Source organism: Mesocricetus auratus, unplaced genomic scaffold, assembly GCF_017639785.1.
Source record: "Mesocricetus auratus isolate SY011 unplaced genomic scaffold, BCM_Maur_2.0 Super-Scaffold_100676, whole genome shotgun sequence".
Lineage (NCBI taxonomy): Eukaryota > Metazoa > Chordata > Mammalia > Rodentia > Cricetidae > Mesocricetus > Mesocricetus auratus.
In genome coordinates, this window is record NW_024429266.1 from 127,698,063 (window position 1) to 127,824,590 (window position 126,528).

Consider the following 126,528-nt stretch of genomic DNA (forward strand, 5'->3'; position numbering starts at 1 on the left):
CTGAATATGGAGCTAGGATGGCAGCCAGCAAGCCCCAGCAATTCTATCTCTGCTCCCCACAACACGGGGTTACAGATGTGCATGGCTGTTTCTGGTTTTTGGTGTGCTTGCTAGGAATCAGAATTCAACTCTTCGCTCTTACATGGTAGTTTAGTTCTTCTTCCCAAAATAATTGAGAATAATTATTTTTTAATTAACATATTTTAAGTGTAATGTACTATGTTGTGTGCACTATGTTTAAAAATCTTAAAAGTAGGATTATTATGTATATGTAGCCTAACTTGCATACCTGGGAAACTTCAAAAAGGCAGTCATTAGACTGAATTTGAATGTGACTGGAAAAATATCATAAAAATCCACAAGCACTATGTGCTCAAAAGGTATTATTGCTTTCTTATGAAGAAGCCAAAATTGCAATCCACAGGACTGATCAGAAGTCCTGGTTGGCAATGCTCGTAGATCCCTGTGCTAGGTAAAAGAGGCATATATTTAACTACTTAATACACTAAATTAATACTGACATCTTATTCTCCTATTTTAATAATGTTTTATTAACTTTCTACTGGTGGGTCCCCTTTGGGGTCTGTTAAAAAGCTTTGATGAATATTCTGTATTTTTATTTTCTGTGTATGAGTGTTTTGCCTGTGTGTGTATGCACCATGAGTTTGCTTGATGTCTTCCAGAGGCTAGAACTGAGCAATATATCCTATGGGACTCGAGTTACATATGAATGTGAGCCACCATGTGAATGCTGGAAATCTAACCCGGGTCCTCTGTCAGAACAGCGAGTGCTCTTAGCCAGTCCCTGTTACATATTCCTAAATGCTAAAATGCCACAAAAATTCAGTCACTTCCCTTATATATAAAAGTATGTTAATGAACATATATACATTTTCAACACAGACCTTTTAGACTGTTTTAGTAGTTTTGTATACAAATGAGTATAACAATTTGGATGATGGTTTAGTGCTTGCTAAGGATACATCATAATAAATGTCCTGAACCTGGTTAATGTTTAACTTTAAATTTAGTAAAGGCAGATCCTGAAATGAAGCAGACTTGCTAAGCAAGTATAATGATCTACAAAGGGAACACCCCAGAGAGAAGCACATGTTGTGGAGATAAAATCACTTGTCAGCTTCAAGTACCTCCTGTCTTAAGTGAAGGTGTCATGCCTCTTATGATATTTATATTCTGACACATTCCGACTTGATCTGCACACATGTTTCCGACAGTGCATCTATCCTCTACAGTTGAATTATATTGTGAACTTCTGCTTAAACAATCAAATAACTTACGATCTTCACGGGTGTACTGAACTCCATCCAAGAACTGGTTGAGTTAAACACAAAGCGCCATCTGCTTCTTTAGCAATGTAGAGAGACTCCTTTGTGAAGAGGAGGAAGTGAGTGGGGTGAGGAAGAGACAGAAGAAATTAATCCAGTGACCGGAAGGAAGAAAGGTGTCTGCTTTTAGCTTGAGAGGATGTCGTCAACCACTTGGGCATCTTTCCTCCTGTGGTCTTTAGTGCTAAATCTTTTCATTCTAAGTATTATATCTGATTTGCGATTTGTTTCACTATGGAAACTAAATTTTGAAGCAACTTTAAGTAAAATCTTAATCTTTCTATTTTCCTATTTCATCAATTTGTGAGTAAAAATGCAAAAATAAAACTATGTAAATAATCTACTAAAAACCTGAGCAAACCACTGTTGGTGACAATGAAGGGTAACCCCCTACTTTTAATTGACAGGAGCATTTGTCTTTCATTTCATCATAGGCAGCTAGTATATGGTTGCTTTTCTATTGTTAGGGTGGAAAGTTCTCACTGTGACCCATACTGGGATATGAAAACAAGAAATCCCTGATTTGGAACCTCTAAGGCTTGTCATCCTATTTTTCTCAACAGGATGATGTATTCTCTGAGACAATCTCAATATAGCCTTACCTGAAATCACTATTCAAATAGAGTCTTAAAAATAATCATTCATATCTACTTTGACACACTAAGCTGAGTCAATATGATCATGAATTAGGATGGTGAACTGACCTACCTCCTCAGAAGGGACCAAAATAGCATGATAACTACATTGACTTTATCCTTGCGTATTACATATACTCAGGGAAATATGACACTGTGTTTCAGTTTTTTAATTATACAGGAGTAGTTACCATCCAGGAAGGCACTCCAGCTAATAGCAGTCCTGTGAGGGAGTATACTTATCACCCACACTTATAACCCCCACAGAAGAGGAAATGGAGGGGCTTGAGAAAATTAGATTCTTCCCAAGGACCTTCTCATCAACACTGCTGTTCTTGCTCTGTGACTTAAAATGTACTGGGCTTGGGGTGGGTGGGTGGAAGTAGCTCCTGGATTTCCATCCTATGGTCTTTTTTAAAGAAACTTGTATTGTTCATCTTGACTTTCTTCATCCCATTCATCAAACTTTAATGTAGAACTTTCCCAACTATTTTCAAAAGAATATACCATAAATTATAGAGGTGATTTTAGAAAAGGCTAATAAATTGACAGTAACCTTGATGGAGAGGAATTAGATGTATCACAGTGAGATCTTTGTTACATCAGGTTATTGGTAAAAAGATATCAGTTCTTCTAGGCAAAATAGTGGCCTCTTCTGCAGGGCAGGGGGTGGATGTCACAGACACCAGAAAACATAAAGATGAAAAAGTCAGTAGTTAGGCTTGGGAAGATGGCTCAGTTGGGAGATTGTCTGCCAGATGAGCTTAAAGACCTGAATTCAGGTTCCCAGAACCCACTTAAAAGATGGCTGTGGTGGTGCACATTTGTAATCCAAAGATGACTGTGGTGGTGCCCATCTATAATCTAAAGATAACTGTGGTGGTGCACATCTGTAATACCAAGCTGGATGTGGTGGTGTACATCTGTAACTCGAAGACGGCTGTGGTGGTACACACCTGTAATCACAGTTTGAGGAAGGCAAAGACAGGCAGATCCTTGGAGGCCCCTGCCTAGCCAGTCTAGCCAATAAGTGATCACAGATTCAGAGAAGGACCCTGTCTGTACAGATAAAACGTGGAGCAATGAAGGAACATAACCAACAACAACTTCTGACCCTTGCATGCAGACAGGCACATATTCCGACATGAACACATGCATATACATTATACAAACACACTCACAAATAGATTTTAAAAATAAAAACAATTCTACACTCATTGGGTATATAATGAGCATTATAGTCTAAAAACAGTGTGGTTACTAATGTGTTAGTTTTGTATCTAGGTAGTTAACAAAGCAGAAACTTGACTAGTTGTATTTTTTGGTACTTCAGGGAAGTCCAGTTTGTATGCACAAAGGTTAAGAGATTTGGTACAAAATCCTCCTACCTTTATTTTTTCATTGTTTATTTAGTATTCACAAGCAATTTTTAATTTTACTTACTTTTAAATTGGCATACAAAACAACAGGTTTCTTTATGGCATTTTCATGCATAATATTTTGACTGACACTTCTATACCTTCAACAAAATTTCTCTTACAAAAAACATCATCATTTTTGAGGTGGTGGGCTGACCAACTCAGCTACCACTCATACCCAAAGCCGGGGATATGAGTTAGCATCCCAACATGAACCCCATCTATGAATTGTTGGGCATATGAAGGGGATGAGACTACAGATCCAAAACAGCAGGCTCTCCACAACATAGGACAACAAAGGATATCCAAGGGGAGCCCATTATCAGTTGGGTGGGATAGCAGAAGCCAGGGGCCTCAATGACTTGTGGCAATGAAGTCTTGCAAGTAAACATGAATGGACTAGAGGGTAAACTTTATGACTCAACAGTCCATACTACAGCTCTCATGACAAGATCATTTTCTCCCATTTGTTTGTTTTGGTTTTTTGTTTTGTTTCTTTGTTTTGTTTGGTTTTGACTTTTCATTTAAATTTGATTTTGTTTTGGGAAGATTTCAAGAGCAGAGGGCAGATGCGAGGGGTCAGAGAGATAAGTGGGATCAGAATACATGATGTGAAATCCATAAAGAATCAAGAAAAGTTTAGGAAAAATCATCATCTTCTGTGTCTAGCTTGGTTATTTCATTTAGGATCTGTTTCAAGTATTTAAAATGTTTAAGGAGGTAAAAAATAACTTGAACTACATTGTAATAAATGAAGCAGCTATAATCACAGGTAGGAGCTGTGTGCTCCTAGTGCTATACAGGCTTCTGACTCAGGAACTCTTGGCTGGTATTTTCTCTGTTGTCTGTTAGTCTTCATACCACCCAAGAGAAATTCAGTAATTTCATGATCACCCAGTGAAGGGATCAAGTGAAGTCCTCAGTGAATGTGTATTTTTTGACATGGTCATGACCATGTCAAAAATCCCAATGCCTCAAACCCATGAGAGTTTCAACGCCTTCAAGTGGTAAAGCTCAGAGAGATGACAAACCCTTCCTCTGTGCCAAGTGGGAATGTCAAGTGTGTGCAGAAAATGTCAGTGGTAGATTTCTCCCAGCTTTCTGCCTAGATGTCTACATCCTGAAGACTACTCTCCTACAGAGATTTCTCCTACCAAGATTATCTAAATCTGCCTTCTTGTTTAGCTGTATATACCAGCACTGCTGCCTTGTTTATCTGTACACAATAACCCTGCCTCCCCATTCACTGTATAAAACAAACACACTGAGCTTCGCAGGGACTGCAGCCTCTCCATCAGAGAACACAGTCCACCTGATCCCAGCTCTTCTGTGTTTGGGTGCTCATAATTTCCCATTCTCTCATAACCTCTAGTCAGGACCCCCAGCCATGCAAGGATGTGACAACCCAGCAAGACAGACTCTGTGCTCTGTTTGCTCTGTGAACATTTTTTGAAGAGAGTATTTCAGTACAATTGTTTGTCTTGGGCCTCAAGGTTACCCTACTCTAGGATTTAGTGGAGATGAAGTCTGACAGTTTCTTTTCCACGTGTTATTTTCAAGACCTCCCAGAATCCAAATAATGTGATGATATTGCCTATGACGTCTTTTTATGAGGTTTCATTTATGATGTAAGAATTAGAGTTAAAATCAGTATACTTTTATTTTAAACTTAAAATATTGGCTGTATAATATGCAACTATGGAAGGATAAAAATGAAAAAACTAGGTATCTAGTCCTCAAACAGCAGTTGACTGGCTAGGTTGTTTGTCTCTCTGGGCTTCTGCTGCTCCTTTGGCCCTGGGTATGGTAGAGTTCTTGATGCCTTAGTTAAACTAACTGCATATTCAAAGGGTTTTTTTTTACAAACTTATTTATTAATTCTTTTTTTTCCAAAATCTCAGACATCTAGAACTGCCAGAGTAGGCCTTGTCGCCCCTCCTTGCCAGTGACTATGGGGAATTGTGAAACATCTCTGGAGCATCATACAAAAAAGAGAGGCAGTTGTGCAATTTTGCATAATTAGGAGGGGAAAAAAGCTACACTAGTTGGTGGTCCAGTTCCTGCAACAGTTCCCAGATGCATCTGCTTTCATCTGCTAACTGGCTGCTATGGTGGTAACAGATGACTTTTAAACAGCTGTCACAAGCTGAAAACAAAATGAAACAAAAAGCCACCCTCCCACACTGTGTCTAGGTAGCTGGCCAATAGCTGAGATCTGGGACAAGCAGAAACTTTGGGGGCTTGTTTTTATAATTCAACAGAAACAAACAAACAAAAAAAAACTTCAGACAAGTTGCCCATAGCAACTCCCTACATGTTCTAAAGGGATAATAACAATTACTAGTTGCCAGAGGCATTTTAAATGTGTTAATTGCCTGCAGGAATTGACTTTCAAAATATACATGAGTTTTCCAGTTCTTTAAAGTCAAGTGTCTGCTGTGTTCCATCTGAGGCATCATGCTGCCGGTATAACTTTTGACACAGTTTGGGTGACTAAATAGTAATTAATATTTAATAGAAAAAAAGGAAAGTAAAAATGTGTTTTTTAGTTGTGACATCATTATTTCTGTTATTCTAAAAATCATGGAAATAATTACGAATGCCCGTTGAGCAAAATCTGGAGTAAATGGTATCCTGGGAAGAAAGGCCTTGGTAGTATTGGGCAGTTAGGCGCTCCTGGATAGCTTGTCCCTACAGTGTGGCTAACTGAACTGCAAACATGTCAGTCTGAGAGCTTTAACAGTTTATGCCCTGCATGTTGGAATGCCCAGCCTTCTTCTCTGTGTTACTGGATGGCTTCTCTCTGTCATCAGAATCTTCCTTAGCTGAAAGGCTGGGCCTTTGCTTATACTCAGTGCATTACCCTTTCTCTGAAGCAGGCAGAAGCACACTTGTGGTCTGTCTTCTCATGACTAACAGCGCTGAAAACAACACACGAGAATAGCATGGCTTCTGATGGAAACTGCATGTAACACTTACCAGGTGGCTTTCTCTCTGAGACTGATAGACTCTTCTTCCCAGGAGACACATCTGAGCCTTGGCTCCTTTCCATTTATATATCTTGTCTTTTAGATTCCACGTCGACACCTCACAAATGAGAAACATAATGAGATGCTGGTAGCAACCACCCGCCAGTGCGAAGATTATGAAAGGTAACAGCAGCATTTTATTTAGAGGTTACATTCTGCTAATGGGAACACTCTGCTTTCAGCTGTTAAGCACTCTGAGGAGAATCTACTGGATGGAAGTGAGTGGGGTAGATAAGAGGGAAGGTGGTGAGCGCAAGCCTGAACCATTTGAGTTTTTATTGTATTGTCTTCTTGTTCACTGTCATGATTATTATGAAACAGAGAGATGAATACACACAGAGGAAAGAGAGAGAGAGAGAGAGAGAGATGGACACACACAGAGAGAGGGAGAGAGGGAGAGACAGAGAGAGAGAGAGAGAGAGAGAGAGAGAGAGAGAGAGAGAGAGAGCTGCATGCCAAGGCATGAGTAGGAAGGTCAGAGGACAACTTTGAAGAGTCAGTTCCCCCCTTCCACTGGGGTCAGGGGTCAAACTCTAGCCATGCAATTTGCACAGCAAGAGTATTTACTGCTGAGACATCTTACTGGCTCTTGGTCTTCATGATCTGAACACATTTTCTTTCATCGCTATCCAAGAGGCAAGAATCATGGTAGGTCATGGAAACTGCTTGATTTTTAAAGTAATTGGTGAAGTTCCATAAAGGAGCTTTTGGCTGGAAATGATTTCTTGTTAGTCCTACAGATTTCGCCTAGAGAAGCAACTCTTCCACTAATAAGGTGAAGGAGTATCTATTTCCATCACCTGATTTGCTTACTCCTTAGCTCAGGTTCAGGGTGAGAGGTCTGCTGCGTCCCTTCCTCACACCCTTCATCCTATCAATCATTGAAGGGGTTTCTCCCATCTCCGTCTAGTCACCAACCCAGTGACTAAATCTCTCTTCTCCCTTGGCACCTTTTATGTGTAAGATGCTGTGCTAACTGCTTGCAGGAGGCAGAGACACACCTTTACCACCAGCTGCCCCTTGTTCAAGTCAGCTGTTTCTGTGGGTTAAAGAAGCCCAGTTTTGACACCTATGCTCCCTCTCTGTCACTGGGTTCCTTGAGTTCAGCTCAGTGTAATAACTTTCTTTTAAACAAAAATTTAGACTTGACTTTATCTATTATTGCATGTGTGCGGAGATCAGAGGACAGTTTTATGGAGTCTGTTCTCTCATTTCCACTTTCTGTGGGTTCTGGTTGTCTGGGTTACACAGTTGAGCCAGCTTGTTGGGCCTTTAATACCTTAAAGGTGAGAGATAGCTAAAAACGTATTAAAACTCAGATGCTTAATGTTGGTTTTCAACTGGAAACATCCGCGGGACAGGAGACATAATTCAGATTATGAGTTTGTGAGCAAACTACTTCTAATGTGACAGGGACAGGGAACCCATGGCAGGAGAGTCAGCCAACAGTGTCTACAACTGTCCAGTGAGAAGACCGGTAGCATTAATATGCAGTGGCGTTCACAGTACCCCATGTGTGTGCCGACTCTGGCCCATTTGTGCTCTCCTGTCTTCAAGACACACCTGCTAATATTTGACCATTAGATATTTATTTTGTATGTTCTAATTACAGCAATTACTGTTCTATGACTCAAGCAGTTGAGATAATCCTAAAAGCAAAAACTTCATTACAATAAAATAAAGTTTTCAGCAACCTTAGACAGTCTCTCCCTTCTTTTAGAGAGGTACCCAATAGTCTACATAGACATTTGTTTGTCGTCTATTTTTGATGATCCTGGAGTCTTGTGTACGAGATTATAAATAGTGTATGTCAATTACTTAATATAGAAGTAAAGTATATAAGACATTTGTATACTGAGGTTTTTTTGTCAAAAAGCTTGTTTTCATTTTTAAAATGTATCACAATACTGATTTCTCCCATTCTCCTAAACTATTTGAATTCAGTGACTTTCATAAACACACTGACCTCAGCTACAGAAAATTTAGTATTTTGTTATGGACTATTTATCATTCTGCAACAGGGATGTGTGTGTCTTGCCTCCTTAGTCAGATTTTATCTACCAAGGGAAAGAGTCATCATACAACAACAGAGCTACAGTGAGTTTTTATGAAATAAAGATGTGCAGTCTGAGGATTAGTCATAATACAACCTCTGACATTAACAAAGACAGAATGAGTGGAATAGGAGTGGGGGGGGCACACCTGTCCCAGCACTTGGGAGGTAGAGGCAGAAGTCTGAGATCAGCAGAGGCAAGATAAGACCTTGTTTCAGAAAACACAAACAGAATGAAAGAAAGAACTGGGATAAGGGAGACGTGGGAGGGAAAATGGAGACACCTGGTGTTTAAACAAAGAGGAAGAAGACTCCTGCCCTCTCTCTTTTTTGCATACTCTCCAGAGTCTCATCCTATGGCTTTAAGAATAAAATGATTCCCAGCTTTCAGACTGTGCCCCCCTTTTGTGGGGTGTTAAACTGGTTTGCTACAGCTATCCTCCAAACTACTGTTAACTTGCTATTCACCATTTAAACACTAAGTCTCTCTGTTTACCCTGCCTGAAAACCACACAGACTCAAACACTTTGAATCATGTTCATACAGTGTAGAAAATTTTGTCCTTCTGAGAAAAAGAGAGAAGGATGGGACCATTTTAGACTATTTCTAAGATGTGTGGATAACTAACAGGTTAACCTCTGTGGCATATGTGATTAGATGTGTAGAAAGAGGGAAGAAGGGATGAGGCATACGCTACAATTGCATCTCTGTCCTGGGGGAAGCTGGATTGGAAGGAAGAAGTGAAATGACAGCAAACAAGGTAGAAAGTAACACAGTTACTGGATTAGCCATCCCTCGCTGCTTCTGAGCTGTCCTTTTTAGTGGAAACATTTCCAGTTTGCATTCCTTTACCAAGCTACCGTTTTTGTTTTGTTTTTTGAGGCAGGGTTTCTCTGTGTAGCTTTGGAGCCTATCCTGGCACTCTCTGTAGACCAGGCTGGCCTCGAACTCACAGAGGTCCGTCTGCCTCTGCCTCCCTAGTGCTGGCATTAAAGGCGTGCACCACCAATGCCAGGCCAAGCTACTTTTAAAGGAAAAGCAAAGATGAGGTGGAAAGAGCCTCGATTCTCTCTCTCGTTCTCTCTCTCTCTCTCTCTCTCTCTCTCTCTCTCTCTCTCTCTCTCTCTCTCTCTCTCTCTCTCTCTCCATCTTGTAGACAAGACCAGCTTTGTCCTCACGGAGATTCACTGTGCCCACTGTGCCCACTGTGCCGGGGTTAAAGGCATGCACCGCCACACTGGGCTCACAATCTTGATTCTCAATGTGAGAATACAACACAGTTTCTATGGTCCACAGTGTTTTATAAGCAGCCTCACTCAGCGTGCTAGGGATCCTGAAGTCAGGGCTTCGTTTTACTTTTTTTGTAAAGCAGATGTTTTCCTGATTTTTGTTATAACATTTATTTTTTAGTATTTTTAAATGGATTATGCGTTCTGAAAATTACAGTTCCTTGCTAGGCTGTAACTAGCAAGGAAACCGTAATGATTCATCTTAGTCTAAAGCAGAGGTCATCTCAGAAGAAGGAGGTGAGTGTCAGTTCTTGTGAATTGCCTGGCACTGAACTCCTACTATAGCACTCTTTGGCCCTGTAGTATACACAGTCTGATACCAGCTATTCATGGAGCAAACCCTGTCTTCTGGTAACAATACACTGCTTTTTAGAAACCCTTATGGAGCTCTTCTTTCTGCACATCCAAAGCATTCAAGTCCTTTTGTAAAACATTGGTGTGCTTTAAGAAAATCAAACAATAGGGTGTTTTTTCCTCCATGTGAATAGCATACTCACTTCCAGATGCAGTGTTTAGCGGCCAAACAGCTGCTATCTATTTAAAAAATCTCTTAAAGGCCCATTTATTTGCTCATAAAGGGAAGAGAAGTGTAAGTACGTTTATGGGGTGACAGGCAGATGTTTTGGTTGGAACAGGACAATGGTGGTGGTAATCAAAAACTAAAACGATCTCTTTTATGGCATTGTAAGCAAGTATTTTGGCCTTTTTGTTTTTAACCCCCTCCTTTCTTGGTTAAAAATTTAACTATTATAGACAGGCAGAGTAAAGGGGCTTCTAAATAGATATGTCCTCTACTGCAGAACATTGAATTCTGTTTTCTGCAGAGGAAAAAAATCTCTTTTGAAGAGCTGAATAAATACTGTCATGATACAAAGAACATAATAGGTCATAACTGTTTTACAAATTGTACTAATTTATTTGTAATAGAAATATGTCAATTTTTCAAAAATTATATAATATTCCAAACCAATGAACACACATCAATCCCACTGAATTGCTGACATCACTTTAATTGAGTTCTTTTTTTTTCCTTGCAAACTAAGAAAGACATGTGTCAACCATGTGCTTATGTGCAATATAACAAATGAAATTCATCTTTGCTAGTGGATAGATTCACAGAGAACTGAGACAAGCGGTTGGGGAATTGTGTGTTTTTAGTAGGACTCTGCAAACCTCCTTGTAGAAATGTTTTGTGTGTAGATCATCCATTTCCGAGGCCCCACTTGTATGGAAAGCCCAAGCAGCTATCAGTGATGTGTCTTTGTACAGATTTTAATATTTTTTGCTTGCTCAAATTTTGGACCCAGTATAGCAATCCCTTGTAAACTTGTAAAACGTTTACCATCATCCAGGAAGTGTTTAGGGATGTTATTGGAAAGAGTAGACCTTTCCCAATAATTAACTATGAGCTTACAAAGGACCCTCCCTGTCTCTTGCAAGTATGGAATTCTGTGTCTGGGGACTGGAGACTGCACGGTTTCTCAGTGGAATAGTTTTGATGAAACATGAAAGCTTAGCGCTGGTGTGGAGGTCTGCACTAGGCAGTGGCAGCACACACAACACATAGCTAGGGAATAAGTTATAGCTCTCTCTCTCCTCTTTCAGCAACTCTGAGTCATTCTTTTGTTGTCTGAGGTTTCAGAATTTATGATGACTTGTCTCCTCCAACCTGATACATACACAGACCCTCTAGGGCAATAACACTTCCTCTTTGGCTGGAATCTGAGGCAGATCAAAACCAATCACCAAGATGACCGACGCCGTACTAGCAAAATTCCAGTTTTCAGGGCAAGTTAGACACATGAAATCAAGAACACGTTGCAGTCTTCTGACAGGAGGCTGTGTGAACACACTGAAGAAAGAGTAGGTAGAAAGAAGGAACAGACTTCAGGAAACTAAGTTTGCTTTTGGTTTCGACAGGTTCCTTTTTTAAAAACATTAGCAACCTGAGGGAACCAGGTTCTCTTCTCTGGGGGCTTCATTCAGTAAACTCACAAGAACCTCTGCCCAAACGTGGCTTCACTATGGAGAACAGGGTATATACTTAGAAGTTGTCTGAAATACATTTTTACTCTTCCCTTTCAGAAATTTTTATCATTTGCTAGATTTCTATTGACATAGACTTTATGTGACACTTTATATTCCAATGCCCTCTCCTATTAGACAGGTGTGTAATTACTTAAGTCATACATCAATTCATTTCCAAGCCTACCAAATTAGGAACAATTTTCTTATTTACATCTAGGAAGCATTTCTAAATAAATGATCTTTTTGTTTTTCAAACCCAATTATTCTCATTGTTCTTATCATTGAGATTTCTTTAAACTATTTATATTCAGAGATCTGTTTTTAATTGTCACAGAAAATACTAGCATGTTAAAAACAAAGTTTAGTTTGAGATGCAAACTGATTGTGGATTCGCCCTTTTGCTTCATTTTTCTATTCACTATTCTAAAACACAGCAGTAGTCTAAACCCTCACACATAAACCAGAAATTAAATACAAACACCAATAATAAAACTCAGAGATACTTTACATCCCATAGCATCATCATGATTAATTAGAATCTGACACCATTGAGTAATCACTCTGTAGGTTTGTATAAGGTTGTGTACCATTTGGAAAATTTCAAAATTAAAGTTCTTACACATAAATGAGCTCTTTGGGATAGTTCTTCATCATTTACAAACACATCCTGCTGCTTGGTTAGCTGCTAACTGAAAATCTAGCAATCATAGTGAGTGAGTGACAAATGACAAGTGTCCTGTATTCATGACAGCTGTTCACTTCTCTGAATGTACAAGTTAACTTGACATTGCCATCTTCTTATTCTTCATGTCTTCTACTTTTAGAAGTAATTTTGTTTTTCTAATAATAAAATTGGAATATTGTTTATGCCAGTTATTTCTGCGTGTGCCAATTCTAAGAAGTGCTGTATATATGCAGAAGGGTTAAATAATTGTGAAATAGACAACAACAACAAAATAAACCAAAAAAGCAAAACACCATTTGTGTTTAATCCCTCATCCAGCTTGACTAGTAACAGATGATTTTGGGTGTCTTGTTTGTTTGTTTACAATATGATCATTGGAAATGGCATTTGCTCTGCTTATCTTGTTTTTGGCAGAGCTTGCCAGGCCACACTCCTAAAACCACCCCCCTGTTGGACCTCAGCGCTGTGGAATCGCTGCAGTTTCTCTCTACATGATGTCACGCTGATTTTCTGCTCAGTCATATTTTTTTTTAAAACAAGCATTGTGCTAGCTTCTTTTCCATTATTTCTAATGTTCAACATTCAAATCAGGGCTCACTTAAGAAAGAAACTTACAAGTTAGCTACCATAGTTAAGGCATCAGAATTTCAGAATAAGCAATTTGAGTAGAGATTTTAAAAATAATAATAATAGGTATGGGCCAGAGAAAAAACTCAATGGCTAAAGGCAATTGCCATCAAACTTGATAATATTAGTTTGATCCTCAAGACCTCATTGTGCGGGGAGAGAACTATGTACTCCAAGTCCTCCTCTGACCTGCACATTTGCACTGTGGCACATGTACAAGCACTATTCATACACACACAAACACACTATAAATACATGTAATAAAATTATTTTTTAAATAGGTACTTGATAAAGTGATTACATCTGAATTCTTCTTTAAAATATTTTTATTTTATATGTCTGAGTATTAGCTCTACATTTATGTGTGCACAGCATGCACACTTCATGCTTAGCAATGTCATCTGAAGAAGGCAGATCCTTTGGAATGGAGTTGCAGATGGTTGTAAGCAGCCATGTGAGTGTTGGGAATTGAACTGAGGTCTTCTGTCAGAGCAGAAAATGTTTTTAACCATTGAGCCAAATCTCCAGCCCCAACTGCCTTTTTAAAAAAGGCATTATATTATGAAAATTTACCAAGTAAGTATTTATTTGGAGAGTATCCAGTCAGATAGCTCTGTGGATATTTATTTAACCCTTGGCTTGTTTTGAAACATTTAGCCTGAATTCAGTCATTTAATATTAGACACAGAGATTTAACAAGCATATTTAAATCTTTGGGTAATTCCATCATTGTTTTTTCAGGGTAAATTCCAAACAGCTGAATTGTTGAGTGTATGCATTAATAAACTTAAGGAGTTTGATAGGCAGTTCCCAGTATTTTTGAGCAAACTATAACACACCAAACCATCTCTCCATAAAGATTATTTTCCTACATTGTTTTTGCTAGAAACATTGTTCACTATTGAAACAAATAATCCATCGTCAATTTTTCTAACAATGTTACTATTTAATACTAAAGTTAAAAAAACCACCTTTAACTGAAGTTGGTTGATGTGATAGTCTGTTTTGGTTCTGAACCCCACTGAATCAAGAAGGCTCAGGTTTAAACACAGCACAAGTCTGGGAGGCATGAAGAGAGGAACTGCCGTGAATGTGGTTGACACCACCCAATGGATCGCTGGCAGCTGACAAGGGCTCTCTCCTTTTCTTCCTCTCCTGTCATCCCCTTTTCTGTGTCTTGTCTCCTTCCTGGCAGCCGTAACAGTACTCTGCATTACAGACGCTCTCCACCATGATACACCAAAGCTTCTGAAACTAGGAAGAAAACTAAATCCTCCCTCCCTTCTGTTGTTTCTGCCAGATTTGCTACAGTAACAGGAAGGGGTGACTAACACAGCTTTCTACATGTCCCCCTCACCAAGTAAAAATAATGTCTGTCAGATTTCCTCTTGGCCCATCTTGTTGATCACCATCCACCCACCCCTGCTCAACTCCCCCACTCTTGAGCTCTGTTCTCTCCAGTCTGGGCTAGTACCCAATGGCTTGAAAGGTAGCCCTTTTGCCAAGAATTTTCTTCACCACCTCAGGATTCTGGCTGTTCAATTTTGTGGTTTCTTCTTGCTGAAGATTCAAAACTATCTAAAATGAGGGAAGAAAACTCAGACCACTGTAAGGTGGCTGTGTAGAGGTGATGGCCCCTCACTCTCACCCGTTGTCTTCTGAGCCTCTTTTCTCTTACCCAAAGGCTCTGACATCAGCTTCTCGGGCCTATCCAATCTCAGGTTCTTGACTGTCCAAACAATATTTGTTATGGGTTCTATCTTATGTAATGGGCCTTACCTAAAATCAGATATTGGTTGGTTACTCCCACAACCTTTGTCCTGCAAGGCATTTTGCAGGCAGATCACTCTTGTAGATTGGTTTGAAGCTGGGTTAGTGTACCTTTCTTCTTTAGCAGCATGCAGAGCACCTTCCATTACAGAAACTAGTCTATGTGGATGAAGATTCTAAGCAGGCACCAGTTTGACTTCTGTGTGTTTAATTAGTTGTGTAAATGTTGTCTTCAGCAATAGGTATTGGGGTTAAGAGGATGGTTTGTTGACTCAGACTGTCTGAGTTCAAATAATATTTTTTTAGGTGGGTCACTTAATCTCTCAAAAATACCTTCATTGTTTTCATTTCCCTGATAGATCAAATAATAGTTGTTAGGATTAAGTAAGGCAATGCATGTTCACAGGTCCTGCTCTGTAGTAAGTATTCAATCACCATGTGGGTATCCTTAAAACAACTAGCCGAGGTCACCATGTAGAGCATGATGCACTGGAAAATATTTCAAACCCACCATTTTCTTTTAGAAAGAATCATGCAGAAGTAGATGCCTCTTGATGCATTACCAGAAAGTATGACACTAACTTGCTTTTTATGTTAAGAATACACTGTTGAAACAGTATCTGATGAATTCTTGACCCATGAGAAACTTCATAAACATTTTATGGGTAGGTGAGTATAGTAATCATTCCACAGGGCCTCAGAGGGATGCTCTGTGATAGTGTCCGGACTTCATTGGCTGGGTGTACAGAACTCTCCTACAGCACCCCACCATTACCTCCTCTGGACTCATCATTCCTTTTCTAGATAATGCCGCTTGCAGGATTCACGCAAGCCACTTACATATCAGTGTGCTCTCGCTTTCTCTCTCTGTCTCTCTATCTCTGTCTCTGTCTCTCTGTGTCTCTCTGTGTCTCTGTCTCTCTCTGTCTCTGTCTCTCTCTATGTCTCTGTCTATCTCTGTCTCTCTGTGTCTCTGTCTATCTCTGTCTCTCTGTCTCTCTGTCTCTGTCTCTCTGTCTCCATTAAATGTGAGCTTGTGTTTCATACCAATTCTCCAATGCTAAGCAGGCATCCAACAATTTAATTCATTATCAGCTGCCAAGTGTAGGTTTAAGTGGGGCCTCCTTCAAATTTGATCATTTCCTAGACCAGGTTGCATAACTCAGGAAAGCACTTATGTTTTCAATTTTATTATAGAAGATAGAGTCCAGAAGTACACGGATGTCTCTGGCAATGGCCCAGGTAGAGCTTTCCAGCCCTTCCTGAACCACCCTAGTCTATCCGTGTGTTGTCATTATGGAGGATGGCTGGGCCCTTCTCCCTGGAGATTGTGGGTTAGGGACACATACCCATTCTCTAGGTGTAGGAATGATTTTACTGGTGACAAAACCATATCCTGAAGCTTTGGGTCACTTCATTATTGTAAACTGGGGTGTGTTCCAGAGAGACTATTTGCAAACAATAAAGGACATTTCCATAGCTTGGGAAATGTCACTTCTCTAGAGATCTTTGTGCTGGGCCAGAGACAAAGACCTATCAAATCTTTGATTATATTAAAATTTGGTCCCCTTGTCTAAAACTGTCTTCTCTTCTGTGCTCTAAGCCTTAAGGTTTGTTCTTGCTTTTAGTTCCAATACCTTCACTTAGTGTGAGAACAGTTAAACAAAACACTTCAAGATTACCAAATGGTGAAGCAATACAGCATGCAGTTTTACACAGTTTTTCAGTTTTAAATTATATGTAGGCTGATATGCCACAGACTTGTGTGGAGGTTAAAGGACAATGTTGTGGAGTCAGTTCTCTTATTAACCTTTATGTAGGTTCCATGAATCAAACTCAGGTCACCAGTCTTACATGGCATGATTTAAAATTTTTATACATACATAATACATGGCATGTGTGTATCCAATCATTCCCTCCATTAACATCCAACTGTTAAACTTCATTCTATAATGCAGACTGATAGCTAACAAACTTTAATAAAAAGCCACTTAAAAGGAGTCCTCGCCTCCTCCTGGACTTGTTAATTTTCCCTCTGATTCAAGAATTTCTTTAAGCAACGCTTAATGAGATCTTTAGGAATTAAAACGCATTGCTGATCTGTCTTCTATACTTTTGAGGCTTTGCCAGGTTCTGGAGAGTTCTTTATACTTTTGAATGATTCTCTGAATACCCCAGATTATGTTACCTCCTCCAATCCCCTGTGTTAACGTCATCAATAAATACAAACAAAATAAAAAGCCGCCCAAATATGCCTCCATTTTCACAGACACTGCTGTAGGAGCACCTCTTTTTCTTGGCTTTAGCTCTTTGCTCTTTTCAGTTGATGCTTAGATATATAGTTTGCTTTTTAATATACAGGTCAAGAAGGAATATTCATGGACACAAAGTTGTACAGCTCTGCACCCTAAGAAGTTTTCCACAAGAAGTCTTGGGTTGTGACCATATTTGACATTTCAACAACTTTAAATAAATTTGTGAATTAAAAAGTGAGAACTTGGGGCTAGAGAGATGGTTCAGAAGTTAAGAGCACTGACTGCTCTTCCAGAGGTCCTCAGTTCAATTCCTAGCAGCCCTAATAAGATCTGGTGCCCCCTTCTAGCCTGAAAGCATACATGCAGAGAGAATACTGTATACATAACAAATACGTCTTTTAAAACAGTGAGAACTAGGCATTGGTGGCGCACGCCTTTAATCCCAGCACTCAGGAGGCAGAGACAGGTGGATCTCTTTGAGTTTGAAGCCAGCCTGGTCTACAAAGCGAGTTCCAGGGCAGGCTCCAAAGGAATACAGAGAAACCCTGTCTTGAAAAGCCTAAAAGAAAAAAGATATATCTATGATAAAATACTGAGATAGTATAGGCATAGTGTAAGCCTAGTGCACTGAAAACTAGGACAGAATGGTCAAGATTTTGAAGAAAAGGGAAAAAATGTCTCATTTATTGTGCACAAAAAACAGTCTGGTAATCTGCTCGTAATACTGAGCATCATAATCCAGTGGACCGAGGAAGAACAAACATAGTTTGTATGTTTTCTGATGTTTACTCATTAAAGTAAATGTATTCATGTGATGTAAAAATGCCTAGTAATATTAAAAAAAAAAAGGATCTAGGAATGGATGTAGCTCAATGATATAGTAAACCGTGTATGAGGGCCTGAATTGGAAACCTTGGTACAAGTAAAGTAAAAATAAAACAGGCTACCCTATAAAAAAGTATGGGATCCAGTAAGTAAATAATAAGCGAATATAGCATAGGAGAATACCTAGGTTATTTTTATGCCAGTGTCAACAAAATGTAGCATGTTAGACCAACAGCATGATTTCAACACTAGAGTTGATGTGAAGTAGTCCCTTTAATTTATATCTGAGCAAAAGGAGATCTGCACGTGCACAATGGGTTCTTGCAATAAATTAATAAATAGGTGTACATGTTACTATGACATGGATCGATGAGCTGTGGTGGCAGAGCTATGCCTAGAGTCCTGCTCTTCCAGTAGCATTCTAGGGCTCGCTCCATGTTGGCACGTGCTCTCTGTTGCAGCGTAGATGGGCATGCACACACTCTGCTCTCATCTGCCTGAGCTAATGGCAAATAAGTGTCATCTCATCTCCACTTTAGGAATGCTATTTTTATTTCAATTTTAGGATGCTTGGATTGTTAGAACCGATAGAATAATACTTAGAAACCGAATGCAAACACTTCAGACACAAAATGCTGAGTACTGATGGGACATCCCAGTGTGGAACCCGTGGCTGCCAGAAGCCACCTGATGGAACAGCTTCGGGGTCTGTGTGACATCACTCCAGCACTAACTTCAGTATGGTCACCAAAGTTGCTCCCTGGTGGAACATCTGCTTAGCAGGGGGTTCTGGACTTTCCTCACACTTCAAAACTTTCTTTCCTGCCCCCTACTCACCCACCCTCATCGCTAGAGTCCATTCACAAGTCAGCCTTAGTTACTAAAGCCACCAAATTTCCCCTTGACCTACAACTCCTACTCTCTTCCCCAGCACTAAGTTCCACTTTTACTTGCAGCCAGTCTCTTATCACAAAGTGACCTTTGCTTGTACTCGCAGATCAAAGATTCAGTTTCCCTTTGTGACACTGTCCTCCCGGCTCAGTTACTTTCCAGTTTGCTCTCAGAATAGGGCCTGAGCAGAGGAGTTGAAGTAGCCAGCGAGGCCAGGGGGCCAGAAATGTGCTGGGGAGAAAAGAACAGTGTGTTCACAGAGGATGTTAAAAGAAATGGACAACAATTTTGTGGGAAATGGGTGGAAAGGTAATGGCTGGCACATGATTCCCTGATCTTTAATCCACACCCAGCGGTCAGTCACAGCTCTTTGAACTGAATTGTTTGCCAAGGCAATAAGAGGTATTGCAGTCATCAGGCTATGGGAGCTTACCTAATGCTCCAAGGGGACCTGCTGACCCAGGCCTGTGCTGGGCCCCTTCATACATGCACAGATTCTGGAGAGTCAACAGCTGCCAACTGCCACAGCTCTGTGTAAAGATGAAAAACGCTGCTCAGAAGTGTGGAAAACCCCCGCAGCCTGGCGAGTTCTAACTAGGTACAGTTTTGAGAAACTGGCTCTAAATAAAGGGTACTGACGGCCCTCCTATAAAGTTTTTGAAAAAATCTTAGATTGTTAATATTCTACTTGATTTAACATTATGCAAAAGAGACTCTATGATTCTCATAGTGCCTTCTTTGCAAAAAGTCTCCCTAGTTGGTAAAGCCATTGTTCTGCATCCTCTGGTGTGGTTGCTGTCACTGGCTTGGGTGGAAACAAAGGCAGGGGAAGTTTAAGAGGATATCTCTGTCCTTTGATGGGCAGGAAAGGAACAAAGTAATAGTGGTCATATCATCCTATCTCACAAATAGAATAAGTGCCAAATGTCACCCAACTTTGACAGTACCAACTATAACAGTTGGGTACACAGAGTCCCCCTGGCACCACTTGCCTGCAGGCACCCCACCCCCTTTTATTTCCCTGGGCAGGAATACCACTCAAAGGTTCTGGGCTTGACAAGAAAAGCAAGTCTCTGGCATCACCCTTCAAGCCAGGTGTGGGTCAGCAATCTACAAGGCAGGTGAACCACCTGATACATCATTTCCTCTGATGTCACCTCACAGCTTCCCAGATCTCAATTTTTCCCTTGGGGTACCACACACAAGGATGCTCTGCTTGGAACACTGTGATTCGAGGTGTATGTCTGCCCAACTTCTCTGTTCTTTGGAGTCCTCCCTTCTGGCTGCTGCAGCTTGGCATCCAAAATCAGTTCCAGTTGAGTTCAGGGGAATTTAGGGAGATAAGAATCAGTTCAGTAATAAACTTAACCTCCTCATCTGGGCAGGAGTTAAAATTCACAGCTGCCGGTTACCAGCAGCCACTTCCTCTTCCATCTCCTGAGCCATGCTTGTGCCCAAAACCTTTGGGGTGTTGCTTTACCTGTGTATCCACTGTGCCACCCAGAGATCCTTCTAGGCTACTTGGGGTATTTCCAGGCCACCAAGAGTAGCAGGAGATTTTTCTGACAGGCCCCATGCTGACTCCTTACTTGCATTCCCAAGCTGCCCTTAAATTCCTGTCCCTTGCCCCTGCCACCCCAGCATGTGCCTCTATGCCCAGCTCTCCCCCGCCCTTTTTCTTTGAACCATGTGCATTCTCTTTGAGACCATCTGTAGACCTCTAGGTTTTCTCAGTCTGTCTGACTTGGTCCAGAAGTTCCCTTGCTCTTAAGTTGCTTTGCAACTTTGCATCTCTGGCCTTCAACAAGAATCCAGAAGATCTCCTTACAAGATTTACACTCAGCTGTAAATCTCTTTTGTTATTCTCTTCAATACTTAGTCTTTTTACTTTTATGTTTTTTAACAAATCTGAGCACCTGAGCACCATGTGAATACTTGGAAATACGGTGCTTAGAGGTTCCTGTCGCCTGTAGTCCCATGAAACATTCTCTTTTCATAGTTTTGTCAATATTACCCATCTCGGAAAGTACTTGAATATCCAAGGGTATGCTGTGTTTTTGCTTGTTTGTTTGCAATCTTCAGGACAATTTTATCAGAGATTAGATTCTAAAAGAAGAACCTTGAGGCAGGCACGTTGCCAATCTCAGCTTCCACCAAGCAGTAGACGACAAAGGAAGAGAAGAAGGGGATGCCTTCTCAGTTAGGCTAGCCATGGAGGTCAGCTAGCAGCTGCACCCCTTCTGCCAGAGGGGAATGGACGGAGCTTTCAAGAAAGAGTCGGGAAGCCTAATGTGTTTAGGAAAACATGCTTAGAAAAGAGACCTAAATAAGAGAAAGAAAAGTTATGCAGAAAAGTAGGTAGACTCCCGAAGCTTCCTCTGCCTGTGGCCTCATAAGCAACTGCATGGATGGTGGGGTTTCTATGAAGAAAAGTACACCATCTCACTAAGCACCTAGAGATTCTTTCTATTGTTTTTTGAAATGCTATTCTTTAAAGGACTATTTAGTCTGTGTGTGTGTGTGTGTGTGTGTGTATGTGTGTGTGTGTGTGTACATTTAAGTGCATGCATTGTCATGGCACACCTGTCAAAGAACAACTTTGGGAAGTCAGTTCTCTCCTCCCATTTGGATGGAGCTGAGGTGATTTTTCAGGCTGAGTTATCCTCCTGGCCCTATCTGTCTCCATTTTTAACTTAAGACAAGCAGCCTTCTTTATCTTTGTCCTTCACCTTAACTAGAACTTCCAAGCCGTGCTTGTTACAGAACTCAGTTGTAGTTTCACTCACTATAGCATTGTCTAGAGGCAGGATAGAGGCTTTGTTGGTCTTAACAGAAACCTCAGAATATGAGCTTTACAATCCTGTTTTGTTGTTGTTGTTGTTTGTTTGATTTGATTTGGTTCACTTTGTTGTTTTGTACTGGTTGATTGGTGTGTTATCGTAACCACCAAGAAGTCTCTGGCTTATCAGTGTTGAGTAACTATTTGCAGAATGGATAATAAAATCCAATTGTTCAATAATCTACAAGGATGACACCAACTAAGAATCTAAGCAACCTTAAATGCCCTTCCCCAATAATGAGATAGATGACTACCTTATATACCTTCCTAGAGCCTTCATCCAGTAGCTGATGGAAGCAAAACCAGACACCCACAACTAAATGCTGAAGTGAACTCCTAGAATCTAAGAGGGGGAGGAGTGATGAGCAAAGGGGTAAAGACCAGACTGAATAAACTCACAGAAACAGGTGACCTGAACAAGGGGTTGCTCATGGACCCCAGACTGATAGCTTGGAAACCAGCATAGGACTATTCCAGATCCCCTGAACATGGATGTCAGTTTGGAGGTCTGGTTAATCGTATGGGGCCTCTGGTAGTGGAGCAATATTTATCCCTAGTATATGATTGGACTTTTGGGGCCCACTCCATATACAGGGATACTCCCTTAGGCTAAACACATGGGGAAGGGTCTAGGCCCTACTCCAAATGATATGACAGACTTTGAAGATTCCCCATGAAAGGCCTCATCCTCCCTGGGGAGCTGAAAGGGTATAGGATAGGGAGACAATGGAGGGAGGGCAGAGGAGGAGGAAGGGAGAGGGAACTGTGATTGACATGTAAAACAAGTTTCTAATTTAAATTTTAAAAATCTGAAAAAAGGGAAAAAAAAGAAAAGAAAAAATCCTAAGTTTTTTTAAAGTATTTTTTCTTCCTGTAGTATTATGGTTGTTCACTCTGGAAGTCTTATAACCCCTTTTGCAACTAAAAGACTAGGCCCATGAGTTTCAGGTTAATTTTCCTAAAGGTAATTCTTTACAATGAGGGTCATGTGATACTATTTAGCCAATTCATATGTTTATTCACTTTCTCTTTTTTTCACATTTTTTATTTAACTTTTTACACATGTCACTCTCAGTTCCCTCTCCCTCCCCTCCTCCCCCACACCGCAATTTTCCCAAACCCTCACCACCACTCCATTTCACCTCCACTCCCCAGGGAGGGCAAGGGATTCCATGAGGGAGTTTCAGAGTCTGTCACATCATCCCAGGAAGGGCACAGGTTCTTCCTCATGTGTCCAGACTGATAGAGCATCCCTCCACGTGGTATGGGTTCCCAGAGTCCATATGTATGCCAGGAATAAATACTGTTCTACTCTCCAAGGTCTCACAGATTACCAAGGCCTCCTCTCTGTCACCCAGGTTCGGTGGGAGGGATGTCTGGATCAGTCCCATGCTGGCCCCTCAGTCATCAGTCTGGGGTCCATATGTTCCCCCTTTTTTTAGGTCAGCTGCTTTTGTGGGTTTTGCTAGCCTGATCTTGATTCCTTTGGTCATCACTCCTCTTTGCAACTGGGTACCAGGCATTCAGTTTGGTTCACAGCTGTGGGTGTCTGCCTCTGCCTCCATCAGACACTGGGTGAGAATTCTAGGATGGCATATAAGGTAGACATCATTCTAATTATCATGGGAGGGCATTTAAGGTAGCCTTAATGCCAGTTGGTGTCATTCTTGTAGATCTGTGAAGATCTCACTAGTGCCAGATCTCTCCTCTAACGTATAGTGGCTCCCTCTTTTATGGTATCTCCCGTCCTTTTCTCCTCTATTCTTAGCCTGGCTCAACCTTCCTGCTCTCCCATGTCCTCCTCTCCCCTCCTCTCTTCTCCCTCTCTTTCTCCCATCTCCTTCTGTCCTCCCCTTATCCCCCCCCCCAATCCAATTAGGAGTTCTCATCCCATAACCTTTCTCCGGGTTACCATGCATATCTCACTTGGGGTCCTCCCCGCACCCCAGACTCTCTGGCGGTGGGATTGTGGGCTGACAGTGCCCTGCTATGTGTCTGAAAATCCATGTATGAATGAGTACATACCATACTTGTCTTTTTGTGACTGGGTTACCTCACTCAGGATGGTTTCTTCTAGTGCCATCCATTTGCCTGCAAATTTCAAGATTCCATTTTTTTTTCTGCTGAGTAGTACTCCATTGTGTAAATGTACTACATTTTTTCTATCCACTCTTCAGCTGAGGGGCATCTAGGTTCTTTCCAGGTTTTGGCTATTACAAATAATGCTTCTATGAACATAGCTGAGCAGGTGTCCTTATTGCATGAGGGTACGTCTTTTGGGTATATGCCTAAGAGTGGAATTGCTGGATCTTGTGGTAGACTGATTTTCATTTTCCTGAGGAATCTCCATACTGATCTCCAAATTGGCTGCACAAGTTGGCATTCCCACCAGCAGTGGAGGAGTGTACCTCTTTCTCCACATCCTCTCCAGCATAAACTGTCATTAGTATTTTTGATTTTGTTAATTAGCATATCCTCTCTCTGTCTTTTGGTTAGGTTTGATAAAGGTTTGTCTATCTTGTTGATTTTTCTCAAAGAACCAACTCTTTGTTTCATTGATTCTCTGCTTTGTTTTCTTTGTTTCTACTTTATTGATTTCAGCTCTCAATATGGTTATTTCCAGTCGTCTACTCCTCCTGGGTGAGTTTGCTTCTTTTTGTTCTAGAGCTTTCAGGGGTTCTGTTAATTCTCTAGTGTGGCAATTCTCCAGTTTCTTCATGTGGGCAATTAGTGCTATGAATTTTCCTCTTAGAACTGCTTTCAAAGTATCCCAAAGGTTTAGGTATGTTGTGCCTTTGTTTTCATTGACTTCTAGGAAGTCTTTTATTTCTTTCTTTATTTCTTTCTTTACCCAGGGGTGACGAAATTGAGCATTGTTCAATTTCCATGAGTTTGTGAATTTTCTGCAATTTGTGTTGACGTTGAATTCTAATTTTAAGCTGTGGTGGCCAGAAAGGATACAGGGGGTTATCCCAATTTTTTTGTATCTGTTGAGGTTTGTTTTACTGCTAAGTATGTGGTCAGTTTTAGAGAAGGTTCCATGTGGTGCTGAGAAGAAGGTATATTCTTTTTTGTTTGGGTGGAATGTTCTATAGATGCCTGTTAAACCTAATTGGGTGATAACCTCTGTTAGTTCCATTGTTTCTTTGTTAAGTTTCTGCTGGTGGACCTGTCCAGTGGTGAGAGTGTGGTGTTGAAGTCTCCCACTATAAGTGTGTGGGGTTTAATGTGTGATTTGAGTTGTAGTAATGTTTCTTTTATGAATGTGGGTGCCTTTATATTTGGGGCATATATGTTCAGAATTGAGACTTCTTCTTAGTGGATTTTTCCTATGATGAATATGAAATGACATTCTTCATCTCTTTTAATTTTAGTTTGAAGTCTATTTTGTTAGATATTAAGATAGCTATACCTGCTTGTTTCTTATGTCCATTTGATTGGAAAGTCTTTTCCCAACCCTTATCCTTGAGATAGCATCTGTCTTTGAAATTGAGGTGTGTTTCTTGTATGCAGCAGAAGGATGGATTCTGTCTTCGTATCCATTCTGTTAGCCTGTGTCTTTTTATAGGCGAGTTAACACCATTGATATTCAGGGATATTAATGATCATTGATTGTTGATTCTTGTTTGCTTTGGATCTTTCTGTGGTGGTGGTTTTGTGTGTGAGTTTTTCTCCTATTTCTGATTTCTGGTTAGATTATCTGTTGCCCATGTTATTTTGAGTGTGGTTAACTTCCTTGGGTCAGAGTTTTCCTTCTAGAACTTTCTGTAGGGCTGGATTTGTGGATACGTATTGCATAAATCTGGTTTTGTCATGGAATGTCTTGTTTTCTCCATCTATAGTGATTGAGAGTTTTGCTGGGAATAGTAGTCTGGGTTGGAATCTGTGGTCTCTTAGTGTTTGTAGAACATCTACCCAGGACCTTCTGGCTTTCATAGTTTCCATGGAGAAGTTGGGTGTAATTCTGATAGGTTTGCCTTTATATGTTACTTGGCCTCTTTCCTTTACTGCTTTTAGTATTCGTTCTTTATTCTGTATGATTGGTGTTTTCATTATTATGTGGCGAGGGGACTTTTTTTTTTTTTTTTTGGTCCAGTCTATTTGGTGTTCGGTAAGCTTCTTGTAGTTTCATAGGCATCTCCTTCTTCAGATTGGGAAAGTTTTCTTCTATGATTTTTTTTATTCTTTTTTTTAAATTTAGATAAGAAACAAGGTTGCTTCACAAGTCAGTTCCAGGCCCCTCTCCCTTTCCCTCCCCTCCTCCCGTGCCCTCCCCCCATCGCCCCCCCCCCGTTATCCCCTCATTCCCCCAGGGAGGGTGAGGCCCTCCATGGGGGTGTCCATAGTCTGTCATTTCATATAGGGCAGGGCCTAGACCCTTCCCCAAGAGTTCAGGGTGAGAGTGCACCTCACATTGTTCTATGGGAGTCCAAAGTCCGTGTGTATACTTGGGATGGGTACTGATCTGCTGCCCAAGGCTCAATAGATTACCAAAGCTCTATGATTTTTGTTGAATGTTTTCTGCACCATTGAGCTGGGCTTCTTTGCCTTCTTCTATACCTATTATTCTTAGATTTGGTCTTTTCATCGTGTCCCATATTTCCTTGATATTTTGTGTTAAGAATTTGTTGGACTTAAGACTTTCTTTTGTCGATGAATGTATTTCCTCTAGTTTATCTTCAGTGCATGAGATTCTGTTTTCCATCTCTTGTATTCTCTTAGTTATGCTTGCATCTGTAGTTCCTGATTGTTTATTCAGCCTTTGGATTTCCAGCATTACCTCAGTTTGTGTTTTTCTTATTGTCTGCATTTTGGCTTTCAGGTCTTGAATTGTTTTCTTCATCTCCTTGATTGTTTTTTCTTGGCATTCCTTGCTTTCTTTAAGAGATTTGTTGATTTCTTGCATTTTTGTTTGTGTTTTCTTCCATTTCTTTAAGGGATTTTTCTCATATCCTCTTTGAGGGCCTCTATCACTTTCAGAGGTTGTTTTGAAGGTCATTCTTTTCTGTTTCTGTTTCATCTGTGTTGGTATGTTCCCGTCTTGCTGGTGTAGAGTTTCTACACTCTGGTGGTGTCATATTGGTTCTTCTGTTATTGGATGTGTTTTTATATTGCCTTCTTCCCATCCTTTCTTTCAGTGGGAGCTTATGGGGTCTCTTCCTCTCCTTAAGCACCAGGCAAGGATCGGAAGGGACTGAAAACTTAAGCACAGGGCAAGGACCAGAAGGCACTGAAGTCTGAGGTGTGGGCAAACTCAAGGTTGCCCTTCTGGGCAGAGCAGGTCCTCTCTATGCAGAAACTACCCAGGAAGGGGGAACCGGGGGATGTAGGGAGTTGGGGCTCAGAGCAGGGCCCCCACTCACCTTAAGCACAGGGCAAGTGTCCCGCGCTACCGTCTCGCCAGCAAGAACGACGCAGGACACTCGGATCCTTCTGCAGTAAAGCTTTAATACATCTTGAGAGATAGATGATCAGCTTCTGAGAGGGAGACCCCAAGCTAAGAAACCCAGCCCCTTATATAAGCCTAGGAGCTCCGAGTGAGACGTGTAGAGCCGGGATTGGTGGTTTGCTCATCACCCCAGATGACGGGTGAGGCACAGCTTAAACGGTAAACTCCAACTGACAGCAGATGTCAGCGCCATCTTCTAATGGCGATAGCAATAGTGAGGGTGGCTCCTCACATCTCCCCCTATTCATTTATTTTTGAAGCCATAGGACACCCACAACTTTGGAGTGGAGATAGAGGTCAAATCCCCATGTGTAAATTTGGAACATGTACAAAGCTCCTCTCCAGGGTCTTATCCCCAGAGGGAGCCCTGACCAGTCCCGATGTCGTTTTTCTGGGGGAAGGAGATCATGACATAGAACCTTTATGTAAGATGACTTATTTCCCAGGAGAAAGTCGTTATACCGCAGACCTCTCCTGTGTAGTGCTTAGCCTTGTAACTCCTTGGGCTGCTGAAGCCTACCCACTCTATCCCATGTAATGAGACTAGCCTCGTGGGGTGTAAGAGCCGGGAGGCCAGCGACCTATTGCTTTAACATGGTTAACCAAATGTCAGGGGAGGCTCCGTGTTCTAAGGCAGCAAGTGTTTGTGTCACCATTACTTTGTCTCTTTTGTTTGGGCTCTGAGCTTACACACCATCTAAAGCATCAACACTATTCCACAGTAGAGAACTAGGCTAAATGATCCCACCCCCACCCATTCCTTAAAATAAGAAAATGTAGATGAAATCCAGGAGGAGAGGCCTTCCATCAGAGAAAGATCCAGACGCGTGGAATTCACTTGTAGGATCGCCATTCTCAACTCACGGAGTGTTTGTTTAAACTCAAAAGTCCAATTTTGTAATAAATGTTGAGACAGAGCTTTTGACAGGTTAGTTGTTCTTGTAAAATTTTTATATTGTACTGAAGTGACACAAAGGCCAGGCAACTTTTGTTTACATCCCAATTGGGCCATCTGTCACAATATATCCAATTGTTTTTGAACCAAATTAATCTGTTGGTTTACCAACATCAGGCCTCCTTGTATCTGAGAATTGGCAGTGGCCTGTTTATCTAGGGCCATGGTCACAGTGGCTGATAGTTTATTAATGGTTTGAGTTGTCTGTACAGTGGCGGAAAGTGTAAGGGCCGAGGCGGTAACCGAAGCAGTAACCGCGGCGGCAGCTATCAGGCCCACAATAATAGTAGAGATCTCAAAAATCTCGCTTTTCCCTAAACAAACTTAAACTACTTGGCACCTCAACAGGAACTGGAACAAATCGAGGCATGTGTATTACCAAAGCAAAAGGGTGCTTAATAGCATCCCAGCATAATGTATAAAAACAATTTTAAGCAGAGCAATTTATTTATTTTTGATTCTTACCTAAGGTATTATTACTCACAACCCAAATAAAGGGCAGCCAAACACAAATTGGAGCAGCTGAATAATTAGTTCTCTTAAAAGGGGTATACTTAACATTGGAGGAGGACCAATTAGATGATCCAGAGCTCTGTCCCTCACTCAGACTGTTGCCTAATGCCCCTTTTTAATTAAAAGTAATTTGTCCCTTTTCACTATATCCTCCAGCAATCATTGTCATAGGAGAAAGATCAGTACAGCTTTCATTAATTTAAAAGGATTAGTATTAGATCTTTCTGGATCCATATGAATAAAATTATCTTTTAATGAAGAAATCACAGTAAAGCACAAGCTTCCTACCAATGACAAGGTTTTCTCATCCTGAAAACTCTGTATCTGAGGATCTAAAGGCAAAAAGGCAAGCCCCAACTCTCTATTAGTTGTGAAAAATCTAGGGAACTCCTGGGCATTATGCATCACTGGCATCGGTAGGGGGAAGGTAGACATGATGGCCCACCGTAACTCTCCCATCATACTAGGAACCATCATCCCGAGTAGGAGAGTCTTTATCACCCACTTGGCCTCCATCCTTCTTATTCTGGAGTTGTGAAGGAGCTCTTTGAGTGAGTCTTTCAGGGATCCACAGGGGGTTTTCTTCCTCCTGTGGAAAAACACACACAGCTCCCCTGGATCTTATTAGAATAGGATCCGGGCCTTTCCATTCATTAGTTAGCACATCTTTCCATTTTACAAATTCTTTTGGCCTATCAGGCTCTAAACTGTGGCGATTGGCCGCAGTGTGGCCTTGGGCATCAGAGTTCAAGAAATTAAGGGTAAAAAGTGCCATGGACACAGCAACTCTTGGTACCGAGGGTAGAACATCCTCAATACTCCCCTTTTGTTTAATCAGATATGATTTGAGTGTACGATGGGCACGTTTCACAATGTCCTGTCCTTGAGGGTTATAAGGTAGGCCAGTTAGATGGGTAACATCCATTTGTCGACAAAACTGTCGGAATTTTTGAGAGGTATATGCTGGTCCATTGTCTGTTTTTAAAATTTTGGGTTTTCCCCAAGCACTCCAGGCCTCAAGGCAATGTTGAATCACATATGAGGCCTTTTCCCCTGTTAGGGACATGGCGAACATTACGCCAGAATAGGTGTCAACAGAAACATGAACATATTGAAGCCTTTTAAAAGAGGGAATATGAGTAACATCCATCTGTCACATCTGTAATGGTCTAATGCCACGTGGGTTTATTCCCACGTGGGGAGTAGGTAAGAATTTGTAGTAATTTTGGTATTGAGTAACAATTTTTTTAGCCTCTTTCCTGGATAGAGGAAAACGACGGCGCAAGGTCTCAGCCGTCACATGAAAGTGTTGATGGAATTTTTTTGTTGCTTGTGTGTGGGTAGACAAGGCAGTGGCCACCAGCTTTGTAGCCTTGTCCGCTAAGTCATTTTCTAAGGACATGGGACCTGGGAGTCTAGAATGTGTTTGGACATGGGTAATGAAAATAGGAAATCTCCTATTTAACAAGGTAGCTTGTATCTTTTGAAAGATGTTAGCAACTCTGTTGGAGGATCTTATTATTTTAGTTATCTTAAGGAGATTAACTGTATTAACCACATAAAAGGAATCTGATACAATATTGAGGGGTCCTGGAAAGGCCTCAAGAACCTTTAGTACTATTAGACATTTTATAACTTGAGGTGAAGTTTTATTATATTGTTTAGATATAACCCTATCCTTGACCACATAAGTTTCCATACCAGTTTTTGATCCATCAGTGTACACCACAGTCCCATCTGGGAGTGGGTCTTTAGCTGTCACTTGTGGAAACACTATAGCCTGGTTTAGGGCAAACTGTAAAATTGGATGTTTTGGAAAATGATTATCAATTTGTCTTGAAAAGGAAGTAACTAAAACTGCCCAATTACTAGATGTGGCTGCCAAGGTCTGAACTTGTGCAGCAGTATAAGGCACAATCAAGGAATCAGGATCCCTGTCAAAATGTGTAACAGCTGTTTTTATTCCGCGAAGCGCGAGCTGTGTAACAGCATCAGGGTACCAGTCAATAATCTTAGCAGGGGAAGCATTTGGATGAATCCAAAGTAATGGTCCATGTTGCCACAGGACTGCAGTTGGCAATTGAGCTGTCTTAAAAACACACAGATTAAAAGGTAGTGACTCCTCAATACGTTGTAATTGTGCTTCCTGTAAGGCCTCTTCCACCATCTGTAAGGCTCGGTGGGCGGCAGGGGTAAATTTTCTGGGTGAGGAGATATGAGGCTCACCCTCCAGGAGATCGAAGAGGGGTTTTAGATTAGTAGATGGAATTTTTAAAAAGGGCCTTAACTAATTTATATCTCTTAGAAGTTTTTGAAAATCATTTAATGTTTGTAAGTAGTCTTTGTGAATTTTTATTTTTTGAGGAACTATATTTTTGGGAGTAATCATTGAGCCCAAAAAGAGGCCTGTATTTGTAATTTGAACCTTTTTTGAGGCAATCTCTAATCCCCACTGTTTTAATTCAGCCACCAGCATGGGAAAAGCCTTTTGTAAAACATCTTACTCTTTGTGACAAATAAGAATATTGTCCATATAATGGATCATGATTAAAGATGTAAATTGTTTTCTAATTGGCTCTAAAGCCTCCTGTACATATAGTTGACATATTGTTGGGCTATTGGCCATGCCTTGTGGCAGTACCTTCCACTGAAATCTCTTGTCTGGTCCCATATGATTAAGAGAAGGGATAGTGAAGGCAAACCTTGGTCTATCCCGTGGGTAAAGTGGAATAGAGAAGAAACAATTTTTAATATCTATAATAATAAGCTTCCAATCTTGAGGAAGTGTAGAAAGCAAAGGAAGTCCTCTTTGAACAGGGCCAAAAAGATGTATCTGATTGTTAATGGCCCGCAGATTGTGGAGTAATCTCCACTTTCCAGATTTTTTCTTAATAACAAAAATTGGTGTATTCCATGGGGAGGTAGAAGGCTCTAGATGCCCCAGCCATTCCTGTTCTTGCACTAATCTTGTGACAGCCTCTAATTTTTTAGAGGATAGAGGCCATTGAGAGACCCATAACGGCTCCTCTGTTTTTTACAGTATGGGTCGTGAAGCCTCAACGGCCCCTAAATAAAACCCAGTCCTTTTTTATCCCGATTTTTATGTTGTGTAATGGGTTTTATTTTGTCTTGTTCTTGCCTACCCAAGTCTCTACCCTTTGTATACCCCATCTTTGTCATAATGTCTGATGTCTGGGGGGAGTATTTATTAGTTAGGGTCATGCCCATGGTTTGTAACACATCCTGTCCCCATAAATTTACAGGGAGTGGCAACACATAGGGGGTAAAACATCCCTGTTTGCCCTTAGCGTTCTGCCAGGTTAAGGCTGAGGCACTGATGGCAGGAGAGGACTGGTATCCAGGACCTTGTAGAGAATGAGATGAAACAACAGTGGGCCAAGACTTCGGCCACCAATGGAGTGAAATAATGCTTTTGTTTGTTCCCGTATCCATTATCCCTTTAAATTCTTTTTCATTAATTAACAATTTTATTGTAGGTCTCTCATTTAGGGGTATAGCCAGATAGGCTGAATCACTTCCAGAAGATCCCATAGCCCTTTTTTGTAAAGTGTAGGTTTTTCCATCCCCGAGGGAGGGTAGTAACATTAGTTGTGTAATTTTATCTCCCTGTTTTATAGAAAATACACCCCGAGGGCTAGAATAGAGAACTTGAATCTCCTCTTTATGATATGGGTTAACAATCTCAGGATATATAATGAGTTTTTGTAAAGTTAAGGAGCCACGGCCCAGAATAAGCCCAATGGTGGCAGGGGGCAAAGGTCCAGGGGAATGGACTGGGACCGGTTGAACATTTATTTGGGGCATGAGTAAGAAGTCGGAAGCGGCACGCAAGTCCATTTTGGGGGTTCCTTGGAAGCCTCTACTTTTTTTTGATTGTTTTTTTGAAATCGGTTTTTATATTTTTGAGGGCCCTGGGACCATGGGCCCCGTGACCCGTTTTTTGATTGGGGTACCTTGGGTTTTTTAATAGGGGGCAGAAGCCTCCCTTTTTATATCCCGGACTGACCTGTATTTATTAGTCCTATGATAACCTTTACCACAACGATGGCAAAGTTTTAGTTTTTTTGTTTTTTTTAGGGGATTGACAATCTTTCTTAAGGTGCCCCATTTTCCCACAATTAAAACAAGTTTTTTGACTAGATAAATCTCTATGTCTGTGTGTTTGTAAAATGGCGGCAGCTAGTCCTGTATTGGTTAGGGGTCCCCCCCAGCTCCCTGTACACTCTGAGCCAATCTTGTAAACCTTTGTTTTTGTGAGGGGCGATAGCCGCTCGACATTTTTGGGTTGCTTGTTTATAGACAAGTTGCTCAATCAGGGGCATAGCTTGTTTTGAATCACCAAAGATGTGACCGGCGGCCTCGGTCATTCTGGCCACAAAGTCTGAAAATGGCTCTTGGGGTCCTTGGACAATCTTTGTAAGGTGTCCACTGGATTCTCCCCTTTTTGTGAGGGCCTTCCATGCTTTAATAGCGGCGGCCGACACCTGACCATAGACGCCCCAGATGTAGTTGGTTTGATTAAGGGCATGTTGACCCTGACCTGTTAGCATTTTAAATGTCCACTGTCTCTGATTCTCATCTTTAGCTGTGGCATTAACTCTAGCTTGTGCCTGGGCTGCATCATACTAGAGAGCCTTCCATTTCATGTATTGTCCCATGTTGGGAAGCACTGCTTTCACTGTCGTCTGCCAGTCAGTGGGAGTCATGGCAAAATTAGTAAGTCTTTCCACCTGTATTGTGGTAAAGTTAGCATTGACCCCATAATTACGAACGGATTCGGCCAATTTTTTGATTTGATTGTAATCTACGGGGGGTATGTACTCTTTTGCCTTTTACATTCTCGAATACTGGAAAAGCCATTTGTATTTTTTTCCGTTCCTCTAAAGGTAAAAAGGAGTCAGTACCAGTATTTAGCCGAAGCTCATACTGCGGAGGCGCCGAGGGGCGTGAGCCCGCCGGATTTATAGGTGGTGGCCTCACATTCATTTTTGTTTTCAGCGGCCGGTGTCTATCAGGGTGATATCTTTCTTCCTCATACCGTGTCACCTCCTCCTCTAGACCACCTTCTTCGCTAGAATCCAGAGTGTCAGAATCGGAATTATCTAGCTCTAAGGCTTCTAGCTCTACCGTAGGGTATAGGCTAGATTTTGGCTTTTTCTTTTTCTTAGATTTGTTAGGGGGTGAATGATCACTCCCTTTTTTCTCTCCCCCCTTTCTTAACTTCTTGGGGAGGGCCTTTTTTATTAGACATGTCTTTCCTTTTGCGAGCTCCCATTCTCTCACTCCATTTAGTTTTTGACATGCTATCCTGAACTTCCTCTAAGGTTCCCTGACTTTCTATTATAGCAGGATGACAGGCCTCATCCTCTAAGCAGTTTTTAACTAGCTTCCAAATGGCTTTGGTACCTAAGTGGAGATCTCCTTCTGTATGCTTCCTGTCTAGTTCTTTACCTAGCTTGTTCCATGAGGCCACAGTGAGGGACCTGGAACAAGCATACCATGGTGCCACTCTATCTACCTCCTTTACAAAATTTTGAAGTGTTCGTGGTGTAATTTTGAGATCTCTTTGTTTTAGCACAGTCTGTAGGGCAGTAACCACTGACTGTGACAACCCCATCGCGCTAGCGGCTTATCTAAAAAAACGGCGCTCGACTTACCAGACTGACAGCACCGTTCTGTCAGTACCAGCCACGATGAAGAAGGACAAACAGGACTAGCACCAAAGCCTCCACTGACCCGTCCCACGGTGATGACAAACTAAGGCCAAAGTCGAGAAAAGGGGTGTTTAGGATAAAGTATACCTCTTTGAACTTACGTCCCTGTAGTTCTGAATCCGCCCCGTCTTCCGAGGGGTCTCCCGCGGCGTCGGCGATGTTGAAGAGTTCCCGGGTTTCGGCACCAGATGTCCCGCGCTACCGTCTCGCCAGCAAGAACGACGCAGGACACTCGGATCCTTCTGCAGTAAAGCTTTAATACATCTTGAGAGATAGATGATCAGCTTCTGAGAGGGAGACCCCAAGCTAAGAAACCCAGCCCCTTATATAAGCCTAGGAGCTCCGAGTGAGACATGTAGAGCCGGGATTGGTGGTTTGCTCATCACCCCAGATGACGGGTGAGGCACAGCTTAAACGGTAAACTCCAACTGACAGCAGATGTCAGCGCCATCTTCTAATGGCGATAGCGATAGTGAGGACGGCTCCTCACAGGCAAGGACCAGAAGGCACTCTATTCACTTTATTATACTTTTTGCTTTAGCATTTTATTCAAAATGGCTAACAATATCACTGTGTATCTCATCCCTCTTATAACTGAAAAAAAAAAAAACCCTGAATGAAACTATCCTACCCCAGATCCTTGCTACATATTTACACTTAGAAATGTGGTCATTACCTAATACTCTTACTTCTCTTCTAGAATTGAATTTTAAAAATAGAAAAAAACATTTTCATATATACTCAATACTTAAATATTTTTTTGGTTTTTATGAGACAGGGTTTCTCTGTATTGTTTTGGAGGCTGTCGGTCCAACCTGGCCTCGAACTCACAGAGATCTGCCTGCCTCTGCCTCCCAAGTGCTGGGATTAAAGGCGTGCGCCACCACCACCCGGCAATACTTAAATTTTTAGTCTTTCCTTTTTATTAGTTTTCTTTCTTTCTTGTGGTGTGTGTGTGTGTGTGTGTGTGTGTGTGTGTGTGTGTGTGTGTAGAGATATCTAGATAGGAGCCCCATTTACCATTTGTAAATGGTAATGAAGCTCCTACCCCTGGAATTCCAGCTCAGAAATATATTTAAATTGTCTTTGCTTGCGCTGGACCCTCTGTGAGGCTATGCCATCTGTGTCATTAATCAAGGGTTTCTTTACAGAAGCTATAGTAGGGGTCTCTGCTGCCCTGGGATAAGGTATTTGATTTCTTACCTAGGTCTCCTTATTTACCAGAACCACACTGTGAAGCCCTCTTTTCCCCTCGTGGTAGCCCACATATTTTGGATAAAGGTTTCTAAACATCTAAACATGACCTCAAATTCCTGTGGACTCTTGGATGAGTCTCAGTGTTTTGTCTGTGTTTGGCTTTCTGATGATATTTAGGTTATATCTGGTTTGTACTTAGCGTGGACCTGTGCTCTTCATAGCTCCTCAGTCCCAACACTGTAGCAGGGAAGCAGGTTTAGTCCTCCTGATGATGACAAGCATGATTACTGGATCACACTGGCAAAAGCTTGATGCTTTCCAATTGATTTTCACTTGGAAAATTGGTATCTTTAGGTTATTTATTAAATAACTTAAGTTATTTAAGTATTTGCAAGTTAACTCTCATACTAATAAAATCTATGTTTGTTCCCAAATGCCTTAAACTAAACTTTTATTCTAATCATAAGTTCACTTCATATAGTAGCTTTTCGTAAGGCATCCGAATAAAATAGAACATTTTTTCTTTCTTCCTTTTTTTATTTGAACTAGAAACAAGCTTGTTTCACATGTCAATCCCTCTCCTCCTCCCCCTTCCCCCACCAATAGTCTCCTACCTAATCTCTACTTTGATCCCCAGGGAGAGTGAGGGGCTACATGGTGGATCTCCAGTGTCTGTCATTTCATACAGGGCAGGGCCTAGGCCCTCCCCCAAGAATCCAGGCTAAGAGAGCCTCCCATATTGTTACATGGGCACTCAAAGTCTATTTGTACGCCAGGGCTAAATAATACCCAAGGCCCCATAGGTTGCCTAGGCCTCCTCACTGATACCCACACCAATTCCCAATTTTTTGAAGAAAAATATAAACAGAAAATGGGGCTGGTGAGATGATATTTAGTATAAAAACCTCTTGCCACCGAGCCTGACTACCCAAGTTCCTTTGATCCATAAGTCCCACTTGCTGGAAGAAGAGAACAGATCACACTTATACACAGGTTTTTTTTTTATTTTTTTAGCCATAGTTCTAGGTAATTTGTTAGCTATTGTCAGCCATCTACAAGAACAAATTTAAAATTGATTTTTATCATTATTTATGGTGCAAAATCTATAAATGTAAATAGAGGAATTTGTGTCTTCCTTTTAGGTGTAGAAATTCATCTTCTGTTGCTAAGTTAATGCTATGGCTAAGACATTGCCTTGGGCAGGTGACTTCAGCCTCCTCACTTGTGAGATGGAAGACAGGTCTGACTTGGAGAGGTCTCCCAGGTCCCCTTTGTCTTTTGTGTGGGGTGAAGGTCAAGGCCTTGAACATTCTAGGCAAGCTGCCCCACATAGCTGTTTCCCTTGCCCATCCCCGTTTTTAAACAACAGGTTATCTGAATTTAGTAGATTATCCTGGAAGTGCCAGTTACACGAAGCTCCTCCATCCTATCAAATATTCAAAATTCTTCAATTTTAGAACTATTTCTTTCATAATTTGTGTAGTTACATTTCTACAAACATGAAATTGTCCTTTGTGTCAAGTTTATGAAAATTAATGAAGAAAAGCAATTGATTTGTGGCAAATATTTTCTGTACTTATTGATCTTCATGTGAAACACATGTGATAGTTTCCGTGTAAACAATATCAACATTTCATGAAAGATAAAGAGGAATTTCTGGGCATTTTATTTAGGAGTAGAAAACAATTGGTTTGGCAGCTTTTGCATAAAAATGACACTGTACTAAATATCCACATATGCGATGTTTTCTGGTGTGTAAAGTCAAAGTTTATATCTTAATAAAAACATAATTAAAAATAATTTTATGCACATTTCTTGTATCTAGAATTAATTAAAATAATAAAGTTATGTGCAATAGATTCTGTAGGTTAATGGGCCCTACACAAAGATGATTTATAGAAAGTTTGTTGAGTTGAAAGAAATTGTTATTCATTTCCCTTTTTTCTCATTAATATGGAGCCTGGCCTGTACTTCAAGGGCAGACTTCTGTGAGAGAAGTTCTATGGAGAGGTTCCTAGGGAAGTGAAACCTTCCAGTTTTGAGTTTTGTTTATGTTGAATATTTCACAATTTGGAGTTTAAATATCACAGTGGGAATATTTCCTTTATTTTCTGGAATATTTGGTGCTGATCAGTACAAAGTGACTTAGTGATGATCTTTTACATATTTATTTAGTTTAGTTGAGTTTGTTTGCATTAACTACACAAACCTAGGGAAAATGTTATAGCCTCTATAAGTGATAATGAAGGGAAACTACTGAACTATACCAACCTGTGAGTGGAAAGTTTTATTGGGGTTCAAACTGCCAAGGCTATTTCTGAAGGGGTGGGCAGAGAGAAGAGCAAGAGGTACAGGAGCAAACACATTCTGTATGATAGCCAGCATGGTGGGGATCTGAGCACATACAGGCTCTTGACCAGGAACTAGCTGACCTTTGGGAACAGGTTAAGGAGGGCTCCTGGAGAATTAAGGGTAGTTTCTGGCAAACAGGAACCCACCTTAGGTGACCTGCTTTTCTAGTAAACTCACTTTTAGGCTTTTTTTTACCCATTAACAATTGTACAATTGTTCTGTTTACCTGGCCAAAACTCTTCTGTTTAGGACAATGTTGTCAGCATTGCCCTCCCACCCTTTTTGAGGGGGTTGGGGGCAGCCTTGGATGTAACATTTCAGCCTTTCATTGATGATAAGGGTTGATGGGTTCTCTGACTACTTCCTGTTGATGGGGGCTATGAGAAGAGGAGAGTCTGGAATGCTGGTCCAAAACAAGGAGTCAAGCTGGCAGGGGATGGTAAGAGACTTTAGGAATTTCCATCAGAAGCCTCTGGTTTACCAACCTTTGGGTAATTTCGCTAATTCTCTCCTTACGGAACCCAAAGAGACAAGGAACAACCATCATGAGAAGGATAGAAACCAGTGGGCCATGGAGGCATAGAAGCCAGGGCCCCAGAGAAGACCATAGCAAGAATCCTAAGCTGGACCTTGGAGGGTGTAGTTCCCAAGCCAGTTCTGTTTTTACTTCTTCAGATGGCTCACATTGGCTTGCAGCAGATACAGGCCTTACCAGTTCTTCAGGATCACCTAGGGCTAGGGAGATGAGTCTGTCTTGAAGCAGATTCAAGGCCACAGTTGATTCCTGGGTGGTGTCTGTCAGCTGAGTGGCAATCTGCTGGGACAGATATAGACTAGGAGTTTAGGGGAATCCTTTCCTGCTACTTCCAAGTCTGTCTCTTTGCCTGGGAAGTCTGGAAGACAAAGAGAACACACACCCAACAGGAGAGGGAGAAAGAGGTCCATTTGACCTATCGCAGATAAATCCAAGTCACAGCTCCCTAGAGCTTGCATGAATCCTTTAAAGGTGACAAAAGAGAGGAGTTTAAAAAATATTAATGTGAAACTATCTGTAATCTGCACTGAAATCCTCATTGTAGAAAAAGCAATTAATAAGTGCCTGCAAACAGTGCAAGGAGGTTTATACCTTAGAGCCAGAACAAAGTAAATCCTGAGGTTATTGTCTTTGTCGGCATTTTATTAACAACCATGGAACTGTTGAATGAAAAACATTCAATTGGGGCTTGCTTACAGTTTCAGATGTTTGGTCCATTGTTTTCAGAGAAGGAAGCATGGTGGTACACAGGCAGACACGGTGCCAGAGAAGTATCTGAGAGTTCTACATCTAGGTCTATAGGCAGCAGGAAGAGAGCCACTGGGTCTGGCTTGGGCTCCTGAAACCTCAAAGCCTACCTCCAGTGACATACTTCCTCCAACAAGGCCACACTTCCAAGCCTTTCAAATAGAGCCACTCCATAAGCATTCAAATTGATGAGCCAGTAAGGGCTATTCCTATTCAGACTACCACAGTTATCAAGATGGTAGCAGCATAAACATTCAGTTATAATGATTACAGAAAAAGGAAAAAAATGAAGGGCAAGAACTTGATGATCCAAAGGGAAAGAGACCTGGGAGAAAGATGTCTAGGATCCGTGGAGGAGTAGCCCTTCTCCTTGTAGTAGTGTTCCCAGGAAGCATGGAGAAACTATCTGGCACACAACTTTTGTAGCAATAGTAGTAGGTTCCAGGAACTAAGAGAAACAGAAAGATGAGCTCCAGTGAGCCAATGAGAGAGTGGGGCGAGGCTACAAGGACAAGGTGGCACTTAACAGAGTGGATGAGGAAATACAAGTGGTTAGGGAAGGTGGAGGAGAAGCAGCTGAGCAGGTGCAGTCTAAATAAACTCTGGAGTCAAATATGGACAGAGATAGGAGGTAGCAGAAAAAAAGTGACCCAGGAAGGTTGAAAATCAGCAGTTGGGTTAAATCATGAGGGACAGGGCCTTTTGGGAGGAACCCAGTGTCCCTCCCAGGTTTTGGCCACCAAACATCAGCAATGATGCAGAGAAACTACTGAACTAGTTCACTTTGTGGGTAGAAAGATTTATTGGTGATCAAATCGCCAGAACCATTGTGGGGGGGGGGCAGGGTGTGGCAGAGAGAAGAGCAATGTGACAGAAAGGAAGCAGGTTTTCTAGGACATTAAGCAGGGATAGGGATCTGATCTGATACAGGCCACACATATTGACCTTTAGGGGAATGTTAAGGGAGGGTTCTGGAGGATTAACTTGGTTCTTGGCAAACAGGAGCCAACCTTATAAGATCTGCTTTTCTAGTAAACAGAAATACAATTTTAGGCTTGTTTACTGGATAGCAATCCATCTATTTAGGACAGTGTCACTAACTCTGCCATCTTTGGAGGATGGGGCTTTGAACCTAGTGGCTTCCATCATAATTCCCACTACCCAATGATCTGTTTCATATTTATAAAATGACTCTTACACTGAGCATAAGATAATTTAAATATTAATTAGACCTTTTTAAAAAATTTCTTATGCTTAAGGATAATAGTTTTATTTTTAAAATAACTCCAAACTTCTGATAGAATTTTAGAGAATTATACAAACAATATTTTTACTCACTCATTTGGATGTAAGTTATTCCTGGATGATTTTCTGTGTGGTTCCTATAAGCAGCAACCTCCTCTAATAGGATCACAAAAGAACCGTTAAATCGGAAAATGAGCATTGGCACACAACTACCTCATTCCAGTTTTACCAGTTACCCTGTCTATTCTTCATTCCAACAGGGCTAGAAAGGATTCGATCTGGGATCAAGCCTGACATTTACTGTCCCCAGTCTTTTCTGTCTTGCAGTCTGTGACAGTTCTTTGCTCTTTCCTTGGAATTCATTACTGAACTTCCAGAATATTACACACTAATGTCTTGTAGACATGTTCTCAGCTTCACTGCAATTATGTATTCCCATAATTGTATCCTGGTTTTAAATTATTAGCAGAAAAACTATAGCTGTTAAGCATTTTTTAATGTGTTCTGTTATCTGATTATAATTTGGACTTTTCTGATGATTTTGACTATCAGTTGTATAAGCTACAGCTATCTACCAAGATTCTTCTTTGTATATTCCTGTGTGCATGGGTCTGTATGTATGTATATGTGTGTGCATGTTCATGCATGTGTGCGCATCTGTGTGTGTGTAAGCATATATGGGTATGCATGTATGTGTGAGTGTGTACATGTGTGCATATACATGTGTGTGTATGATCATGAGTGTGTATAAGAGGCTAGAATCAAATATCTTCCTCAGATACTTTCTACCCTATTTTTACAGAAACTCTCTTAAAGTGGTCAACAGTGAGCTTCAGGAATCCTCCTGCCACCATCTCATCGTCCCCACCCTCCTCACGGCCAGGAACAGACTTGCAGACTCTTTCCATATCTGTTTATTTTTTTCTTTACACGAGTTTGGGGGATTGAACTTGGGTCTTCATGCTTACATGGAAAGTGCTGTACTACTGAACCATCTCTCCAGCCCCAAGATTCTCTATGTTATTCTCTAGTATTTACTTTAATGTCAAATATTTTTGATTCAGATACAATGAAATTATATAAACATCCTGTTCTTCATCAAAAATTGCTATTGGCCTGCCTAGAGGTCAATAGTTTATTTGTGGATTACAATGCCTTTTGCTCATGCTGTGGCCTAAACCCTGGCACTGTGCACACATTAAGCAGGCACACCACCCCAGAGCTACTCCTAAGCCCTGAAATGGAGCTTTGTTTTTGTTTACTTTGATGTTGAAAGTATCTAATCCTAAATTCACAAATTTTATGTCCATATGAACATGGCAAAAAGAAGACTACTACAGTCCTGTGTACATATGTGACAATTCTTTTAATCTCAGAGAGCATATCCCCTATCCTTTTGTCAAGCTATTAAGAGCAAAGCCCCTGTGTTAGGGGTGGGAAAAGTTACAGAACATTCTCAATCAAGTCATCACTGGTTGCTGCTATATGTAAGGTAATTCTATGCATTTATCAAGACCTGTCTAACCTTCCATAGTGAATGTAGGAAGACAACTGCTTTGTAATTCTGCTGTACAGAATATCCAATAAGGATTGTGATGACAAAGATACATAATTAAAAAAAAATAATAGAGGTGCTTCCTTTGGTTGTCCAGCTACTAAAATCGTGGCAATTTAAAGATTAGCATAGTCTCTGCACAAAGAAGAAATGCTAATTGATGATGTATTCTATAATTTTGAATCAAAATATATTGTACTAAAACTTTAAGAGTGTATTAAACAAAATAAATGAGCCATAATTTTTATTTACATGTAAACCACACCTTCTGCTCCTCCATCTATCTTCCATACATCCTTCAACATTTCAATTTCCGAAGTTAAAATTCAAGATGAAAGTCACAAGGAACCAAAGGCAAAAAAAGGATTTCCTAAAGAACTAGATCCAGAGCACCCTCTAGAGACAGAATTAAATTAGTGCAGCATTTCCAACTCTAATGAACCAGCTGGAGATGAAAGGCCAGACAACAAATGTAGCCACAATGCATCTGCTCCAGTCTGGCTTCTCTCTGATGGTGGTTCTTCTAGACACAGCCATAAGAAGTTTGACCAGTGCACGTAACATCAGAAGAGAGACCTGGATGATCTCAAAACGTAGAAAATAAACCAGGGTCCAACCAAGAATGCAGGAGGGCAATAACAGTATACACACCCTGATCATGTGGACATTAATGTCAGAAATGAAAATGCATTCATGTTTCTAATTTAAATAAAAACATATATTGAGGAAAAACACTATACCCATTCAAAAATAAAAAAAGAAATGAAATACAGTTTTAGAGAGTTATTTACATCATTAAAAACACATTGACTTAGATAAAGCTTTGGAAATGGTTCTTTTTGTCCAAGAATAATACTACTTTACAAATTATCTGAAGGTCATCCAAGGACTCAGCCAGTAAAGGTACCTTCCAACAGGCCTTCCTGGTGGCATCCTGTGGCCCACATGGTGAAAAGAAAGAACTGACCCCCATAAATAAATAAATGCAAAATAAAAAACTTTAAAGACTCTGAGAAAATGTATTTTTCTTCTCCTACTTCTCAAGCTACAACTCAATGTTTTCATTAGTGCGGTAACTAAAACATTAAGACTTAATAACTTAAAACACCACATGCAATTCCTTTGTTGACTAATTAATTTTCCCCCAAAAGCCAAGGGCATATGTATCAATCATAATGTTTTGTGACAACAATCTTGGGAAGATGTGAATGAAAATTTACTCATCCCAAATAAATAAAAGTAAGGGTACCATCAAAGTTCAGCTTGGTGAGCCAGTTAATTTATTAGGGTTTCATACAGGAGGACAAGCAAGACTTTACATGCAAAAGCAAGAATTACTCATACAACTACTTGACCCAGCATGGGTGGCAGCATGGTTATGGGTACTGGAAGACTGCAGTGCATAGCACAATTTGCAGGCGATTCTATAGGTGAGAGAATGTCTCTTCCAGACAATGTAGTGGGTCAGAGCCTCTTTCTAGGTAGTCCCACTGTCTTAGAGAGCCTTCATAATCCTTGTTACAAGTATAACCTCAGAGAGGGAGGAGCCCCAGTGAATCTGGTGAGCTTCAGGGACTTCCTGAAACTTTTAACTTTCATCCTTTCTGAGTTTTGATGAGCTTCCGTCCAAGACAATGTTATGTCTCAGATAAAACTCTTACACAGCATGAACTAGTAAAAACAAACATGTAGAACTTTAATTCTTGATCAGTATCTTTTGGGTCACTTCTCTGTCTAGGTTACCTACCTCTGATATTTGAGCATCTGGAAGCATTACCATTAAAAAAGAAACTACTGCCAATTTTTCCTTGTCCCATACTTGAAATTTGTTCTCCAGAATCTTTCCTTTGAAATCAAGGCTTGCAACACAAGATAAAAGCTCAAATTGTGACTCTAGCAGTGTGTGGGCAGAACATGTGGACCCTGAAGGAGGAAAAGCACTAACTCTGAATTCTTGTCCTGGCTTTGCTGTCTGTTCTTTGCTCAGCTGAGAATGTTTCTCCATCACATAGGAAATGAATAGGTCTGCTGGTGACTCCCACAAGTGTGGTTTTCTGTCTTGTCTATTGAGTGTAATTATTTTCTCTGGGAATTTACCTACATGCCAGTGCTAATTCATGTGACCATGAAGCCAAGTCTTCTTGTTTGGGTTGTGTGTTCACTGTGCACCACCAATAGCAGCTAGAAAGATGTAAGTACCCAGTGGTGTTAACATACAATGTGTGCTGAAAGCATGACTCAGGCACAGGCCAAAATGAACACCTGCCTAGGGTTTATTCAACTCATGAATAAAAAGATAAGGTGGTTCAGTCACAAAGCACTTGGAGAATTAGGTGTCTATATTATCAATTAAAAAGGAGCTGCTAGAACAAAAGGGTTAGATTAGACACAAAATTTCTCTTTAAGACAATAAGTCATGATTATGTAGGTTAACAATAGCTTATATCTGATCAACTAATAAAATTTAAATAATTAAACAGCCCACGGTGAGCTTTGTAAATAATGGCAATGAAGACAGTCATTTTGTGGCTTAATGTTTGAATGTTTTAAAGATGTTTCTACTGGAAACCTTTGAACTAATTCTGAAAGCGCAAGAACTCCAAACATTCCTGGCAATTACTCATCCCTCTCCTTGTCCTCTCTGGTGGTCCACGGGCCTCCCTCGAGGGTAGTCCTCTGTGGAGACACAGCTCACAAGCATACAGAAGGCCAGGGGAGCTGGTTCTCTAAAGTTCATTGTCAAATGGATTTGACATATGTCCTCACTTGTTTCCACTAATTCCTATTATACTTATGTGATGAAATTTTGCTTTAAAGTGGCTGTGAGTGTGGGTGTGTAGAGAGGGGAGGGTAAATTTGTCCACACACGTATATGAAAGTAAAAGGACAACCCAAGGTTCATTTTTCAGGCATTGTCCACCTTTTTTTCCCTGACATGCTCCCTCTTCAATCTGGGGTTCAGCAAGTAGACACAGATAGCTGGGCAGAATTCCCTGGGACTCCACATGGCTTTGCCCTCCTAATGCTGAGACTGTGTTTGGTGGGATGAGTTCTGCAGTTCTGGGAGTCAAACTCAGATCCCAGGAAAATGCTTAAAGACAGAGTGTCTCCCCAGCTTCTCTGGGTTTTGTTTTGTTTTATACTCCACTGGAAACCATAGTAATTGTGTTATAATAAGGCTATAACTGTGGATACAATCAATTGGTGACCTAAAAAGAAAACAGGTATCTACCAAGGTTAACAATTTCTGCCCCAGTTGTCAGGGTTGTGATGTTAAGGAAAAGAAACAAGCCTGTATTTACTGCCTGTCATCTCAAATGCGAAGATTCGTGTTTTTCTGCCAAAGGCTGTAATACCAGGAAGCAGTGGCAGGCAAGTCCCAATCACAATACAGGTGGGAAAGCAACCTGTAGGGATTGGGCTTCTGTGTCCTCCAGTTCTACTGCTTCTTAGAAGCCTGATGAATCTGAAGGTTGAAGGACAGTTTCTGTGATCATTAATTGATGTATTGATTGGTTGATTTGAGAGACACCTGGGTGGCTATCAAAGCACAGTTCTGAGCATGTCTGCAAGGGAAGATCTGCCCTTAGTCCCCATCCAAATGACTAGGGACCCGATGGCATGGCAGGGAAAGTGGGAGGACAATTGATGGCACAGCCATCATTTTTCTTCTGCATAGCCCTCACAAGGCTCATATTTACTGACATGTTAGCCCATCCCTGCAACCCCACCCAAAAGCAATTAATCCAGCTGGCCTTGGACAGAAACTTCTGAGACACTGAACCAAAACACATCTCTTCTCTTATCATTGTTCCTTTCAGGTATTTGTTAGTGACAAAAAATGTAACATGGTTACTTAGGGGTTTTAGGAATCCTCTTAAGGGAGCCTTGAAGGTAGATTCAAATTTAGCAGTGTACACAGTCATTATTTTTGGACATGAAATGTTCTGTATGACCCAATAGACTCTGTGTTACATCAGGGCAGTGCAGAGTGTATGTGACGGTGTAAAGAACAGACATTTAACAGCCTGCTAGGAACATTTTTTAAAAAACTATCAAATCAAGTTACATTACTTATGGATTTCTTGCTACAAATAATGGAAAACAAGCAAGACTAGCTTTGTGGTTTACAAAAGAGAGATAGTTCATTCTAGACATGAGTCAGTAAGGTCAGTTGCTTACTTTGGGTCTAATAAATATGAGCCAAATCAAGTATTAACATAAGCCTAGATATTACTGCTTCCTCCTGAGAGCTACTCACAAAGAAAGCACCAGGTAAGGTAGACAGTCCAAGCAGCCACTGCCATGCAAACATACTGTTTGGCCTTCCATCTCTATGCTTATTTTATTTGGAGACAATTTAGAGCTCCTTCTTAATCCATGGGGCTCAATTTCTCTCTCTCTCTCTCTCTCTCTCTCTCTCTCTCTCTCTCTCTCTCTCTCTCTCTCTCTCTCTCTCTCTTCCTGTCTCTCTCTCACGCACACACACACACACTTGCATACATACACAGAGTTAATAGGTCATTCTATAGATTTTGGTCCTGTCCTACACGGCTTACTGGGTGTGATTTCACGGAGCAAGTCAGTATCCTGAACTCAAGTAAACATAGCTAAAATGCAGCCAATAGTGACTGTAAATACAGCATTATGTTGCACCTGTTGGTAAAGAAAGTTTGCAAAGAGTCACTCTGTCCAAATGCTACCTTCCTGTCTCTGTGAACTCATCGTTTCCTCAGATAATTTTAATCCACTTTTCCACATGTGACTTTCCTGTGTCCTGCTTGCCAGGTGTGAGAGCATGGAGCTCGATGACAAAATCCGGGATCTGATAGCAGGTACTCCAGAGGCCACATCCAGCCACATAAATGTCCGTTCCCCAAAGGTAAGGGATTATCTTCTTTCTACTTTATCTCAATACACACTCAACAATTAGTTCGCCCACATCACTTATAGTCAGCCATGAACTTCTCCGATGGCTGAGAATGTAGTGTGAACCAGAACAAACCATATCTTCCAGTCAGTGTAAAGACCCTACCAGGGGGAAGCCTGAAGCAGAGCACCAAGGCTTCCAGGAGAGCAAGAAGGATTTCTGCTACTAGAAAGAACACTGAATACAGCAAAGGTATCTTTTGAGAAGGCTAAAACCAACACAATTCATGCCCATGTTTATTTGCAGTTGATTTTATTTCCTTCTGCATTGCTTTAAGGCAGGGGAGGGGGCATGCTTTACTGATGAAAGGAACTATTTGGACTTTTAATTTCCTTGTCTTTGAAGATGTTTGTCAGTGGTACCATATAGTTTTACTTTCCTTTGGGTCGCCAACTCACAAATAATGATATGGAGACTTATTATTGATTATGAAAACTTGGCTTTAACTTAGGTTTTTTTCCAACTCGCTCTTATAACTTAAATTAACTCATTTATTTCAATCTACATTTGGCCACATGACTCAGTTACCTCACGTCTGTACCATACGTCCTACTTCTTCAGGGTCTCCAGGAATCTCCTCTTGCCTAGATTCATCTCTTCCTCTCAAGAAATCCCACTTATCCTCACCCTGCCTAGCTGTTGGTCATTCAACTCTTTATTAAGCCAATCAGAAGGCTCCGTAGCAACAATACATCTTCACAGTGTACAAAGAGATTGTCCCACAGCAGTGCTGTTATGTAAATAGAGAAAAGTTAAGGTTAAGCTCGAGCTGCCAATATGGTGGGCAGCTTTCCAAGAATGTATCATAAAACACCAGGCTCTGGATAATCCACAATTATAGCCCATCTCTAATAATCATTCGTAATATTTGTGAGTACTTTTGCATACATAGCTGATGTTGAAAGCTAAATGCCTTAGATTTTATAAAAAATTAATTTCACTTCTTATCCATAATTAATACTCTTTATACAAAGTATTTATGGATTAGCAAAGAGAAGACTATAAAACTCAGAGACAAATATTTACTGTAGAGTAAATCGGGACTGGATGTTACTAAACAAACATTTACTATGACAGACTATAGACACCCCCATGGAGGGCCTCACCCTCCCTGGGGAAATGAGGGAATAATGGGGGGGTTGGGGGGAGGGCATGGGAGGAGGGGAGGGAAAGGGAGAGGGACCTGGAACTGACTTGTGAAGCAACCTTGTTTCTTATCTAAATTTAAATTGAAAAGGAAAAAAAAGAAAAAAAACAAACATTTACTATCATAGATAATTTATAGCCATAAATTCACATACTTGGATGATGCCTGTGAAAGGGTTGTTTGACCCCGCCATAAAGAATTGTGACCCACAGGTTGAGAACCACTGAATGTGATCCTACCCGTGTGATCATATATAGCTTGAATTCAAGTGAATTTTGCTCATATGACTTTCCCTAGCCCTTGGAGCACTCTCAGAACACAAATTGTCTAATGCTCTCAATAAAGATAACTGTTTTATGAGACTTTAGTCTACCTCATTTTAGGTAACACTCTCCTAGATTTATACCGCCAACTACAGTGGCAACAACAGGCATCTTCATGCTAGTGGCACACACAAAAAATTTCCAAGTGTATATTTGTGGAGGAAAGTACATCTTACAGTTTCCTGAGCTAAGGATTATAGACACTTCTATGATCAATACTAATAGGACAAGGATGTGACTGAGGGAACAGTGTGAAGGAATATAATAGGGAAAGGACCATAGAAACAAAGTGTGTGTGTGTGTGTGTGTGTGTGTGTGTGTGTGTGTAATGTCCCTTTCACTGGGTTCATCTAAGACCATTGGAAAACACAAATATTTACATTATAATTCATATCTATAACAAAAGTACAGTTATGAAGTAGCAATGGAAATAATTTTATGATTGGGTCGCTACAACATAAAGTGCTGTAGCATTAGTAAGATTAAGAGCTACTGGATACAGTCACAAGGATAACCGGTGCTTGGAAACCTCATTCTGAAATGTGATGGTTAAAATGATGGGTAATCTTAAGTAAACCAACTCCTATTACATCTGGGAGGGGCATGAACACACATTCCAGGAAAAACTCATTGTATGGGAGAAACATATTACAAGACTTCTGTCATGTTTCTTTGGAATTATCTCAGAAGTTCTCAAAACTTCTCATGCAGCTTCATTCATGGACTATGATTTTATGGTTTGTGAAGTCAATAGCAGGGATTAGATTACCTGGAGCTGGTGTTACAGGTAGTAGTGAGCCACCCAGTATGAGTGCTGAGACTTTAACTCAGGTCCTCTGGAAGAACAGCAAGTATTCTTAACTGCTGAGCTCTCTCTCTTGCCTTTGATGCTTTGTCATTCCCATTATTTAGTTATTCCATTAAGATTTCTTTCATATATGTATATATTTTGAGAAGTTTCTACTGCAGTAAGTTTCCATTTGGCCCTCAAATAGTCCTTAGTATTTCCTCCCTTTTACCCCTTTCCCTCCCTCTCTCTATTTAATCTTTTCATTTTGGTCTCCCCCACTTGTTTCTCCATAGTATATTCTATTTCTTCTTCCTTAGGAGACCCTGCCCTCACCCCTAATCCCTTACTCTATACCTAACTTCTGTGGTTACATTGAGTGCAGCATGTCTACTGAAGTCTTAAAAGCTAACATATAAGAGAACACACACACACACACACACACACATACACACACACAATTTGTCACTTTGTTTATGGGTTATGTCACTAAATATGATTTTTTAGGTCAATGCACATTCCTATGAATGCCATGATTTTTTAAACAGCTGAGTAATATTCCATTATGGAAATACACATCATTTTCATTATGCATTCATTTATAGAAAGGTATCTAGGTTGTTTCCATATTCTAGCTATTCTGAATAGAGCAGCAATGAACATGGCTGAGTAAGTATCTCTGTAGATGGACTTAGAGTCCTTACATGAAATGCCAAAGAGTGGTATAGCTGAATCTTGAATCAGATGGGTTCTCAGCTTCCTCAGTAACTGTCACAATGATTTGCCCTCCCATCACCAATGGATGAATGCTACACTTACCCCACATATCCAGCATGAGCTGTCATTTGTTTTATTGATCTTGACCATCCTTACTGGTGTAAGATGAAATCTCAAAGTATTTTTGATTTGCCTTTCCCTGATGACTAATATTATTAGTCATTTTAGGTGTTTCTCAGACATCTGTTTTACCTTTTAAGAACTCTCTCTTTAGCTCTGTAACCCATTTTTAAATTGGGTTGTTTCATTGAAGTCCAATTATTTTTTTAGCTCTTTGTGTATTTTAGAGATTAGCCTTCTATTGGATGTATAATTGGTAAATACCTTTCTGCATTCTGCAACCTGCCATTGTGTACAAATGATGGTGTCCTTTGATATACAGAAGCATTTCCATTGTGGGTTGTCCCATTTATAAATTGCTGGTCTTGTTGCCCATGCTTTTAGTGTCCTGTTCAGAATGTCTTTCCCTTTGCCAATGAGTTCAAGACTACTCTATCAGATACGGTGTATCTGGCCTTATGCTGAGGTCTTTGATCTAGGTAGAGTTGAGTTTTGTGCAGGGTGATAAATATGGATCTGTTTGGATTCTTCTACATATAACCATCCAGTTTGACCAGAACCATTTGTTGAAGATTCTGCTATTTTCCTCAGTATGTATTTCTGTCTTCTTTGTCAAAAATTGCATGTCATTAAACTTGTGACTTGAGTTTGGGTCTTCAATTCAATTCCTTTGGCCAATGGTTTTATTCTAATACCAATATCATGCTGTTTTTATTACTATAACTCTTTAATACAATTTGAGATCAGAGATGGTGATAACTCCAGCAGGTCAGGATTGTTTTAGCTATCCTGGGTTTTTATGTTTCCCTATGAAGCTGAAAATTGTCCTTTCAAGTTCAGTGAAGAATTGTGTTGAAGTTTTGAGGCTGATTTTAATGAATCTGTAGATAGCTTTTGGAAGGATGACCATTTTTTACTATATTAATTCTACTAATCTATGATCATGTGAGATCTTTCCATCTTCTGATATCTTCTTCTATTGTCTTCAATGTCCATAAGATTTTATTATTCACATGCTTGGTTAGAGTTACTCTAAGATTTTTCCCTCTTATTGAGGCTATTGTGGAAGGTATAATGTTGCCTTGATTTCTTTCTTAGTCTGTCATCGGTATACAGGAGGACTACTGATTATTGTGTGTTAATTGTGCATCCTGCTACTTTGCAGAATGTGCTTATTAGCTGTAGAAATTTCATAGAGAAAACATTATGTTCCTTTATGTAGAACACCATATTTTCTGAAAAACAAAAGAGAACTAATGCTTCAAGTACTAAATTGAATAAGACGGGGAAAGTGGGCATGCAGGGTATTATTTCTGGTTATAGTAGAAATGCTTTGAGTTTCTTTCTGTTTATGTTGATACTGTCTGTGAGTTTTTTGTGAACCACCTCTTTTATTTTGAAGTATACCTCTTGTATCCCTAGTATCTCTGAGACTTGTAACATGAAGGGGTGTTGGATCTTGCCAAAGGCTTTTTCTTCATCTAATGAGATGATCTTGTGGTTTTTGTCTTTCAATCTTTTTATATCTATTCACTTATGCTTCAGGCCTGCATCTGTGGCATGAAGCCTATTTGATCATGGCAGACAGTCTTTTTGATTCACTGTTGGATTCAGTTTGCAAATATTTTATTTAGAATTTTTGTGTCTATGTTCATTAGGGAAATTGGTCTGTAATTTTCATTGTCTGTTGGATCTTCCTGCAGTTTAAGTACCAGGGTGGTTGTGGCCTCATAAAAAGAATTGAGCATTTTTCCCTCTGTTTCTATTTTGTGTCATAATTTGAGAAGTATTGGTGTTCATCTTTGAGGATATAGTAGAATTCTTCCCTGAGTCCATTTGGTCCTAGCCTATTTTTGTTTGGGAAACTTTCAATTACAGCTTCTATATTATTAGAGGTTATTGGTCTGTTTACATTGCTTATTTAATCTTGATTTAACTTTCATAGAGCCCATATATCAAGAAATTTGTCTATTTATATTAGGTTACATAGTTTTCTGGAATACCGATTTTAAAAAGATGTCCTTATGATTCCCTAAATTCCCTAGATGTCTGCTCTTATGCCCCCTTTTGTCTCTACCTTTATTAATTTGGTGCTACTATATCTTTTAGTTAATTTGGATAAGAGTTTGTCAATCTTATTGATTTTCTAAAAAAAAAAGTAATCAACTCTGAGTTTCATTCTTTGCATTGTTTTTTTTTCCTTTCTGTTTTATTGATTTCAGCTCTGACTTTGATTATTTCTTGCCATCTACTATCTTAGGGTATCATCTCCTCCTTTTGTTTTAGAGCTTTCTGGTGTACCACTAGGTTGCTAGTATGAGATCTCTCCTTTTTTTTTCTTTTTGTACATTGCTAGGCTCCTTCCTCATAGAACCACCTCCATAATGTCCCATAAGATGCTTCATGTTGTGTTTTCATTTTCAATCAATTCTAAAATGTTCTTAAGTTTCTTGTTAATTTTGTCTTGACTTGTTTTCCACTCAGTAGTAAGTTGTTCAGTTGCAGTAAGTTTATATACTTTCTGTTCTTTCTGTCATTGATTGATATCCAGTTTTAGGATGTGGTGGTCAAATTGGATAGAATGGATTACTTCAATTTTCTTATATCTGTTGAGACTTGCTTTATGTCCAAGCATGTGGTTTGGAGAAAGTTCCATGAGCTGCTGAGAATGAAAGTTTTATGTTTGGATGAAATGTTCTGTACATTTCTGCTAGGCTCATTTGATTTATAATGTTATTTTACTCCAGCATTTCTCTGTTTAGTTTATATCTGTTTGACCTGTGTATTGGTGGGAGTGGTATGTTAAAATCATCCACTATCCCTGCATAAGGATCAATGTGTTATTTTAGCTGTTGTAGTGTTTCTTTTATGAACTTGTGTGCCCTGTGTTTGTTGTATAGAATTGCAATATCCTCTTGGTGGATTTTTCCTTTGATGAGTATGTAGTGTCCCTTCCTATTTTCTTCTGATCAATTTTCATTTGAAGTCTATTTTGTCAGATACTAAAATGGCCATACAGACTTGTTTCTTAGGTTCATTTTTTCTTGGAATGCCTTTTTGCCATCCTTTTATCCTGAGGTGATGCCTATCCTTGATGTTAAAGTGTGTTTCTTGAATGCAGCAGAAAGATGGGTCCTGTTCTCTAATACAATATGTTAGTCTATATCTTTTTGTTGGGGAATTGAGACTGCTAATGTTGAGAACTGTGGATGAATAGTGTTTATTTATTCCCGTTATTTTCTTGTTATGGTGTGCGGTTTTCTCCCTCTTCTGATTTGCTGGTGTGGGATTATTGTTTAGTCCTCGTGTTTTCTTAGATGTGGTCAATCTCTGCAGATTCAACTTTTCATTCTTGTGTGTTCTGTAGAGATGGATTTGCAGAAAAACACTGATTCAAGATGGCTATATTGTGGAATGTTTTTCTTTCTCCTTCTATTATGATTCATGGTTGTGTTGGGTATAGTAATCTTGACTGACTTCTGTGGTCTCTTAGAGTATGTAGAATATCTGCCCAGGCCCTTGTGTCTTTTAGAGTTGCCATTGAGAAATCAGCTGTTCTTCTAATGTGTTATTCTATTTATGTGTTGCTTGATCATTTTCACTTGCAGCTTTTAATATTCTTTCTTTGTTCTGTATGGTTAATGTTTTAGTTATCATTTGTCATGGGGTATCTCTTTTTTTGTCCAATCTATTTGATGTTCTCTTTGTTTCTTTAGGTTAGGTAAATTTTCTTCTATAATTTTGCTTGAAATACTTTCTGTGACTTAGACCTATGTCATTCCACTATTTATGCTTTCACAGACTTCATTAAGGGATTTATTCATATCCTAGTTAAGTAAGGTCTTTGATCATATTCATAGTAGCTATTTTGGAGTCTTGTCTTCTCAGGGCCTATTGTAGTAAGGTCACTGGACTCAGGTGGTGACATATTGTGGTTTTGACACGGTATCTAGTTATCTGAAGTTGGGAGTATTATGATTCTAGGTGTTGATATCTGGTGCTGTATTTGTTGGATCTGTGTTCCATTCTTAGGTTTCTGTTGCCCTGTCTGCATTGTAGGTAAGCGTGGGGGCTGTGAAATGCCTGGGAGGGGGTGCTTCTTTGGGGTGGTATATGGCCAAGAGGAATAGAGGTGGGGTAGGAGGAAAGACTGAGACTGGCTTCAGGGAAGAGCTAAGGGGCTCCTGTCCACACCAAGAGGCAGAGTCCCCACGGAATTAGAAATAGAGTGGGAAAAGGAAATCCTGTAAGTAGATGATATTAAGGTGACAAATTATCTGGAGAGAAAGGATGAAAGAGATAGTAGGGCCCTGAATATGAGCTAAGAATTGGTGTTTCCAGTGAGTGAAATGGAAATGGAAGAAGAGGCACCTATAAGCAGGTTGTTAATGGTCTGGGAGTAAGAACAGAGAGTTTATAATGAAGGACAGACAGGATAGTGTGATTTGCCTACCCATGTCACTGCCAGGTATGGCCACTGGAAGTCCCATGTAGAAAGTGTTTCTGGGTTTCAGGGACTGACAGGAAGGAATTGAGATGCAGTAGAAGTTGGGACTGAGAGGGTCCACAGAAAGGATAAAAGATGTATCCTATTCAAGGTTTGGCAAAGTCCTTCAGGAAATAGAGGTGCAGTGGGATAACAGCCAGGAATGGGATGAGACTAAAAACACTATAAAGGAGGACAAGAAGAAGAGTGAAGGTAACCCACCTGATTCCCAGCCCCATGTACCTACTTGGTTCCCAAGAAAAGGGTGTTGCTACTGCTGTGTATAACAGTATGGCTGACATAAAGGAATGGGGGAGGGAAGAAAGATAGTTCTGTCTTGAGGCTTGGCAGAGTACATAGGGAATGGAAGTCAATTTGTATATTTTAATATCATTATTTTCCAGTGAGTTCAATGTTCTCCTACTCAAACCTGCTTACCTGAATCCCACCCAAACATACACTTATGTTCTGTGATCCCTTGTCATCCAGTTATCTAAATTTACTCAACATCATCATCTATTTCCTCTAGGCCACCATACTGCACAGACCTGTATCCCCATTCTTAGAATAGTATTATCCTGTCTTGATTCTGGTCCTTCCTAAAGAACCTTTCCAATTTGTCTTCACAGCACCTTGAGACATTGTCTCTTTCCCTTTGTTTCACATATATAAATCTTGCAAAATATAAGCTCTTGAAGTTTGAAAGTTCTTTCCCTTCTCCTGCAGCAGAGTTCAAAGTATTTTCATGATGCAGAAATTCCTCTGCACACACTGAAAGAATGGTCTAATATTTGTTTAAAATTATTTTACATATATAATGAGAATCTGGGCCACCTTTACTTTAAATCATCACCAGAGTCCACAAAATTATAAAGTGCTGAGGGTGTGAAATCACTCATGAATACCTTTCCAACAATAAATTGTTGTATAAGAATGTGCATGTTAGCTGGGTGGTGGTGGTGCATGCCTTTAATGCCAGCACTCAGGAGCCAGAGGCAGAGGCAGACAGAGATCTATGTGTTCCAATCCAGCCTGGTCTACAACACTACACAGAGAAACCCTGTCTTGAAAAACCAAAAAAAAAAAAAAAGACACAGCAAAAGGATGTGCTTGTTCTTCCATTTCCTATGACGTCTTTCTTTCTGGAAGTCCTGTGTCTTTGCCCATTTGATCCTTCTATCCCTGCTCAGAAACTTCACAATGTCTACAACCATATTCAAGCTCCCTCACAGTGGGAGCTCCTCTCTGCTTTGGTGTAAGCTTTTGCCTTCTTTGTACTTCATTCCCAAGCTTTATCACATTAGATTTAGGGTCATACATGTATACATGTGTTTTCTCTGCTATCATGGGTTCCTTTTGAAATTTCAATTGGTTATATTTAAACTTTTTAAAAATTTTGTGTGTGTTTAGGTTTCTATTGCTGTAAAGAGACAGCATGACCACAGAAACTCTTTTAAGGAAAACATTTAATTGGGAGGGTTCACTTACAGTTTCAGAGATTCATTATCATGATGGTGGGGAACATGGTGGTATGCAGGCAGATACTATGCTGGAGGAATAGCTGAGAGTCCTACATCTTGCAGGCAGCAGAAAGTTGACTGGCAGTCACACTGAGGGAATCTTGAGCAAAAGCCCTCAAAGCCCACTCCCCACAGTGACACACATCCTTCAACAAGGCCACATCTGATGAGGGAAGTCCTTCTGTGTATGTGTTATCTATTTGTTGATATATAAACAGTACCTTATTTATCAACCAATAGTGGAGCAAGATGGTTGGGACTAGGAGTCGAGGAAGATTCTGAGAAATGTGGTCAAGAGTAGCGAGTCACCATGGGATCCTGGGAAGAGAGGATGCATGAGGCTGCATCCTTGGCAAGATAAGACCTTATTAAAATATATATTAGTAGTTATGGGTTAATAATTAAGTCAGAGCTAATCAATGAGAGGCCATAGCAAATGGCCAATAGCTTCATAATTAATATGGTGTCTCTTGTGTTATTTGGGGTCTGAGATAGCAGCAGGACCCAGGCAGCTGGCAGGGAAGAATACACATTACACACATTTCCTAATAGCACCACTCCCTTTGGGGCATTTTCTTTCAAATCAACACATTGTGTATGTGTGCACCTGTTTTATGCACACATTTCATGGTAAGTTTGTAGAGGTCAGAGGATAATTTGAAGGAGTTGTTCTCTCCTTCTACCATGTTGGTCCCAAGGATCAAATTTGGGTCATCAGATTTGTTGATATACATCTTTATCTACTGAGCTATCTCACAGCTGGTCATATACTTTTAAAAAGTAGGTTGCTTAGAATCATATGAAAGTATAAATATATCACAATGTAGATTTTTCTAAATGATGACAGCAATAAACAGCCTGTTGATTGACATGGATAATAGTAGAGTGAGATTGAGAATAAAGTATCCATAGAATTTTCATAAAAATAATTCTCAGAATTCATGTGGCAAACTAATGTACAGTATAATCATGATAATTATTTTTTTGTTTTGACAAATGACTGAGAGAATTTAAAAGAAGAAAGATTTGTTTGGCCATTTTTTTAGCTTAATTTTTGTCTGAGTTGTTATGAGAAAGAACAACAAAACAGAAGAGTAAAGAAGAACAATGTCACTTAATTATGGTGGTTAGCAAGAAGAAAGCTACAGAGGGGAAGGTAGCCAGGGGCAAGGGTGTCTTTCCAGGATATGTACTTACGAACCTATTTTGTCTAGATAGGCTCCATGCCCTCTTTCCAGTACTTCCTAATAATCTTGTCATATTGAGGATATATTCAAGGATTAATCCATCCATCAATTAAATCAGAGTTCCCAGGACGCGATCACTTCCAAAGCCCATCAGTATTTAATGCATGAGGCTTGAGGAGAACACTTCATTCCCAACCATCCCACTCACAGAAGCAGTCGCCCTGTTCTCACATGGAAGTTGCCTTGTAATCTTTCTTATTTCTGTCTCCTACTGTCTGATAATGGTTTTCATACACAAATCTCTTACCTAGATGCCTGCTCTGTCAGGTGACCTTTCTTGTACCAAGCATTCCTTAGGTAGGGCATGGTCTCTGAAGTCCCAAAGGCAACTGCACACTGTGGCAGGCTCCTCGTGCTATCTTGTGCTTTCAGTATTTCCCAGACATGTGCATCATCACATTCTTGCAGCTCCCTATTGTTTGGGTTCTGGGTTCTCTCTAGTTAGTAACTATTCTGAGCCAGCAATTTACAGAGCATTTTTCTACATTAGCTCGCTTAATCTTTACCCCTGTCCAGATGAGGAACAGGTTCTATAATGTGCATTCTGGCTGGTGTCAGGAATGACCCCAGTCTCTTTTGAGCAGTTCCTCCTCTTAGCCAAAGCATCACACATGCTTCAACCAGTATGCCCCTCTCTGTCAAAACATAACAGCCTTGGAAGTATTCAGTCTTCACCCATTAGACTATCCTCTGAATGTGTCTTCAAATATTTGACTCCTTGAGTCAACAGCTCAGTCTCTAGTGGTGGTGGCTGAACTCTGGTTGATGCAGTAACCCTCAGACGGAGGCGATCCTCCACTCAGAACAAAACAAACACTTTCGCACTTTCACTGTGATAACGACAGAATGGAAAATATAAGAAAATTTCTATTTGAGTAAGGTAGGAGTGGACCAGTGACCCATGGACTCTGAGAAGGCAGCTCTGGTTTCCCTCTGAATGGAGTCATCATTAGAATGGTAGGTAGACTCTTCATACGGGAATAGAAAATGCACTTATGACTTCATAAGATTGGAAGGTATTGGAGTAGAAGAGATATAATTTAATGAAAGGTTCTGAGACAAATGCAAAGCTCTCCTTCTTCTTAGCTTCCGTTGCCAAGAGCAAATAAAGAGGGTGGGGAACTGCACTGTGTGGAAGAAATGGGAGAGTAGTAAGAAGAATGCAAGAAATCCTATCAGAATGAAAATGGGCTGTAATATCACGGGGAAAAGCCTCTAAAGTGCAATGCTGCTGGATGTTGATCACTGTTAGGGAAAAGGAAAACAATTGCCTGAGTGAGAATCAGATATCATTTCAGCGTGGAAATTATACCTGATATAAGTCATAAAGGCCAAGAGATTATGTACAGAAATGATCAGTCAGAAAAGCCCGTTTAAAAGTACAAGGCACACAGGAACCTGAAAACAATTTTCATAAAATAAACTAGTAACTTGACATTTCAACTGATTGAGCCGCTAGAGCAGAAAGAACCAGTCTTGTTTCAATAGTGGCTTTTATACCTGCATTTCTCTTGGAGGCAAAAACTTCACTAAACCAATTCATATAGGTGTCCTTTTTCATGGAAGGATTGCCTAACAGTTAGGGTAAGTGTTAGCTCAGAACACAAAACTTATGTTTCTTGGCAGATTCCATGCAGAACTTGATCCTAAGGTTACTTAGCGTTAAGTTCTTGATCTATTTGGCTTTGCCAGATCTAGAACTCTCTTTGGAGACTCTGAACCTGACCTGGACTTTAGCTTTTAACACCTCAATGAGCCCTCTTTCTTCAATAAGCCTTCTTATTTCCAGGTTCACTGGAAACTATTTTACAATGAGTTTGGGCAAGCTGTTAGAAAAACAACTCGGGTAACACTGAGGAATGTATATAGCATGAAAACATCCACTTCTACTGAGAGAAGAATTTCAAGACCGTTTCTACCTCATTTTGTACCTTCAGAGAAAAGACAATACCTATGAAATATATAAGTAATATTTTTGTAGGATTTTGAGATAAATAGAAAAAATCTCATATTATTCTTTTTGTTCAAGGAGAAAAGTAAGTACAGTAATTACTTTCTAAAGTACATTTAAGGCCCAGAGAGATTGTTCAGGTTACTTGCTGCCAATGTAAACAACATGAGTTCAATCTCTGGCACCTGAACGGTGGAAAAAGAGAACCAATTTCTGCATGTTGTCCCTTGAACTTCTCTGAGCGCCACACATGTGCCATGTCACACCCACAAGTGAATAAATGCAGCAAAAATTTTAGAGCTCATTTTCATTTGTTAACTAAGCATATATCAGCAAATGCTGGCAAATCTCATGCTAGCATATTTGGAGAGTTTCCTTTTATTCGGGCTCATTTTGATATAAAATTCCCTTGATGTTCAGAAAAGGTCCTTGGTTGCCTCCAGTTGCTTCACCTTTGTGCATACACAGTTTTCAGTGCTTTCATAATGATAGTTAAAATAAGGTCTAATTACTGGTACAGTTTTGAAGGCTTAATTCAGATTCTTTATGTAGCATTTTATTGGGGAAAGTCTCAAATTCACATCGAAATCAAAAGCATTGTATGGTGTGCACTGATATCCCCACTACCTGAATCTGCCATTAACACTTTAATCTACTTACTCATCAAATATTTACACATTTATCACCGTCCTTTCAACCATCAACCAATGTCTGTTTTTTTTTTAGTTATTTCTAAATAACTCAAGAGTTGCACCGAAGAGCTTAGCCTTTCCAACATCCCCAAAACCCATTTCAGAACTGTGTGCATCCATCTCTAACAGGACTCAGAACTTCTCAGAACTCAGTAGTATCCAGGGGCAAGCAAACAGTTGCATGTTTTGGGGGATAGAACTGATTTTTCTTCCTTTTTAGTCTAAGATCCACTTAGCCAGCCTTGAAGCCAATGGCAATGCCTTCTGAGTACACAGACTTAGTTACAGAAAATTTGGAGCCATATGTATTGTGAGGAGTTGTCAGTTCATATGCCAACATATTGCTTCAGCTCCTCACACCTTATAAAGCTCTGTGCAACAGAGGAATTGTCACTGAAGATCATGGTACTACCTTAGAAAGATTTCATATTGGCACGTTTATTTATAATGTTTATTTATTTAATCTCAAGCAAGATTCGGGAAGATATTTTAAGGATTTATACAGAGTTAAAACATTATTGATCTAAAACTGAAGTGTGGATGGGTATGTGCTCATTTACAAGTTGAATGTGTATGTTAAGGTAGAAAAGCTCCATAAAGATGTGTTGACATTCCTACTTGATCCCCTTTGGTTTGCTGGTAAAACATACAACTCTCTGTGTCTCTGAATCTCACAGTGTTCTGAGAAACAGAGACAAGCTAGGACTTCCTGTAAAAAGCTGATACAGGGACAGATCCATTTCTGGGTATACTCCCCTGTACCTTGAATGTATTATGCTATTTTCATTTCTAAACAATAAATACCAGCCCCTTCAAAAGGATTGCATATGAGGAGCAAGGTAGCAAACCATGATGTTAAGTGATTAGGTGAATGAGTAGTAAAATACCTAGAGAGCACAATGGATAATGCTCTGAAGGAAAGGAACTTTTGCTAAGTTGTGGAATACTGAGAGACAATTAAACATGAATGTTTCAAATGTTTCATAGACTACAGACTAGTCAATGAAAGCTAGCTATTTTTCCTCTATGTAAAGCACAGCAAAAACTACAAATGTGTAATCAAAATAGAGGGAAACTTTGTTCCCACATTGCATGGGAAACTTGTTCCAGATTCCCCAGACAGAAGAGTTACCTTTAATAAAATGAGAGAGATAAAACTCTGCAAGAGTGCTAGGAAAAGGAAGACTTATTCACTATAACTGGGAGTGTAAACAGGAACAGCCACTGTGAAAATCAGTGTGAGGGTTCCTCAGAAAAGTAAAAGGGAAATACAATATGATCTAGCTATACCAATCTTGGATACTAACTTAACACACCTCAGACACTTTCTCAGCCATGTTTACTGCTACCCTGTTCACAATGACTAGCAAATGGAAGGATAAAGAAACCATGTAAATACACAATAGAATTTTATGTACCCCCCACACACAATAACATCCTGTCATTCTGGGTGAAATGGATTTGGAAATCATCATGTTAAACAAAAATTGGCCAAACTCAGACACATACCTCTTGTTTTACTTCATGTGCAGGTTCTAGTTTCATGTCTCTATTTGATTGTGTGTTTTTATGTGTGTATTCACATGTATGTTTGGAGAGAGAATCTCAAAAGCATAAAAAAAGGAAGAAGAGAACTTAAGGGCTGGAAGAGGGGAGAGACAAAGGGAATGGAATATATGTGAGGTAGAATTTGAGAGAGAGTTATTTGTGGAGGATAAAGTGCATTAGAAACTAGAGGAATGGAGTATGGGGAGAACAGTGGGAGAGGATGATGAATACGAACAAATTGAAGTGACTTATATGGATAACAATGCCCTAAGGAAACATTATTTCATATGGAAACTTAACATTTTAATATTTATAAAGAAGAGTTATGCTTCCACTCTAAGTCAGAAGGGATGTCACTGGGGATTCTGTGCAGATGAGGAACATGAGCTTTAAAGTCTCACAGTAGCTACTGTGCTGATTGATAGTGGGAATGGAGCAGGGGGAGGGGTGCAGGAGGGTAATCAGGGAAGGCCTTTGGGTCTTTCAATACAATGAGGGCTTGCTGTCAGTCCAGAGACTCTAAGCATCTTAAATAAGGCAACATCACTAGTGACTAATGGGACTAACAAATAACAGGGATTGGGTACTGTTATACATAGTCTCAAAAGTATTCCCATGAATAAAATGTGTAAGCCCCAATTCTGAGCAAATTATAAAAAGGCGTATTTATTCCATTGCCACTTCAGTCATCAGTCATCAAGCTGAGAATTTTCTAGGTTTTTGTGAAAATACAAAGCTATTGTTTGAGGTCAAACAGTCTAGAAAATGTTCATAGATACTGAAGACAGTCACTGAGATCCAAAGAGGAGTTACAGGTGATTCCAAGATTTGGCATGTGGAGAGCAAATTTTCATTAATTACAATGGGGGAAATGAGTCTTATGAGGGAGTCGGGAAATAGGTTTAGACACATATAAACAGGGGTGACTCTGAAACATCCCCAACTGAGATGACAACATGGCTATTAACATGGGGTGTTGGAGTTGGTGAGTTAGATCTTGATCAACTGGTTCTTAAATATGTTGATTGGCATAAGATATTTCATTTTTTTTATTTAGGTTAGAAACAATCTTGTTTCACATGTCAATCCCAGGTCCCTCTCCCTCCCCTCCCCCCCACCCTCCCCACCAGGTCCCCCAGTTCTCCACCCAATCTCCACTCGGATCATCAAGGAGGGTGAGGCCTTCTATGGTGTATATCCAGTAACTGTCATTTCATCCAGGGCAGGGCCAAGAGTCCCAGCTGAGAGAGCCTCCCATATTGTGGCATGGGCATACAAAGTCGATTTGTACGTCAGAGATAAATACTACCCAAGGCCCCATAGATTACCTAGGCCTCCTCACTGACACCCACATTCAGGGGTTTTGGGTCAGTCCCATGCTTTCCACACAGCCATCAATCTGGAGTCCAAGAGCTCCCCCTTGTTCAGGTCAACTGTTTCTGTGGTTAAACCAGCCCAGTCTTAACTCCTTTGACCATCAGTTCTCTCTTTCTGACATTGGATTCTAGTTCAGTTCAGTGTTTGTCTGTGAGTATCTGCCTCTGCTTTCATCAGTCGCTGGATAAAGGTTCTGTTTCCTAGACTCTGGCAGTGGAATTGTATGTTGGCACTTGCCTAATTCATGTCTAAAATTTATAAATGAGTGAGTACATACCATGTTTCTCTTTTTGTGATTGGATTTCCTCCCTCAGGATGGTTCCTTCTAGTGCCATCCATTTGCCTGCAAATTTCATTTTTTTTTTCCGCTGAATAGTACTCCATTGTGTAAATGTACCACATTTTCTCTATCCACTCTTCAATTGAGGGGCATCTAGGTTGCTTCCTGGCTATTACAAATAATGCTGCTATGAACATAGTGGAACAGACATCCTTGTTGTATGAATGTGCATTTTTTGGTATATGCCTAAGTGTGTAATTGCTGGGTCTGTGGTAGACTGATTCCCATTTTCCTGAGGAATCTGCATACTGATTTCTAGAGTGGCTGTACAAGTCGGCACTCCCACCAGCAGTGTAGGAGTGTTCCCCTCTCCCCCACATCCTCTCCAGCATAATCTGTCATTGGTGTTTTTTATTTTAGCCATTCTGTCAGGAGTGAGATGGTATCTCAGGGTTGTTTTGATTTGCATTTCCAGGATGGCTAGCGATGTTGAGCACTTTCTCAAGTGTCTCTCAGCCATTTTAGACTCCTCTATTGAAAACTCTCTATTTAGTTCTGCAGCCCACTTTCTAATTGGGTCCTTTGCTGTTTTGGAGACTTGCTTCTTGAGTTCTTTGTAAATTTTGGAGATCATCCCTCTGTCAGATGTGAGGTTAGTGAATATCTTTTCCCAATCTGTGGGGTGCCTTTTTGTCTTGCTGACTGTGTCCTTTGCCTTACAGAAACTTCTCAGTTTCAGGAGGTCCCATTTATTAATTGTTGATCTCATTGTCTGTGCTACTGGAGTTATGTTCAGGAAGCTTTCTCCTGTACCAATTCTTTCAAGAGTGCCTCCCACTTTCTCTTCTAACAGGTTCAGTATGGCTGGGTTTATGTTGAGGTCTTTGATCCATTTGGACTTACATTTTGTGCAAGGTGATAGACATGGATCTATGCGCATTCTTCTACATGCCAGAATCCAGTTATGCCAACACCATTTGTTGAAGATGCTTTCTTTTTACCATTGTATATTTTTAGCTTCTTTGTCGAAAATCAGATGTTCATGCATGTATGGGTTAATATCAAGGCGTTTGATTCAATTCCATTGGTCTACCTGTCTATTTGTGTGCCAATACCAAACTGTTTTCAGGACTACAGCTCTATTATAGAGCTTGAAGTCAGGGATGGCAATGCCTCCAGATGTTGCTTTGTTGAATAAGGTTGGTTGTTTTGGCTATCCTGGGTCTTTTGTTTTTCCATACAAAGTTGATTACTGTTCTTTCATGGTCTGTGAAGAATTGTGCTGGGATTTTAATGGGGATTGCATTAAATCTATATATTGCTTTCGGTAAGATTGCCATTTTTACTATGTTGATCCTACCTACCCAAGAGCATGGGAGATCTTCCGACCTTCTGGTGTCTTCTTTAATTTCTTTCTTTAAAGACTCAGAGTTTTTGCTATACAGGTCTTTCACTGCCAGAAAATCATACCTGTAGGAAACAAGAAATCAAGATGTCGAAGAAAATCAAGAGTGACCTAACTGTTCTGGGAAATATAATAGATTTATGGCAGTTAGGCCACTGAAGAAAGGCTAGGTTTGACCCAGACATTCTGGGGGGACATCCTGCAGTGGGAGAAACTGCTCTTAAAGGCAGAAGCACAATTTACATACATAGCAAGACTAATCTGCTCCAAATCTTAGTCACAGTCTGCCTACTTGAGACACCCTGGGAAATCCCTGTTACATGGAAGCCAATGAAAGTTAAAATAGAATCTCTCCCCTTGCCTCCTTGTCCTGTGTGATTAGCATAGAGTCACTTCTGCTAATGAGAACTAGTTGTTATCTTTTGTCACAAGTTAACAGAGACAAATGATTTTGTTTTCTTTCCAAGACTCTCAGAAAAACAGCTTGCTGGTCTTCCCAGGACACGGCTACATTGAGTGCTGCAGGAATTAACATGGAACATGAGGAGGTAAGGACATGTGTTAGGATGAAGTGGGCACTGGGAAGCAAGAACACAACAGTAGATTAAAGAACAGCAATAGCTGAGCTCCTTCTTCAGCTAAGACCTGCTCTGTATTGTAGCCAGTATTACCTGACATATGAAAGGTCCCTGGTAACCCTTTGAACTTACTGGGCTAAGCTGCTTCTACTGAATGACATCTGCAGATTCCTTTCACTATGTCATCATGTGCTTTAAATTTTGCTCTTATGCAGAAGAGCTTAATTCAATGTCAAATTTAAAAGGAATACTATAAAGATGTGGTTACAAGTAGAATATTTAGCAGTAAATGACTTGAAGTGTTAATATATTCAATTGATGCTATAATTTTGTTCAGTTACTACAATAAAATTCACTACTTCAATGAATTAAGTATTATACTTTCTTAATGTTTTATTGGTTTATTTTGAATGTTGCATACCCACATGCCACAGAGAGAATATGGAGGCCAGAAGACTACCTGTTAGAGTCAGCCTTCTCCTTCTACTATGTGGGTCCCGGGGAACAAGCTTGCTTATTTGTCTCTGTGGCCTGAGCTATTAATTACTCACTTAGCTAACTTGCTGGATTTTATTAAATTCCTTTTAAAGAGATAAACAAGATATAATGAGAAACTAAGTGGAATTCATTTGTTCTTTCCGATATTTAATTTGCTGCATTACAACTTGAATGTCTTAGCAGTTGATATAAATACTTTGATAGAGGAAGTAATACCCAGACATTTTCAACACAGGCTGCGTTCTACAGAAAATAATAATAAGGAATTGTTCAGAAGGAATAATTGTTTCATAAGTAAGCCCTTCCTAGAACCCAATAGCTAAATATCTTTGTATGTACTGTGACACCCAATGCCTTTGCGAGCAACCCAAAAGGAAAACAAATACCCACAAAAACTCATTCCAAATATGAATTACTTTATGTTTCATTGACTCTGCTCGGTTTTAGCATGCGCCCAAGGCATACAAACCATGGTACAATGCTGACGAACCTCTGGAGAAATGCCTGGTGATACATTTCTTCCACAAACCCTTCCTAACTGTTCTGTTCTCTAGCATCTCCTCTCCATGCCCCCTGTTAAAATTACTGTTTCAGAATCTTGGAAGCTGGTACTCCTCTGGTTGTTTGATACATTTTCTTAAATATTTAGAACAGAAATCTTTTTTTCTTTAAATTAGAAACAATCTTATTTTATATATCAATTCCAGTTCCCTTTCCTTCCCATCCTTCCTTGCCCTTCCACTGACCCTCATCCCATCCCTCTTCTGTTCCATAGAAAGGGGGTCATCAAAGTCTTTCTTCGCATCGTTTGGAGAGGACCTAGGGCCTCCCCTATGTGTCTAGGCTGAGAGAGTATCCCTTTATGGGGAATGGGCTACCAATGTCCGTTCGTGCACTAGGAATAAGTACTGTTTCATCACCAGAAGCCCCATAGACTGCCCAGACCTCCTAACTAACACCCACATTCAGGGGGCCTATAGAATAGACTATGCAAATGTTTGCTACTCACAATTCTTGCATCACAAAAAGGATGTTTTAGTGGACAAAAAGTTCACATTTCTTAGCATGATGTTAGATACTAGGAAACTTACCGTTAGCGGGAATTGTGAATCTCTCTGACTGGAATAGTGCTCAGAGCACTTTCCACTTCACGGCTCTCCTGTGATGTTGTCGCACTGTTGGAGAGAATCACTAGTTTAGAATCAACCTCAGGGCACTTCTGCCTTGCTAAGCTCAGAGTGAGCTGTGTTAAGACAGGCTTATACAACTTTCCATATCAAGGACACTTCATGTTTTATAAGTTCTAATCCACGATAGGTCTGATTTCTTAGAATCATCCCCCAAAAGACAAAGTTCAATCATAATGCCTGACATTGCAGCCCTTTAGGTTTTGACGTCACCCTTCCGATTTAGTCAAATGCTTCTTGAGGTAATGAGTTTGTGTATAACACCATTTATTGAATAACAGAAGGCTGTTCTTAAAATGTGGTCTGATGGGAATACAACTCTAAATTAAGAGAAGTTTAAAAACAAAGAACACCATCAATTCTGTGTAAGGTGTTATCTACCCCTGAAACACTGAGATGTAAATAAGTTAGAAAACTAGTTGTATACATTGTTTCCAATGAGAAAAGTCCTTGAAATCCCAAAATGATTGCCAAATAGTTGCTTCCTTCTACCACTTTTGATGAAGACCCATAAGTCTGGATAATGTTTCTTAGTTGTTCATGAATGGCTTTAGGGGGTGTGGTTCATGGTAACTATTGTGCCTGAAACTGAGCATAGAATTCAGGACTGATCACCCAGTTCATTGAGTTCCTTAACAACTTGGATGGGATGTGCATAGACTAGTGAGTTACAGCAAGGAAGCAATTTTTTTCCTGTGAGCTTTCCTGGAGCTGGTCCATTTGCGAGATGGCAGGAAGTTTCTAGAACTTTAACCCCTTCCCTGGGGGAAAGGTAACTGAAGACAAAAGTTATTAGTTCTCATTATGTCATAATTTATTACTAGTCTAAACTGGTATTCTAGTACCCTGCCTAAAAAGGCTGAGTAAAATACACACAGACATATAATCTCTGTCCACTTCTGTAAAATATTTGTACTATGGCCAAAGAGGCAGTAAATTTATTCATAATTTGTTATCAGTTTGATGCATTTTAACTGTATGTATTAGTCTTGCTTACTTACAGTTTATTGGTGGGTTGTTTTAGTAAGTAATTAAAATAAATGAATAGTCGATAATGTATTACACTGATACAACAGCTTGTTACTGCGATCTATTAAGTACTGGGACTCAAACTTGGTACCTTGTGCACACTAAGCATATGCTGTATCAAAAAGACACCTATCTCCTACCCTTATATGAAACTTTTTTTTTTTACAGAACACAAGATTTGGCTAGATATGACGTTTTTGAAGAACAGAATGCTTTCTCTTTATTTTATAAACTATTTAATCTCAACCTTTTGCTTTCTTTAATTCAAGGGTGTTCCATCCAGAAGAAAGGACTTGACAAATTCTCTTGAACAAAAGATAAAGCGCTTGGAAAAACAGAGGCAGGAGGTAATGTGAACATATGGGATAAAACCACACAGCCATGTATTAAGCCTGAGAATAAAACAAGGTATCCTTAATTTCTTTTATCTCTGTCATCAATTCACAGTATGTATCTCTAGAATACTGGACTACACTGCTTTAAGAAGAGAAAGCTTTTAGAAATCATGGTTTGTGCTATGATGAATGAAAAGGTGTTGATGCTAGGAATGTGGCAGTTATAACCCTACATTCCCAAGGGTTGATATTTTCACCTCTTGCATCATGGAAGCTTATCACCTCTGACCTTGCAAAGCGGCATATAATGAGAGTTGAGCTATTAAAAGCTTATGTACAGTGGATTTCAATTCAGTGTCTTCCTGAGCTGGGCACCTAAATGAACGTGGGTTCTAAAACACTGTCTTTCTGGCTGCAGAGATGGCTCAGTGGTTAAGATACAAGTTCATGTGGCACCCACATGATAGTTCATAGTCACCTGTAACCCAATTTTAGGGGATCCTTTACCTTCTTCTGACCACCGAGGGCAGTTGGCATGCATGGGGTTCATATACATGCAGGCCAAACACGAAAACACATAAAATAAAAATTAAAAATTAATCTTGAAAAAGCACATAAGGCACATTGCCTTAGAAAAAAGATGATTTCTAAAATGTTAGTGGGAATTAGCAGATGCTGTCAGCGGCACTGTTGCTGTATTCCTCATCTAATGGTTACTAGGATTCCTTCCTCTTCTTGACTAACCAGGTAAAGAGCAAAGCAGATACATCACCCATTGGGTTCGTTGGCTGAATCATTCTGTGCATTTCATCTCCCTTGTTTTCCCCTTCAGCACCTTCTACTCCTCTTTGATGCTGGATAGTACTTCCTCCTGAAAAATCACTAAACTGTTGCAGAATAATGCCAATATGGCTATTATACAGCTGAATGCTAAGTAACTGTAAGAGTTTGCACCACAAGAATTATCTAATGGCTGCCACTTTGGACTAGGTTTTTGTTGCTGTTGTTGTTTTGTTTTTGTTGCATGTAGGTAGAAGTTTTATATTTTTTGGGCATGGTAACTACCTTCTTGATGTCTGCCTCATGCTGCAAACTGTTGAGATTTTTTTTAAACACAGAATTGTGAACTTCTCTTACAAAAAAAATGAAATGCAGACCAGGATTGTAGGGGGTTATTTCTTCCTTCTGCTTAGCAAAAAGTTTTAACTGTGTTTCTAACCCTAATGACAAAAACTGTTACTCATGAAAACCCATAGGTTCAGAAAGATTTCATTGTCCCTTCATCCAGGATGACTTGAAAATATGTCTACAGACTGTAAAAATGGTTCAGTGGTTAAGAGCAATGACTGTTCTTTCAGGGGACTCAAGTTCCATTCCCAGCATCCACATGGCAGTTTACAACTACCTTTACAACTCTGTTCTATTTCCAGGGTACCCAACACCCTCACATAGACATACATGCAAGCAAAACACCAATGCACATAAAATAAGAACAAGTAAATTATAAAAAACGAAGCAAGCAAATAATAATACAATTAATTTTTTAAATGTCTACCTCCTAAAGCATGTCACTGCAAGCAAATGGCTGCCAATTAATAGAGTTTGGACTTCAAGATAAATTCTTTGAAAAATATGTCATAAGAATTCATTATAATAGCCATAGTAAACAAACAAGAAAAATATGGAAAGAGACCTTCATATAATAATAATTCTTACAAAATAAGTACAAAGTTTTATCAGATTCTGGTTACATTAATCAAAGATGAAAACTAAAATAAGTAAGAAAATTTGAAAATTTCTAATAAATGACTTAGCTGACTTGTCAAGTAATGATTTAACATTTAATAATTTTTTTTGTTCATGAACCAGTTATGAAACAGGAAAATGTGTTCATCTAAATGGCCAGCAGGAGTGCTGTGAGGGATACAGCCCAGCACTACCACTTACAGCTTTAGTTTGCAGGGACCACCACTCAGAGGAAGACAGATTGGCTTCACCCCAGAAAAGAATTCAGTCGGATGAGCCTGTATGAACTGGAGTCTATCACAGAGGAAGTTAGACTTAAGCAAGGGGTTAAGAGGACAAGAAACTCTCAGGGAAAGAATAAGATACCCTCCATAATGTGGGTATGGGTTCCTCACAAGAGAGCTGTGCTTACTCTCCCAGTGGTAGCCACTCATATTATTTTGGTGACTGGTGACTCAAGGGCTACATAGAAAAATCATCAGTGTCATGTGTCCCGTGTCCTGCTCCCCTCCCCCGCCGCCACCCAGTCTTGTTTTGATAAGAGAGGTTACAAGATGGTGATTGAAGTTCCCTAAATAGACTGTATTCTAATAAAATAAACAGTGGATCATAAGGTTTGTACAGAAGAACCTAAGACATGCATTGTACTGTAAATTGGGTTTCTAGGGAGGTTACTAGATAGCTGGGTTTACAGCTGAGCAGAGAGGAAAGCCATTCACACTCAGGCCTGGAGCAGAGAGGAAAGCCATTCACACTCAGGCCTGGAGCATGTTTTATGGCTGTTTGAACAATCTGACTGGATCCCTCTCTATGTAAAAGGAAATTTGTCTTTATATTAATTCTTTACAGTAAACATTGGAGGTCTTCACTTAGACTAACTGATGAGAAAGAGGCTCCCACCAGACTCTGGGGTGACGGGTTCCTCTGCTACCCATGCCTTCACAATTCTCTCTTTCTAGCCTGCCTCAAAACCATCCAAAACTTGATAGTTCTGCCTTCATTCATGGTTCAAGCAATTACCTCATGTTTTGTAAACTACCAAATGTGTGGAAATCTTTTGTTGAATCACCAAATCTTAATAATTTTAGCTCCTGGAAGTCAATCAACAATGGGACCAACAATTCCGAAATATGAAAGAGCTATATGAAAGGAAGGTAAGAAACTCATCATTAGGATTATCCTTAATCCTAGTAGAATCACAAGCGATTTTGTGGATCCCTAACTTGCAAATGAGAGACCAAGTTTTATCATCACTTTCGGCATGAGGATGGATATGTCAGTCAGTTGCTGAGAATGTATCCTGGGTTCTGTGCAAGTGTTCCCATGAGTGCTTCCAGCTCTGAGTTGTCACTGAGGCTTAGGTCCGGTCAGTGAAAAGTCCACCAGAGAATCAGCTGTCTTCCATCCATAGAGAATCAGTGACAACAGCCAGAGTGGAAAGGAAATGTCCCCTTCTGCTTTCTTTAACGCACATGCATATGGAGAAGCGTCTTAGCCAGAAAGGAACCGTTGGGGGAAAGTTTTCTTTAACAGATTAAAGTCGTTATTATATGAAAGCACTCCATTTTCACAAAAGGCAGAATACAGGAAGTAAATTTCCCTAAATAATTCAGAATGGAGAAAACAGACCACAGTAATGCAAGAATGCTTCCATTTTCCTCCTCATTTGATACTCAGAATTAAATTTGGAAGCAGGAAGATAGGGTCCCACAGCAGTAGTTTGGATACCTTGTTGTATCCATCCTGACTCCAAATTTTAACGACAGTGTTCCCAGAAAGTAGGTTTTTGCAGCTTCCTAGAATGGCCAGTGAACCCAGAGAAAAGCACAGGCACAATTGTCAAACTGAAGGAAGCTAGCACAGGACGATAGCAGATACCCGGCCCAGCGAGTTTGCCCTTAGTAGAGGGCTCTAGCCACTTCCTGACCACCTGCGAGTTTTTCTTGCCCCCAGCGTCCCAGAGGCCAGAACCATCTGGAGAACTAGAGCAGGGCTCTGGCTCCCCCATCCTTTGGAAGTGGGGGGAGTTTGGAGAAAGGAGAAGGGAGCGGAGAGGCGAGATGCCATTAGGAAGGAAAGTGGATGCTTTTGTGTAGAGCAAGCTCCCTTTAAAATGCAAACATGCTGATGTGTCTTAGGGAAGAGCTCTTCCTTGGGGGACTTCCTGGGTGGGGTGGGGCGCCTGTATTCCCAAGCGCACTGGGCTAGACCTTGGTGTGACTGTCTGCAACTGTCTCCCTCCGATGACCCCCCTAAGGTCCTGGAGCTGAAAACGAAACTGGCGGCCACAGAAGATATCCACACCCTAGAGAAGGAACAGAAACAAAGCGTGACAGAGGGCGACAGGCAGCTAGAGGTGGGTGGCCAGCAACTAGCCTCTAGTTAAGCAAGACAAAGTGGTGAATAACAACTCCCTTGGGAGTGACGCACAGGCTCAGTGCACCGGGGTGAGTGGGGGGTGGGGATGGGGACTGTGTGTTGCCTTCAGTGACCGGAAATTAAAGGCTGATTGGGTGAGAACCTTTCAGGGCTTTTCAGCTTCTCCTGAGACTTTTATTGCTACTGACAAAGTCCCACTAAATCTCCCAGGAGTGCTAGCTCTCTTGCTCAGAACTGGCTAATGACCCCAAACTGGCCTTGAATCTGCTTTCTCCAGCCTAAGTGTCCCAAGTGCTGGAATGCCAGAACTACTTCACCACACCCGGGTACACAGAACACTTTAAAAACCACTTCTCACTCATTATCTCATTCCCTATCCTGAGCCCAGCCTTGAACAGGTCAGCCCTGAGAACATGGGGACCTGAACCCAGGCAATGAGAGGGGTTTCTTCTGATGCAGGCGTTTTCCTCAGTCGTTGGAATTTATGGGGTGTATAAAAGCAGGATGCTAATTCTAATGACAGCTCTCTGAAAATATAGTAAGAATAAAAACAAGTGAACGTATTCTCGTGGGAAGTCTTGCTGCTGTCATTGTGAGGAACCAACAATGTATTTAAACATGCAGAAGTCTGACAATGCTGTTAACAGAGCTTCTAGGGTGAAAGTCAGGGTCCCTGACTTGCAATCAGCCACTGTCCTGAATAGGCAAATTAAAGAAACGATCGAGAAAAGCAGAGAGAGGAGATTTAGTCCTTGTACCCACAATTGGGAAGAATGACGATAAAGTGGTCCAGTGACCTCCAAGTTCACCTTCAGGATCCTGAGATGAGGGTCAGTTTTAAATGGAGGTGAAGAGGGGCCCACCACTGAGCAATCCTGGTCATTGCATGGTTCTTGCCAGATACTGTTACTTTCCTGTTTTAGTCTGCCCTGTAAGATGATCAGACAAAATATCAGCACCCCACAAAATCTCTTTGGCTAGCAACAGGCTTCATTTCCAGCCTGAGACTCCTGGGGAAATCCCAAATCCTTGGGGCGTTCATTATTTTAACAGTCTCAGAGTCAACGGGAGGGCACCAGTGTCTCTCTGAATATCCTCTCTCCTGCCAGGAGCAATACCTCACATAACCAATAACCCAGGTTTGCTTTCCTTACTGAGGTTTCAGTCAGGGTGAACCAGGAAATAGGGTTGTGACAAACCCCCTTTCTGTCACGCAGCACATACTCACTGCCTTATCCAGCTACACCCTAGCTTGGAATTTCAGTAACGTTTTCCTCGTGAACATGGGAACTTTTCCTAGATATAATATAATCAGATTCTTTTAACTTTTGCTAAATTAGAAAATGATTGACTCATCTAAGAGCATAGGCTCAGTCTATTAAAATAAGCAGTAATGAGATGTTTTCATTTTTAAAGAAAATAAAATACCTAAAGTTGGTTTCTTAAATTTAATAACTATATTGGAATGTGACTAAAATAGCATTTGAATTCCTGAGTTAGCTATTTCTCCTCTCGAGTGCTATTCTACAGTATTTATTTTTCTAGACTGGATTCTCATTAAGGATCCAATTTACTTCACCAAAATTTGCTATTTTCTGTACAAAACAAAGAGCTGAGAGACACAAATCAGGGCTTTCAGTTACGGGGAGCTTCTTGCAGATTGTCTGAGGCACTGAGGCATGATGACAGTTGGAAGGCTGGATTTCTGTCTTTTCATGATAGTTGTGACAATGCTGTGCTCTGAATATCTATTTGCAGTGAAGGTTCTTATTTATCTAAAACTTATTGTCCTTGTCTCTGGTATAGAATAGTGCAGGACTGGCCTTGGGCTATTTAGTATCAGTTTATTTCAATGACTTTTTCCTGTTTTCTTTTTAGGCTTTTTAAATGTTCTTAACCAGTCCCTAAGAACAGAAAGTAGAATGTTCTGCAGACTGATTTGACTATTGAATGTGAGCATTCGGGTTTAAAATGATTTTTTTTCCTCTGGGATCACCATAGTATTGCTAAGTTTTGATGAAGGAAAATACGTCCAGCAACCCTATCCTTCACTCCAAGAATACTGATCAAAGGCATGGTAGAGAAAACCTTGAAGGTCCTGTTTGCTGAAGTTTGGGGCCTGACTGTCTGCCAGTTTCTTAGAATTCTCTTTGGTAGTTTTTTATTTGGGTCGTGTTTTCTTTTCTCTTTCTTCAGAAGGAAAAGGAAAGCCTATGGGAAGAATTGCAAGCGCTGCAGAAGGAGAATAAGCTGCTGAAGGAGAGCAATGCTCTCGCAAATAGGAAGAAAGAACATTATGCGTGTGAAATCAAACGACTCAATAAGGTAACAGAACAGGTGAAGCATGGAGGGTAAAATGATAGCCACAGCAGAGGACCTGCTGGGTCACAACAGAACCTGCAGGCACAGTGTGCTTGTCTTGCATCTCCCGAGGACATACTGTCTGATTTACACAGAACAAAGTTATAGACATCAGTAAGAGTGTTTTTAAGAACCATATGACGGCACTGGGTGTTTGTGAACAATAACATATCTCTTGGTCAACCACAAAAGCTTCCTGAGGAAGCAAGCCTTGCTTTAAAAGATGGCTGTGAAGCTGGGTGTGATGCATGCATGATGAGTAGAAGCATGCTTAGGGTCAGATTCAAGGCTGAGATGTCTGGAATCGGGGGATCCAGCCTGAATCCACTGGTGACAGAGGAAGGAATAGCCAAATTCAGAGACCAAACAAATTGTTTTAAAAAGATGATGATGAATATGTGAGTGTGTATATATGTTTCTCTCTGTGTGTATGTGTGTATATATATATATGTACATGTATATATGTACGTCTTATATATGTGCACGTGTGATATGTGCATGTACATATGTGTGTATATCTACATATATGCATGTGTATATGTATATGTGGGCATATGTTTGTATATATGTGTATATGTATGTGTGGGTTGATTAATAGACTAATGTAATAGTCTGAGGAATAAGAACAGTCATTCAACACAAAAACATAAACCCCTTACTGCTGTTTTTCTAAGAGCTAAGCCAAGTAAACATAGGCATGTTGAAATATATGGATGAGTTGAGATCTACATTACTCAATTAGAGACTTCATGTCCAAGGTAACAGAAATGATCCTTCTACAGCAAAGGAGAACAACAGATGGCCTGAAAAATTGCTCAATCCCAGAACTTTGGACTACATGCCAGCCCATGCTCTTCAAAGAGCCCGGGGAAGATGTGTGCTACTGTCATTGACAGGATGCCTACAAGCCAGTTTCTGCTTTAGGTCTGTTTGTAGCACGAGTCATTCTTCAAGAGAAAACAAAAAGGTAAAGAAAGACTTCCAAACTGTCTCTTATCCTTCAGAGAGAAAGAAAGTGTTCAGACACAAAGTTTCAGGGAGAATGTTCATCTTTTCCCTCTTATGCTCCACTGGAAAAATTATTCCACAAGAATCAGAGGTAGTGTGATAACTGCAATTATGTGTGAAGTTCTAGTTCATTTGCCATATGAAGGCAAAACAGGTTCATTTCTGCATATGAAGGCAAAAACGGACAGACAAACAAACAAGCCCCCAAATCCAAACAAACAAAAACCAAAACAGAACAAAAACTCAAGCAATGAAAACCCTGTACATAGGAACAGCCAAGCATTTTGTATTTTGTTTCATTTCCATGTGCATGCTGTTTTTCTGCTATTGGTAATTGTGGTTGGTAGAACATTTTTAAATTTAGAGAAATAGGCAGCTGTGATGCACAACTGTAATCTCTGTACCTGGGAGGCAGAGGCAAGAGGATCTTCTGTAGGTTCAAGGCCAGCCTGATCTCTCAGGCTAGGTCCAGGCCAGACAGGTGTGTCTCTATAGAAAACAAGTGACTTTATAATTTGGTACATAGAAACATAAAAAATCATTGAGAGAAAATAATCCTAATTAAAGCCATGTCTTTACAAAAATAAGATCTTTTCAAAGAATATTTTTCTTTCCATCCCAATTAAAATTATATGTTCTCCAGATACAACCTTTAATTTTTTTCTTGGCATTTATTATTGCTACCAGTACATAATAATGTTTAACATTCATCATCTCTTCTCTGTTGATCTACTATTGCTTGTGAGCTCCTTGAGTTAGGCTTGAGCATGGTAGGAAACCTGGTGACCACAGTAAATACCATGTGTGGGCATAGGGCATGTAAGGATTCACAAATACGCCTTATTTCTCTTTAAATAGAAGAAAAAATAAAGTTTTAGATAGAAAGCATATCATGTATTAATATTTATTCCTAGAGCAAAGAAGCTATAAAATACAGTTTTACTATGTATCTTCATAGATAAAAGACTTAGTAAAAGAAAAAAAAAGCCTGTTACAGATCCCAAAAAAGCCTGCTACAGGTGAACATGCTGCTCTGATGCTCTGATATTTTCTGCTTTGGTCATTAAAGTTTCTTGAGTGTCTAGAATAGGGTCTTTGTTCTTTAAATGTTTACTGAACAGTGAAAGGATGAATAGATCAGTAAGTCTACAATACATGCAATAACTAATATTTGGCCTGAGAGCCATCATTTAACAGGTACCACATTAACACAACATGTAGCATTGCTTATGATTCACAATAAAGAACATATAAGAATACTTAAAACCTCGAAAGATTTCATCCCACACTGCTCAACTGAAACTCCCTTAAAAACCTGGATATAAGGTGACAGTTTCTGAGGTTTTTCTCATTGATTTAGCATAGGTATTGGTATCTAATAAGATTCACATTATTACTACTGCAATTATTACTATTGGAATTAAATTTGTTTATTTTTATTTATATGTGTGCCCCTGTCTGTCTTTATATGCACCATGTGTATGAACTGCCCTCAGATCCCAGAAGAGGGCACTAGGTCTCCTAAAGCTAGAGTTACAGGTACTTGGGATTAGACTGATTTGAGTGCTGGGAACTAAACCCCAGGGCTCTTAAGAAGTTTTCAGACACTTGGATTTGATGATGAATAGTTTTATCTTTTACTACTGTAATAAATATGGAGATGCTTTGTGTAACCTCAGAGCCAGAATTTTGGGTCAGCCTTTAGCTTCCTGCTAACCTACTCACTCAGCAGGGACACAGCGTTAAGAATGAGAACAGGAACAGACAGTTCCACAAGTAATTAATATGAGCTTTTCAAAAGCGTGCTTGTACTTACTTCCGTTGATTTGCTTGGAAGAAAATACCCAAGGATTTTGCCAATATCAAGTTCTTACAGAAATGTTAGATAGTCAACCAGAGTAAGAACTGAAATGAGTTAGCTAGCGCCATCCTGTGCAAACTTGCCTTGCCTGCACCCTCATCGTTTCAGAAATGGATGGATTGTTTAGTGTATCAGAACTGATAGTGACAATGACTAATCTAGAACAGGTTCAAGGCAGTTGGAAAGCACCAACAAATGTTGATTCAACTCATATTTCATTCATGACTCATTCTAAAATTTCCTCAATAGCATTGAGGGGTAAACCAGGAAATTAAAATGAAGTATCTATAGAAGTAGTCTAGTTGCGGTTACCGGGCATTACATTGGCACATCTTATCTTTGTCATTCATTCATGTCACCCTTTCTGGATCCTCTCTCCTATCTTTCACATAGCTGAAAATTATGCTCAACTTTCCTAGTATTTCCTAGAATTATGTAACTTTTACATATTACAAAAGGACTGAGTGCCACTTCTGTTTCATACTCATAAGGACCCCCAACACCACCATAAACAACTAAGTTAAGAGAAAACCCAACTTATTTACTAACTTTGTTCCTTCTGGAAGAAGAAGAAAAAAAGTTTCACATGCAAGGTTTTGAAATTTACGATCCTATCGGGCTAGATGGTATGTGTGTATTCTAAGACATACTTTTAGGAAATTCCCGGTCCGACAATGTCTGTTCAAGATTTCAAGCTGGCTCTTCCTTCCTGCCTTTATGGCCATACTGGGTAGTAGTGGGGAGAGTGCACTGCCACAGAGAACATCCACTGACCTCACTAAGCTTTGTAAGCTGTTCACAGAGGAAATGAATTGATAAACCTCTGGGACAAACCCTTTCTATGCTAGAGTGCTTGACTGACGCATAAGCTGTCAAACTGTGGTGCTGAGGACACTCATGGACGAGAGTGTCTATCACAACGTTGAAAATCATTTTTGTTAAACTCATCATGAATTGTAAGTCTCCAAACAAGAGTTAATGTTCTTGCAGAATCTAAGGTTGAGCACAAAGCACTCCAGGTTAGTGGTAAAGGCTAAATTTCTCTTTGCCTCCTCATCCCATGGCGAAATCATAACATTGTATGTAGCACATACCATTCCACACAGTCCTGAACACATAAATATTTTGATGAAATATAAATATGGCTGTTTAGCTCAGGGACTGGAGTGCTGGAAAATGACAGAACAAAAGAGAAACGCAGCAGGGCCTGGAGGCAGTGGTTGTACAAATGGCCACATGGTATGGACTTCCTTGGAGATATAGGATGATTATACACTCGTGTTCTTGGATTCCCCCATTAGACCTGTGGATTCAGAAGAGCTAAAGACAGTGCCTAGCAACATATATCTGCTCTCTTTGATGCTCCAAAATTTGAGTAACACAGACAGAAACTACTCTAGAGGGAAACAGAGACTCTGCAGAGAAGGACCTCACTCTGCTCTTGTCTTTTCTTAGCAAGGTGACAGAACAGCCAGCAGTAATGCCCTTCAACATGATGAAGGTTGAATAACAGCACACTATCATCATGGGGAAGACAGAGACTTGGAAAATGTTCAGAAAAGTAAAAAGAAAAAACAGCAAGTCAGCCTCATAGCTACTCAGCATTAGAAAAGAAAGGCTTCCTCTTGTACTGGAGGGGTTGTAACAGTTATGAAAGAACTACTAAGGTCATCAACAGTGTGCTTCATCTTTGACACAGGCTCTTCAGGATGCCTTGACAATTGGGAGCTCTTCCCTTTTGGAGGGCTCAAAGAAGTATAAAGGCAGGTGCAGCCATGCAGAGATGAGAACAAAGGTGGAAAGCCACAAGCAGCAGGTAAGAGCCAGCGTGATCATTGGGGGGGGGGGGAACACAGGGATCACTGTTCATGTTCCTTTGGACATGACTGTATGTCTTTCAATTAAAAAATAAAGATTTTCTTATTTAGTTAGGGTTATTCCATTTTAAAATTTGATGGGAAAAATGGAGATGGGTTATTTCAGCCTCACTGTTCATAGAAGGATTCATAAAAGAGGGAATTGAATTTCAGATGGGCTAAGTAGCTTTACCCAGGATTACTCGGTCAACAGAGTGGCAACTGGATTACTCTGGTGTGAAGTTCTGTCAGCAATGAGTCTCGAGAGTCTCATGTAGATATGGTGGATTTCTACAACACTATTAACTCAAACTCTGGACCATTTCAGAGAATGGTAGCTGTAGAACCATTTCATTCCACTGTAGCTGCTCACCAGTAAGTGTAGTGTTTTGTTTTTATTTAATGGCATTTATTTATTTCTATGTGTATGTGTAGAAATCACATAGATTTTGTGGAAATCAGAGGAGCACTTTCAGGAGTTGATTTTCTTTTTCCACTTTGTGGATCTTGGACGTTGAACTCAGGTATTCAGACTTAGAGGCAGACACCTTTACCTACTAAGTCATCCTGCAGGTCCCAGGAAGTTTCATTTAAAAAAGAATCCTTCTTATTTATGTACTCACCAGCAATCAGGCTAGCTTGACTTCTCCCATCTTTGTGTAGAGGACATTTTGCCTATAGTCATTAGCTTCATCCTCCCACTACCTTAGTCTCTCTCTCAAGCTTACCAAGTGGACTTTGTTACTACATCATAGGAAAGAGACCATCTGCAAATTGAACTGTAAAGTTTGGTCTTCCTTCCCAGAAAATACAAGTATCTGGATAAGTAGTTAGTTCAGGTTTGAGGCATACTGTGGCAGATATACATTGGTTCAAATACCAAAGAGCTCATCTCTTTTGTGTTTGGATGACTCTATCATTACTGTCCTTAATTTACATTTTACCCTTTTTTTCTAATTGAATAACTGCAACTGTCACATCACCAAATGCTACATGAAATATGTGTGGTATATGGAATTTAGTGGCTTCACTTAGGATCTATTTCCAGTTAGCTGTGTTTTAGAACTTGAAATAGTGTTCAGACATTAACCCCCCCCCCCCCCAATGAATACACTGACTCTGGCCAGTGGTCCATGATGGAAGATAGAACAAAATAATAAGTAAGGACAAGTTTTAAAAGCATACACGCTGCTTTACGTCTGCTCTCCTAATGTGTGTTCAAGAATAAAGATTGGTAAACTGGCCCTCTGAACAACCAAAGATGAAATTATAATCATAGGTATCTCTATATCCACTGGAATATTCATGAACCGAAACCAAGAATGCTTTAGTTTGGAAAAGCACAGATAGTAACTTTAAAAATCTAATTTAAATACGTAGCACGAAAAATAAGTTCTCAGTTCCTGCTGGATAGACTGAATTCTCAGACATAGGTTAGAACAAAGAACCTTTGCCTTTGCCAAGTATATGTGTGTTCTTTTTTTAGTTTCCTTCTTTTTTTTTTTCAAACAGCTAGCTCTTTTGAATTCTGGTGATTGACACTCAGTATTTAAGAGGTATTACTGGGGATGAAATCATCTCCATACATTCTTATAAGGAGATAGAAACTACTAGAAATTCCTTTTAGCTTAAGTGTAGTAAAGAATTACCCAGGGACTATTTATTAAATAAGAGTTCTTCTGATTTTTTCTTATAATATTTATCTTGGTAGAATTGTGAGTTTAACTACTTACTTTGTAAATATAGGCAAATTGTTCTGAAGCTTTTTTCTTTGAAGGGCCATAATGGAATGTACCTGCCTTCCAAGGCATACATATTTCTAAATGCCATGCATATGACTAGTGAAATCCCAGGTGTTCTTCAGTGGAGTTCCAGAGTTAATGGAACTGGTGCACTTTCAAAGAAGCAGGTTTCATGATGAGCATATTAAATGCAAGGAAGTTAAGTGTAATACAATATATTAAAAGTAGACTACTGTGATGAGTAAATACTGATGTTAATTTTAAAAATGTAGCAATGTCACCTTTCTATTAATTTTGAATTTAATATACAATGTAAAGGATTATTTTATATTTTCATAAACACATCCATGTCTGCCCCTTCTTTACCTGTTTCCCTCTTCCTGGTATTCTTCCTCTCAGGTTCTTCTCTGCTGGTAGATGCTTCCTTGTTCTCAGATGCTTCCCTGCTCCCAGATGCTCCCCTCCTCTCACATGCTTCCCTGCCCTCAGATGTTTCCCTCCTCTCAGATGCTCCCCTCCTCTCAGATGCTTCCCTCCTCTCAGATGCTCCCCTCCTCTCAGATGCTTCCCTGCTGTTGGATGCTTCCTTGCTCTCAGATGCTTCCCTGCTCCCAGATGCTCCCCTCCTCTCAGATGCTTCCCTCCTCTCAGATGCTCCCCTCCTCTCAGATGCTCCCCTCCTCTCAGATGCTCCCCTCCTCTCAGATGCTCCCCTCCTCTCAGATGCTTCCCTGCTGTTGGATGCTTCCCTGCTCTCAGATGCTTCCCTGCTCCCAGATGCTCCCCTCCTCTCAGATGCTTCCCTGCTGTTGGATGCTCCCCTCCTCTCAGATGCTTCCCTGCTGTTGGATGCTTCCCTCCTCTCAGATGCTTCCCTGCTATCAGATGCTTCCCTCCTCTCAGATGCTTCCCTCCTCTCAGATGCTCCCCTCCTCTCAGATGCTCCCCTCCTCTCAGATGCTCCCCTCCTCTCAGATGCTTCCCTACTGTTGGATGCTTCCCTGCTCTCAGATGCTTCCCTGCTCCCAGATGCTTCCCTCCTCTCAGATGCTTCCCTCCTCTCAGATGCTCCCCTCCTCTCAGATGCTTCCCTGCTATCAGATGTTTCCCTCCTCTCAGATGCTTCCCTGCTACCAGATGCTTCCCTCCTCTCAGATGCTCCCCTCCTCTCAGATGCTTCCCTGCTATCAGATGTTTCCCTCCTCTCAGATGCTTCCCTGCTACCAGATGCTTCCCTCCTCTCAGATGCTTCCCTCCTCTCAGATGCTCCCCTCCTCTCAGATGCTTCCCTGCTCCCAGATGCTTCCCTCCTCGCAGATGCTTCCCTGCTCTCAGATGCTTCCCTCCTCTCAGATGCTTTCCTGCTCTCAGATGCTTCCCTCCTCAGATGCTTACCTGCTGTCGGATGCTTCCCTGCTCTCAGATGCTTCCCTGCTCTCAGATGCTTCCCTCCTCGCAGATGCTTCTTTGCTGTCGGATGCTTCCATCCTCTCAGATGCTTCCCTGTTCTCAGATGCTTCCCTGCTCTCAGATGCTTCACTCCTCTCATGTCCCATGTATTCATATTAACCCCATAGGCTTTCTACCTCTATCCTTTCTTCCTTAAGATTTCTTTCTCTCCTCTCATGACCTCCTTTCTATTTTATTATCTTACACACACACACTCTTACCTTAAGTAATTTGATTTATACTTACAATAACCAGAACATTTTACTTGAAAATGGTACAATGTCTTTCAATAAGGAAGTATCATTTATTCAATGCAGCTGGCTTATTCCCTGATAATCAACATTTAAGTGTAAACTTAGCAGGGAATTTAAGTGAGGAAAATGTCTAATCCATGTAGTGTAACCACTGGGCAATGTAGAGACTACCTTTTGCATAGCATCAGCATGAGGGAAGCTTTGTCCTGCTTTGCCACCTGAACTTCTGTTGGCTGCATTCCCAAGATACCTACAGGTTCTTTTGCAATCCATTAGAAAATATTAAATTTGTATTTTGTTCTGGGATTTCTTATTATCTGCAAATGAAGGTTTTAAAAATAGTATTTATTGACAGTAATATGTTCTATTTAATTTTCAAGATATACTGAGTTTTCTCCAGAGATCCAAACACATTTCAAGACAGAGAGAGGGAGAGAAAGGAAGGGGTTCTTCTAGATACCGTCTGTTGCTATGATAAAACACTGGCTGAAACCAACTTGGGGAGGAGGGCTTTATTTGGTTTAAACATATGCATCACTGTTCATCATTGGAGGAAGCCATATTGGGAGCACAGGACAGGAACCTAGAGGCAGGAACTCAAGCTGAGATCATGAATGAATGCTGCACACTCCCCATGGCATGCACAGACGGCTTTCTGATACATCCCGGGACCACTTGCCCAGGGGTGGCACTGCACACAGTAATCTAGGCCCTCCCACTCCAATTATTAATGCCCTGCAGATATGCTTACATGTCATTCTGATAGAAGCAATTCCTCAGTTGAGATGCCCTCTGCTCCTGCGATTCTACTTTATATCAAGTTCACAAAAATTAACCAAGACAGAAACGAGAGAGGTTGGAGGAGGGAGGAAAGAAAAGAGAAGAAAAAGAAGTAAGGGGGGGAAGAGGGAAAGAAGGGAAGGGGAGGAGGACAGAGACAGAAAATGTACAATTTGCAAGTCACAGGAACTCTAGTAAGGAACATGCAGAAGGGTCGGGGGGGGGGGGGTAAGATGAGGAAGATTTGCATAGGTTTGTATCAAAATGACTGTTTTAGCGTATTGGTTGTGTAGTAAAATCCACAGAGTATAATTATATCCTAATGTGCCATGATGCTTTTTTGAAGTCTGTGATTCTACAACAGTTCTTTCTTTTTCCTCACAGCCAGATTATCAGTGGAATGCTCTTAACCAGCTTCCTCCACATGTGCAGTACAAGGCACATGGTAAGACCACAGTTTTAATTGGCATTCTTACATGTTTACATACTAATGGGAGCTTTGGGGGAATGCCTACTCAATCTGTTTGTACAAGGAAAAGACTTCCTGTGAAGTCACACAACTCTAATTTGGTGGTCTGTGGTGAACTCCTTCAGACAATGTTAAGATGCTGAAAGAAATGTGTGCCTCTATTTCTCTCTTCTGCTCCTATTCCATACTCAGAGTCAGAGACTTAGAAATGAAAACTTTAAGTAGAGCCATATACAGTAACATCAACAGCACTTTGATTCTACCTCCAAGGTCAGATACAAACCCACAGCACAGGAAGATTCAAGGCAATCTGTTGTTCATTTGTTTTGAGATGTGGTCCCTTGTAGACCAATAGCTTCATACTCACTCTGTAACTGAAGATGAGCTTAACTCCTGGTCCTGCTGTAATGTCCTAAGAGCCAGGATTACAGGTATGGATCACCAAGTCCAGCAAAGCAGATGCTTCAAATGTCCTTGCCATACAAAAGAATCCCAAAGCTCAGAGCGGGTTTCCCTTGGAATGCAAGGCCAGATTCCAAGGAACCATTCTGTTTGGCCAGAGTTACTCACAACACCCACTGTGCATAGTGCTAGAAAAGTACTAAATGCCATCTGCAAAATACTCAAAACTGAAAGTGCCTGTAAGTTTCATGTTTCTTTGTTTTACTAGTCTACTCCTTCTTCTAGAATCAGCCTTACTGATTCTGCCTTGTTTGAACAGTGCTTTTAGGCCACCTACGAGTGGGTAGTATGAACTGAGTTGTAAGTAGAGTGCCTCTTTTATTCTCATCCATTTAAAGCCTTCTATGACACACACTGACTCCACCTTGTCCATTTTCAGAGATGTGGATTTTTCTAGAAACCTCATGATAAGCTCTGTAATTTCAACATGTACTTGAAATGTTAGCAACTTAATTCAAAGCTAGATAATTTTAATTTTTAATATGCTCCAACCCTCCAGCTCTTTGATCTGCAGTGCACATAGCTCTCTCTCAGCCCAACATCAATCCATGCCCATGGGTCTCGGTGGCAAATATCCTATGTTCTTGGCATCTCTAATATCGTGGAGTCTCTATAGTTACAATCACAGCTTCACATTATGGTCTCTGAAGACCTCCTTGCAGGGACTTGGATCCTGCCATACTTTGCCTGGCCTCAGCTGCCCTTTGAAACCACGGAATGGAGCAGGACTCCACAACACTTACAACCTTATCTGTCATGCCTCTAACCCAACACCATATGGATGACACTGCCAAGGTCTGTGTCCATCACTAAATGTAACCTGGAATGCTTGGGTCACTGTTCCATCAGCTTCTATGCTCTGAGCTTGGGAAAGCTCTCTCCTGAGCTTCTACTTCTGAAGAAAGGAGACTCTCTCTCAGGTACTTTCCCAGTTCAGGCTTTCTCCTTTCCTGTAAATTTGAATCTTTATAAATTGGAGCCTTTAATGAGTGGATCTTATCTTGAAGTCACATGTGTTGCTCCGGTGCTGACTGCCACCTTTCTTATTAGTGGAGTTATTCTCCTGAACAATCATAGCTGCTTTGTTGTCTGCACTCTATGTGAAACGGCAAGTCTGGTCACATCCCCTTCCTCAACCAAACAAATTAGTCTATTGTCTTTAAATTCAGCTTCACTCAAGTTCTCAGGACACAGGGAGAATGTAGTCACATTCTTTGCTAAAACATCCCATGAATGCCTCCTAATCCTCTTCTGATAGAGCATCATTGTCTTTATTTTTCTTAGCAGTTTTGTTTCCCAAGTTCCCAGAAAAATGGCCATTAAGCTCTCCCCTGGGATTCTAGGGCTTTTGTTATCCAGAGCACCAAACTACTGTGTGTCTGAGTGATAACACAGCTTCAGAAACCTAAGAACCACACTATGTTTACCTAGAACTCCTCCATTTCTCTTCTAGGTACTAATTTTTGCATTAGTTTCTCTTCTGTTGCGATAAAATGTTCTGACAAAAGAAATTAAAAAGGAAGGGTTTATCTGAGCTCACAGTTGGAGGGTATACTGTGTAATTATGGAGAAGTCACAGTGACAGGAGTGCATGACAGCTTCCCACATTGCATCCGGTCAATAAGCAGAGACAGAAATGATATGTGTGTTGCCCCTCAATTCCCTTTCTCCATTTTTGCACAGGATCCCATCTAGGCAAAGGTGCCACCCACAGTGAGCACTTCTTTCTATCTCAATGTAATCAAAAGAATCTCCACAGGCTTACCTGAGTAGGAATTCTATAATAAAATATCATATATGTGTATATATATATATATATATCAGACAACTAAGTACACTTTTGTTGTGCTTTGCTTTCTGCTACTGATAGATTACAAATATAACCAGTAAGTTTTTTGTGTTCCTTCCATAATGGAGAAATTTGTTAGAAAGGCATATTGTTAACCAGCATCATTGCATAATGTCTGTAGTTTTGAAGTTCACTGAATTGCTACATGGTATAATTCTCTACTTTCTACTGATCTGCAATGAAAATAAGATATTATCTCCATGTGCTACAGTTCTAGTCAGTAGAAAATACAATACTATAGAGAATTCATTAATCAGTTATTTATACAATACTACCACAGTCCTCCTAAGCCAATGAGAGGTGGCTCAGAGGTTAAGAGCACCGACTGCTCTTCCAGGGGTCCTGAGTTCTATTCCCAGCAACCACATGGTGGCTCACAACCATCTACAATTCAATCTGGTGCCCTCTTCTGGTAGAACACTGTATATATAATAAATAAATAAATCTTTAAAAAAAAAGAAGATAATAATCACATAAAAATGAATTACTTGTGATGTTCATAACTTAAATAAAATATGTAAACTGAAACTTATCATTACTTATATAAGATCTACTGACATATTGGCCTAAGAAAATACAATGAGCTTTGTGATGCATAAACTTGTAGCATAACAGTGTCTACAAGGATAATATTACAATCAAGAAAATACCTGTAATGTACCAACTCCAGTAGTTTTATAACATTGTTTATTTTAATCTTCTCAGCAACACTATAACATACGTTTGTTTTATGGCAGCTCATATGTAAGGAAATGAACTGTGGAAAATTCTAGTAACATTTAAATTTCACAGTGCAATTTAGCACTGTTTGGATTCTTTTATACACAGGATTGCAAACCTTGGGATTTCAATTTCAATCAACAGTGTCTTTGAAAGCCGATTCTCATCACTATATTAGGAACATGAAAATGAGAATGGGGAGCTCTTATTTGCATAATGTTTAATTCTTGATAATTTCATCTTCCTATGAGTTCACAGAATGTGTTATGGCTTTTTCTAAAATTTGGTCATTATAATTAAAAAGTAATAAATGCTAAACAACATAATTGCTCTAAAGGAGGGGATAAAAACCACTATATACACAAATAGAAGGTTTTCTTCATCTGATATTTAGACTACCACAAGTAAAAGGCACAATATAATTATTAATAAACATGTCATTATCTAGCCAGTGCACGAAAGGCCTGGCAGAGCCTCTCAGGGTAGCTGCTGTTGAAACCTGCCATTCTCTGTTCTCACACCGCTCTATAACTGTCTGTGTCTGGATACAGGAGGAGAATGACTATTTATGGATTGGAGAAGCTCAGCAAATTCCTTACTCAGAATTAACTGTTTGTGCTTCTACTGCCCCCCCCTTTCTACTCTGTAATGATTTCATAGCTCAAGTTAGACTGTATTCAGCAAGTCTCTGGACTTGTCCTTATCACAATGAGTCCTATGGTGCCATTATCTTTACCAATGCTCCTTGCTATCCTTTGCTTCATTTGACTGGGACTCCCTCTAGATCTGTAATTCTACCTCAACTGTTCAGAATTTTCATATAGCAACTTAATGGTGAATGGTGATATTTACTAAAAAGTCATAGGTTTGAAATTTTTAATTATAAATTATCATAGCTTCATTCCTGCTGTTGTGATAAAGTACCTTGATAAAAGAAACTAAAGGGAGAAATGATTTATTTGACTCTTAGCTCTAGAACAATGGATTGATCTTTCTCTGCCATTCTCCCCAGGACCCAGCCCATGAAATGGTTCTGCTCACATTGAGAGTGACTCTTCCCACCTCAGTTAATCTAAATATGAAAATCCATTACTGGTACACCTACAGCCCAACCTAATCTAGACAGTTCCTTGTTGAGAGTCCTTTCCCAGTTCATTATAGATTGTGTTAAATGACAATTAAAAGTGGCCAACACATACATCTGATTATTTAATGATAATAGTCCTTGTTTTGGTATCTGACCAATGAATTTATCTACCATTGAAGAACATAGTTCATCAGTACAGCAGGGTTAGAGTGGAAATGCCAGGAACAAAATGATAGAAGGAAAAATGAGTGAAAAAATATTTCTGATAATATATAAACAAAAGTTACTTCTTAGAATTCCTGTATATATCATTTTAATGGGGCAACTATTTAAAGTATTTTACCAGAGCACACAGCAACCCCTTACATCTAATGAGGAGCTAGAAGATCTCAAGGATTCCAGATACTGAGAAATAGTGAGTAGACAGAGTACTAACCATTCTTGATTGATCTGTGTGAATTACATGAGTGGAAAATACGACACTGTATCTCACATACAGTTACATATTAGTTAAGAAAAAGAAATAAAAAAGTAGTTATACTTCTAAGGACCACTCCTGATCATAGAAGTAAACATATGTTTCATTATATTTTGTTCTTGTTTGTTTCCCTCCCTTATCTTGTGCTGTCTTCTAGTCCTCCCTTCTGTTTGCATGTCGCATATATTGTATTGGACTTTCTTCCCTGTCCAATTAAGATTTCTTCCTTCTCTTCTAATGACTACAGGCTTGCTGAAATACCTTTATTATATACTGATGTATATTCCTTCTATTGTTACTGCCTTGGAGCTTTTATCATAAAGGGATATTGAATTTGATTAAATGCATTTTCTGCATTACTTGAGAATATTGTAAGGTCGCTGGAAGTTCCGTTACACTTATTGACTTGTGTATGTGGAACCAGCCCTGCATCCTTGGGATGAAGCCTATTTGATCATGGCATATGATCTTCTTAATGTGTTTAGAAGAATTCACAAGAACATATTGAGAATTTGTACATCTATGTTCATGATGGAAATCTGACTATAGCTTATGCTTCTCTTTCGTCCTTATTCTGTCTGGATATTGAGGTAACATGGGCTTCACTGAACAGCATTGTTAGTGTTCCTTCCATTTCTATTTGTCAACAGTGTAGTACTAGCTCTCTCTTAAATGTTTTGTAGAATTTACCATCAATTTATCCAGTCCTGAATTTCTCTTTATAAGTAGACCTTTTGTTACTGCTTCAAACCTGTCACATTTTGGATTTACTTAAGTTTTTAAAATATATCCTTGAAATAATTTTGTATATCATATGTGTCAAGGAACCTATCCATTTTTTCTAGAGTTCTTTGCTTTTCTTAACATTTTTACAATGTTTTTTCTGTAATTTTTTCCTAATGATCCTTTAGATTTCACTGGCATCTTTTGTAATATCCCCACTTTGATATGCGGTTTTCTTGATCTTGAGTCTTCATTCTGTTTCTTTTGCTTACTTTGTGTAGGGTTTTATCTTGCTTCCCTTTCTCTCTGTCTGTGGTATCCTTACCAGAAAGCTGTGTCTCTTAGAGAGAGCAGGTGATTGGATCTAGTTTTCTACTCCAGTGGTCCAAACTGGGTATCTTGGTTGGTGAGGTGGGATCATTTACATTTAAGGTTTCATTGGGAGATATTTGCCAAGTTCTGCAATTTTGTGTTTGTTTCTGCTTGGCTTGATTACTGTTTGATCTGTTCCTTCTGGCCTGTCTCTATCAAGGGTTGGTTTACTGTGTGGGATGTGATGAATTTCCTGCTACTTATCCCTTGTTTAGGCTATCCCTCATGACATTTATCCTTTCTGAGGTTGTCATTGCTGGGGATACTTGTATTTGTGCTTCTAAGGGCTCTAAGGAGTAATCACCCTGATGGAAATACACAGCTGAGCGTGACAAGCAGATTGCTGAACTTCAGAAGTTTCAGGTTCTTCAGCAGTGACCAGAAATAGATGGCTCCAGAGGTTGCTTGACCTTAGTCTCAGGGCTGTCAGACTGCAGGGTTATTGCCATTTGTGAGATCATTTGTGAGACCTGCTCATGGCAGAGTGTAGTTCAAAAATAAATAGAGAACTGCACACTGCATGTAAACTTCATAAATTACACTTAGAAACTGTTATAGTCCATTGTTTACCTTGATAGGTAACATCCCTGGGATGAGCCAGAGTAGATTTAGAAGCTCTTTCTAAGTCAGTTCTCTGCCTCAGTATGAACCCAGCTTCTTGCTACAGGTACCCTGTTCCCTTCCCTCTAGGGTTCTTAGGTGTGGCTTTCAAGACAGCACAGAAACATATTCTAATTCCTCTTTACACCCTTTACCACCCCACAGACAATGTTTCCTGCAGGATCCCCAGTTCTGCAGAGACGGAGTGTATCCTGAAGAAGGTTTAGGGCATTTTTTTTTTGGTTTTACGAGACAGGGTTTCTCTGTTTTGGAGGCTGTCGGTCCAGCCTGGCCTCAAACTCACAGAGATCCGCCTGTCTCTGCCTCCTGAGTGCTGGGATTAAAGGCGTGCGCCACCAACGTCCAGTGGGTTAGGGAATATTTGACAGACTCTTTGTACCAGGAACTTGTTTGGGAGGGGAAATGCTTACACAGTCAGGAGGGCCAGCTATATCTGGAGCAGGAGTAGAGCTGAGTATCAACTGGCATAATCTTCCAGTCAACTAACTTCCAGCCTTGTTCTCATACACTGAAGTAAATGAATATTCCCAAGGCATTGGAGGATTGACTGCCTACTCAATGAACATCACAAAACAATGAGCTTTTTCATGGGTTGAAATCCACAGATAGTAATGAGTGACAGCATCTGTTTCCAAAGGTGATTTTTCAAAGTAGATTTCCATCTCTATTTTTCTGTTCCTGTCAGTATGCAAAAACAAAGTGACTATTATAAATACCAAGTATGAGATATAAGAAACAGGGTGTTTACAATTATACTTAGTATAATATCGAGTAAGAGTACAGATAGATTAATGAGAGTAGTTTTCCTTATAAAATACATTTTTCATTATTCTACTAGTAATTATATTAGATTGATATGTAGATAAAGAGGGACAGATGACAGATAGATATATTGGTGAATAGATAGGGTTATAAAGCTAGGTCATAGATAGTGTATGTATATATATATATATGTGTGTGTATATATATATATCTTAGTAACAGATATGATTATAGGTGATTGGTAGATAATTGATAATAGATGAACAATAGATGATAGATAGCAGTTATATAGATTATATATAGAAGGTATGATGATAGATAATATATAGTTGATAAATGATAGTTGTAATGGATGGATAGTTAATAGATAATATGATCAATAAATAGATAATAGATATTATAGATAGATGATAGATGATAGAAAATATATGGACAATAAATAAGTAACATATATATATAGACAGGTGATAGATAATAGATGGATATACATATATAATTAGTTTCTTTAACTAGTAAATTGCTTTTATTCTCTTAAATAGAAACTAAAAACTTTTGGGAAGAAAAACAAGATATATATTATTGCACCTCAAATGGGAAGGAGGTTTGGGAAAACTTGCCTAGGTTTTAGGAAAACTCTATCTTCTCTTCAGAAAAAAAAAAGTTTGACTTTGGTTTTGTCAAATTCCCATTCTGTCTTGGATTATTTCATGGCCATAGCCTCTTTCCAAAGCAAGATGATAAAGATCTTAGCTATACCTACCTCACAAAAGCACTGACCAAATGACAAGAGGACTATTTTAGCACACCTGCAGACAGGAACTATTCATGTATCCATTCAGTCCTAACTCCCCATATTTACATTGGTAGATTATGCTTCAATGTTAAAATTATTTAACATCTCAATGTACAGAAATTTTCTAGTTTTGGTTTCTCCACTATTATGATGTACTTTAATAAGAAGTGATGTCATATCACATAATCACATGCATCTTGTTTCTCGTTAAGGAGTGTGTAATAACATTCTTGCATCTTATTTTTGAGGCAGGGTGTAGTGACTTCTTGCTGTCAAAGTACCTCTTCAGTTACCTTTTTCATGATGGTCACATTTTTTTGAGACCTCTTTTGTTTTACTCTTTTTAAAATTAAAATATGAATACATCATCCCTTTTCCTCTTTGTAATTCTTCCCCTGTACCCCCTCACTTTCTCTCTAATTCATGGCCAATATTTTTAGCTGTTGTTATATATGTGTATATACATATATGATAATTTATAAATATGTAATATCTCTTATTTATAAGTATATAATTTCTCTGTAATTCATATATAATGATAATATATTGTTTATATATATGTATATATAGTCCTAAATACATAAATATAACCTGATATGTCTATATAATGTCACTTGCTTGTATATGATTTCAAGGTTGACCACTTGGTATCAGAAAACACTTTAGGGCTTTTCCCTGGAGAAGGCTATTTCTCCCACTCTTATCATACCTATGCTGCCTATAGTTCCTTGCCTAGAGTTGTGGTCCCATGAACGTTCCCCCTTCTATGGTAACAAGCCATTGGTGTTATCTTTGTTCAGGTCATTTTTAGACAACCATCTGATGAGACTTCATGGTGTACCATTGGACGTTTATAGGAGATACAGTCTCACAGCAAACTCCTTGTTCTTCTGACTCTTACAACCCTTCCACCATCTCTTCTGATAAGATCACTAAACCTTAGATGCAGGAGTTGTGTAGTAGATATATCAGTTGGAGCTGGGCACCACATTGTAACATATATTTTTCTCTGGCGGGGCTAGGTCCTGCCACCCTTCTCTGCCCCAAGAAAACATGCAGATGCTATATTTGTATAAATTTGTTGGCCTTCATCTAAGGTTTCTTATTTGCTAGTTCAGTCTTAATTATTCACCCATTTTCTAATAATCCATGTATTTCCTCTTGGCTTATTTTACTAGAGAAAAGATCTGGGCCTCTTACTTCCTTGGGTTCTACATGAAGTCTGCTCAGTGTCTCTGCAGACAAGAGAGAAGAGAGATATTTCCTGCTTGTCCCTGCTTATATACTGATTCTTCCTTGCTATGTCACTTCTTGCCTGGATCACATGACAATTTCTCTTTACTACATTTCCCAGAATCCTCCTCAACCCCTAGTCTCACCTATCTTGCTTCCCTATTGGCCAACAGTGCTTTATTCAACAACCAATAAGATAAACATGTACAGAACACTTCCCCTGTCATCTCCTCTTTTCTGTCTAAATAAAAGGAATGATTTTAACTTTAACATAGTAAAATATATAGCCAAACAGTTATAAAGTAAGAACTATAGTTACAATATTTAGTTCATTAACACTTGGCAAAATTTATAGAAAATATTCCATCATCCATCCTATCTTTGTGAGTATAAAGTCTTATATGAAACTTATCTTTAATCCTAACTAAGGAAAATTATGAGCATAACCATCTGTCTTCAACTCCATCAAAGACCATAGAAGGATAATATATAAACTCTAGAACTGACAGAAACATCTTGCTGACTAGACAGTCACCCAAAGTTCCTCTGTAATGTTGGGGCATCCATCTTAAGTCCATAGGCCACAGTGTATCTGGCAGACTCCTCAGTGAATCAGGGAATTTTAAACTGTCCACCTGCACCACATCATCACTTTTCCTCTGTATTTTGATTGGTTGTGGTTTTCTGCAATGATCTTTGTCTGTTTCATAGAGATGTTTCTTTACATGACGAAAAAAACATTTTCATCATGGTCTTTTGATTGATTTTTTTTCTTTTACAAAGATGTTAGTTTTCCATGTTTTGGATATTCCAAATGCAAAATATCAAATATAATTATTCAGTATTTTTGTGTTATTGTGACTAAATGAGACATTTTCTTTAATGACATCTCTATTCCTCTTTCCTGTTGCCAGGTGTAAACCTCTGGTTCTATCTTCTTTGTCATGCTCACTTATGCTGTTCTATCCAAAGCCTATGAAAATATGTCAACACTTCCATCTTGGTCTTCATACTGAACTAACAAATTTTAGCAATTATGGTATTTTCTGTGGCTTTTACAATACAGTCAGTACCATTTTATCCTTCTTTTAGTTTTTGAGACAGGATATTGCTATATAGTTCCAGATGGTCTGGGTCATCCTTTACCTCAACCTCTCAAGTGCTGGATTATAGGCATGTACTAGGGAAACATTTTAACCAGCATTTGTGTGTACTTGGCAAGTGCTTTTTCTTAGGTGGGGGTAAGTCTGTGAGGTAACAGTAGAAATTACTTACTTTTACAAGCAAACACCCAAGTCACTGGAATGCCAGAGAAAATGAGAATTCTGAAGTAGAACATTCTTCTCCAATCATAACTAGAATTAGACCACAAATGAATGCCTCAATGGCAAGCATATGTTAATACTTGAAACAATGACCATCTGTTGCCTACCTTTTGATTTCTGAGTAAGTATATGGGGAGTTCATGAATAATAATAGCTTTCCTCCTTTTTTTTCCAACCCTAAAGATTATGTTATTTATCCCTACATCATAAGAAAAATGAAATTTAAAAATTTAATCTTAATCATTTTCTTACTGTTTTTCATAGGTTCCTCCTCAGAAAGGAAATTCAACTAATAGATGCACACAGTAGCAGAGAAGAGCAGTGAACTCTCAGGACAGTTGTGAATGTTCTCCTCTGAGATCTGTTCCTGGTCATCTTCCCTATGGCCTGAATAAAGGAAAAATAAGAACCACTGAGGCACAATAGAGCAGCGAGACACTCCGTAACCAAGTCTCCACAAAGGAGACAGGGCAGTTGATTATATTACCAGCTGCTCCAACTAACTGCTGATGGGTTTGCAAAGATGATTCCAGGTCTTGCATAACTCCAGCTATGCTGCTTGATGTTATGTGCTGATTTAGAAAGTACAAATATTAAGCCAGGCAAGGTGGCACATTCCTATAATTCCATGGGAAATTCGAGGCTAGAGAACTGCTATGAGTTCGAGGACAGCCTGGGTTGCAACACAAATGCCAAATCAGCCAATTTTCCATCTCAAAAACATGATATATTATCTGGGAGGAAGCCTTTTTCCGAAATGGCTAACTTAGTTCTTCACCGGTTTCACAGTTGGACTAGGTAATATGTTCCTCATTACTGAACTTGAAACTAAATGAATTTGAATTGACAATCAAAAGACCTATAAAACCCCCTGATTAAATGAATGACTCAAACTGAATAAAATGGTAAACATGAAACTGTCCTTCCAATGGATCATTTTTAAGATTGTCAGAAGTCATGAACCTTCTTTGTCTTTAGATAAAATGGATTATGAAAGGGTAATGTCCTGACATGATGGTGCTGATCTCCTGTCTATGTGTAGTTAGCAACAATTGCCAAAAGCATGTAATGAGGTTCTGTCTCTTTGCCATTTTGTGGATTTGAGCAGTGGTGTAACTATGACTTTGAATTAACCTGAAAATAATACATACCTAAGTTTTATTCCAGTTCAATTATAAAGCAATCTATCAGGTTTCTAAAAGAGTTCCTGTTTGTAAGGATGAATGTTCGTGACAAGGGTGTGAGATCTGTAAATATCTCACACTTCTAAATGAATTTAAATAAAACTAGGAACATCCAAAATTATGCGGCTTGTCTAACTCAAACTATTTTTGTTTTAATTTGTGGGTACACACTGCATAATGAGAAGGTTAAAAAGAGTCTCAGGAAACTAGCATTTTCCCTTCTGGCTTTGTCTTCACTGTAACTTAACTCTTAAGAAAAACAGATTGAGCCTGTCACAAGCCCTTTGTTTGTGCTGCTATTTATCAGAAAGACAAGTCATTTTTGGGCGATACTTTGTGTATTGAAAAGAAAGGTATTGGCTCAAGGTCCCTAAGACTGAGTTCTCAAGACAAAGGATATTTATTTACCCCAGAGGGACAGAGGGCAGTGAATAAGAGACAGAGACAAGAGGTAGAGGATGAGAAGGAGAGGGGAACAAGGAATAGGGAGCCAGGGTATTTTTTCCTGGAATTCAAAGGACTGCCATAGGATAGAGGAGACAGGTGGTTTATAAAGGTAAAATGGGAAACCCTGTGTAAGGATGAGGTATTTAATGTTAATTTGGCAAGTTAATTCAGTGAGTCAAAGGGTGCTTTTGATTGCTGAACTTCAGTACTTTGATTTGGCTACCTTCACTCTCAGGAGTAGAGATTGGCCAAATAAGAGATTAGACCTTGGAGGCTAGTCTCAGGAATGTAATCTAATGGTTTTTAGCAAAGCAGAGGGAATGGGAGAGAAAGGCAAGACCTTCCATAGATTCATGTTAGCTAGAGTGGGCTAATATCCCTTCAAGTATTTCAAGAAAACAACTGTAAGCTCTAAGAAGGCGTACTGTATATTGGGAGTTCCATTTATTCAGATTGCTAAGGAAGTCGTTGTATTATCTTTTTCTTCTGGTAAATTAAGTCTATGAAACAATATGGGCTTATAGAATAAAAAATGATCACACAAGGAAACAGTCTTCAAAGGCCAATAACTTATGTCTGCAACAATAAAACAGTTTAACTATCCAACCTGACCCCATGCTATTAGCAATGAACAACATACTGAACAATGATAATAATGCATAAATGTTATCCTTGGGGTGGATTAGCCTAAGTTAATAAGAACTAATTTCATTTTTTTCTCCCAGTGGAGGAAGAGACCAACCTGCAACTGTGGAAAGAGAATGCTTTGTGCACAATTTAACTGTTCCGGAGAGATTTTAATCTCTCGCTCTTCCTAAGTCCCTCTCCCCAGTAACATGTCTAGAGACTTCTCTGATTGGGTTCATAGTAAGATTCACATACTCATATCTATGGCTCTATTTTCTTTTCACACGGAGTTTGTGGACATTAGTTAGTGGGGAATAGCTGTGTTGCTATGAAAGGAAAGGAGGTCATGATGCCTGTCTGAGAAAGAAACATAAAAGCAGGCACACTTCAAGAGTCTGGCTGATCATGGAGAATTTGATCTTTGGCTTGAAGATATCACATGAAGGGAAGCATGTGTTCTCTTTGTTTTGGTTGCAACGTGAGTTTAGAAGAAAGCTGTAGGTCTGGTTAACACCTGGGGCATAGGTCAGCCTTGCCTCCTCCTCACTGGCTTCACTCTGTTCTATTTGCTTTAGGCTTTATTTTCTGTCTTGTAGGGTATTCACTGAGCTCTGACAACACCAAGAGAAGTGCAATTATGTTCTTATGATGGCTGATCGATCTGAAACTTAAAAGCATCAGTAATCTTCCCATGACAAGTAGGTGACAGAGCCAAGATTCAAAACTGAACGGAGGGACATCCCAAGTCTGTGGATGTCATAGCTCAGCTTTCTAGGACACTCCAGAAAGCTTTGTTCACTTTGATGGTCCACCTGGTTTTCATTAAGTTTTACCATAGAGCACAGTTTTGAAAAAAAATTAGAGAAAAGAGAAATCTTATTTAGATTATGCAAAGATGGTAAGATGTGCACAAAGTATGTGAGACACTACAGGTATGGGCATGTTGTTGCTTTGGGCTTTCAACATGACAAAGGCCAGCCACTAGTAGAATCAGATCTAAAACATATATGGTAGATCACAGGTGATCTTTTCTGTCCCACCAGCTGCTCCCCAAATAAGCACACAGAAACTTGTATTAATTATAAATTCTTGACTGATAGATTAGACTTGTTACTAACTAGTCTAGCAACTTAAATTAACCCATATTTCTTACCTACGTTCTGCCATGTAGCTCATGGCTTGCTACCTCATTTTCTATACATCCTGTTTTCTCTGCATCTGGCTCTAGACTCTCAGACTCCACACTTCTTCTTCCCAGCATTCTCTCTGCCCCCCAAATCCTGGATAGCTATTGGCCAATCAGCTTTTTATCAGCAATGAATGCAATGCATATTTAGTTACAAAGACTGTTCCACAGCACTGGGTAACTGAAGTGTAATATTTAGTCCAGCTGCCGTGACTTACATGGCTTTTTATTTCCTCTGCTGCCCGTCTTCTTGAACTACATGTGTATGGATCCACATTTGGAGGAAAGGAAGAGCAGTTGCCAGCCCAAGACCTTCCCAACTTAATGGTCTTGCTGTTTGTTTGTTTGTTTCTGCCATTTCTCTCTCATCCTCACATGATTCTAGTTCCTAGACAGTGATTCTGTAACACTACAGGTGCAGCTGCCCTGAGTCTCCTTTCTCTGCCCAGTTGCTTGCAACCCACTTACATGGTTCAAAAGAAAAAAAAGTAGCTATAATCTCTGTCAGTTATTTTGGGAATCATTTCTTATGCCTAGTTTCTCCTTCAAGGTATCCATTTTTCCCATCTTCTTCTCCAAGAGAGAAAGCTACTTATAAAGAGCACTATGTTAAGTTTATTTCTCTGTTGCTATGATCAAGCACTGACCAAATCGAGTTGGGAAGAAAACGGGTTTATTAAGGTTACAGGTAACAGTCCATTTAGAGGAGACAGAGCAGGATCTTAAGACAAGAACCCAGAAGAAGGAACTGAAGTAGAGAACATGAAGAAATTCTTTCTTTCCCATGACTGGCTCAGTTTGCTTTCTTATATGACCCAGTACCACCCAATCATAGGTAGCACTACTCCCACAATCATTAATCAAGAATACTCCCCAAAGATATTCCCACAGACCAATCTGACGGAGGCACTATCCGAATTGAGCTTCCTTCTTCACAGGTGACTCGAACCTGTGTCAAAATGACAAAACTAACCAGCAGAGGCAGTTACACCCCCCGTCTTTGTGAATTTATAGGAAAGGAACCATTTGCCATCATATACCTACACACTCCCTGCCCTGTCCTATTCTGCCGCATTCACCATGAGAGCCATACACACATACGTGAGGCAAGGAACACTCTGTACCTCTGCCTCCTCAATCTTGTAAACTAACTACTTCACATACCACATCAAATAGGTTTGGAGAGAGTGGACCTCCTTATTTTATTCCTGAATTTGAAATGAGTGTCCCCTGTTGGGCTGATTTTGGCTCTGGGCTCATAAACTGCCTTTATCATGTTGAGGTATGTCCCTCATATTCCTAGTTTCCCCAAGATTTTTATCATGAAAGGGTATTGTGTTTTCAAAGACCTTTTCTGCATATAAAGATATGATAATGTGGTTTTTATCTTTTAATCTGTTTATGTGGTGGATTAAGTTTTACATATATTGGACCACCCCTTCATCTCTGGAATGAAGCCAGGTTGATCATCTTTTTTGGTGTGTTCTTAGTTTTGTTTGCAAGTATGTTATTTAGAATTTCTGTATATATGTTAAGAAGGAAAGTTGATCTATAATTCTCTTTTTTTTTTGTTGGGTCTTCATGTGGTTTGATATCAGGGAAATAGTGGCTTCCTAAAAAAATCAGGGAATGTTGCCTCAATTCCTATTTTGCAGAATAATTTGAAGAGTATTGACAATGTCTTCTTTGAAGGTCTGGAATAATTCTCCACTGAATCCATTCGGGCTGTTTTGGTTGGGAGACTTTTTTTTAATTACTGCTTCTATTTTGCTAGGGGTTTTAGATAGGTTTAAATTTTATCTCATCTTGATTTAACTCTGGTAGTTTGTGTATATAAAGAAATTTGACCACTTCTTTTTGGTTTTCTAGTTTAGTGGAATACAGATTTGATTATCTGAATTTCTTTGATGTCTGTCTCCCTCTTCATCTCTCATTTTATTAATTTTAATCTTTTTTGTGTGATTAATTTGGCTTAGGATTTGTCAATCTTATTAATTATCTCAAAGAATTAAGTTTGCATTTCATTGATTATATTGTTCGTTGCTGTTTCATTCTTGTCAACCTTGACTTGGATTATTTTTCCTGTGTACTCTTTTTGGGTATTATTTATTATTATTATTACTTTCAGATGTGTCATTAAGTTACTAATAGAATAGCTCTTCAGTTTTTTGATGTAGGTACTTAGTTCAATGAACTTACTTCTTATAATTGCCTTCATTATATTTTATAGGTTTGGGTATGTTATATATTCATTTTCATTCAAGTCTAGAAAGTTTTTTATTTCCTTCTTGATTTTTGCCTTGACTCGGTTTTCATTCAGTTGTGAATTGTTCCATCTCCATAATATTGCATACTTTTGCTGTTTCTATAGTTGTTGATATTCAGCTTTAATCCATGTTAATCAAGTAAGATACAGGGTATTACTTCAATTTTTTTATATCTGTTGAGACTTTTTGTATCTTAATACATGCTCAGTTTTCAAGAAAGTTTCATGTGTTGCTGAGAAGAAAGTATATTCTTTAGTATTTAAGTGAAATGTTCTGTAGATATCTGCTAGGTTCATTTGATTTATGATATGACCTAGCTCCAGGATTTTTATATTAAGTTTTTGTCTGAATGACCTGTCTATTACCAAGAGTAGTGTATTAAAGTCTCTCACTATCACTGTGTGAGGACCAATATATATTTTAGCTGTAGTAGTATTTCTTTTATGAAAATGGGTACTGTATTTGGTGCAGAAATGTTTAGCATTATAATGCCTTCTTGGAGAATTTTTCATTTAATGAGTACATGTATCCTTCCTATCTCTTCTGATTAACTATCATTTGAAGTCTATTTTTTTCAGTTATTAAAATAGCTACATCTGATTTCTTCTTGAGTCTGTTTGCTTGGAATATCCTGTTTTCATACTTTTAACTAGAGTTATGTGTGTCCTTGATGGTGAAGTATGTTTCCTGGGTGCAGCAGAAAGATGGATTCTACCTTCTACTGTAGTCTGTTATTCTCTTTTTATTGGGGCATTGAAAACTATTAGCATTTAGAGTTATTAGTGAGCAGTGTTTTTCCATTTCTGTTATTTTGTTGCTATAATGTAAATATTTTACCTTTCTTTTGTATTTTCTGTCCTTGGATTATTTATTCCTGTGTCTTCTTGTGTGTAGTTAACCCCTTAGATTAAAGTTTTCCTTCCAAGCTTTCTGGAGAACTGGATTGATAAGTAGAAATTGTTTAAATTTGTTTTTATTGTTGAATTTTTTCTGTAAGTTTTGATTGTTAGTTTTGCTGGATGTTGTGGATTAGCATCTGTAGTCTCTCAGAGCTTGTAGAGCATCTGCCCAGGCTCTTCTGACTTTGAGAGTTTGCGTTCAAAAGTTAGGTGTTATTCTAATGGCCTTGCCTTTAAATGTGACTTGGTCCTTTCCCATTGTAGCCTTTAATATCTTTCATGTTCAATACATTTAGTGCTTTTATCAAGTGTGATCAGGAATTTTTCTGGCCCTATTTACTTGAAGTTCTATATACTTCTTGTACCTTACTAGACACCTTTTGTTTGGGTTGGAAAATTTTCTTCTATAATTTTGATAAAAATATTTTCTGTTCCTTTGACCTGGGTTTCTTCTCATTCTTCTATTCCTGTTATTTTTATGTTTGGTCTTCTCATAGTATCCCAGATTTTCAGGATGTTGGCCTCACTTTTTATTTAGCATTTTCTTTGAGTGAGCTACCCATTTCTTTTACCTTGTCTTCAGATTCTGAAATTTTCTCTTCCATGTCTTATGATATGCTGGTGAAGTTTTTGTTAGACAGCATGAGTATTTCATTTTTAGTTTGTATTTCTTTAGTGATTTTATTTCTACTTTCTTGTCCTGAAACACTTTAATGGTTTCATTCCACTGTTTGTATTTCCATTGTCTACATTAAGCCATTTATTTGTTCATATCCTCTCTCAGGTCCTTGAGCATATTCATAACTTCAGTTTTGAATACCTTATCTTGCACTTCACCTAAATTCCATTTCTAAGGTTCTATTGCAGTAGGGTTAATGGCTTGTGGAAGTAGCACATTTTTTAACCATTCATGTTTGTGCTTTTGCTCTGGCGTCAAGACATCTAGAGTTATGATGTTTGAGGTGTTCCTTGGTGTTTCAATATCTGATTTTGTCTTTGTTGGATGGGTATTCCATTCTTTGATTGTTGTTGACCACTCTTGATTCTAGGTAAGTGTGGTGGCTATTAGGTCCCGGATAAAGTGTGCTGCTACTGGTCCCTGATAAAATGGGTGATATAAAAGAACAGAGATGGAATAGAAGAAAAGGCTGAGAGAGGCAATTGGAGAAAGCTAGGTGGACCCTGGATCTCTATCTAGAAGTTGAGTCCCGAGGGAAGGAAGTTAGGGTGGGAAGAGAGGATCCTCCAGGCTGCAGCAGGATTAAGAGTAAGTATGGAGAGAGCAGAATGGAGGACAAGAAGGATAATAAAAAATTGGTTACCTGTAACCTAAGCCCAGTGTGGCCACTGACAGTCCCTGCCAGAAAGAGTTTCAAAGGAGTAGAGATAGGCTAGAAGGGAAGACTTAGAAGTGTAGAAGGAGAGATCAAGAGGGCCCCTGGATCCACACCAAGAGACTGAGTCAGGTTTTATTTTAAAAGATTTGTTTGCCTTTTTTCCCTTATTTTTAATCTATCCAGACTCTTACATGTGCAAAAATCTTACTTCTTTTACCTCAATATTGAAATCTCCCAATCTTCTGGCTTGTATTCTGATGTTGGCGGTGATGGCTTTAGAACTCAACTACTTTGGTATCTCAACAATTGTGTTTCCCAGGATTACCTGGTCCCAGTGGTTAAGTCCCCATTTACTTTGCCTTTAGAGGATACATTCATTGGTTTGCATAGTTGATTCCAAAGCCAAAGTCATATTCTAACATGAATATCTTGGGTATATTACCTTTCTCATGAGATGAGATTGAGGAAATCACACCCAGATTTGATTCTCACTTTTAGAGCAAATAACATTTTAGAAATGCCTTGGCACCAGAAGAACTGAGGTTTTATGTTGGTGTAGATTTCAAACAAAATTGGTAGTAATGCCCTGGTCTTGAGAAACAAGACTACTGGGGCATGATGTCATGATGTTTACAGCTCAGTGTGTTTCTTCTATGAAAAGAATCATGTAGATATCCTAAGACTGATAAAAACATTGAAGACTCTTCAACAATTTAAATAAATAACCTTGACAATCAGTTTTGGATTTAAATGCACTTGAAATGAAAGCACAAGGAAATACGTTGGAAGGTTGAACAAAATATTACCAAACAAAGCCACTAGGACCACTTAAAAACTTGGCATCCGCTCAGTGAACTTTAGACAATGGGGTTAGGGAGAAAAGTTACATTACTTAGATCAAATATGCAGCAAAAACTCTTGATTTCGTAAATTTGAAGAGTTGGTCAAGATTTAGTGTCTATGTCTAGGGTTTTTGAGAAGTCAGCTGTCCTCCTTTGTTATACTTTCCAAAGTCCTTAAGTAGTGTCCTCAAGGCCACAAACACAAAGCTTTTATAAAGGTAAGCTGCCAATCTCATACTGTCTGTGTCATTTCTGGTCATGGGACTCTCTCCCTGCTATAACCTCTCTAGACTAAGTTCTGGTGCTGAGGCATTTCCAAGATGTTGTTTACTCTAGAAGTCAGAATCAAATCTGGACATGATTTCCTCAGCCTCATCTCATGAGAATTGTCCTGCAATCAGGAGTATTTGTGCTTGAATATGACCATGGCCTTGGGCTCAACTATGAAAGCCAATGAATGTACCCTCTAAAGGCAAAGTAAATGGGGACTTAACCACTGGGACCAGGTAATCCTCCATGTTTGGAAAACACAGCTGTTAGGAACTCAAAGCTGTAGAACTCATAGTATGGGCATAAAAGAACTCTAGTCAATCTTTCTTCATCAGTCCATCTGTAATGTGTGGCTACCTAGTTTGGCCTTGTATATGGAGTAAACAATGGCACCATCAAAATTCTGACATCCTAGAGGAGGGCTAATTGAAGTCCCTTTGTGTGCACAGTAAAATAATGCTCTGCCTTGGTCTTAGCCCTTTGCATTTATATGGGCACATTCAAGACATTCACACCACACAAGCATAGCATATAACTGCAAGGGGAACAGATTTCTTTTTTCTTCCACTTAGAGCTGTACTAAAGGGTGCTTCAGTGGCCATGTCACATTGATCTGGGCTAGGCTTTATTATACCATCTGGCTTCTTTTCTAGGGATATCCTTAACTAACCCATCAGGGCCTTCTCTCCTATACATCCGTCCACAGGAAAACAACAAAGGGAGTCAATTGTGCTGGTTCTCTGTGTGAGCCCCCATACCAGGCTTGTTAGCAGAAGCCTCCTTCACCCAGCCTGCCTAGCCTCCCTTGCTCAGTCAGGAGTCTTCATTTAAGTCCCTTTTAATGAGAGGAGCTGAGCGCTAACTCAATAGTTCCAACCTTCCTCTTAAAGAAACTTGAAGGGTGAACTCCACCCTCCCAGCACAGCTACTTCCAACAGCATCCCTAATAAGATTCTGTAATGTTTTCCTATGGTATTTATGCAGTGCCTACACAGTTTTATTTTCAGAACCACTGTGCTCCTTTTTTTCAGAATAACTGTGTTATAGGAGACTAATTCCATTTGATGTATGACCCATCACTTACTGCTTTCCCAAATTAGCTTGTAGACTTTTATTATTATAGCAACCTATAAGGAATATAGACTGCTGGAGAGGTTGGTCACTCAGGGACAAATATTGGAGACCCCTTCAACCACACAACTTATTCTACTAAGTCCTGGACTGCTTATTATTTCTTTGGGTAAAACTTGATCACTGAGGAGGTATATTTGGCAGTCAAAACAGCAGAAACAGCTGAAAGAGTTAGTTCTGTTTCCAATGAACTCAGTGATTCATTTGGAGGTACCTAAGCTATTTAATCAAGAGGTGCTTAAATAAAGCATGGCCCAGGGTAGCTTGCTGACTCGTGGTGATTCTTTTGATCTGAAAAGAATCCATATGGCTCTCAGACCACTTGTGACATCACCAGGAAGTCTATTCTTCCTGCTTCTTTTGTCCTTGTTCCTAACTTGCTGTGTTCTTCAAATATAGAGCATTGTGTCCAAAGACAAATTTCCCAGCGATTCATGTTGGGGCACATGCTGGTCTCCAAACTTGTGATCAAAAATCTTGTCATTATTTAGTGGAAAATTGAAGCCAGCTTCTATTTCTACATCTTCCATTTACCTAGCGTAGCCTAACCGGCCTTGCCTAACACTGCCATCAACTTTCTGCATCCATGAGGCAGAGTTTGAAACGCTGCTGCATCTCACTTGTCACTTTACATAGGACATCTTCACTAAGTTGTCTGGGAAAAGTTGTCTCCCTTTCTTAGTAGCAGAGGGGCCCACATGTTGACTTAGGGACTCCACCACAAGCTGCAATTTTGCCACTTCAGGAATGAATCCCTCTATGTAATGAACCACACCATTCACATTTACAACTGCTCTTCCCAAAGTGATCACCAGCAGTAGCATCCCCAGCTAAGCTAGTGGCTTTCTAGAACTGCAAATTCTCAGGCCCTAGCACAGAATCCAGATTAGAAACTCAGTGCCAGAGGTCGGCCAATTGGTTTTGACAACACCCCCCTCCACACACACACACACACACACACACACACACACACACACACACACACACACACACACAATGGCTGGTTAAATGCCAACTTGCTCTGAAGTGGAATCAGCTGAGCAGGGAGCCTCACCTGAAGAAGCGTTCTAATTGCCTTAGCTGGCATGGAAAGACCCCCCGGCCCCCCCAAGTGTGGGCAGCACCTTCTCTTAGCAGTCTAGATAAAACTGGCATGGCAGAAGGAGGATGATTTGCCTATTCCATTGCCCTTTCCGTCTTGCCTGCTTGGACTTCCATTTTACTGTTGAAATGAGTAGCTTTACCCTGTGTCTGCTGCTTATTCCTTTGCCAATTTGACTAAGGACAGTGGCTCTCCAGGAGCTTCCCTGTTTTTCACTGTCAGATTGGGACTGCCGAGACACCCATGACACTGGGGTACTCCCAGGTTTGCAGCCTCTCAGGTAAGTGAAAACTGTTGCTCCTACTTCCATGTGTTCATTTAATAAATTCCTTTAGTATATATTCATCCAATCAGTTCTGTTTCTCTAGAGAACCCAGACTAACACTCTCCCAAAGTTTTATTGACACAGACTTAAGAGTGGACCTTACCTGCCACTTAACTAGGGAAGTGTCTTACTGTATGTTGTATTATTACTCACAGCTCAAAAGCATAGTAGGCAGAATGACGCGGGCGATTTGAATTATCTCTTTTTAAAACCTTTGTCTTTAGTAGGAAAATGTCGAATTTGAATATTTTCTCATTTGCAGTCAAATCCATTTTAGCACGATAGTCATAACCTTGTTTTTGGGAAAGGAGCATGGCTGAAAGGGGGAGACCAGTTATGAGAAAGTAAGGCAGCCAGAATGCCAGTGATATAATACAAGACAGGCATGGTTCCTCAAGTGCCTCTCCACTTAGAACCTGTGAGTGTTTTAAACATTTAGTCATAAGAATCTTCCCTTGTGAGACTTCTTTTCCTTCTGCACCACTAAGCTAAAGCACATCTTTGAATAGTCTTCTCCATAACTGGCTTTCTTCTTGTTGTTTTGATCCTTTTATAGCCTCCAGTCATCTTGACTGAGCCTTTTAGTACTGTATGGCCTTCGATCTGTTCTCTGATTCTCTTCTGCTGTCTTTTTCTGGCATCCACTTCATATCTGACTATATCACATCCTCTATTCTATTAGGTAACAGCTTCTAGATTCATAGTCTAGAGGAGCAGAAAGAGAGTCAGGAGAACATCCTAAAGGGAATTCACCAGAATGGTTTACAGGAGCATCTGAATGCTAGTGAAGCTGAGACCACAATTACTGCTCAATGCATAGAACTGGATGCCCCATGATCCCAACCCAGTAATAAATGCCTGGAAGATTCCTGGGAGGCCACTATTCTTAATGTCGGAATATCAAAAGGGTTGCCTGGTGCCTGACATCAACAGAGGAGGCAGTGGTAGCAGCAGGAGGAGAGACACTCTCATTTAGCAGGAAGCAAAGACAGGCAGGCACTTAGCACTGTATGTTCCTCAGACTTCTTTGCAATCTAGACCACAAGGAGGAAGATGCCGTCATCTCAAAGGAAGAACCCCCTTAGTTAATACTTCCTGTAAATGTCTCCACAGACCTGATGAGAAGTGTGTCACTTGGGTGATTCCAGATCCTGGTAGGTAGACAATCAAGATTAGTCATGGCACTTCCCTTGTGAAGGAAAACTTTTAGCATGGAAAAGCATCAAGAGATGGGTAACAGTTTGCTTTTAATGTATCTGGCCACATCCAATTCTGTGTCATTGCCTTCTTTGCATATATCTTCCAGACTCTGGCATAACCCATGTAGTTGTGCAAGTTGCAAGAAGTGGACACTCTTCACCAGATTAATGATACGATGATACAACCCTGATGATGGACAGTTTTACACTAAGTGTGTCACCCATCCCTTTAGATGGACACTATACAGAAGACTGGTGAATCCTCTTTAGGGAGGTCAAGTCCAGAGATTGCTGAGTATGAGGTGAACTGACCTGAAAACCCAATTTTCATGCCACAGCCCACCCCAGTGCCTTTTCTCATGCCAACTGGTCCACAGTTCCCAGAGGCTCTCTGTTGCATCCAAAGCTGTGTTGCTTAAAGCATCGTTCTTGGTCCAGTTGTACTGTGAGCTAGAGGCATGCTGAAATAAGCATTGTGAAGCTCTGCTGTGGACTTGACTCAGGAAGCAGCAGTTTGTAACCACATCCTGCAGAGAGGATTTGTTCTGTCTGCTGCAGGGGTGTCAGGAGCAAAGCAGGTCCTCCGTGACTATCTATTGGTTGAGTAAATGAGCGAATTCCTCCTTCAAAGAAACCAAACTCGATCATACTTTCCCTTTGAGCGGCCCCTTCACTGTGTGTTTGTCTCTACCTCTTTTTCTGTTCACAGGGTTCTGGAATATGACGCTTTGAGATTTAACCGCTGCACAAAAACTTTCTTTCCTGGCTCTTTTGGTGATTTACACTAGTGCATCTGGAGCACAGGAACTTTTTGTTTTAGGCATCATTTCTGTCATCACCATGTAGTGCCTAGGCCACCACAGAGACTTAATTCACATGGAAAGAAGCAAAGAAGGAAGATGCAGAAATAAGCAAACAGGCAATGAATGGCACCTATCTGTCAAAAGCCTAGGCTAAGAAAGAATCTGTCATTATTTTCCTGAAATAGGTGCCAGTTCTCCTTCCTTAATCACAGGAAAATTAGCACAGTATGCCACAAAACAAGGGATAAAAACATATTAGCATCTCAACAGACACAGAAGAAAAGCCCAGACAGTAGAAGATCACAGCAAACATTGAATTCACTGGAGCAACTGAAGCCTTGCCTAGTCCCAAGTGAGATTTGTACAAGGTGAGCATTCCCACGAGCACTGCTCCTGTTCGTGGCATACTGGAAGACCAGTAGAGGTAATAGACATGGAAAAGGAATGAAAGGCACTTAAAGTTGACGTGGTGCTAGCCAGCACACTGGACAAGGTGATTCATACCTACAATTAATCCCAGCACTTGAGAGCTGAGGCAGGGAGCCTGTGAGTTAGTTCTAGGTCAGCCAGAGATGCACAGTGAGTGAGTCCCTGTCTCAAAGCAACCTCTCTTCTCCAAAACTGTTCAATAAAAATCTCTAGTGAGTGAGACCTCAGTAAAAGAAGCTGCTATTAGGGACATTCTTCATGGAAGAATACTTGACAAGTCTGTGTGAGGCCCTTGGATTTGATCCCTAATGCTCTCCCTGGCCTGTAGAAGAGCAATTTCTAGCCATCAGCATTAGTAGTAAGTAGTATTTCTAAATGGCCACTTATTAAAACCATTAGATTTTTCTTTGAATCAAAGCATTTCCTTCACTCCGTTGTCACATCTGGATTTTGTTCTCAGCCCTTGCTTTAATAGTTCTTGGGGATTTTATTCATTCCACATCAATTCCAATTCAAATCTATAGCATTTCATTCTCAGAGTTCTCTTTTACCAGAATCACTTAATGAGGTGTTTTCAGGATTCAGGAGTAGTCATGTCTCAGTTACTTTACAACTCGGATGTGAAAAAGTACTATCTAGTAGCAAAGCCATTCCATTATACATTGTCCATCCCAGGGAAAGGGCAAGACTTAACTCTTGAAGCCTACAGAAATGACATTCAAGAATCATGTCACTGATTAGGATTGCAAGCTGTCAGCCAGAAGATATAGGAATTCTTAGCTCATAAGCCTAAATTCAGGCTAGAACTGGTTCCAGGTATGCAAAACAGATGTAGCACTTTTCCTTTAAATTAGGGTGGCCCTTCTGGTCAGGTTTGCTGGTTGTGACTTGAGTCTTCTTTGTTCAGCATTGTAATCAAGAAATATCACACCTCTTCTAGATCTTGCTACGAGAACTCAGACTGTATGTGTTTAAAGATTTGTCTGGTGCAATCATTTTTATTTTGAAACAAAATAAAATAAAAGTGAATAATCTAACCAACTATTGATCTTTCAGAATAAATTTAATTCTGGATCTGTTTCAAAGAACCTTCACTAGAAGGTTTAGGTTTCAAGTTCACTCACAGTGGATTTCAACACAAAAACATCTGTCACTACAGGGTTCTATATTCCTAGTATTTTAGTTGTACCATAGGCTTTTAGTCCATTTTTAGGGATAGTGTAGTTAGAACCAGAATTTAACAGAACCAGTACAAATTTCAAATGGGCGAGCAGTTTGAAATCTTTGGCATGGCTGATATTTGACTTAAACATCTGAACCAACTGACTGCTTCGAAGACCAGTGGTTATCTGAGGTGAAGTTCTATTTTTCCTTTTTATCTTCCCCATGGTTCACTTTGGATTATTGCCAAGTTTCAGCATCAAGAGTCCCACTTCAAAGGCACACTTAGTATCACACGGTAACAGTAAACACTGTTTGGGGTGAACAATGAATAAATAACTCAGTCATGAAGTTTTTAGACAAGACAAATTTTAAACAAGTTGGTTTGTTTCTGGCCACAATCCTCCTTGGCCTTTTGTGTGGTTTGGCTCTTTTTAGTCACAAATTTGACAAATCTTTACTAAATATCAGGTTATTCCTAAATACCTGAAATTTTTACTTAAAGATACATCATTTTGTTTTTTCTGTTAATCTATTTGATGCCCATCTTCTTCATTATAAATTTACAATTCTCTGTATTATTTTAATTAGAAAAGAAAACAAACATTTGGATTCAAGGGTTTGTTTCTAAGTCAAATGTCCACTAGATGGAACTATTGTCTCAAATGAATCAGACTTGAACAGCCCTAGTTTCCACTTTTCCTGTTGTTAGGGCATAAAACCTAAGGGGTGATTTCCCTCCTTTTCTCTAGTGTCTTTTTTATATAAGCAACATTAGCCCTTAGAATGCATGTCTTCTGACAGCTAGTATTCCAAACTGTGCCTCTATTAAAACTTCAGTTAAGGTGACCCAATGCTGAGCCCTCCCAGGTCCTTTTCTGTTTCTTAGGCTTAATGATAACAAATGAAAATACTTTGATTAAAAACCATGCCTTAAAACTAGAATTTTGGAGACTTTCTTAATGATTTCATAATAAAAATTCACACGTATGTAAATAAAAACTTTGAGTACAAAGTACCTACCAAAAAGATGAAGAGGCCCACAAGACTGGAACATAACCACCAAGAGCACATTCTGTCCCACCTGTCTGTCAAATTCTCAAAACATATCATTGTGATTCGTTCACACACTCTTACCTAGTGTATACCAGTTGTTACTTAGATAGCATATCTCATTTTACCTCCTGTTTAATGACAAATTTCCCCTACGTGTCACCTCTTGAGTACACACATTCAGCAGATGATGAGCAGTCAACTGGCCCCCAGGAAGGAAACCTCTTAGAGGTAATATGAAAATATTAAGCACTATATGTCTCAAAAGCCAAGTCTGAGTTACTGTGATATCGTTGAAAATGCTGTGGTTCTTTTCTCCCCTTTTTTACTATGAAAGTTAAAGGGGAAAGTTTTTAATTAAATTGAAACAGTTATAATATTTAATATTTTCAAAGCTCTCACAATTGAAGGAAATATTAATTTTAAAAATTGAAATATACAATGTTCTTTGTGTTCAAAATAGTTTACCCAATAATCTAAGACTCTCAAAAACAAACAATAACTTTATATTTTCCCTTTAAATCAATATGGAATTACAAACATTAAATTTTCACTTATTGTTTTATGCATAACAAAAAGTAGTTCATGCTCAGTAAATTTTTCTATCCTCTGTATTTTGAAAAGCCTAGAAATTCCTTGTCTGGTCTTAGAGTTACACAACTACATTGGTCTCCTAAGAACTCAGAGGCCAGTTTGTTTTATGTCTGAGAACACTGTGGACCGAGGCGTAGATAGGAGCTTGTCCACAGCCCATAGCACCAATGGCATAAAGGAAAGTAGGCCCCTGTGCTGCACAGGATGACTGTGGTATTCTCACCCATCCAATTCCATCATTTACTAATCAGTTTCTATCCAATGCTAATTTATGGCTTTAGAAACATTCGACACTTTGATGTCTTTACTTTTGGTATGCCATAATATCTTTCTAATTCTCAAAAGTCCTGACTTTCAAATATCGGGAAAAATCTTCACTGACTTTCTATTGTATTTTAAAACAAGTCAAAACCCCTAGGTCTGAGGCATGTGGCTTTTTTCCATACTGCTCCAGCTTACATTCTGAGATTTAATGTCTGTCATTCAACATATATAATACTGCACTGAAATCATATCTGTTTACCATTCCCAAAACACTTTTTTGGTATTTTCTTTTTGCTGTTATTCTCCTATGACTAACATAATAACCTCCAACTTCTCACATGTTTAAGACAAAATTCAGATGTCTTTTTCTTCCCTAATCTTCCTTTCTTTTTCTTGTTCTATTTTATCTATCATCGCTCTTTCCCTATCTTCTATCTATCTATCTATCTGAGATAAGGTCTTGAATCATAAGCCTGACTTGCTTGGTATTCACTATGTAGCCAAGAGTAGCCTCAAATTTGTACCCTTCCAAAAGTTGACTGTACAGTTTCATATCACCTTATCTGGCTAGACACCACCTTCTTGATGGAATTCAAATCATTCTAATCAGAAACAACATTTCTAGAATTTATCTTTTGATGGCTTTGACTTATCTTTCAGGTTATTTATTGATTTCTACTTGGGCTGGTTTGTTCTTTTTCAGCCTGACACAAACTAAAGTCACGTTGAAAGAGGGGAACTCAGTTGAAGAATGACTTCTATCAGATTGGGCTGTTTTTAAATTAAAAATTGTGGGAAGGCCCAACTCACTGTGGGTCTCTATATAAGCAGGCTGAGTAATCCTTGGAGAGCAAATCAGTAAACAGCACTTTTTCATGACTTCCGTTTCACTTCCTGCCCCAGGTTCCTACTTGACTTCACTTGATGATGGACTGTGAAATGGGAAGCACAAGCCAAGTAACCCCATTTCTCTCCAAGTTGTTTTTGGTGATGTTGTCTATCACAGCAATAGAAAGTAAATGAGTACAGTGCCATGTAATATTTACATATATTAGGTTTTTTCATAATCAAATTTTTCTCACTAAATGCAACATAAACTTGATAAATACAAGTCTAATTATGCCTTTGACTGAACATATTAATTACTCTAATGACTTGAAGGACCAAGTCCAACTGCCTTCAGATGGGTATTAAGAGTGAGCATAAGATGACTATTACCCCTCACCCTCATCCATTTCCAGTTCAATATTCATGTGCATTTAGCTTGAGTTTGCTCAACTTACAGTGGTCTTTGTCACCTCTGGATCTTTACATGTATTGTCTCTACCACCTTTAATCTCAGTTTTTAATGCCAAGCATGAGGAAGTTCTCATTCACCACACTTCTGAGCCTACTCATCTTCTTCCACAGCAAACTAGCATTGCCCAGGATCCATCTTATGTCCTTCCAGAAGCATCCACACTTGATGGACTGTATTTAATTGGTTTTACCAATTTCCTTCCCTGAATTCTCATACATTACTTTGTAGATACTATGTCTATTTCATATCCAGCTATTATCACACTGTTTTGCACACCCCAAAAAAGTTACATGTTAAAAAAGACTGTAGAGGGCCAACCATGTATATACTATGCGGTGAATATTTTATAGTAATCAAATTTATTAAATTTTGGAGAAAAGGGTGTTATGCAATTATCTAGATGGTTTCATTTTCTGTAAGAATATTTTTGTAAAACAACAATGATGTCATCTAAGCAAGCTAATAATTAGTCACACATATAGAGCAATTTTATCACATATTTCTTTTGTATGTACACAACAACTATTCTGGTTGTTACATCTTGACATTCAGGTCATCCTTAGATACCAACAGTGGTTTCTAGGAGTGACAGAATAAATGTATTGGCCCAGGGAAAGTCTGTGCATTAGCACAGAGAACATTATTTTTCATAGATTATACTGAACTATTGGAGAAGTCAGTTTACTCCCTGCTTGACCATGCTCATTATTCAGAAGTTGAAGTGGTCTCTGTGGTTCAGCTTAGAGATACACATCAAATGGAACACTTTTCAACTATCCAAAATAGTTAACCACATGATAAAAATCAATAAGCAGTAGTGTAGCTTACTTAATGAAAGTGCAGTCCTAAACCAGCAAGAACTAGACAGAGGGTCAGCCTCTTTAACTTCCCTATTTTACATATAAGGGCAAGGGAGGCCCAACAGGTAGGATAGCATTTTAACTAATGTATTTCCCACCACAGTAATGGATTCCCCATTTAGCATGTGGATAATCATTTGTTATTCACACTCCCTGGTCCATTACACCCTGTTGCCATTACTGACCACTCCCGACGGATTGAGACATCCTTAGCTGGTCCCTCATGTTCCCATTCCTAGGATACCATGAATGGTTTTTCAATACATATTTTGGTGGGATTATAAAGAAACAAAATTAAAGAAGTGTTATCAATGAGCAGATTTCTTTGGGGGAAACTTGAACCTTCTTTGTTTGAAGGACTTCAATGCTCTTTTAAAGGTCCCAGATATTTAAGGAGAAAATTCTGAAAACCCTTCTAGAGTGACGGAAGGTAATGTCTGGTCACAGACATTCTGGATTCTGCCACTCAACCAATCTAGTGCTACCCTTGGGCACATAATTGACTGTTGTGGCAAAATGTACTTTGACAGATGCAAGGTTATATGACTTTTCTGAACCTCAATTTTTTCATCTGCAATATATATATAAACCCAATGCCTGCAGTGGTTGCTTCATTGGTTTCTTGTTTAGTCCCAAAGGGAATTATGGCTATGAAAGGCTTTTAGAAACTGTAAAAAGCAACACAAACATGAATTAAACATCTGGTTTACTTTTACTTTTAGGAGATAACACGTTAATGCTGCATAAACTTCCATGAGTGCAGATGGATATCCAACGGCAGGCAAGTCTCTCCTGTGAGTACCTAGCCATTTTTCTGAGTTCTCTTGGGAAAGCAGAGGTGATCATGTTCTTGTTTGTGCTCTCATCGGCCTATTTATGTGCAAGTTATTATGTAACTTTTCATAGAACTCTCCAAGTACTCCTTCGACCTTTTCCAACCTGAAGTTCCTCTTAGCACCTTTAAAGCCAACAATACCCATGACTAGCACCTACAGCTGGCCTTTGTGCATGGCTAACTGCATTTACTGTTAAGAGCCTCTCAGTCAAGGAGAAGGCTTCTGTCTGCAAAAGACATTATTCATTACGCACAATACCACTCTACTACTCCCCGGCCCCTACTGAGCCCTATAGGAACAGTAGGCCAAGAAAGCCCAAAGTGGTGGACCTCTTCTGCTTGAAACCATAGCCGTGTCCCTCATGCCATACACTCCAGCAGGGACTGAACACAGTTCCCTGGAGTCAGAATTAATTTTTCTTCTAGTCCTTCCTTTACTTAGTTGTATATAAAAATTATATATTTGAATTTTCTGCTATACTTATTAGAAAATACTTACTTGAAATTATATTTTAATATTTTCCTGGTTTATGTGTATTCCATTTATCTTGCATTATAGTCATGAGAATAATAAGCAGATTAACCACAGGTATCAGTATTATGTCTACCCATGCATGCAGCTTGGAAAACAGTTGCAACTTATAGGATGGAAGACAGAAAGTTCTAGAGCCCAAAGCTTGGAGATGGACACACGGAGCCCCTGTGAGACGCAGCTCTGACCTCTGAGGCCAAGGCATTATTTACCTATTCCTAGTTGTCTTTGATGCTCGAAAGAACTTTGAGCCTCTGAAGAGAGGGTACTGATTTGGTATTGATGTCTCTGAGGAATTGTGATGAGGCTGATGGGAAACAAACAGACAAAAGCCCATCAACTGTAATCTACAAAATATTGTCAGTGCCCGAAGAACCATCACAGCAGGGAAGCAGACGGCAGCAGGTAGTAAAAGCAGGTTCAAGAGTGAAACTAGGGAGGGAAATGTTTCTCTTTCCTTCAGCCTTGTGTTCTACCTCCACCACCCCTCACTGGAAGTGTCTAACAGAGAGCAAACAAAGGTAAAATATGCCAGAAAGTGTTCACCCTCAAGATCACCAGGAAGAATGGTAGAGGTATGTTGTAGCACAGTAAAATTAGCTTAATATTGGGTTCAAAATGGTACAGAAATTTTTTAAAAGGCGTTTTGAATGTTTAGACTTTGAAAAAAAAAGCATTAAAAACACTTTCCAAACTAGGAATTAGTTTAAAAAATAAAACTTTTTATTGCTTTAGGCAGATTTGGGAACTTTTCATTGTTTCTTATACATTTGCTACTGGAATGTTGACACTGTCATCTTCAACATACTTTTGAAGTGTTCAGTGAAGTACTATCATAGTAATCAATTCTGTGCTTAGGAATTAATGACTGATATCCAAATCCTACCCCCAACTCTATGCTAAGGCTAAAACATAGCTAATTATTCTACTGATTGTGTCTGATCAGATGACTGGAGTAGTTGTTTATCCCACTGAGAGTTTTTAAATAAAAACAAGACATATTGTGCTTTATTTAGTTTGAAATAAGCCAAATTGATCATTAATGTTGTTCTTTCCATCTATATGATAAGTATGATCCTCTACCTTACACAAACAAGATAATGCCTAGGATTTGTGTATGCTTACATGTGAGGCAGGATCTGAGATTGGCATCCCCAGCTGAACAGAGAGTAAAAGTACAGAAATCCTTTTCTTCATTACCTAATTCTATAAAACAGGGTATGCCTTCAAAGAAATGCGTATTGCATCACTAGAATCTCTCCATTTATGCAGATGCTGTATTCAGCTATACTGAGCTTTCTGCATGTCATCATAGGAGTTGTGATAGACTAAAAGTGACCCAAAAGTTTTGTTCCTCCATTGGAGGTAGAGCCTAATTCCCCATACCTGGAATAACATCATCTTTCTAAGTTGCTTTGACCAGAAAGGGTACAGAAACAATCAATCCTATCTATTCTCCCTACACGATCTTAGGGGCCTTTCTCCTCCCCTCCCTCTACTCAGCCCAGCCATGCCCCCAATGCAGACTTAGTACTGTGTTCATAACCCTACTGTATTTCTTGCTTCCTTAAGCACTTTCAGACACTTCTCACCACTGCAGAAGCCAGAGAAGAGCTAACCCTTCCTCACAGACTACAAGCATCTCACCTCTAATACACACAAGAAACAACGGCAGGAGGGTATTTCAAGTGATTCTATTTTTTAAAAATGTTTATTTTAATGCATATGAGAAAGAGAAAAAAATATAGCCAGCACATGACACTGATATTGCTGTTTAGGTTGTTAATTTCCTCTTAAAATAAGCTATTTCATAGAGAGAGGGTTTACATCTTAAACAAATCAATCACATAAGAAATAGTAGACGCTGTGTTTAAATACAGAAAACCTTAGGGAAACTCTTCCTTAAGGCAAATTGGCTTAAATCCCACTTGGTTCAAATCCACAATCCAATTTACTTTCTCTCTTTTTACCAAAAAGACTCTTCTGACTTAAGAGCTTCCGTGTTTCCATCCTCTGAGGATCTCCTAACATGTCTTGGGATGGCTGCAGTTGCCTCGTGTTTCCTTTTGTCTTCTTAATGCTCAACATGAGCCTAATGATGTCACTATGGGCATTCTGGTTAAATTTTTTACAGTGTTCTCACTTCATTATGCTTTGCCTCTCTATCGTGTGTATCTTTCCCACTTCTCCCCCAAATTCCTACATTCTGAATTCCTCCTTTGCCTTATCTGTCTTTCCCATCCCTCCCCACACTTCCCAGTCTCTCCACACTACCCTTTTTGGCAGCACTACCTGTGGTGCTGACTAACTATACAGCAGTGTTTTTACTTGGACTTGTTAGTTGGAATATGTTATTGTTGATGATGATCTATTCTGACTGGGGTGAGATGAAACCTCAAGGCAGTTTTAATTTTCATTTCCCTGATTTCTCAGGATGTTGATCATCTTTTCATATATTTATTGGCTGTTTATACATCTTTTGAGAAATGTCCACTCAACATTAGTTGGCTCATTCGTTGATTTCATTGTATTTTACTTTGGCATTTCATTTTTTAGTTCTGTACAGATTCTAAATATGAATCAGTGACAAATGAATAGCCGCCAAACATTTCCTTCCATTATGTAGACCATTTCTTTCTTCAATCAATTGTTTCCATTGCTGTGTATGAGATTTGTAATTTCACGTAATCCCATTTGTCAATTGCTACTACTTTTAGAGTCCTATTCGGAAAGTATTTGCCTACACCCATGTCTTGAAATATTTCCCTGAGTGGTTTGATGTAGTTCTTTTGCCCACTTTGTTTTGACCTTTAGACCTGGTAAGAATAGGTGGGGACCAGATTTGTAGCCTTTGTCTTAAGAATATCTAGTTATTAAAGAGACCATCTTTGCTTCATTTCTACATCCTCTACTCCAGGATCTTTGTTGTCCATCCCTAGTGCTGCTAATGATTTCACCAACCTGCCTTTACTTTCTCATGACTATTTTTAGTTTTTAATTATTATCTGTTTTTCACCTATCTCCTTTCCCCTTATAACTTTGCTATCACTCATTGGCACTATTGTTCACTTGGTTGTGTTTCTTTATTCCAGTACTTTTATGCCTTGTCTTGAAGTAAAGAAGAAAAGAAGGAGTAAATAGATTCATGGATGTATCTGTTGGTGAAAAGAGGAGGAAGAGTCACATTGCAGTCCTCAAGTACTTTCTGTATTTGAGTCGTGGCTAGAGTGTATATATGGCCTCCTCCTTCAAGAACATCCACACCCAGCATTGAAAACTCTAGCACAGAGTTGACTGGATGTAAATTTGCCTTTAGTTTGTGAAAGACACTCTGTATTTAGCACAACTTATTAATCACTCACAGTTTCTCACAGGGGTGAGGTGCTTGAAGTTTCCCTTCTTTCCTTTCTTTTTTCCCCCTGAAAATCAAAACTCCTTTCCCCTGTTTTGATGGATACACAATTAAATTTAAGTTTCCAATAATCTGAGTTTCAAGACTACTTGAATTCTCATTTTATTATTTTCTTTTCTTAATTACAGGAAAACATGTCATATTTAGTAGTCTCTGAACTAGAACTCCCTTAGATTTTGGTTGAGCTATTTGAGCTTGGACATGGGAAGCAACAGAATACTGTGATTTTCACATTACTAGAAATGCATGGCTTCAGAAATGTACAAAGGTGCCAAGGAAACAAGAACAGGAAAGGGGACAAACTCAAGTCTTTGTATTTGGGGAGAGACAATTACACATAAGGATTAAAACGACGGAATGAAGAGGGTTCAGGGTAGTTTAATCTAAACTTATACTAGAAAAATAAGATTTTTCTCTCTGGAATACCAGTAGTTTTCAGTCACATCAGACTCTATTGTTATGGAAACTCTTTTTCTAAAATCATTTGGGAATTCAATTACAATTTATTATTCAGACAAAATGGCTTCACTCTTTTGAAGTGGCCCAAAATAATATAAGCTTTCCTTCAAGAGTGCATAATGAGGTTGAGAAGTTATGCTTAGGGTTTGGGGATATAGCTCAGTAGTAGGTCCCTTGCCTAGCACGCACAAGGCCCTGCCATCAGTCCTCAGCTCCTGGAGGCAAGAGAAGGGATGCTCAGAAGATGAGAACAAACTTCTGTTCCACCTACAGATTGTGAATTTTGCAACGTAGTGGTCATGTTTGATTGAATCCACTGAGGGTCTCACTTGGCACAATGAAGGAAATGCAAATACATTCTCTTCTTAGCAGAGATGTGGCAAAACTTATGTTAATTGGTTTGATGTAATAACCTTAGTATATTTGAGTCTGATAATACACTAAAAGCTTAATATAAATTTAAAATAACACTATCCAATTAAGCTGTATTTTGACATGGCAATTTTATAATTATAACAAGAAATAGTTTACAATGATTTGTAAGGTGATTAGAATTAGTTTATTATTCATTTTTTCTAGTCCTTTGGCAACATTTGTGAGGAACTAACTTGAGTCTATCCCTCCTCTAAAAGAGAAGAAAGTCATGAGAATGACATATGTTTGGTCGCAGCATTTGGGAGGCAGGGCTATCCCAGGAGTATCATGCAAACCAAAGAAAAATGAAAAGGAGAGAGAAGGGAGACTATAGCGGGAGAAAAGTGGTGTGAGAGGAGGGAAAAAGGGAGAGGGGAGTGAATGGGAATTGACTGAAAGCATGTCCTAAGTTAAATTTCTCCTGAGCAATCTCAGCAGTGTTATAAAAGTGGGACTCAAATAAATGTATTAAAAAATGGTTTTCTTGACCACTGATGGCAGTGGGAAAGCACAAGTCACCTAATACATAGCAGATATTAAAGAGTCAAAAATTGATGCAGCAATGACATTTTCTTTTTTAAAAAAATCAAGCTCCAATGATACCAAATTACTTGTATTGGTAATTGGTTAATCAAGGGTATAAATATGTAATCACACGCATACATTTATACGGAACACACGTTAATCTTTTTTAAATTGCCTTAGCCCTCCTAGCTAAACTGCATTTCACAGACAAACAAGTTAAAGGTGTTTAGGATTCACACTAGGGCAATGACAGAATTTAAATGATTTCAAATAAGAGATCAGAGTCACATAGCTAAGTAAATGAGTTGGGGATGTTTTGCCTCACTGTGATTTACTCTTCTGGACTTGTGGTCTGAAAGGTTGTGGTTAGCATTGACAACTGGTACACACTGGCAGAAACAGTGCCTGTGCTTGGTTTGTTCTTATCAGCTGCTAGCAAGGGTCTCTCAGACATATTTTGTGCTAATGTCTTTTCTCTTTGTGCCCATTAACATGAGGAGACCAAGAAAAGGAAAGTGAATCTGAAAATAGTTGATAGGGCATCTTCCCAGGACTGACCGAATTGGTTGGGAACACTGTATTGGGAGTCACACCGAATGTGGCTCAGATCCTGGCTCAGCCTTGGATGACCTGAAGACTTCATCATTTGAGAAGGAAGTACAAATCGCTTGCTTTCCTCACAGTGTGTCAGGGATGTGAGTCAAACTTGTAAAAGGAAGAAGGCTTTGTGCATTTTGTCAACACTGAAGTTGTCACCTGGGTGTCCATTGTGTCAGATCCAAGTGATTCTTTTCATTTTTGTTTATTTGCTTGTTTGTTTTTCCTTTACAGACAGTTCTTTAATTGGGAAGAGGCAGATGCTCTGCGCAGTTTAAGGAAATTAAAGCCAGGGAATAAGAACTGGCGATTTTTTTTGGCACTAATTGTCAATCCTGATAATACTACTTTGGGGGAAATGTTATTGCCCATTTTACAGATGAGTGACAAGAGCCTCTGAGAAAGACTGTGTTTCCAAGTTCACATAGCCCCAAAGCTATTTGAGTGGTGGTGTAGGAAACAGTATCCAAAACTTCTGGCTCAGAAGCCCATGCTTTTTTTCCACTCCATTTATGTCCATTCAGATATGTGACATTTAAAAAGAAGTAAGCTTTGTGTCTGTGTGGCCTTAAGGCAGACTGACATCACTGGCAAGTAGCTCTGAGGGACTTGGCCCAAGCTTCTTCCATGAAAGACATTTCTTCCTTAGCCACATCTAAACAAAATGGATAAAATAAGGCCATCCTCACGTGAATTCAATTATAGGAATGCTATTTGTCACACCGTCCCTGAGTTCTACTTGTGTGGAAGGTGACTCTCCATTCACTTCATTAGGACGTCTTCATGTTCTAAACTGGTGCTGTGTTTTCTCTTCTTTTATATGTGCGTCTATGTCCTCGCTAGCCTCACAGAAGGTCTGCTAGCTTAGGCTCTCATGGTCTGCCTTTGTGTGAGTAACACAGAGCAGTCCCAGAAGACAGTGCTGGGGTACCACAGACATAGACTCTGTGCCACCAAGGGCTCTAGAGCAAAGAAGGCTCTTAGGAAATGTGATTCACATTCAAACACACTTGACTGTTTCTATCGTGTAATTGATACAGTATAATACATCAATTAATAAAAATGTCCACAGGAAATGGGTTGAATGGGAGAGTATATTCTTTGAAGTGAAACAAATAGCAGTTTTTTTTTTAGTGTGAGAGACCCATTGCTTGAAATCAAAAGAATACCTCTTTTATAAGTCACCAGCATACTTCCTAAGTGTAGAAAATGGTACTCGCTTTCTTGCTTTTTATATTTAGGTTTTGTGCATTGCCAAGAGGATGAAGCCCAAGCTTCTAACATGGTGTTTCCAGTGTGCCCAGCCTACATAACAATTTCTTCTTCAGTGAATTCCATTGACAAAATCCATTGCAACAAAATGAGTTTATCCACTGCCTCTCAAATATGCCTTACTACTTCCTCTCTCTGAAACTTTCCTGCATGCCACTGCTATGATTTCTGTACTCCCACCCTCTTCCCTACCGATTCAAACCATTTCCAGCAGGAAAAAGTCACGTCCTGTCTTTTAATCTTCCTTTGGACTTGTCATTCACTGTTGGAGGCTGTGACCAGTGGTTAAATCCAGCTAGCCTGTCTGCTATGCAGTGTGCTCTCTGTAGACAGGGGCGACATTTATCTTTTGTGTCTCTGTAGACAGGGGCAACATTTATCTTTTGTATCCTATGTTCTAGACTCTGTAAGGTAATAGGCACCTAATACATATTCACTAAATGTCTAAATGAATGACATAATATATGTCTAATATCATCTTACAGATTTCTGGGGAAAATATTGTTTAGATTTCTTTGCATCAAACACTTTGCACAATGTTCTGAACTTAGTACTTTAAAAATTAATTAAAAATTCAGTATGGGATATTGAATTACCCCTGGAATCAGTGAAGATTGTATTTGAGGTTTTAAATAAAAATTTTAATATTTCTTTTTAATCCAATTATTCTATAAGATCAGAGCATTCTGATTTAAATGAAATATAACTGAATATACCATAATGTTTAAAAACATTGTAATCAAATGAAGACTCAATGGAATACACTATTTTACATATATTTAATATTAGGTACTTTTCCATAGTAGTAAATTTTTTCCAGAGTAACAAGTGTCTCTTAACTTGCCAAAATCTATGTTGTTTCTTGTTCTAATCCTTGCACCTATGTCCACAGAGCCATCTTTTTTATTTCTATTTAAAATTTGGGGGTGAGACATTTGTATATGTTTCTGGAAAACAACCCTGCCTCTAACGTGCTAGGTAAGTGCTCTACCACGGAGCTATTCTTACACACACACACACTCAAATGTTACTTTCTCTAACAATCTTTCCAAGCTTTCCCTAGATTTTCACAGCATCTAATTATTTCTTAGGGCCACATGCAAATTACATATGTCTTCACTAGAATGCAGGTTCCTCAAGGAAAGGGACTCATTTATTCTTTCACGCCCAGCTCAGTATGTAGCATATCATAAGTTCTGGGTCTGTTAAGTTGACCAAACATCTTCGGGAAGATGAATGGTGGCTGGGTCTTGTTTCATATTTGCATTTGTTACATGTGTCAGAGTGATCAAATCTTCATTAAGTCTGACAGAACTTTAGAGAACAGAGTTACAGTCCCTGCTAAGCATGAAGAGACAGTATATGATGGGGAGAGAAGGAAAGTGAATGCACAAACCAGCATACCCTCTGCCAACAAGGCCAAGAGTAAGAGGCTATATTATCCAAGCTTCACAGCTTGGTAGATGGTTTAAATCTGTTTCCTTGTCCCACTGCCCCCCAAAGAAGGTCAACTGTTGCATTACAAAGAAATATGTTTGCACACTGAAGAATATACTTACATTTGGTGGATGGGTAGCAAATATATAATTATAATGGATATGAAGGTCTTTTATTCTGTTTTTGTGACTGAGGCTGTTTCTTTTGATACTGCTTTTTTTCACTTTAGAGTGATCCTTACATCATCTAATATAATAGAGGATCCCAAAGAGCTTTAATTTCATGAGCTATTTTTGTCAATATTCTATTTTATGAATCAAGACATAAATTTTAAAATATTCACTTCAAAATAACAAAATAAACTTAAAACACAATAAATAAAAGCATCCATGAAAAATAACTGTCTTTTCCAAAGAAAACAATTAAATAACAAAAAGTCATTGTTTTCTATCTTTTAAAAAATCTCAATTAATTTCTAAAGATCTATAAAGATGACACCAATTGGCAATCTAAGCAATAGTGGAGGGGCTACTTTAAATGCCCTTCTCCGATAATGAGATTGGCAACTACCTTGTGTGCCATCCTAGAGCCTTCATTAAGTGCCTGATGGAAGCAGCGGCAGACACCCACAGCTAAACACTGAACTGAACTCCTGGAAACCAGTTGCACAAAGGGAGGAGTGATGAGCAAAGGGGTCAAGACTGGGCGGGTAAAAGTCACAAAAATACCCAACCTGAACAAGGGGGAGCTCACGGACTCCAGTGTGATGGTTGAAAGGCCAGTACTAGACTGATCCAGACCTCCTGAATGTGGGTGTCAGGGAGGAAGCCTCGGCAAACTTTGGGATCTCAGGTACTAGAACAGTATTTATCCCTGGCATCCGAATGGACTTTGGGTGTCCATTCCACATGGAGGGATGCTCTCTCAGCCTCGACACATTGTGGGGGGGGGGGTCATGGATGATATGACAGAATTTGGAGCTCCCTCATGAAGGGCCTCACCCTCCCTGGAGACTGAAGAGGGAATTGGGTGGGGTTTGGAGAGGCTGGTGGGGGTTGGGGAGGAGGGGAGGGAGAGGGAGCTGGTTTTGACATGTGAAGCAAGTTTGTTTCTAATTTAAATTTTAAAAAAAGGAAAAAAGTCTCAATATCAACTTAGTAGAAGACAGTTGGCATCTCATATCACTTGTGTATGCAATCTTTGCAATGTTTACTTTCATTTGAAGTAAATTAGGAAGTTCTCGTTTTGTATAGATATGTAGTTGGAAAATGAAAAATATTTTAATATTTTTCTCTTCAATAATTCTGAATATTCTTCTTCTTCAGTGTCACACAGAAACCCATCAAGGGTTGGGTTCTTAAACCTGATAATTGTAATGCAAAATCATGAAGCCACTTCAGTTAGCTTCTAACATTGTGTTACATTCAAGTTCAGGGTTTTATTCTGTGCTGTGAAAGACTATTTAACTTGGGGCTGACTCTATGATTCATCATTTAGAAAATACCAGCTTGCTGTTTTATGCAAATCTGGCAAAATGGATACATTTGGTTATACAAAATAACCTCAATTTCAGTACAGAGAGCTATCAAGTTCCTGCGACAGACTCAAGTTCTCTAAATGCTCGGATTTAGTTTTCATTGAAAATAAATGTTGCTGCTTATTACCTAGAAGAGACAGGCACTTCATTCATTTGCAAAAAGTCCATCACTAAGCAAATCAAAATAGCACAGACTGTTTACCAGTTATTCTTTAAGTCTTTATTTCAGGCAAAAAGCAGCTTCATCTCACAACTCAATTATTGAGGTATTTCATATCAGGATAGACACAGTGTTTACTTTAGTATGCAATACAAGAGCATGTGTGCCAGAGGGAGGACTGATGACCAAAGGCATTAAGACTGGGCTGGTTTAACCCCAAAAAACAGCTGACCTGACAAGGGTTAGCTCTTGAATCCCAGACTGATGCCTGAGAATCCAGCATGGGACTGATCAAGATCCCCTGAATGTGGGTGTCAGTGAGAAGGCCTAGGTAATCTATTGAGCCTTGGGTAGTAGATCAGTATTTATCCCTGGTATACAAATGGACTTTGGACTCCCATCCAACAATGAGAAATGCACTCTCACCCTGAACTCTTAGGGGAGGGTCTAGGCCCTGCCCTGGATGAAATGACAGACTATGGATACCTTCATGGAAGGCCTCCCCCTCCCTAGGGAAATGAGGGGATATTGAGGGGTTGGTGGGAGGGCACGGGAGGAGGAGAGGGAAATGGAGAGGGACCTGGAATTGACATGTGACACAACCTTGTTTCTAATTTAAATTTAAAAACAAAAATATTATAAAAAAGAAGAGCATGTGTGCATTGCCCATTTTGCCACAGGGAATATTAAAGAGACATAAAGCTGAAATTTCAATAAATGAATAATTTTTGTTGTTTCATCAAAGGCATTTTAAGGGTAACTGAAATCTGTGGCAGTGAAAATGAAATAACCGTGAAAACGATTTCATGACATTTCCTCTTTCAATCAGGAGCTAGTAGATTTTCCTACCAGTTTCTTGGTTCTGTTAGAACCAACATCACCACAGGGGGAAAAAAAGGCATACCAGTATCTTACAATGACCTGAAAATAGTCTCCCTTGAAAGGAGGCAGGGGCATACTTGGGGCACTGATCCTAAGACAGACTTGAACTAGGAGTCCTTCCAAATAAACTTAATATCTACCCTAAATTTTCCAATATTTTTCAATTAATTGAATATGAGTTTTGTAGTTTCCACAGTAAAAGTTGGGCAAACAACAACAACAACAAACAAACAAATGCCTATCAAAAACTTTAGTATGGAATACTCTTCCATGAAACATACAAGTTATAACTTGTTATATTTTTATTCTGAAAATGTTAATACTCAGCTTTTTGCTCTATAGCAAATAGTTGTCAAGACTAGAACTAAACATGACTGGCTAAATAATGCATATTCTATCTGATATGGCATATTCTCGAAGTCTTCAAAACATAGAGAATACATAAATATAAAAATACAATGATACTGGTTTCATTTTTTGAGAAATGAAACATTTGATGATATATATTTTTGAGAAAACAAGTATATTGATAAATGCAATTTCTGACTTTCAGAATGGATTTTTGCATGAATTTCCATTAAAAACATCTTCGCTGAGTACTTACAAAGCTTTTCACATGGACCCAAATCTATCTTTAAGGGACAAAATCAGTAAGTTACTTTAATATCTTTTAGACTTTCTTCCTACTGGAAATTTAGAATTTCTGAGTTATGGGTTCATTTGAGC

At 39.5% G+C, this 126,528-nt stretch overlaps 1 protein-coding gene across 2 annotated transcripts; it reads left to right on the forward strand.

Annotated features, from left to right (window-relative positions):
• Window positions 1–6,308: 6,308 nt before the first annotated feature.
• On the forward strand, window positions 6,309–118,590 carry Tnip3 (TNFAIP3 interacting protein 3). Of its 2 annotated transcripts, XM_040738853.1 has the most exons (11): window positions 6,309–6,551; window positions 46,762–46,855; window positions 64,971–65,051; window positions 68,065–68,142; window positions 70,965–71,030; window positions 72,134–72,232; window positions 74,452–74,580; window positions 79,185–79,301; window positions 83,951–84,011; window positions 114,463–114,534; window positions 118,200–118,590. In XM_040738853.1, exons 1-10 carry the CDS (start codon window positions 6,511–6,513, stop codon window positions 114,495–114,497), a joined length of 801 nt encoding a protein of 266 aa, XP_040594787.1. In that variant the 5' UTR covers window positions 6,309–6,510; the 3' UTR covers window positions 114,498–114,534; window positions 118,200–118,590. The 2 variants fall into 2 exon arrangements, with proteins under 2 accessions (XP_040594787.1, XP_040594788.1); XM_040738854.1 differs by lacking the exons at window positions 6,309–6,551; window positions 46,762–46,855 and adding an exon at window positions 58,107–58,207.
• Window positions 118,591–126,528: the final 7,938 nt, after the last annotated feature.

Excerpts from the sequence above, each read along its gene's own strand:
- Tnip3 (XM_040738853.1), top strand. The coding sequence starts at position 6,511 with ATGCTGGTAGCAACCACCCGCCAGTGCGAAGATTATGAAAG. Across the intron at positions 79,302-83,950 it reads TGGAAAGCCACAAGCAGCAG|CCAGATTATCAGTGGAATGC; the intron begins GTAAGAGCCAGC and ends TTTTCCTCACAG. Across the intron at positions 84,012-114,462 it reads TGTGCAGTACAAGGCACATG|GAGATAACACGTTAATGCTG; the intron begins GTAAGACCACAG and ends TTTTACTTTTAG.